Source organism: Opisthocomus hoazin, chromosome 11, assembly GCF_030867145.1.
Source record: "Opisthocomus hoazin isolate bOpiHoa1 chromosome 11, bOpiHoa1.hap1, whole genome shotgun sequence".
NCBI classification, from domain to species: Eukaryota; Metazoa; Chordata; class Aves; order Opisthocomiformes; family Opisthocomidae; genus Opisthocomus; species Opisthocomus hoazin.
The window spans coordinates 17,068,649-17,175,008 of NC_134424.1; the positions used below are offsets into that span (position 1 = coordinate 17,068,649).

General features: G+C 51.3%; 5 protein-coding genes and 1 long non-coding RNA gene across 9 annotated transcripts; 3 read left to right on the top strand and 3 right to left on the bottom strand.

The window, feature by feature from the left end:
* Positions 1 to 548: 548 nt before the first annotated feature.
* On the bottom strand, positions 549 to 13,339 carry GLYCTK (glycerate kinase). The gene is made up of 8 exons (XM_075432475.1): positions 13,096 to 13,339; positions 12,197 to 12,374; positions 11,631 to 11,727; positions 6,985 to 7,068; positions 4,671 to 5,066; positions 4,153 to 4,304; positions 2,108 to 2,283; positions 549 to 1,454 (listed from the first exon to the last, which is right to left on the bottom strand). The coding sequence occupies exons 5-8, from the start codon at positions 4,955 to 4,957 to the stop codon at positions 549 to 551; spliced, it is 1,521 nt and encodes a 506-aa protein (XP_075288590.1). The 5' UTR covers positions 4,958 to 5,066; positions 6,985 to 7,068; positions 11,631 to 11,727; positions 12,197 to 12,374; positions 13,096 to 13,339.
* A 545-nt stretch (positions 13,340 to 13,884) lies between these two features.
* Positions 13,885 to 29,875, top strand: WDR82 (WD repeat domain 82). The gene is made up of 9 exons (XM_075432959.1): positions 13,885 to 14,311; positions 19,500 to 19,597; positions 22,848 to 22,914; positions 23,119 to 23,218; positions 25,256 to 25,372; positions 26,170 to 26,325; positions 26,451 to 26,520; positions 28,381 to 28,523; positions 29,025 to 29,875. The coding sequence occupies exons 1-9, from the start codon at positions 14,151 to 14,153 to the stop codon at positions 29,052 to 29,054; spliced, it is 942 nt and encodes a 313-aa protein (XP_075289074.1). The 5' UTR covers positions 13,885 to 14,150; the 3' UTR covers positions 29,055 to 29,875.
* A 3,783-nt stretch (positions 29,876 to 33,658) lies between these two features.
* Positions 33,659 to 41,086, bottom strand: PPM1M (protein phosphatase, Mg2+/Mn2+ dependent 1M). The gene is given in 11 exon segments (XM_075432956.1): positions 33,659 to 34,685; positions 34,952 to 35,100; positions 35,387 to 35,494; positions 36,401 to 36,464; positions 36,936 to 37,054; positions 37,304 to 37,388; positions 37,951 to 38,063; positions 38,588 to 38,842; positions 39,476 to 39,599; positions 40,648 to 40,939; positions 40,942 to 41,086. Coding segments are annotated over 11 exon segments (1,599 nt in total). The 3' UTR covers positions 33,659 to 34,540.
* Positions 41,027 to 64,624, top strand: TWF2 (twinfilin actin binding protein 2). 2 transcript variants are annotated; one of them, XM_075432957.1, is made up of 10 exons: positions 41,027 to 41,109; positions 50,208 to 50,285; positions 54,462 to 54,640; positions 56,013 to 56,108; positions 56,910 to 57,014; positions 60,900 to 60,932; positions 62,171 to 62,296; positions 62,379 to 62,529; positions 62,959 to 63,080; positions 63,251 to 64,624. In XM_075432957.1, the coding sequence occupies exons 1-10, from the start codon at positions 41,085 to 41,087 to the stop codon at positions 63,416 to 63,418; spliced, it is 1,083 nt and encodes a 360-aa protein (XP_075289072.1). In that variant the 5' UTR covers positions 41,027 to 41,084; the 3' UTR covers positions 63,419 to 64,624. The 2 variants fall into 2 exon arrangements, with proteins under 2 accessions (XP_075289072.1, XP_075289073.1); XM_075432958.1 differs by lacking the exon at positions 60,900 to 60,932.
* Positions 64,625 to 72,379: 7,755 nt separating this feature from the next.
* On the bottom strand, positions 72,380 to 79,655 carry ALAS1 (5'-aminolevulinate synthase 1). Of its 2 annotated transcripts, none has more exons than XM_075432781.1 (10): positions 79,339 to 79,655; positions 78,482 to 78,688; positions 77,367 to 77,486; positions 77,067 to 77,289; positions 76,400 to 76,584; positions 75,613 to 75,792; positions 75,246 to 75,410; positions 73,883 to 74,151; positions 73,242 to 73,404; positions 72,380 to 72,668 (listed from the first exon to the last, which is right to left on the bottom strand). In XM_075432781.1, exons 1-10 carry the CDS (start codon positions 79,538 to 79,540, stop codon positions 72,508 to 72,510), a joined length of 1,875 nt encoding a protein of 624 aa, XP_075288896.1. In that variant the 5' UTR covers positions 79,541 to 79,655; the 3' UTR covers positions 72,380 to 72,507. The 2 variants fall into 2 exon arrangements, with proteins under 2 accessions (XP_075288896.1, XP_075288895.1); XM_075432780.1 differs by having other exon boundaries at positions 77,367 to 77,522.
* A 431-nt stretch (positions 79,656 to 80,086) lies between these two features.
* Positions 80,087 to 102,894, top strand: LOC142362696 (uncharacterized). 2 transcript variants are annotated; one of them, XR_012765230.1, is made up of 4 exons: positions 80,087 to 81,945; positions 82,947 to 83,086; positions 100,867 to 101,095; positions 101,480 to 102,894. It is a non-coding gene; the product is annotated as an uncharacterized LOC142362696 (long non-coding RNA). The 2 variants fall into 2 exon arrangements; XR_012765231.1 differs by lacking the exons at positions 80,087 to 81,945; positions 82,947 to 83,086 and adding an exon at positions 98,151 to 98,446.
* Positions 102,895 to 106,360: the final 3,466 nt, after the last annotated feature.

Below are 106,360 nucleotides of genomic sequence, written 5' to 3' on the forward strand. Positions count from 1 at the left end.
CTTCTGCGTTGCAGGGCACTGTGCTGGCATGTGGAGCTGGTGCTGGGTGTCCCCTTCCCACTGCAGCCTCCCAGCACCGCCACGTGTCCAGCCAGGCAGGCCTTGCTATTGCTTTTATGTCCTTCAGTCACTGCAATGCATGTCTGAACCTGCGCAAGCCCCCGGCTCAGCTGCTCTTGAGCTGGGGGCACTAGAGGTGCAGTAGCTGCAGTGAGAGCTCTCCCTGGCAGCCATACCAGGACCTTGCTTTCCCCACGGCTTTTAACTATAGCTGAAACAGTCACAGCAGTGGTGGCTCATGGCAGAAGTGTTAAACCTGGCCTCTGTGTCCACAATGTGACCTCTTACCTTCCTCTGATCACAGTTACAAGTGCTTGCTTTTGCTGTGGACATCCACTCGTGTCTAATTAGTGGAGTCTTTCTGTCAATGACCTAGCATCCTCAACAGCAAGCCTTAATTTAAGCAGTTTAGAATTGTCTGCAGTGTTGATGCCTTCATTTACTCCCAGTCCTAATTAAATGCATCTGGATATCTGCAGAGGGAGCTCTCACGATGTCTCCATGGCTCTAATTAAAATGGCCTGGATGTCCATGACGTTGGTGCCTGTCAAGCCCGTCACCAGGAGGTGATGCCCACCTTGGAACTGGCTGAAGAACGTATAGGAATCATTGTTGCTGAGAAAGGCCCTGATGTCGAGGCCCTCCTGCAGTGCCTCATCCACCAGCTCTGGGCTGCAGAAGGCCCCCGCTGCCTCTGTCGGCCCATCCTGCCCGTCTGTCCCACCGCTGAGGAAGACAATCTCGCACCTCCCTCGAGGCCCGCTGACCTCTGTGGCCTGTGCCCTGTGCAGCCCCAGCCCCACGCGCAGGGCCAGCTCCTGGTTCCTCCCTCCCTTGCCGGTTCCTTGAAGCTGAACCGTGGTTTCTCCACCAGCCAGGATGCAGATTGGTCTTTCAGGCCCTAATCCTCGCAGGCCCTGTAGAAACTCAGCAAGGTTCAAGTCTGGGATCTCTAGCTCTGCCACCAGCTGCAGGAGATTCCCCCTCACTTTGTCACCCAAGGGCCCGTCTCCAAGGCCGGCGAAGCCCAGGCAAGCCAGCCGGATCAGCTGGCAATACAGCGTGGCGACATGGCTGACTTCCCCGCAGATTGCTGTGCTCAGAATCAGAGTCGCATAGCCCAGGCCCTCAGCTTGGCGTTTGGCCTCATCTAAAGCCAGCGTGTTTGACCCAATGATGATGTTGCAAACATGGGAGTAGTCTTCCGGAGCAGCGGGCTTGCTGGGAGAGCTGGACAGGACTGTCTCCACTGACTTGGGCAGGTTCTGCAGCAGGTTGTATTTGGTGAGTATCTGAAGGCAGTCTTGGACACTGTGGGAGCTCGCAGCAGTGGGCCCACTCGCTATGATGTCCAGGGGGTCACCAATCACATCAGAAAGGATGAGGCTCACCACCTACCGAGAGGAACGTCTGCAGATTATTGTGGGAGGCAGAGACAGGTGACCGCACAAGAGCCCTGGCATAAGCGCTGCTGAGTTACACTTGTGCCACCCCCATGTCAAAGCAGATGGAAACAGGGGAAGATCTTGGCCCATTTTTGTTTTACGGTCCTGTAAGAGTCACCTTGCCCTTCTTGAACCCACAGATCTACAATGTCCTTTGATGCTGGGCCATCACACTGGGAGATGTAACCCGTGACGCTGCACTTGTCAGGCTGATAACCTAGTGTGGTTTCAGTGATGGCATGTGCTGAGAACGGTCCCCAGGGGAGCCAAGGCTCTGACCCATTGTTGAAAGCGCTGTGGTGGACCACCAGCACATCAGAAATGCCTGCTGGGTGAGGGCTGGGGTCTGCTGAGAGTGGTGTGATGGGACGGCTGACATTTGCCAGGTCTGAATTCCCCCTTCTTTACCTCTGTCTCCCTGAGAGTTTGGGTCCCCAGTGAAATTTGAGCTGGAGACTCACAAAACTGTGCAAAGGTTGTTCACTCCTTTCTATCCTTTTAAGGATAAAACCCCTGCAAGTACATTTAGGCTAGTTGATTAAGCCCCTATTCTGAGGGCAGATGGATGACCTCCAGGCAAGCATGGGCTTTCTCTCAGTTACCTGTGCGGGATATGCGAGCCGGGCCAGTCCTCCACCTTTCAGCAAGGACAGTGTCTTCCGGACAATGTTAAGCTCCTGTATGGTAGCTCCTTGGGAAGCCAACATCTTTGTGAGTTTCTCCTTCTCTTCGAGGAGGATGGGAGGGATGGGAGCAGGCAGTAGGGCGGATCCCCCCCCTAGGATGCAGAAGAGAGGGCAAGGACATCAGGACAGCAGTAAAAGGAGGACAGGAGGAAAGCAAGGCTGTTCAACTCTTGAGCCTTTCGTCTTCCCTCACCAGTGCATGGAGGCAAGGCAGAGGTGGTCAGGGAACTATGCTAACATCTCTGGAGAACTCAATCTTCTTCACCAGTGGGTTCTTATCACCAATGCCCCGCACTGTCTGCAGTCAGCTACGCTTCACCCAGGCAGTGCAAACCTCACCGAAGCAGGGTACCACATGCCTGCAGTGTTGCAGGAATGACAGAGAAGGGCCAGCAATTATTGTCCCCACTACATCAGGCTACTGGTGTGCTGTCACACTGATTTTCAAGAGCTAGCTGGATGGGTGAGCAGGGAGCATGGGCTCCATGTCTCACACAGCAGTCAGTGTTAAGCAGATGGAGACATTGCCTGTTTTGCTGGCTCCATTTATACAGGACTGTGTAAAAACACCAGCTATGGCTGCAGCAAGATTGGAAACTACTGAACTGGACTCATCTAGGCCTGGGAGGAAAGGAAAGGGGGAGAGAGTAACACAAGGGACAAAGCACACCTGGAGTCCAGGGTGATAGCCTCATCGATGGGAATCCTGTCTGATACAAGCAGGCATCGGAAAAGTGGAAAAGAAGGCAAGAAAAAATGTTATAATGGAAAAGTGGAATGGATGGAAAATACAGAGTAGAAAAGCGCAAGATCTCAGCAGAGACTGAATGTGCACAGAAGTACAGCTGAAAGCTACTGTTAAAAGGCAAAGCCTGCTCCGAGGTTTGAGACAAATCAGCATCAATAAAACATGATGAGCAAGAAAAACAAATGCAAATGCCTGTGTCTCAGTCAATAGTCAGGGATCTAGCTGAGAGGCAGGAGCAGTCGGGGACCGGCTGCTGTGTGGGAGTGCACATGCACAGGGAGCCACAGGCGCGGGAAGATCGTGTGCAGGCTTCCCGAAGGGCTGAGGAGTCTCTTGGAGATCCCTGTAGCCGAAGGACAGGAGGAAACCCAGGGGAATCCCCAGCAAGCACAGCTAGATGCCAGCTGCTTGGGTGTTTGCCTAATGGCACTGTTTTCTCTGCACCAGACTGGGCTGCAGCATCCATAGAGGAACCAGAGGAAAAATCATGGAGCAGAGGAGACCAAGGGGTTTCTAAGGAGCTGCTCCAAAGCCCTGCATGCTTTTGCCCTGCGACACCCACTCACCCAGCTGAGCTCAGGCTGGGGTGACATCACTGCAACCCTCTGATGCACAATATCCACCTTCTTTACGCAGCCCTGGGGCCCAGCAGCCAGGGCCTGGGGGTGTTCAGGGCTGATGCTGCAAGGTGTGCAGCTCACCATGTTGGAACACGGGGACTCATTTCCACTGGCCCAGAAGCAGCAAAGCCTTGGGAAAGGTCAGCCCCGAATCTCAGCTTACAGATTCACACCCCTGCACAAATTCAGAGCATGCAAGTCCACCAAGTCCTTGCTTCTCCAAGTCTGCCTCCCCAAATATAAGGAGCGGGCAGGAAGAAAGCATCTTCTTGCCAGGGGGTGAGAGCAGCTGGCAGGCTGTGCCCAGAGGTGCCATCTCACAGTGGTGGCACAACTGCAGGACCCAGCCTGTGCAGCTCAGCCTCTCCCTAGTGCTCGGAGGCAGCGTGTCACTGCAGCAGCAGGCAGCTCTGTGCCCTCCTCAGCTGCATCCCTGGAGAAAGGCTGGTGGGAGAAGGGAGAGGAAAAATCTCAGAGGTGCAAGTGTCAGCGCTGAAAGGGCCAGCACAGCGCTCCCCTGCTGCACGGCCACATGTGGGCAGGCGGCTGGAAGGGCCATCAGCAGAGCCCATTCCCTGGGATCCCCACGCTACCTGAGATGAGCACAAGGAGCAGGTCGTCCACAGTCAGACCCTCAGCCAGCTCCTGGATGGCAGCTGCTCCCTTCAGAGCCTCTAGGTCTGGGAGGTTGTTCCTGGCACCTTCGATGACCTGGATTTTGCTGTGTGGCTTCAGGAGCATCTCCCTGGTGAGGTAAGAGAGGCAATCACACCACTGACACGGGCACCTGCACAGGCAGCCAGGCTGTCACTCAGCAGGGAAACGGGACTGGTACACCAGAGGTGCACGGCGAGTGATCAGGACAGGGAGGTGGTCTTCGCTGAGTGTCTCTTCCCCAGGGCTAGGAAAGCAGTGCATCCAGCGCAAGAGAAAGGCTGTGTCACTGGTGTCACTGGGATGTGATGGTGGTTGAAGACCAGGGCTGTGTGGTGGATGGGGTGGGAACCAGAGTGACGGCAGCTGGAAAGGACTGAAGGGGTTCACAGCAATATCCCACAGAGGACAAATGTGGCAGCCTACCCTCCCAAAACTGTTCAGACACAGCCCTTACTGCATTCCTGCTCGCTGCAGGCTCTCTTGGATGCCTAGTGGCACATTGATGATCCCCCGAACAAGGTGGTCTCCCAGGATCTCTTCTGCTGCCACAGCCATCCCCAGCACAGCTTTGCCAAAACCCACCAGGTACAGGTGCCTCTTCACTGGAAAGGCCCGGCCCTTCACCAGCAGCTGAGGGCACCCGTCTCTCTGGAGCTTCACAGCCCTCTTCAGCATCAGAGCCGGACGGACGGTGCCCACCGCGCTGCAGAAGAGGGACATTGCATGCTCACGGAGGGACATGCTGCCCAGGGCGGCCAGGCTGAGTCGCTCTGCTCAGTGCGGTGGGCTTGTGCACACTCTGCTGACACTGGCAAGGCCTGAAGAGCCTGGGCAGCTGGCACGCTCCAACCTGCAAGCGAAAGCAGACATTTTTGCTAGCAGAAGAGACAGGGTTGTTACAGAGAGCAGGGAGAGCAAAACATGAACCACGGAGCTCTAGTTCTGAGATGAAGGTGCCGTATCAGAAGCATTTTTGAACCCCTCCCCAGGCAGGAGGGAGGGAAGGACAGTGTCACATTCAAACTACCTGTCAGCTTGTGGTTCCCCTGCAGTCCCGTCACCTCCCGCAGGGAAGGCAAGCCCTGCCAGCCAGCTTCTCCATCACTGTAGGTTTGCCATTGGCAAGCCATCATTTCTATTTCCTCAGTGTTTTGACGTCTTTCCAAACTGTGGAAGCTGCTCTCTGTCCTGGAGAGAGCAGGGCGTCTGGTTGGAAGAGCTTTTCACTACATTAACTCTCTTCCTCGTGTTAGCCAAATGCTGATCTCATTCTCTAGCTGCACATTGTCCCATGTGTCCCTGCAGCATCAGGCATGGACTTTGGAGAAACAACAGGCTTGCTGACTGCCTGATCCCTTCCTGCTGGTGGCCACAGAGAGACCAGTAATGAGGCTTCCCAACCAAAGAGCAAATTAACACAGGGCTTCATTTGGCTTTATTTTTAGTCTTCTCATTATCCATTAAAATCACATCTAGAGCCCAAACAGGACTAGGCAAAGTTGCCAGCTGAGTCTGTGAAAGCCTATTTGAACTAGTCTCCACTCAGTATTAGCATTATATGCAAGAGAGATGAGGGTGGACCGAAAGATCTCAACTGCTCAAGGGCAGACACTTGTCTTGACAGAGGACAGGCAGCCCCTGCCAGCACACATGCATCTATTCCCTCCCAGCATTTCGCCTTCCCTCCATTAACTGGCAGCAAGTTCACTGCTGGTTTCTCAGGATCAAAGATCCTTGTGATCTGCATCTCTCCCGCTCATGGCAATTACGGTGCAGGCAATTAAGGCAGGGTGCCAGGAGGCTGAGGCAGCTCTGGCAACACACTGGATCACAGAACCATTCAAATTCCCTGAGAGAGTTAATCGTCTCTAGTAAACGGATGTGTTTCAGTGCAAGGCCAGTGGCTGGCTTCTTCTGGGAGAGCTCACGAGTCCAGAGGTCTCTTTGTCCTATCACTCCCATAGCATTGCAAGGTGTTAATCATTAAGCCAGCCAAGCCTTCCAACAGCTCCTCTGGGTCTAAGTCTGCCTTATTTTGCTGCAAAACCCCAAAGGCTCTGAAAACCTGCACACAAGCACCTTCTCAGGCAATGAAACTTGGGCACACTCTGAAATCTATCGGACAGGGGACTTGCAGGTAAAACTATATTGAGAATCACAGGTTTCCCGGAGAAAAAAATTATTCAATGCTTAGGAGAAACAGATTTTAAAGGCAAAACCCAGGGCAGATAAATTACCTATCTACACTCCCTTTAGACACTGGTCAGAAGGACCGGCTTTTCAATCAGGAGGACAGATAAGAATAAAAGACAGGGTGCCCTGACCACTTTGTTATTGGAGTCCTAAACTCCACGGCAGCTGGTGCTGCCAGCAGTTTAAACCACTGCGCCTCAGCCTTCTTACAATGAGGGCCAGAGTAACAGTGCTAAAACCAGTGAAGTCAGTTGTACACCTCTCAGGAACTGAGATTAGCATCTCTGTTCCCAGCAGGTCACTGATTCACCTGGCAGCACAGCGCAATCAGAGGAAGGTGTTACAAAACAGAGGTGCATCACGCCCCAGGTCGCCTTGTCTGAGCTGCACTACAGGGTTTGCAGAAGTGGTTGGAGAAAAAGGCTTAAATGGAGCCGGGGGAGTTTAAGAAAGTAAAGCCCCAAAGCTTTTACCAGGCTCTGTCTCTGCCTTGATGTGTCTGTGCACAGCTGACCCTGAAGACCAGTGGAATTGAGCACAAACAGACCCGCAACTGCAGCTTCTGTCACACGTACCCTCCTGGCGGCTCCGCTCAGCTCCAACTCCAGACACGACACAGCAAGCGCGAGTTGTTTAAAAGCAATCCTCTCCTACTGGAGCTGAAAAAAATAAATGCCAGCTTAATTCATCTAGCACTTGTGTACATACTGCTAATGCTTGCTCTGGAAAGCATTTCACTACAATAGCAGGCATGTAATCTGTTTTCTGCACTCTGAACTCAGATTATATTTTAACCACCAAGGCCTGATCCAGAGTCTGTTGAAGTCAGCATCCCTCTTCCCATTGCTTCTAAGGATTTTAGGGCGTGCCGCCAGCACAGGAGCCTTGACACTGATCTCAGTGCACAGGTGTAAATGCAGAGTAAATCTGGTGTAAAACTACCTTGCAGTCAGAGGTTATCCAACTTTACACCAGCGCAAGAGAGAGCTGAATTTGGCACAGACTCATTCGTTTTGGAGGTCTCAGTGTGTAACTCTGCTCCTTGTCAGCTCTGATTAGACAAGCAGGCTCACTGGAGGCTCCCCTTGGAATGGGGGTGCTGCTAATCACACCACAAATCCATTTTTATGCTATTTATTTATACAGTCTCAGGGACTGGGTACTAAACGTCATCAGGGAACAGCTATAAATCAATGGTATGAAATCCACTGTAGATATTAACAAAAAATAAAACTCCTACTCATTTTACTAGGGCTTTGAAAAGAAGATCAAGAGAACTGAACATCACCCTATACAAGGCATAGGCAGCCTTGGAAAGAAAAATAATCCAAATGGCAGCTCTCAGACTACCTCAACAGACAGTGGGTCTAGAAATGATGTAATTGCCAGTTAGCTGCTGTGTATTGCACGTGGGGAAATTACATCCTCACATCCCTGCATTTTCCTCTTCCCACTCCTGGCTGGGAGGAATCTGGGCTGGGAGAAGGGGCTGATGATGTGACTCATATTGCTGCACACACTAATCTTTGTTCCCCAGTTTCGCAGGGAAATCGCATAGGGATGAACGAGCCCTCTTCTATGTGGACATAAGATGACATGCTATAGGCACTAGTGAGGTTCAGGTTTTACACCTTCCCTTTCTCCTGGCTCCAGATAATTTGGAGTTGGGGTATACGTAGTCTTTTAGAAGGTTTTCTAGAAGTTCACACTAAACTTAGGAGGAAAATGATGCTAAGAATTGCCTGTTCCAAAGAGACCAGGAGGACTGTAAGGGGCTTAGATTAATTCCCTTTAAATGAAAACTTCCTCAGCTTTCATCGAGGAATAATGTCCACCATCTACATGCTTGTTTCCATGCATTACCTTTATAAGCTCTTTCTTCATAGGGCTCCTCCTAAACCTGAAAATTTCCACTGTTAACTCTCACAACAAAAAGCAGCAAAATCCCAGTTCCTCATTTTCACCATCTCTGGGAAAGAGGGAAGGAGAGGAGCTGGACTGTGATAAAATACAGGCAGAGCGCTCGTTTGCATTACCTTTCATTAACTATTTAATTAAAGCAATTCTGCAGGCAAGGAGCCAAAGTTAGAGGGAGAAGGAAACAATCCAGCACTAGGGGCAGAAATGTGGTAAGCTGCCAGGTAAATTGGATGGTGGCATGAGACCAAAAGCATTGACACAGAGGGTCCTAGTCTGAGCCACAAACTCGGAGTCACACTGGGCAGGAAAACAGTGAACAAATCAGCTGGCCATGCCCGTGCAGTGAGAAAAATGAGCCAGCATCTCACTCCCTGGCAGGTATTTGAAAGCCAGAAAAATATTCCCTTCTAGGGACTAGTCTGCCATCACTGGGCAGAGCTGAGCTAGTCTGGGTGCTGTGGCTGGAGGTTTGTTCAAGGGCTTGCATCACAGGTCTGTGGTTGTCTTGAAGTTGGGGCAATTTTTGCAGGCCAACCCAACCACACAGCCCGAGCATTTCAGGTGCTGCAAGATCAGAGGATGCTGTATATTAATGCTCCAGGATGTCTAATTTAACCGAGATCTTCAGGGGTCTAAGGTAGTTTATTTTGAATTTCAGCAGGACGTCTTTGGATTTTCCCCATTGTGGCAGTGATCGGTGGCTGGCCCACCGTGTACAGCATCAACTCCAAAATCCCTGAGGGGCTTGGAAAATATTTGAGATGGCACTGGATCAAACCCCAATCGTTCAAGGATAATTTTGAGCTCAAGCTCTAAAAGACAGATTACATCTCTGTTACAGTAGTAAACTACCAGACACAGCAAGTTTTAGCAGTGTCTCTTGCTACTCGTTTTTCTTGCTACATGACTTTCTTCTGGCCTCTTGGTACGTAAATTACCGTTAGACTCACCGAGGCTTACCGCTTCCATTTTTCATGCATTACCATGGGAGTTTACCTATGAAGTACAAGAGAGCGGAGATTTTACTGCCTTAAACTCCCATGTTCCCACTTACTGACACATCTTTTCTACCATTTGATATATCAACTTTAATTTGCCTGGTGAGCCCTGCTCAAACTCAAACTTGCTGCTCCAGATGGTCCCAAAAGCATTACGAGAAAATTTTCTAGGCGATGCGCTGAACCCAGGAGGAAAACCAAGTGGTGAAAGTTTGTTCCAAGTGACTGTTATGGGAAGATTAGATGGGGTATTTTTCAAGACTAATCTCTTTAAATGAAAATTTCAGAATTTGATTAATTTTTTAATCTGCACATGGATTTGCATAAAATTACCGCACTGCCTCATTCACACTTTGTAAAAGAGAAAATGTCTGCAGCTCGGGTGGACCCACTCATCCCCGGTGAGCTATGCAGGGTCCAGTCCACGCGTGGGTGTGCAGGGACAGGGTGAAAGGTCCTTTGCCCCTGCTCATCACAGTGCTTCTGCATCGGTAACTGGGAGAGAGGATGACGGTGGACAGAACCAGTATGATGAGACCAGAGAGATGCACCAAGGGTTTGCTAGGCAGGCAAGGGAGAATGGAGGATGGAGTGTGAATGCTTCTGTTTCAGGAATATGCTGAGCTCTGGGAAACCCAGGAGTCCTAATTTCCAATACACGGTTTTCTATATGTTTCTTGGAAAAGAAATATGTTGCTCTCATGACTGATTTACTCACGAGGAAAGTGTCAACAGAGTCTCTTTGTCTTCGATGGGGAATGTAGCCTTAGGCCAAACACAGGGAAGATAAGTGTTCTGTTCAGCATTTTATATATATAGATCAGTATCATTAGTAAAAAAATTAACTGGGTTTGACATATGCATCTTACCAGTTTTTCTAGGTCACACTCCCTTCACTCCCTATATACCTTTTGGAAATGATTTTCCCATGCACTGGGGATTGCAGGGAAGAAAAATTTTTCACTAAAAAATACCTCTGTAGCTCAACACAGAACAGCACTGCCCTGAAGCCAAGTCCATGCCAAGTCTACTTCCTTTCATGCTGTAATTTCTCAAACTCCCTACTCTGAGTCAACTTGCAATCAAAGTTGAGAGTCATTTAAAATACAGGGAAGGATCACAGTATTCTAGAGAAGACAAAAAGTTGCCAGCCTTGGGACTGGAATAATAGAAAGGGGTTGAAATTCAGTACTGCAAGATACAAGGTCATGCTCTTTGGGATTAATAGCAAAAACTTATGAGCTCCTCAGCTGGAAATAACATAAGAGGAGAAAGAGCCAGGAATATTAATCAGTCACAAGATGACAAACACAGCTGCCCTCTAGGCTGAAACAAGAAGCTATGGGGAAAGCAGAAAGTGGCAGAAGTAATCTTCCTTGGCTTCAATAAGGTTTTTGACACCATTCTCATGGGCACGCTGAAGAAGCGTGGGCTGGGAAAACATGCTGTTAAGACTTGCTGAAAAATGGCTCGACCACTGGGCTCAGAGGGTAGCCACCAGTGGCTCAGGGTCCAGCTGACAGCTGGTAATGAACAGGGGCTCTGCTGGGGTTTGTCTTACCCTACAGCTTCATGAGCGACCTGGAGGGTAGTGCAGAGTGCCTAATCTGGGGGAAGTGCTGACTCACCAGTGAAGCCACCTTCCAGATGAACCGTGATAAACTCTTGGTCAGGGCCAACAGAAACCTCACGACGCTCAGCAAGGAGAAGTGTGAAGTTTTGCTGCTGGGGCAGGATCTCTGTGCATCAGGGCAGGCTGGGAACCAAGGGGTGCAACCAGCTAAGGAACAACCTAATAGCAGCTACAACTACTTGAAGAGTGGTTATACAGACAACGGAGATGAACACTTCTTGGTAGTGGCAGAAAGTATAAGAAGGAGCAATGGCCACAATTTGCAAGTCAGGAGGTTTCACACTGGACATTAGCAAAAAATGTCCAGTGTGAACATTATAGAGAGAGTTGCACAGCACTGACAGGCCACTCAGAGAAGCTGTGGTCCCCATTCTAGGTGGTTTTCAGAATTTGGCTAGACCAAGCTACAGCCAAGTTGGTCTTGTTGTGGTGATATTCCTGCACTGAGCAGGAAGGTGTAGCAGGCAGCTCCAGAGGTCCCTTCTCCCCGCCCTTCTGTGATTCCATATTGTAACCGCAGGGACAGGTTTCGATGCTTCAGAGCACGATGCTCACGAGCCCGTAAAGAGATGCCAAGTTGTAGGACACAAGTCCTCCACACAAGCCTTCGGTCATAGCTGTTACTCACAGAGAATCATCGCTCCCAGCAGAGTCCAACAGAAATATTCACCTGAGCAGTGTTGCTTGCAGAAGCGTCCCTTTGAAATTCACGTCCACCCATCTGAGCAAGCACAGATCTGTCTGTATTGTGCAGGTTACAGTGGTATCTAATATAGAAATACATAGGTAGAATGACTGCATTTGATCAATATTACTCAAGCAGCAATTAAACATTTTTTCCATTAACTAGTTTTGCAGGGGCATTATCCATAATTCCTACTTAATGTGACATTTTGCTAGGAGATCCAATTATCCTGCCAGATAAATTCCAGCTTGGTATAAACTGACAAACTAAGTTCCAACGATTAGGAAGAAAGGTAGAAGAAAGAATAAAAAGGGAGTGCCAAAATATCAAATCAACAACCCACGGTGTTACACAACTCTAAAACTTAGCTAAGTATTGTAGGTGTTTTGAAGTAAATTGTCTTACGGTGGGTACTGGTGAGTCACCTTCAGGGCCCACATGAGATAATCCAGGCTTTGATCATGCAATTTTCAGTGTGCAAGAGGCAGGCCGTTCTGCGCTTCTCTACAATCTTTCATCACTCAAAAATCAATTGTAGCATTTGAACTGACCTGCAACGGCGTAGCTCACCCCCGAGACCCTTGGAAGTAATGAAGGCGTCTTTTGTTGAGCCTCCCTGGACTCCTGAGTGAAAATCTTGACTCCGCTTCAAAGTGAAAATTGGTGAATCACTCTGACGAGCCAATCCCACCACAGCACGAGAGGGGGAATCGAGTTAGATGTCTAAGCCTGTAATGATGAACTCTGGTAAGCAAACAGTAAGAGCCAGTAATCTCAGAAAAGACTTCTGTTTCACTAAATCATATATGCACATGAAATAATTAAGCATGTTTGAATGATGTGCAGGCAGACCTTTGACAGTAATTCCTGGACTTTGTGTTGTTTTGACCACAGGAGGGCAATATTATTCTAAAAGCAGAATTAGAATCTGTTCTGGAGAGTGTGAAAGGAAAATGCAGTTAACATTTATGAAGGCATCTATGTTTTTTTTTTTTTTTCTTTTGATTCTGAGTTTCTGGGGGACCAAAATGACAAAAGATCTGGTGTTCTTCTACAATTAAAATAGTGGAGTACTGGAAATCTTTAGGGGCAGGGAGATTGTCACAGCTACTGTCATACTCCAGGAATACTTTTTAAGGTTAAGAGATGTACAATAACATGAATGCAGACCCTGACGTGAAAATTCATGACAGAAAAACATAACAGCTCCTCGGTGTCTGTATTGGGGCGCCGGCCTCAAAAGCCAAGGCGTCTTTCGCAAGGGTGAAGCATGTGCTGCTCATCTTCACCCGACGTCTTAGGCGGTGTAAGGCCGCAGTGCTATTGCTGGGTGCTTCTGTAGCAATGCTTGGACGGAAGTTTTTGGAATAAAAGACACCAGGAAACGAGAATGTGTGATAATTGAACTGGGAGGAGGGGGAAGAAGAAAGATAAAGCGATCGCCGCGTACTTGACAGGAGGGGGGCCCAGAGGGGCTCAGGAAGCGTGTGGATGTGGCACTTGGGGACATGGCTTAGCAGGCGCGGTGCCGATGGGCCGACGGTCAAACTTGATGATCTGAGAGGTCTTTTCCAACTTGCACAACGCTGTGATTCTAACTCTGGCCTGGCAGCCGGTACCGGCGCAGGCGGGGCGAGCCCTCGCCCTCGGGCAGCTGCGCTCGGGGCTGCCCGGAGCGGATCCCCGCGCCGGGACCGGACCTCCCCTCCCCTCCCCTCCCCTCCCCTCCCCTCCCCGCCCCCGCCGGCCCGGCCCGGCCTAGCGCCCCCGCCTGCCGCCTCCTCGCCGGTTACCGCGGGGAAGCGGCTGAAATTCCCGGCCGGCCGCTCTGCCCGCGGCCCGCAGCCGCCCCGGTGGGCCCGGCCGCGCGCCTACACCTCACGGCCCCCAAGGACGGCGGCGCCGGAAGTGACGCCGCCCCCCAGCGGCGCGAAGCCGTTGCCCGCTCTGCGGGATGACGTCACGCCCTCAGCCCGACCGCCCTGCACCCAGCCAGGCACCGGTGGGTACCGACAGCCCGGCCGCGCCGCAGCCGCCCGGCCCGGCCCGCGATCGCCCCTGCCCGCCGCAGTCCCCGCGAGGGGCGGGGCCGCTGACAGCCCCCTCGGGCCGGCCTTCCTGCCGCGCTCAACATGGCCGCCAGGCACCGGACACCCCCCTCCTGAGCCCTTCCCTATCCCAGCAGGCCCCGCGCAGGCCCCGCCCCCCCGCCGAGCTCGCCCGGCGCCCCGCAGCGGCCGCGCGCGCGCCCCCTTCCCCTTCCCAGGGTGCCCCGCGTGGCGCCCCCCGCCGATCCCGGAGCAGCAAGATGGCGGACACAATGAGGAGGAGCCGCCTCTCCGCGGCCTGAGCGGGCCGAGCCCAGCCGGAGGGCGCCGCCCGCCCCGGCCCGCCGCCCCTCCCCGCCCAGCGAAGCCCTTCCCGGCCGCTCCCGCCGCCGCCCGGAGCCCCCGCTCGGCTCCCCTCAGCGCCGCCGCCCTCGGCGCGGCCCGGCCCGGCGGCGGGATGAAGCTGACGGACAACGTGCTGCGGAGCTTCCGCGTGGCCAAGGTCTTCCGCGAGAACTCGGACAAGATCAACTGCTTCGACTTCAGCCCCAACGGCGAGACCGTCATCTCCAGCAGCGACGACGACTCCATCGTTCTCTACGACTGCCAGGAGGGCAAGTGAGTGGCGGGGACCCGGCCCGGCCCGGCCCGCCCCGCCGCCGGGAGGGCTGCGGGGGTTCTGGGGAGCGGGGGGGGCTGTGAGAGCCGCGCCCCTTGGGGCGTTCGGGGAGAAGCAATGCCCGGCTCCGCGCCGGCGCTGAGGAGGTGGCAAGTCGGGCGGGTGAGCTTCGGCTTTTCGTTTGTTGGTTGTGGTTTTTTTTTAGTGTGGGTTTGTAAGTGGAACTGCAGCGATGTCTGGCGAGGCGGGGGGCAGGGGGTGTGTGCGTGGATTGTAAACGGTTAAAGTGGGGCGCAGAGGTGGGGGCAGCGTGGGTTTGTGCGCCCCGCGGGTGTGTCTGCGCGTGGTCTCCGCTGGGCTGGAGCTAGCGATGGTGATTGCCCAAGCGTCAGAGAGTTCACGGCTGCGAGAACCAAATAGTTGTTAAGCTTCAGGGGCTGACTGGTCACATCTCTAGGCCTCAGGATTGTTACAGATATGCAAGCTGACTTCTTGGGCTTCTCTGGGCTGAAGTTTGGCTAATCAAAGTAGCAGCAGTTGCCGTGAGCATTGTACGGATGTGCTGTTTTAAACAACCTAATTTGAGCGTAACTTCTTAGATAAATGCTTTGAGCCGAAAGGTGAAGATGGTGTGGTGTGTGTTCAGTATAACTTCTGAAAACTTGATGGTGTTTTCCTTGAAACCTAGATCCTAAACGGTGTCTGGGAGCGTTGCAGATAAAGGTTGTTCTCTGTGCTTTAAATCCTTTTCTCTTGTTGCGTTTTTATCTGTAAAGCACAGTTAAAATACCTGTGTGGTTTACAACGATCTTCAAACGTTGTCTTAATTTAGAATTAATTAGTGAAGGTGCTTATTGATTTCTGTTACTTAGATTAATGAATTAAGTTGTATGTGTGTTTCTTGCTGAATAGAGTTGTCCAATTTATCTTTCTTCTTCCGTTGATCACAGGATGCTCATCCTGTCTTATCGATAAAACCCCAGAAATCTGCATAGCACTCAAGATATGGTGCCCTTGTTCAGAGGATAAAAAGGTGCAAATAAGACCACCAGTAGCACTTGCAGTTTATGTCTTGGAACATATGCAAAAGGCATTTGTGTTCTATGAGAATTGGAACAAGTTGAGCTAAGGGATGTCACTATTCCATCAAAAACTTTCTCAGTTGCTACAAGTATGCATTTGGCTGCTTTAAATTCTTTTAAATGTTAAGTTGTAATTTTGATGTGCTTGGTATGGAGATATAATTCTGAGGTGTTTGTTTTTTTCTTTTTCCTGTAAAGACAAGACTGGAGAGCATCACGTATGTATAGAAAGTGAAAGAAAAATGAGCATGTGTGTTGTCGGAGAGAGAATAAAAAGGACAGGAATGAAAAAGAAATGGCTTGGGAGTACCAGGAGGTAGATTTGTTAGGGTTGTGTATATTTTCTTGTAAACCAGGCATTCCCACTCCTCTTGCTCTTTCAAGCAGACTGAGATATCATACTTGCTCTGTTTGAAAGATTGCATCCTGCACGTTTTCTTAATTTTGTAGACCAGTTATTGTATGTTATTTTATACTTCTTTTTAGTTTGCTTGCTTTGCACATTGAAGTTGTTGGTGTTCCCCATTTGAAGTGACCTGTTATTTGAAATTATTTTATTTATGTAAGAATAGGTAACTTTATACATATGGTGTCTGCCATGGATTGTTTTGTAGATCCTACTTACATACAATGGTAGGAGGGCTGAGTGAATGTTAATGCACATGGTATTGATTGCTCTTCCACTTTCAGACTTGTAAGGAATGGTTTGATGGGCTGGGAGGCATTTGGTCCTTTCATCCCTATCTCCGTCTACTCCTAATGTGTGCTTTACAGTCAGCGGGTTTGCTTTAATTAAGTTAAATGTAGAAAATCGATGGTTGACTGCTGCAGTGCTATGGGGCAGTGAGAGTAGTTCCAGGATGCGTTTCTCAAGTGGTTATAAAATTAATTGGAAAGCTTCTCGTGTACTATCAATTGACTTAAAAGTGTAAGGGTGATTTTTAGAGGTACCTAGGCATGCAGGACACAGTTTTTCTCTCACCTGGAAAGTTTTAGCTGTGAATTACTTTGACACAGGAGACTCAGGTGGAGATGAAAAATCAAATCTGTGAATGATTGTTGCTGTGAAGTGGCGGAATTTGACAGTGTCACATCTATAGGTGTGGTGGTTTGTGTTTTTGTGGTGGTTTTCTTTTTTTTTTTAGCTTCCCCTTAAATCACTGTTTTGAGGCCCTGGAACTCTCACCTTCTTGTATATGTCATTGCTAATGAATATTATGGCCAGGACGAAATGTCCTGCTTGCTGAGTTTCAGTATAAGGTACCTTGCTTTGGGAAACAGCCTGAATGTTAAAAGTTTTCCCCATGTAAAAGTGACAAAATTTGGTTGTTTTCCCCCCTGTTATGAGGGGTTCTGCTGTGTTTGTTTATACTTTAGGTACACTCTCACCTAGTTTGCTTTGTTTTGCTGTACAAAAATGAGCCATACAGATATAATGGTTGTTACTATAGGACCAAGCCACATATCTGGGAACTTCAGTTTCTAAAAGCATCAGGACAGTTTAAATGGAGATGTGTAGCCAGGGGCTGACAGGACAACATTATCCCCTTGAAACAGATTCCCCCATTGTGTATGTTCTGAGCATAGGGAACAAGCATGAAAAATTTGTCCAGCTTTTTCATGAGCATCCAATAATTTTGGACCTGAAATTCCACTTGTATTTCAAAATGTGTGAGCAACTACATTGGGATTATTATTTTTTTTAACCTCATTGTGCATCACCAAATACCTCCACAGTAGGCTGGCTCAAAAGCATAACCAAGAGGCTTACCCGTGTCTGCTGGGGCTTAAGAATGAACTCTGAAAACTTTTAGAACGGAGCTGGGTGATGTGGTGTGCAGCAGTCCTTGAGGCTGCGAACAGGAGGCTCGCGGCTGCAGATTTGTAACCCTGGTGTGATGCACTGGTGATCTAGCAAAGGTTTAGCTTGTATTTTAGTATAGATGAATTGTGCTATTATTATATATACAGATAAAGAGCTGATGGATCTGGACTCCTGCTTAGCCTTGGTGTCTAGTAGACATATCAGTCAGCCTGGTTTTGGAGACCAAGGCACAGATATTATTACTACCCTTGCCTGTGTTTTGTTTCATCTTTATTGCAGATTTAACTGTGATCTCATAAAAGCATTTTTCTTTGGCGATATTGCATGATTTGCAAGTGGGCTGAATAGATTAACCTTAAATTTGAGATTATGTTTAGTGACTGTGATTTGTTTACAAAATATGTAAAATTTGCTTTTCTTGCTTGTGTTTTTACATAGCTGGTTGGGAACAGGTGGTCAGTCTTGTGTGAAGTGACATGCTTCTACTTGTATTGGCTTACGTGAAAACTTCAGCTTTCTTAAAATACAGAAGTACTTTCCTTCTTTTTGGTAAATGTGTTTTTGTCCATCTGTTGATCTTTATTGTCTCTGTGTATATTCTATGGTGTATATGCGTTTTAAACTTTTCATAGATAAGGAAAAGCCAGACTAGGCATGAGAGTCTTCATGTGTTTTGAGGTTGGTGGGGTTTTTTGGTGTGGTGTGGTTTGTTTGTTTGGTTTTTGTTTTTTCCAACTTGGTCAACAGCATAGCTGAACTAACTACAGACAGCCGTATGGGGAAGTACATCAGGCACAATGTTACAGAATTTTCATGTCTAAATTTACGTTTGGTGTGCTGTTTTCAGTTTGTAGCATGTTTGCATCTGAAAATTGATTTTAAAATCTACTGGAGGAACTGAGGAAGAGTCTATTGAGATTTGGTCTAAGTGGTACAGGTGGTGTATGGGTTTTAATTACACTTGCTGTATTGGCTTTCAGCTAATGGAAGCTTGTCCCCAGCAAGTTCGTTTGAAGTCAAAGCCCTGTGGCTTCTGCTGCTTGAGAATTAATCTTTAAGAATGAATGTCTATTTTTGTTCTGATATAAGAAGTCTCCAACTCATGCTCTTGTTTGGGTGTGTCAATTTGAGGCTGACAAAAACAAGGAAAAAGTTGAGCATTTTAGAAATACCTTGTCTGAGGGTATAATCTGATAAACTTTGCTTTTGGCAGCGGTATTGGTTTAAACTGCTCCTGCTGCTTGTTTCCATTCCCATGCTGTCGTCTTTGGTTTGCATTGGTAAAATATTTTGTGGGCCTGTGTAATAACTGGAGTTACGAATTTCTAGATTAAAGATAACTCCCGGAAGAGATTGTATTATTTCTGGTGTTGATCAGTGCCCCTATTGGTTGACTGCCCAGCCTTGAAACTTCTGTGCTACCTCCATTGAGGAAGAAAGGGGAAGGAGGCTGGTGGAGGCCTTGTGCTGCTTAAACAGGCGCTGCTGCAGCAAGATAAGCTTATTAACGAGCTGCTACTGAGTTTACTTTGCAGTTTTAAGTTTCTAGTTTAAGTTTCTAGTACTGCAATACATCACTCGCTTACCAGATCACTACAAATCCAGTTCTGTATGTTGTCTTCACTCTCACTGGAATGCCTTTAATTATGTTGCAAAATGTTACATTGGAGTTTCATGCTTTAATTGAGATGGGAGTATAATTATCCAGTAGTTTGAGAGTCCTTGTGTTACCATTGATTTTGTAGACTACTGGTATTTATACGTGTTTGTGTTAATACTGAGAAAGCCTGTTCCTAAAGAGACAGCCTGTTCTAAGTTTTGAAGTAACATAGAACAAAAAGACAAATTATTTTCAATTAAAATAATCAGCAGATGAATTAGAGATTTGGATGGGCAAGGGAGCGATGGATGAGGCAGTGCTGCTTGACATTAAGGGCTCGTTAAGGTCGGTTGTCATCTCCTGCAGTGCAGGGCTTGTTATGCTAGCTCCTCTTATTCTTTTTACAGTAGACATCATGATAAAAAGAGTTTTGGGAGGAGACAAATAAGTGCATTTTGCAGGTGTTACCATCCCTCCAGCCTAGGGATGGTCTTGGAGAAAGCACCAAAGTGCTTGTTCGAAAATGAGATACAAAAGCTCTTCTTTCTTTGCATAAAAACAGCTGACTACTTGAAACAATCTCATAATATCTCAGTGAAAACAGGCCTTATTAATGTGGTGAGTTTCAGTTTGAGCTTTTTGTTGCAATCAGTGCAATTATTTCTGCTTCCTTCTGACAGACCAAAGAGAACGCTGTACAGTAAGAAGTATGGAGTGGACCTCATCAGGTACACGCATGCTGCCAACACGGTCGTGTACAGCTCCAACAAAATAGATGGTAAGTGATCCACTGGACTTGAGCGTATTTAATCTCCTTACACTTAAAACTACATGCGTGGATAAATAGCTTTAAAGAGGTGGGAAAAAATTACAGCTACTTTTCAGCAATAAACGCTCTGTCAGAGACAGAGGAATTAATATTCAACTCTAATGCACAACTCTGTGATATTCCCCGAGCATGCTGACATGAGTTTTGTTCATTGCTGCAATAACTAAGGGATTAAACATCGTTAGTGCGATAAAAGTTTGGTGCTTGATTCTGCTGTTCTCTTTGCTGTTTGATACCAGTGCCATCAGCCAGCCTCTGTGCCTTAATTTCTTACGTGTGGAATGAGGTGGAAGGAGCATGTGGCCAGAAAGTGGACTAAACACCCTAGCTCTGTCTGGTACACACACAAGTCAACTGCAAAGGAAGTGAATGTTTTTCCATTCTCCATATGCACCAGGGAGGGCAGGAAGTTCAGGTAACTCAGCAGATCACCAGCCGAGCCTGGAGGAGATCAGAGCTCTTCTGAGATTAGCTTGGCTTCTGTTAATCTGTTTTTTCCATGTAATAGAACATAACTTTCATGCCATTTCTCCACACTCTGTAAATTGGTGACATCGAAGGGCTTCTAGAGCTTCATGACAGGCTCTCTATTAATGTGTTTGAGTTTAATTTAAAATTTAAATTTAAGAACTGGCACAGATAGGTGTTGGTTTCAAATTTTGTCTCAATTTTGGTTTTGTAGTTAGTGTCTGAGAGTTTTTCAGCGAACAAGTCTCTTAGCACAGCACTTTACAAATACAATGTTAAAACCCATTTATACACTCATAGCAATTTCTGGAATAGTGGTTTTTGTTTTGGTTTTTCCTTTGGTAAAGAGAAATGAAGCTTGACAGTAGAGATACTGGTTCCTTGTGGTGTGTGCTAGGTTACTTAAGGAACTAAAAGAGTATGCGTTCAGAGCGGATGGAAGTTAAGAGGAAGTCAGGTTAAACTAGAACAAGCTGGGTCTGAAACTAGAGGAACAAGGAAGTTTCTAATGGAATTGGATTTAATGGTGTAAAAAGATGAAAAGTGTGATGGGAAGCACTTGCCTTTTTAGTCTGTTTCACAGCCTACTTATTTTTTTGTTGTTATTACTTTATGTCACATTTCTGACTTGGCTGTTATTTACAAGTAATTAACAATTTAGTGAAGCATTTTTAATGCCATTTTGAATTGTGAATTTATAAGCACTGGTAAGCCTTTGAGGAACCAAAACTTAAGTCTTCATCCTGCAGGGATGCATTATGATAAATACTTGATTAGAAGAAATTAAAAAAGTTAGAATGTGAAAGTATTTGTTGCTATTATGAATCATAAGCCTAATAAAACCAGCAATGTGTTCTGTAAGGGTCCAGATACTCTGTAGTCCCTAATGCATGCAGTATTGGGCAAGGAGCATTGTATTTAACCTGTTACGCCATTATCGGGAAGGCAAATTAACCCGGGAACGTGTTATAGGAATGCTGGCGCTTGCTCCCAAGCGTTTTATGTGTTGGAGTTGCTACCAATCCAATTCTGACGATTTCATCAAGACCTTTGAACCTACTTCCTCTTGCCTGATTCCAGGCTGAGGTAGTAGTTTGTACAGTTTGAGGGTCTATGATACCACCCGGTACAGGAGATAACTGTACAGGCCACTGCCTTGCCTGGGACAGAGCACTGCCGACAAAAAGGATCACAAAGGATCACAGTTCCCCGTTGCTTCCTCTTAGCAAAGGAAGATGAAGATCTGCATGGATACTTTGGAAGTCAGGTAACAACAGTTCTTGCAGGAAAAACTAGAGATATGTCTTAACGCCACACTTGAAGCATATCGGTTCTAGCTGTGGTGGGCTGTGACACTGGTGTTGGGGATTTATGTTCTGGATAGTCACCTCAGGCCACTTAAGCGTCAGAATGGTGTGTTGCCAGCATCACGTTTCCAGCTTGATCAGTCCGCTTTAGTTTTCTTGTCAGATACTGGAGGGTGGTCTAGAACTCTGACCTCAGCTTGATGTGAAACCTGGATGAAAGGCAAAAATGGTAACTTGATCATTTTTTCACAGAAACTAAATTTTGCTGAATGAGCCTTTTGGAATGCTCTGAACACAGTAGCCCTTATGAGTGTTAAAATGCTCTGTGCGTGTTGCATCCTGTTGCCTCTTGTTCTTCCCAGTCAAAAGTAAAAATGTCATTTTCCCTCAGTTTATCTTTGGAGCCGAAGCAGGACTTGTCATAGCGGTACAGAGTCTCTTGGCACTGTATGGTGCAGATGCATAATGCCAGTCTCTTACATGCGGCAATACCTTCAACTACTGTCCTCTAACGAAGGGATTTTGCTGATGCTGCTTTCAGATATCAGAGGTTTAACTTGTGCTCTTATGTTTCATTGCTCAGATGGATCTGCACGTAAAGATTAAAAAGTGGCTTCTGTGCTTTAGTCATTGTTTCTTCTTACAAGGATATCTTTTAATCTTGGGAGAAAGTCTCAATAGCATCTTCCAAAATTCTGGGCTACTCTTGGTATATTCATCTGTACTCAGAATAAAATTACCACTTGACAAATATTCTGGTGCTGGTCTAATTTATTCAATTTATTTTAAAGGTTGCTTTAAATGGGCGAAGCTTTAGATTACTCCTGTGTCCTCCTCTTAAATCTTCGCTGCTCTTAAGTGCAGAGAATGTGTGAAACTGTTGATTGTCATATTAAAAAAAGAGAGATTTGCTGTTTTTTAATGGTCTCATCGTGGCTTTGAAGTTCATGGTTTTTATATTTTCTTTGGCTAAATGTTGGAATTTGCACATTTTCTATGTTTACTGTTTAGTTAGAGACTTATTTGCTGGATGTGTACATAGGTAAGACAGCGAAATTTATGCCGTATAGCAAAAAAAAATGGTAGTATCAACTTTGTACATTTGTTACACTCAATTTTATCAGAATGATGGAATAAAACCTAGTGGTACTTAAACTTTCAAATTAACTTACATAAATCACGTGGCAGTTTGCCTTTAAGATCTAATATGACTTCAGACTGTGGGAAGTATCTTTTCCTGGTGTCCGATTTCCAGTTCTGCCTGGGAAACCAAGTTGATTTATGTCTGTTTCTAACTTGATTCTGTTTCAAAGTCTGTCTTGAAATCGGAAGACCAGACTTATTCACTGTGGCAGGATTGTTCCCCGCTTGCCATGGGGAGCAAGTTCATGGTATAATAAAGCTTGTGCTTTGTTTGTTTTCAGATACAATCCGATACCTCTCCCTGCATGACAACAAATATATTCGGTATTTCCCAGGGCATACAAAAAGGTAAGATGTGGCTTGGAGACAGTACAGGAGAAGTTGAAATAATGATTTTAATGAGCTTGAGTTATGTTACACTCGATTCACTCTGGTTTTCGCTTTGTAGAACTATTCATGGCAATTATGAGCTTGTACACAACTGTTGGGGTAGGTGTTGCTCCCTTTGCTTCCTTTGTATGTCTGTGATGCATGTGGTCTTCTGTGTTGCAGAGTGGTTGCTCTTTCAATGTCTCCAGTGGATGATACTTTTATTTCTGGATCCCTTGATAAAACTATTCGACTTTGGGATCTCCGCTCTCCAAATTGCCAGGTAGGATATCAAATTCATGCGCATAGTGCGTTGTGTTTTTAGCTAGAAGGATGAAAAATGGATATGTGCTTGTTATAAAACAAAAATATTGCCAGAAATACATGCTGCTGATTTGGTGTTGACACCTTCCTGGAATGCTGAAGGAGTGTCGGTCACAAATCTCTGTGAAATATGTATGTCGCATTGTGTAACACCACTCAGTTGCACCTATGTCTCTGCTGGAGAGGTGCTGGGAAGAGCAAGAAGTTACACCCACAGCTGATGAAACAAGAGAAGAGCTGGGTGTCATCAGCTTGTTTGTCAGGCTGCTACCCCGTGCAAAGACTGTTCTCTCTTAGCCAGCATCTCCCCTGGGTTGGGAACACATCTGATCTGAGTGTTCATAGTGTGTGTTTCAAAGTGATGCCTTGATGCAGTTAAGTTTGATGAAGAAACTGACCTGAATTAGCACAGCATCCATATGGTCTGCTTGCTCCTCGTATCACCTTTGTTGTTCATCAGACCTGTTTGTGAGCAGATTGTAACTTTCTAGCGAGGCAAAACCCTATTTGTTTTTATTCATTTTGCTGGAATACTTTACTGTACTTTTTTTAGTGGAAGCAGTCTTATGTGGGCTGAGAAAAGTACCAGAACTGGCAGTAGGGGCAGGAATGAAAGACAGGAGTAGTATTTCCACCTTTCAGACAAGCTGTTCTGTCCCTATATCTGGACGTAGTGTCATGCTCTCATGTTTTTCCATCTCACTGGGACCGTTCTGCTTATGAGAGGGCTAGCTACTTAATCTAGATGATGTAACTGTAAATGCAAAAGGAAGAAAAGCTTACATTTCTTACAAAATGGTTATTTCTGTCTTAAACCCAACCTTTTTCTGACAAGAAATCTTAATTTTGCCTTTCTCTGGGAGTATGCCTTTAATGCCGACCTGTAAGTTTCCGTTGGGATGCATCTTCGTCGTAGAGTTGCTACAGATGAGATAGGGTTGTAAATTCAGTAGCAGTTGTGTGATTCATGCTAGTGCCTGAACCTGTAAGAATGATAAAACTAGGGCTTGTGACTGGAAGCTGCATCCAGCAAAGTTTGGGAAACAGTTTGTATTACTTGTAATTTTCAACGTGCCCATGAGGTGGCAGCGGTAGTGCCTAGAAATATTACCGGGAAACCAGAGCTGTCCCACTGGGCAGGGCCCCGACTATTGGCTAGCTTACTGCCTAGCCGGCAGAGATCACAGGGAAAACTGACCTAAATTGAAAAGAAGGGAGAAGTAATAAAGCCTCTGTACTTCTCTGGAGCAGAACAGTATTTCAGAAATGCAGTAAATTCTTAAATGTGTTGTTGGTTTAATCAAAGATGTGTTCTTATTTATGTGCATACAGTTACATAAAGACGTTTGGCTAACACACACACACACACCTCCCAGTCAGGATGCAGAAGATTATATATCTTGTTGGCTTTTACCAAATTTTCTCAAGTCTGTTTTATTGTGTGACTTAAGGAAAAGTTAACATTAAATATAAGCATTGATAGTAATCGGTCAATTTTAATATGTAAGGTCTTTTGGCTTCCAGAAGGTATGCGTTTTCTTTAAACAGGCATGGAGAGTTCAGCAGTGGTGTTCACTGGAGCTGTTTCTGCTTGCTTCCAAAATACTTGGCCTGTACCCCCCCAGCCATAATTGGTAGAGTGTTGCTGTCAATCCCAGCAGCAGTGTTCTGTGGTGCTTTCTGGTATGGTTATTAAGGCAGCCACATCACCCTCTCTTCCCTGGGTATTTTTTGGATGACAGCTCAAAGGAGATCTTGATTTGTTCTGATGTAAACTTTGTCATTGCAGCAAATGGGAAGCTGCATATAATGACCTGAAGTAGTCAGAGTTGCTTTTGAGAAGCTGAGTGCTGAACCTTTGTAAAACCTCAACATTTGCGATTCAAATTCAGTTGTTCCACCCGTAGGCTGCTGTCCTTCTCACAGCGGGCTCAAAGGGTGGTGGTAGAAATGTGAGCGTCAGTTTTAAAAAATAATTTGAACTTGTGTTTTCTAGGGCTTAATGCATCTCCAGGGGAAGCCTGTGTGTTCATTTGACCCAGAAGGGTTGATTTTTGCTGCTGGAATAAATTCTGAAATGGTGAAGCTTTATGATCTCCGTTCTTTTGACAAGGTGAGTTACCCTAACTTCACTTCTTACACTTTTTGGCTTGCAAAAAGTAGTTTGAACTCAGTGCTCAGAGGCTGGATTTGTTTACTCCAGCTTGCTATCTGGGGTGCTACTTGGCACCTAGAGAGTTTTTGGTAAGTGCATATGTCACAGACAGAGAGGGGTACGTGCTGTCACCAGATCCTGAAATCCACTCTTGAACCAATGTTAAAGTTTATTTCCACTAACTCTGTAACCTGTTCCAAACTCCTGTTTGGGCTTTTTCTTGTTGTTGGGTTTTGGTATTTTGTTTGGTTTTTTTTCCTTGCTGCTTATTCTGGAAGAACACTGGGAAAGATGGAGCCAGGATTGTCAGAAAGGATGGAAATTTCAAAGGTAACTGTAATTGGGTGGGCAGCTGAACTGACTAAGCACAATTAGTTCCATGGTTTTCAAAAAGTCAGATGACAATAACACTGCCTCAAGCTCTTTCTCTAACTTCAAGTAGCGGCCTTATTTGAAAACTTCATCCTACCTTAAATTAATTTTTCCTATTGAATGTGGTAGTGTGTGGGACTGTTGGGTATTGAAACACCTGGCTGTGGCTTTTTTTTGCTAGGGAAACTATGGATTCATACTTCTTTGAAACTTACACATGCAGTGACATGGTTTTGCCATGACACTTTCCTGTGGTATCTTAGGACTACAGATTTTCTTTTGAAAAATATTAGAACTTTTTCCTGAGCTCAGGTTGAAAGCAGGCTCATGTTAGCAGCAATGCATACAGAGTTTGCATCATATTTCCCATTTTTTCTTTGAAGGGGCCATTTGCTACGTTTAAGATGCAGTATGATCGAACGTGTGAGTGGACAGGCCTGAAGTTCAGTAACGATGGCAAGCTCATCCTCATATCGACTAATGGAGGGTTCATTCGACTCATTGATGCCTTTAAAGGCGCAATCCTGCATACGTTCGGGGTGAGTATGTTGCCTGTGTTACCTGCCTGAAACTTGGTGTTAGTTTTGGGAGCAGGTGCCCTGCGGTTGTGAGATTACTGTGGACACACTCTCGATACCACAGATTCTCCTGTTTTGTGCCATAGGGTTACAACAATAGCAAGGCTGTCACGCTGGAGGCATCATTCACACCAGACTCTCAGTTCATCATGATAGGTAAGATAATTTTTTTTGGAAAGAATTTCGGTGCTCTGAAATTAGGTGTGTGATGTAGGACTAACGTTGTGCCTGTTGGGAAACAGAATGTATTTAAATAATACAATGCAGCTGTAAGCTTTCTTTGCATGGACAGTTGTCTGTTTTGTTAGCTTACTCAGCATTTTCTAGCCTGAAATGTAAACAAATCTGCAAGAAGACTTTTATTTTTTTACTTTATGTATGAATGCTATTCCAAAAAAAAAAAAAAAAAAAAAGAAGAAACCGGCAAACTGTTGTAATGTGTGGAGACCTGTCACATAATTTATGTCAGTGATCCTCACCCTGTGGCTGGGATGTGCTCGTGTGCTGCCTCTAAGCGTTTTGGGGCTGTAAGTTGTGGCCTGCCCTCCATTGCCTGATGAGCAGGGCACCTGTCTGTGCTCGGGCGGCTGGTCTCATAGCCTGGTGCGTCTCTACACCTCTCGGGGACATTCCTCACTGGCGATGTGTGGCTCTTGTAAATCCTCATGTTTATGGAACAAGCTCTGCTGGAAGCCCTTGCTAGAAGCAGTAGGCATCAGCCTGATGGCTCCCAGCATGATTCCTCTGGCCCAGGCTCCCTTCCCCGCCCCTGCAGGAGGGACTCTTCAGTGAAGTGGGTGGCAAAAAGCCATTGCAGCTCCTCTAAAGCCTGGTGCTGCAGGTTGGGCCCCCCAAGGTAAGCGCTTCAGTCACTCTGCTACACTCTATTGCCCAACAGGACCCATGAACACAAGTCCAATGCATTTGTGTGGTGCTGCCCTCTCCTAGCACTTTCTTTTTGTTCTTATTTTTATGGCTGGTACATCAAATATGTTTAACTTTGTGGGAATTGGTATCCTGATCCTCATTTTTCCTGGATGGGGAATGGTCTTGGCAAAACTATTTTTTTTGTTCTGGCTGAGAACTTCCTGATTGCTGAGAAGGCAAGGCCGGGGGGGGGGGAGTTGCTTTGTTTAGTCTGTCTCTGGGGAGCACTTTATTGCACATATTTACCTTCCTGTTGTGCCCTTCTAAATGAAAACTATAGTGGAAAAAGTTCCAAAACACTTACTTCTGTTCATTTTTTACATATGGTCAAGTTGTAACTTGTGCTTCTTCATTTTTCCTCCCTGAAAGGCTATACATACAAATACAGAAGCAGAAGAAAATTCCTTGCATTTTTATTAGGAATCCTATCTAAAATGAGACTAAAGCAGAACTGAATTATGAAAGCGTTAAGTGTCCAGCCTCAGAGATTGTAAAATGCCATTTTAAAGTGAAAACCCTGTCCCGTTGTAGCAATGTGGAGAGCTGACATCTCCAGTGAAGATTTTGGTATTGAAGCTTCTGTTGTTTGGCATAGTGCTTTGAAATCTGTTTACCTTCAATTATATAGCCTTTATTTTGAGTCTGTGCCTACCAAGTGAAATACTCATCTCCTTCTGTGTCTGAACTGAGAACTTGTGTGAACAGTGACTCTTGCACCCAGCTTTTGGCCTCTCACGCATGGGTGCAAGTTGGCAAGGGTCTTTCCTCCTTAGTTGGATGGTGTCAGCTCTGCTTTTCTGTGGGGTGACCATAGCTGTTAACCTCTCTGCCAGAATAGCATTGCACTGTGGTGTGTAGTGGAGTCTCTGCAGTGCAAAGATACAAACCTACTGTTTGGATGCAGGTCTGTAAACTCTAGTAATGTTTTGTAAATGCCCTAGTGATCCATGGAGAATTTTAAAGGTTAAGCTATGAAGATGAGGCGTGCTTGTTCATATGGTTCTCTGACAGAAAAGGTTGTGCACTTCATTTTCTCTGCTGGCCTCGCCAATGTATCTTGCATATCTTGTTTTCCATTTCTGCCTTCAGGTTCGGAGGATGGGAAGATTCATGTTTGGAATGGGGAAAGCGGGATGAAGGTGGCTGTGCTGGATGGGAAACACACGGGTCCTATAACCTGTCTGCAGTTCAATCCAAAATTCATGACTTTTGCTAGTGCATGTTCTAATATGGTAAGGAAAGTGTTCTAAGTTCCTTCTAACTCAATGAGGTGCTGATCCTTTTAGAAATGAATCTAAGAAGGCTCAGTGCTGCTGATGGATATTTCACTGGGCTTTGGTGAGAGCCAGGTCCCTGCCTGTTCCACCTTGATTGCGCCTTACCTGACAGGTAGATATGTGGAGCAGCACACCTGGCAGGCCCACCTTTGAACACACATGTGAAAGCGGAGCAGTGAGTGAATGCTCACGCAGAAGTGTGGGTTCTTTAGGTCACTGTACACACCTGGTATTTTCAGTTTGTCTTAAGACTGGATTGCTCTGGAGAACATACCATGCAAACCAAACCAGCATAAGCAAGGATTGTAACCTTAAACTGCTGGGACGGTGTTGCCGCCTCTGTGGTAGTCTGCCCATGTGCTTATAGAAGGTAGCAGTGATCAGCTCCTACAATGTGCTGCAGGAGAGATTTGTGTTCTGCTCTGTAAAAGATGTTCTTTCTTTTCTCTTCTGTAGGCCTTCTGGTTGCCAACTATTGACGACTAATTCCTGCGCTGCAGCTGCTGTCAGATGACTTCCAGACTATTAACAGCAGCACATTGTTGCAAGCATAGCATTGGAATTGCCTGAGTCTCTCAGACTGTGTTCCTGTCCTGCGTATGTTTCCATGTCTCGCCTTTATTTGCTGCATTCCTTTGCGAGGACTCGTCCACTTGGCCTCCTAGCGTGTTCAGAAGCAGCATGCTACATGTTCTTACCTTCCAGTCCGTGCCCAGCAGGCTTCAGCTGAAGTTGGAACTGACACAGTATTATTTCTAAGAAGTCTGTTTTATTTACAAAATACTTGTGGCATTTTTTAAGCTGTAACTGTGTGTTTTCCTTCTGTAAGTGCACAAGGCTCTTGATGTTCCAAGGTGGAACGTGCAGTTCCTTCTCGTGAGTGCATGTTTTTCAGATCTGGGATCTTTGGTTTCGTTGCAGTCCACAGATGCGAAGTTACTTCTGTGCCAAATACGAACACTGACAGTTTTCAACGGCAGATGCTGGATTCTCTTGCAGTGGAACACGTGCCGAAAGACTGGGTGACTGTAAATACACGTTATACATCCTGTCATCCTTTTTTTGGCATTAGTGTGCAACAAACCTTACAGGTTTTGTCCACTGTCAGAGCTCACCGAAGCCGCCCTGCTGTTTGCTGTGCCAGCATCCCAGAGGGTGCAGACGGTACCGATGAGGTCCGGTCAGTGTCCCAAGCAATAACGGAGTTTGTCAGCAGGAAGATAGAGAAACCAAACCGAGACTGAAGGCACAGTCTGCTTGTGTATCTTCCTTATGTATCATCTCGGCTGATCTTACTTGTAAATATGGGGGGGGGGGGGGGGGGGGGCAGTGGGAATGGGCAATATTTTTTTACTTTTAGATATTAAAGAATATGATGTGGGCCAGTATTGTGGGGTGTCTAGGCTGTTTACCCTCAGTGATGCAGTTTTCCCCTCCTGGCTTGTAAATAAGCTCCATTAAATTCTCCCTACACCAGGCTTAGACTTGTACCCATTTGTTGATAAAACTGACATGCAGTTAGTTCATTATGCATTTTGTCACAGGTCCTGCAGGTTTTCAGCGACAAACTCGAAAGAGCAACGCTTCCTTTGTCAGATGGTGTCTTCAGAATTGAATTTTAAAACTCTTGCATGTGACTGCACTGACTCTGCTTTGCTGTGGCCCTTTTCCAAGGAACGCCCCTGCAGAGAGACCTCGGGAGGGATGTGCTGTCCTGCTCCAGAGGGGCTTGTGGGCGAACGGCACAGAAAGGCTGGCAAGCTGGTCTTCAAGCCTGGTTCCAGTTCCGTTTTCCTGAAACGTTGCATTGATCAAACGCATCCACCAGCAGGCCGGGACAGGCTCAGCGTAAATGTGGTGTTCGTTGTATTCTTGCCTCTCCAAACACGCTTGGCTTTGTGCTGCGTCACAGCTTGGAAGGGCCATTCTTTCCCTGACCCAGTCACGTGTGCTGCTCTCTCCTAAATGTGAGATGGTCTAAGGTGACAAGCACAGTAATGGGCTCTCGAGTGGCAGTCCATGCTGGAGAACAGTGCTCGAGCATTTTTACCTTAGGGCAGGTGTCTAGATGTTCCCCTGTTACAGCAAAGTTCATCTCGACTGTGGGGCCCTGTATATAATTTGGAGCATGTCTCCCTGGAAAAGGAAATCTGCCTGTAGAACAGCTGCTTCTGTTTTGGTTTTGCTTGTTTTTTCTTAACAGTCCGTGTCAGTGGAAATGTGCTGTGCTGGGGCTGGGGAATGAGCATTTCTCAGCTGCTGGTTCCTTTAAAGCAGCAGTGCGTGCTGAGCTGCAGCGTTTGCCTGTGACGGTCCGCAGGAGGACTGCCGTGCGTGAGGCAGTCTGATAAACTTGATGCTTGGATCGATGCTGTGGTTGAAGCTTCTCCTTAGGCTCTGTCATTTGCCTCTGCTGATGCTACCGCATGAGTTTAGAGCCGTTTCTGACAGCACGGGTCTGATGTGAGTTTGCCATCCTCCAGGCTGGAGGAGGGAAGGGAGCAGCGAACTGACGCTTTCCAGCTTGCCAAGCAGGCCTGCTGCTGGAGATGCAGATGAGAGATTTGTATTCCTATACCAGCATCCCTCTTCCCGGTTTGTACTGTCCCACCGTCGCCTGTAAATGCCCAGCACGAAGGGAGATGACCAGGTTTCCACAGTCACCTCTTCAACTCAGTATTGTTGCATTTCGGGCTGCATGGTGCTATTTTACCATTGTTGGTGTTTCTGTAAGCAGCCATATTTTGCAGTGGTTTGTAGCGTACAGGTATTTGGGGATTGTGTTTTTTAACAGTTAAACTTTAACGTTCAGTAGCAAATCATCTTTCAGGGTTTTACCAAGTCTGTTGCCTGAGGAAGTGAAGAGATAGCCCCCAGCCATTTGTCTTGTTACTTTTCGCAGGGAAGCATTTAGAAGTCTTATTCTAAAAATGCTCTTTGCTAATGTGGTTTGAGCGCTTGTCTAAACACCATTATTCAGCGCTCTTCCGCTTGCAGCGTCGTAAAACATTGTGCATTGCAGCCTGAAATCTTTAAGAAAAAGAGGACCAAAGGACTGACCTAGAAGGACACATACACTTAAGAACATCAGTGGCTTTCTGGAGTAAAGATAAATTTAGAGGTTCATGCACAGCACTAATGCCGAGTTCAAAATCAAAGCTGGGTGGTTTCCCAGGGCTGATTGCCGCCGCACAGGCAAAGACATCTTTCTTGGTTAATGTAGCACTGAGTGTTTTCCACCTGCCTTTAAAAGGGGGCAAGGTGCCCAGTATTGTCAAGGACCTTGAGTATTGTATGTTTCTGGGCAGGAAGGGTGAACAAAGCTTTCAGCTTCCAGCTTCGATGTGCTTCTCTATCAGGACTGCCATTCCTGTGCTCTTCAGAGCAGCCAGCTAATGAGAAACAGGCCTCATTAAAAACAGCTCTCCCAGGTCTTAACGGAGTGTCCAACCTTGTGTAAAGCCAAGCAGGAAACAGCATTCCCCCTCCAAGTTTCACATCTGAAAGATGACTCCCCCAGTGTTCTTTGGGATGAAGTAAGGACCATTCTTCAAAACAAGGGGGAAGTGAGACTCAACAGCCCACCTCCAAATAAGCAGCGGTGGTGGCTGAGCACATCTGCTTGGGCTGTCGGAGGTTTCACGTGTAATTCTCCCCTCCAAGTTAGTCTTTGAGAGACTTCTTTTTTGGATTTTTTTGAGGCTCCTAGGTCCTTGGTTAGTGTCTCAACCCCTGCACTGGGGGACACAGGAGCAATTGAATGAAATTTGGAAGCAGCAGAGTATTTTTTTCCAATGGCTCTTGACTATATTTGCACTTTAAGACACTTGACCTTGGTTTTGGGTCAGGGGCCAGGATCCTGGCGATCCTTTCGGAAACCGGTCTCTTTGGTCGTGAGCTGGTATGGGGAGTTTGACTCCTAGGTGGTATCTCCCAGATACATGTAAATACGTAAAGTCAAATATGCTTTGTCACAAAATACTGGGTATGTGGAGAATTGAATGTTGTGGCTGTTACCAATAAATATTTTGTAGAGACATCACTGAGTGCTGTAAATTCTGCGTTTGTCCGGTGTGACATGACTTGCTGTTTTCTTGGGAGTGGCAAAATCATCAATTTTTTTTAAAACCCCTTAGTTTTGGAGAGTCAGAAGCTTGGTAGTGGAAATCGTGATGCTCTGGAGCTATCCCTATACAAATTGCCCATTTTAGGAGGCTTTTCTTGCCTAGGAATGTATCAGGATAGGGAAGTGGACTTGTGACAGCGACCTGTTGAGGTGTGGTGCCTCAGGTAGAGGGGCGCTCACTGAAGCCTGTGGTCTGGATGGAAGAGCTGAGCCCTTTCTCAGCTGGACAGCAGGGAAACAGCTTGTTGCTTTGGAGTAGCAGGAGGATTGGATCTTTACAGTCAGCGTACGTAGAGCATCACAGCCGCTGCAGGGGAACAGCAACTAGCATCAGGTTAATGGGTAAAACCCCACGTGCATCATTTTCAGGTGAAGCTCAAGATGATGGGGGGAAAGTGAAACTGGAGAGAGATGTTTATTGTTCTATCCCTTGCTTAAACCGCGAGCTTAAGCTAGAGTTGCCCGAGAAGGCTGCCTGATTCCTGGCTCCAGGCCTCCCACTGCAGGCAGTCATCTTTCAACACCTCGCTCTTGGCGTGGTACTGCTAAGGGAATACTTCTAGTGACAAACCGGTTTTTGGCAAAGACAAAGCCAAAGCAAAAGCTGCCCTGTGGTTTTTCCAGGGCTGTTTTTCTCCATCTCGGGACTGTGTAAAACCTCTGACAGGAATAAAACTGCAGTAAGATCTGGGGGGAAAACAACGAATCACTTTCACTAGAATTAGCAGCCTTGTGGAACTTAAACACACACTGGGGGAATCTTGCAATTTGTGTTGAGTAATGAAACCCAAAGTGGAGACGCGGGAAGATGGGCAGCTTGTCCAGACCTAAATTTGCCTGGCTAATGAATGGGCTGAGCAGCAGATCCTCGGAGTTCAAGGCACGTCTCTGTTTGGCATGTCTTCTGTGCTGCTGTTCCTGTTTTAATGAGTGGAAGCACTTGTGATTCAGCACTGCAGACAAATTTGAACAAAACAGTTTTACTTGGAGTCGTTCTACTAAATCAGCTGATGTACTTCAACACTTTGGTTCTCATCAGTGCTACTGCTACAAAAGCAGCTTTGCTGTAAGAAATGGCCTGAATGAATAGAAGTGTTAGCAAGTGTTGTGCACTAAGATTTGTTAGAAATCTGTACATTGCATTACATACTAATTGACTTAAATGCTCTTAAATAACAGTAAGGCACATATCTTTACAGAGGAGGCTCCTGTCCACCCATGTGTAGCATCGTCTGTTTTGAGGTGGTGCTGCCTAGAAACGGCAGCTTTCTCAAGAGGTCTGGGCTACTGCTTCAGTGTCCGCATGACGCAGGCAGGGCTGTACCCAGTGCTATCTTAGCAGCAGCTCCCCGGTTTTCAGTACATCTCACGTTACAGCAAACGGATACGAGGGACGCTTCAGCTTATGCATCGAGTTTTACACGTCTTTTACAAGTCTGATTAAAATCTAGCTCTTGAGACTGGCTGGATCTCAACTGATCCTCATTCTTCAGTATTAAAAAGGGAGAGGGGTCACTAGAAACGTTGATTTGAGTCTCGCTGTACCGCAAAGATCTTAGAAATAGTACCCATCAGCTTGTGTGGCCCCCCTGGCAATTTCTCTTTGGCCCAACAGAGACAGGAGTAAGGGGAATGGTATGTTGCCTGCTGTTCCTCTCTTGCATCTTCTTGAGGAGCTAATGCACTTGTTGATCTGCAGGAGTGCTGGCTGTGCATTTCCAGGTTCTGTCACAGTGGGTTTGCTGGAAGAGAGCGCGCGTGCACAGCCGCGATCCCTCAGCCCGAGGCTGATGCGGAACAGCACGGCAGTAGGGGGACGTGGAGATCCTGTGTGTCACGCCAACAGTCACTCCCCATCCCTGCTGTGTAGTGGGATGACGAACACAGAGATGTCATCGTAGGATGCCTCGTGGCTGTCATCCAGCATCCACTGGTGGCCTCTCTTCTTTCCCCTTGCTCTGCATACCAAGCACTTGGCCAGTTCTGAAAACCTGTGGGTGGAAAAAATGCAAGGTTTGGTTTAACGTGGCACTATCCCTTAAGAAGAACATTGAGATGTGGCTTTGCATCATCAAAATAGGTAGACACCAGCTTGTAATTGTTGCTTTAGGATGGGGAAAAGTGAGGAGGCAGTTTCCAGGGTCACAGAAAAGAGCGCATGGTCGTGCCGGAGCTGACCTAGAAGCAGGTGATCTCAGCCTGCTTTTGGTCTGCTTAGGTTCTCTGGAAAGGAAAACGAAGGCAAGGCTGGTATTACCTGTGAGGATCTGTTCTGTTTTCTGCAAGGAAGCTCCTGACCATATGGGCCACCTCTTTGTTGCACAGAACATCCCAGAGGCCATCAGTTGCCATGATGAGGACGTCGTCTTCCTTAATGTCATGCAGAGCAAAGTCAAATACATTCACCTGGAAAGCAGAGGAGTAATTCAGCAACAATTCCTGCAGCGTACCAGAGGGGTCAGGGAGATGATTCATCCTCTGGGAGATGACAATGTGGGACCAGGGTGCTTTGAATCTTTTATGTCCCCTTGCTGCTGTGCTTCTAGATTCCTCTGTCTTGGGATTCTCTGGGCAGCATGCAGCACAGAAAAAGGACACCGCTAGGACCTGCCAGGCCTGCAAGAGGTGGGTGCTACAGAGGGGGAGCAGCGTGTTTGATTCCACCCTGCAATTCTCATGTCCTGTGACTGACCTTGGGAATGCAGGAGAGGAATGGTTTGACCTCAATGTTGGTGTCGATGACTTTGAGTTGATGATCCCCGAGACCTCGAGAGACAGCCAGAGTCCCCAGCAAGCGAGCCTGGCCCCAAAGAAAGCAAAATCGTTATAAAACATAGGAATGTGGCACCTTTAAGGGCTAATGTGTGGCTTGTACTGACTGATGTGTTGTTGTCTTTAGGACCCTTCTCCAAGCATCACCCAGAGCCGCCCCTGGAGATTCCAGAGATGGAGGAGTGATGGGAAGCGATGGCCTGATGTGAGCGTGGAGACAGCCAGCCTGCATGTGGATGGCATGTGGTGGCCTGTGGTGTGCGCTGGAGTTAGTGGCATGTACTCTGGGCAATGCTTAGAGACCTCAAAAAGCCCATGCTGGCATCTGGGTGGCAAGGAAGAAAACTGAGGTGGGCTGGGGGGGTCCTTTCTTCTGGCAAAGGAAGTTCTGCCCTGACTTCTGGCACATGGGTGGCACGTGGTTGTGGCGCTGGCCTGCTCGACCGCATCAGGCAGACTGGATGTGTGTGGTCACTGCTTCTCCCTGCCTCCTCCTCCCCTTGCCCAGCTCGTTTCCTCAGCCTCTCGTCGAGGAAGAGCGTTTGTGGGAAAGGCACTAGAGGAGACAGGCCAAAGTGGGATCTAGTGGAACGAGTTCTCATCTGAAATGAGCTCTTGTGTGCAAGCGGAGATGAGGAAAGGGCAGGCTGGCTTGGGGCTGCTGTCCCCTCTGCCAGCGGGTACTCCGGAGGAGCGTGCAACCTCTCTGCTCCGGAGGGCTCTGGTTTACACGAGCCAGGCAGCATGGTGCTGGTGAAGGGAGCTGCTGTACCGTGGCTGTGGGGCTGTGACATTCTGGAGAGCCCCAGAGCACTGGGTGCTCTGCAGCCCCAGTCTGCCGTAGTGCCCCGGAGCATGACCGTGAGCGACAGGGATGCTGAGGACCCCCGGCAGACTTGCCTCTGCCTTCCCAGTGTGTAAAGCATGAAGCTACCTGCTTCCCGTGACCATGGACGAGAGGATACTTGAGGTCGGCTTTCTCCACCGTCTTGTATCCCCTAGAACAGAGAATTCACTGCTGACTTGGGATTTGTCTGACCTGACAGTAGAACCCAGCCCAAGCATTTCAACTGTGATTCCACCCTCGCGGTGCCCCTGTGCACAGGCAGCTGACCGAGGCAGGGGCAAGGTGACTTGCTGAAGCAGATGTGGTGAAGATGACCCCTTGCTGAATGCCCAGATGTTTTTGTTTAGCCCCTTCCTCCCCAGCTTGTACCTGCAGCAGGCTGGGACTCCCTGCACCAGCCCCAGGGTCAACCATCTCAACTGTTCCCTGACCGCCCTGCCAGGGCCCCAGTCCTTCAGTCGGGGGGAGGCTGCTCACAGCATCCTTCGCTTGATCTGGCACAGCTTTGCACCATCAAGCCCGCCGCTCTCACCAGCAGGGCATGCCCCTTCACCTCCCCATAGCTACCAGCAGGTAAAGCTGCCCTGTGCCGCAGCCTTATCCTCCGGCAGAAAGGACTCACCAGCCCTCCATGAAGTAATCCCGGTACAGGACTTTCTGGCCCACGTCATCTCCCTTCAACCTCCGTGGAAACTCAAAGCGCGTGAACTCGCCGTCCAGGAGCTTGGGAAAAAGAAAAGCCTGGAGGAGGGAACGAAGGCGTGAGGATGGACAGGTTCTGCTTCAGTGGAGTAGGGCACCAAAACTGCTTCTGCCTCGGACTGGCACTCCCAGCAGCAGAATGGAGAACAGAACTGGGAAAGTGCATTCCAAGGAGGACACGAGCATCTCCCACACTAAAGGCTGTTGGTTGAATCTTGTCCCCAGCCCTCTCTGACCCAGTGTGGTGCTCGCAGCTGGACTGTCTGATGTGCAGAAGGCGTCACTCACCAAGTGCTGGATTCGCTGCCTCTCTCTCTCGGGTGTGAACTCGCAGCTCATGGGCACAACGTTGTCCTTCAGAACAAGAATCGCCCTGTGAGGGGGAAGAGGCAAAGAGCTGAGCTGTGTCTCTCACTGCAGCCCTCCTCTTACTGAGGCTAGCCCCAGGGTCAGCCACTTCAGGGACCAGGGGTAACCAGGCGCAGAGCAATGCCAGACAACACCTCTGCACCCAGAAACATTTAAAAATGGTGGTATATTTTAAATAACTCCGTTGCAGCTGCACTATTGGAGCAGAGACCTGAGCTTGCCTAGTTTGACAACCATAGAGCTCACTGCTAGAGGAATGGTGGGCCATGGCCAAATGAGAAAGCTCTTCAGGATGCCTTGAAATCCCCTTCCACTTTTAAATGCCTGCCAGGCTGAGCTTCCTGCTGCCCTGCCTCCCCAGTGCTGTCCCGTGGCCGGGCAGCATTAGCCCCGTGAAATCCCCAAACCCTTCCAGGAGGCATGAGAGCACCCGTCCTTCCAACGGGTCCTGTGGCAGGCAGGTGGGACACGGCTAGGCTGCACATTTGCCTTCTGTAGGATTAAGATGCTGGAAACCTTGCTCATCTCCCAGCTCTCATCCCCCTCCCCCTTTTATTATGGCTCACCTGCTGTCCCCAGCGTTAGCCACATACAGCTTTCTCTGGAAATACAGGGCAGCCAGAGCAGTGCAGCCTCCCGTCTGGTTCGTAGCTTCCATCTCCTGGCCGATGACTTCATCCTATCGGTTTAAACAAGTTTGGAGAGTGACGTGAGCCGGGCTGCTGCTTTCTGCAGCTGCTTCATGCCTCCCAGCACAAATCCAGAACCAAAACTGACTGCAGGTGGCCCATGGGAAACCAGCAAGGCGAAAGACAACGTTGCTTCACTACAGCCAACAAAGCTGTCGCTACTGGACTCGGGACCGCTTTACTTTAGGAGCGTGATGGGTAGATCTCAAACCTGTACACGCTGTACGAGTCTGACAGTAGCCACCGTCTAGCCCTGCAGGAATGTATCCCCTGGGCGCCGTTTAGCAGAGATGCTGAGGCTTTGCTCTGGGTCAGCACTGCCGACGTGCAACAGATCTGAGGCAGACCCTGGAGAGCTGACCCAGCGCGATCTCAGCACGCTTAAAGGTTTGGCTGAACGTTCCTGCCTGCTTGATGAGCGGCAGAACTGCAGACCTTGCCCACCCCGGGCAGCGGGGAGGGACAGACTGACTGCTTGGGGCAGCAGGACTGGTGCCCCGCACGGGGTACTCACACATTCCTGGAAGGCATTCTCCAGGGCTCCCACCACCAGGTCTTCTGCATGGATGTGCTTCTCCTCCACGAACTGCGGGTCGCTGTCGCAAACGCAGCGTCCGCTGAGCTGCATGGGGGGACGGGGCTCTGTGATGCCTCCCACAACCTCCTCCAGCTTCTGCTTGATGCAGTAGTGCAGATAGTTGGAGGCGATGATGGCAGCTTCTGGGCCACCGTGGCCGTCAAACAGTGCCCAGTAGTAAGCAGTCAGAAACTGCAGTGAGGAAGAGGGACAAGACAGTAAAGAAGAACGGGAAGACAGGAGCTGGAGAGGTCGTACAGATGGCAGGCTCGCAGCCAGGACATCACTGTACGTGTTTTGCCTGGCTTTTCCACCCCAGCTACCCTACCCTGCCACCAGTTAATCTCCTGAGCAGCTCAAACTCACATGATGCCCATGTGCTGCTCTGCCAGACCGGTCATCTGAGCACTGAGCAGCTGGATTCGCAGCCACCCACCCTCCCGTGCTATTTCTCTGTGTTTTAGGGGAGATGGGGCCATTTTACAAGAGCTGCTCCCGGGTGAGAGCATCCCGTGTGCCTGGTTCACGCTGCTGTCCCTGAGCGATGACAACACACTTGGGCTCTTGAAAGCAGAGCGAGGACAGTAAAGGTGATGGCACAGAGCAAAGGGCTCAGCCACGGAGGTACAAATGACATGTACAGGGAGAGCTGGGCCTTTGCTGGCCAGACGTAGGGTACATGGGTCCCCTAAATGCATCCACGGAAGGGTTTCAGCGTGTGGGCATGTGGGACAGATGGGGCAACCCCGTCTTTCCTGTACCTGGGCCCCTGGGTGCGGAGCGGGGCTGGCAGCAGGGTGAGCGCAGCCTGCCCGGGGGCTATACCTGTGTGGGGCACAGGATCAGCCACTCCTCGTCCTCCTCCAGACCCGGCTCTCTCCTCCGGATGGAGATCTGACAGCAGGCCGCCTGGTCCTCGTTAAACTCCGACTTCTCGGCATTGATAACCCTGGGGGTGCAAACGCTCCAGGTAAGGACACACTGCGGCTCGCCTGCTCCCAGCCAGCTGGGCTGGGTGCTCTGCAGCCATGGCCAGCACCTGCACCTCGCCCCTTCCTCCCAGCCCCACGCTCCCTGCTCCCTTTTCAAACTCGAGGATCTCTCTGCTGGGGACCTAAATAACAAGTCCTTTATGTGCAGCGGGAAAAAGCCTGGCCAGGGCCACAGGGATGAGTGGTTTTGGAGCACCCTGGCCTCCAGCAGCCCTTGTCAGCCACCCGCGCTGTGGTATTTATTTCCTTGGCGACGCAGCGAATTGCAAAACCACCATCGCTGCTCTTCCTTCTCGCCTGGCTAGTGTTCGTCCCTGGACGGAATCTGCTCTCCTTGCACAGCTCAGGGATTTCTGAAGTTCTGTCTCCCTCACCTGTTCTTCAGGCGCTTTGCTGGGAGCCGAGGGGATGGCTGCCCGGTTCCGCTACCCCCACAGCCACCCCTCGCCCCCAACATCGCCCCTGCTCCCCAAGGGAGGGCTCTCTGCCCAGCGCAGCAGCCCCACGAAGAGCCCCGCCCGGGCGCAGGGCAAGGGCCGGGTGACCCCCCAGCACCAAACCCGCCACGCCGGCGCGGCGGCCTCAGAGGACGAGCTGCCCCGCCGCGGGCTCTCCGGACTGCCCTGGCCACCGGCCACGGCGACCTGCGGGCGCGTCCCCCGCCGCTGCCGGCGCCCGTGGCGGGGGACGCGGGCCGAGGGGAACACGCCGGGCATCGACCCGCGGCGCTGCCGGGGGACGCGGCTCCCCTCGCTCCGCGTTAGGCTGAAGCTCCCTGCTTGGCGGGGGGAGAAGCAGGGGGGGACCACACCCCCCCGGAGCTCCCCAAACGCCCCACGCACCCCCTAAGAGCCCCCCACGCAGACCCCGGGAGTCGCCCCCAACCTGTACCACCTCCCCCCAAAACCCTACAGCCGCCCCGGGACCCCTCTAACCCCGCCGCCCCCCGGGGGTCTCCCGGAGCCCCCCTTTCCTGGGGCGGCCCCGCTGCCGGCCCGCACTCACTCGGCGTAGCCCGCGCCCCAGGGCAGGCGCGGCTCGGGCCCGGTGCCCCGCACGGCCCGCCCGTCTCGCGGGCTCTCCTCACCGACGCCGCCGCCACGCAGGAACTTAGGCCGGCGGTAGCGGAGGGCGGCGGGCGGCGGGCCCGGCCCAGGCCCCGGTGCTCCGCCGGGCCGCTCCGCGGGGCCGCCCCGCCGCAAGCGCCGCAGCCACTCGGCCGACATGGCGGGGCCCGGCGCGGGCGGGCGCGGCGCCGCCCCGCTCCGCCAGGGGGCGCCGCAGTGCGGCCCCGGCGCGGCGGCTCCGGCCCCTCCCGGCGCGGCGGCTCCTCCCCGGGGCGGGGCGGGCGGCGGGCTGCGGGACCCGGAAGCGGGCGGGGCTGCCCGCCAAGCCGTTTCCTGCCCGGGACGCGCCGGAGCGGAACGGAGCAGACCGGAGCCATGACTCACCAGACCGGCATCCACGGTAAGCGGCGGCCACCGAGCCGCTGGTTCCATTTCGCACCGTCCCGCGGGGTGCCCGCAACCCCCCCCCCCGGGCTGGGCTGCTCGTCCCCAGCGGGGACGCGCCTGGAGCATCCCCCGGGCGGTGTCGGTGTCGCGATGATGGGGCCGATAAGGTGAAGCTTCCCGAAGGAGCCGGCGGGTTTTCCGGCAAGGAGCCGGGGGCGGGGGCCCTGGGCCAGGCTCGGAGCACTTGGGTGCTCGGGGGCGGTGGAGGAGGGGGCCCGGCTCCGGGGGTGCAGCCGGCGAGGGGCTCCCCAGCATCCTTTGTCTGGGGTGATGCCCAACGTCACACCGCTCGCGAAGCCGCCTTCTGCTGCGGCAGCGCCTTCGTCCACGCAGATGGGCTTCTCCACAGCCCCCTGTCACCCCCGGCCCCGTCCCGCTCCCCCGGTGATGCTGGGCCCCCAGCTCCGCGATGGTCGGGAGCCGGGCTGGGTTCCTGCCCGCCCGCTGCCCGCCTGCCCGGGGGGACGAGCCCCGCACGCCCCCACAGAACGCAGCCGGCACCCCGAGACGACGGCTGTCGCGTCGCTGGGTGCCTTTGGTGCGTGGCTGCGTCTCCTCACCGTACTTTCTCCCCCTTGCTCCCCACCGCGCAGCTCAATTAACGATATTAATCAGGACTTGGGGTGCTGCATAATTTATATGACTGAATCCATATGCGAGCGGGGATGTGAGAGCAGCCGCCCGTGAAGCCCTGCTCCGTGCCGGGCGGGTGCGGACCCAGCTCCGCGGCGTGCCCCGGGGGGGGACCGGGGCCGCTGGCCTCGCAGCTCCCGTCCTCGCAGCCGGCGCCTTCGCAGGACCGGGTGGAATTGGTGGCTGCTGCTGCTTCGCGGCGCGAGCGTCCTTGTTCCTTGAGCGCGTGGTCGAGAGCACCCTGGCCCTTCGGCTGCTCCCGGAGGAGCCGCAGTCGAGAAGCGGTTGGCGATGGTGCTTCGCCGGCTCTGCTGCTCTGCCTGGGAGGGCTGGTAGCTGGCGATGTTTGGGTTCAGATTCGTTGCTTCTGGTTTAAGCTGAGACTCTTAAGTTCAGGCGCTACTTGAATGTTCCCTGTACTGTGAAAACAATAGTAGTAATTAAAAAAATCGGCAGGATGGACGCCAGCACCCGCCTGGACCCTCAGTGTGCCAGCCCCGCTCGGCAGAGCTCTCCCGTGGGGTTTGATGCGGGCACGGCCCATTGCGCTGCCTGTTGCTCGCCGCCGTGCCCGTCCGCTCCCACGCCGCTGATGCCGCCCTCCCTGGCACCCCGGGGCTGCCGGGGGGATGCGCCGGCTTGGTGAAGCTGATGGGTGCCAGCCTGGGCTGCCCACCGCTCGGCAAACCCAGCTGGGACCAGCGCTGAGAGTCGCCGGGAGCCGTCATTACCCGCGGGACGTAACGTGCCCCGTCAGCAGCGCTGGGCTGGGAAGGGGAAGGGACTCGGACTTCTCCTGAGGAGCTGCAGCGGTGTGGGGTGGGGACAGACCCCATGGCAGTGGATCCCCAGGCTAGGGGAAGCATAAAAACCTCCCCGGTGTTATAAAAAATGGCTTGTGATGGGTGGTCTGGCTCCTGCAGCACCTTGGGCTTCGGTGGGTGGCTGAGCTCTCTGGGCTCCTCCATCCCCTGCTGCTGGTCCCACCTCTGGGAAGCGGCCGGTTGCTCTCTGCACGCAGACCTGCTCCTCCGACACCCGCAGTGCTGAGCTGGGGTGCGCCGGGCTCTGAGGGAACCACCCTGGGGGGGATGTTGGGGTATTTTGGTCCTCCCCACCCTGACACGGCAACCAAATTAATTCCTCTGCTCGGCAGAGAGCAGATTCGATACGGAATGAGGAACAGCTGAAGTCTGTTGGTTGCTGAGGAGGAGGAGGGGTTTTCTGCATCTTCCTGGTTCCTCGTTATTTTTGTGTGCACGCATCGCTTTGTGTTGTTTCATTCCCGTTGCTCCCCCGTTTGCAGGAAGGCGTCTGCTCCCAGGGGAGCGGTGATCGGGCCCGCCGGCTGCGTTAGGGGAGGTTGTGGGCGAGCCAGCGGGAGAGTTTGGTCGCCGGTGTGGTAGATCGGTGTGAGAGCAGGGTGATGCGGTGGCGGGGGACCCCTGGAGCAGCCCCCCACTGCGATGCTACTGAGTTGTCCCGGATTTTGGGGAGACGCAGGTGGTCCCAGGAGGGGGAGCAATGGTAGCACTCACTCAGGGGTGCGGAGCTGCAGATTCGGGGTGTTTAATCAGGGCTGAGCCTCTCACGCAGAGGCAAGAGGATAATTATTTTATTTTTTTTTTTAGGTATTCGTGGCTGCTTCCTTAAAGGTGCTGGCAAGAAAACGGGGCTGCCATGGAGACTGCCAGCCTGGGGAGGTGGTTGGAAGCTGTTGAAGGTTGCTGTGGGCTTCTTGGGGCTGAAAACCGGCTTTTTAACTATAGGTAGAAGGATTTGCCAAGTATTTCTGCAGTCCCCATTCTGCCCTGAGTGGCATGAGATGGGGAGAGCATTCGCTGTTTGAGTTTAAAGCCAGGCCTGACCACTGTACTTTAGGCAGGTGATGCTGAACCAGGGCTTTGATGCTGGTGGGAGGTCACCCAGTTGTTTCTGGGTGCTCTTTCATGACCTCTGGGTAGGAGAGAAAGTCTCTTAAAGGGGATTTATTTTTTTTCATCTAGAAAGGAAGTAAATGCATGCTGAAGGAAATTAAGTGTATGTTGTTTCTTCAACCAAAGAAATAGAGTTTGGTGCCAGCTCTTTCTGGGGGAGCTGGAAAGATGTGGGAATAGGGAAAGACCTTCGCTGCCGGCCGCGGCTGAGCCTCTGCTTTGCCCCAGGACTGGATCTTGTAGTGGGAAAGCATCTGGTAGGAACGGCTGTTTGCTTCAGGAGAAGCAGAACCGTGATGTGCACAAGCAAGCTTGGTGTCAGATGGGGAAGAAGGAGCGGAGGGGGGTGACTGGGGAGCTGCTGGGTCTGCAAAGGTCTCTTGTGAAAGCAGGCAGCTTTGTTGGCTCTTCAGAGAGAAGAAAGCCGGAGAAGAAAGGAGCTTCTCTCCCCATCCACCGCTTCCTCGGCCCCTCTTCTCCCACCGTGCTGGGAGGCCGCGCTGGCTCCCGACGTGCCTGGCTGCCTGAATCCGGGGGCGACTTCGTGGCTGGGGAGCCATGCTCACCCCCTAACCGGGGCTGCGTCGCACCGTGCTGTCAGCGGAGGAGGAGGAGGGGTGGCTGGTCCATGGCCCCACTGTCCACGGGGGGCAGAGGGCACTGGGCTGCCGCAAGGATGGTTTTGAGGAGATGGTCCCAGCTTGTGAGCTCTTTTCTGGCGCCAGCACCCGACTCGGAGGTTGATGCCCGTGTGGGTGATGGCCGGTGTCCCAGTGGGTGGCACGTCAGGATGACCAGGGCGGCAGCGTGGGTGGAAGACCAGACACCCCAAGATGCCAAACCCCTTGAAGTTAAGGACCTTAGGTGGCGGGGCAGAGGAAACCCCTTGGAAAGCGTGCCTAGGGAGGCGAGAAATGCACCGAGATTGCTGCCGGGGTCTGTCGCTGGGTCCCTGTCCCCCCACAACGCCCAAACCAGTGCTCCCGGTGGTGGCTTTGCTGGGCAGAGCAGAGGAACAGCAGGTTCTATAGGCAGAGCAGGACTGTGCATGCTTGGCTCCGGGATGCTGTGTCGCCGGCTGGATCCGACCGATGCTGCCTGCCCGGGAGCGGGGGACGGGCCGAGTGATTCTGATCCAAGGTGGCCAAGTGGAGACAAGATGGGTCCTGGGCACGGGTGTGGAGAAGCAAACGACTGGCGTCAGGCAGGTGGCTGGAAGTCTCCAGGTGGGATTTGCAGTACAGACCAGGAGTTGTCCGCATGAAATCCTGCAGGATATGGCCCAGCCCCACAGAAAACCGGGAGAAAAGCTTTGCTTGTGTCCTCTCTTGCTCAGATATGCCCCACCCCCTTCTATTTTCTTCTGACATCTGTAGCTTTTTCCTAGAGAAAAGATTCCCTGCAAGGATGTTGATTTTTTTTTTTTTTTTCATGGTGAGAAATAAAATCCTCTTAGTGCTTAGACTGGCCAGCTGCATCCGTCAGCAGAAAAGCGCTCTGCAGCGAGCCGGCTGAGCAGGCGCTGCGTGACGGAGTTACACCGGGATAGGCTGAAAAGGAGGAATTTTAGCAGCAGCAACAGCGATTTTGTGCCTGTTGCAGTTTTTCCCTTTCCTGGCAGGATTCGGGCCGAGCTGCCCGCGCAGGGAAGGTGTGCATGGGGTGGGTATAACCGTGTTTTGTCCATCAGCGTCTCGACTCCTGCCTGTCCAAGCATCCCTGGAGCTTGGGCAAGTTTTGCCCAGGTTTGCGGCTGGATTCTTGGCCGAGTTTCCCTGTTGCATCCCAGGCACGCTGTGCCCCGGGCGGTGAAAGGGAAGCAGCCACTTGGAGTCGCATCGGCTCGAGGATTATGTCCAGGGAATGAAAGATTGATGGCCGGAGGCTCGGGTTTCCCGTCGTCGGGAGGGCGAGGTGGCTCGAGGTATGGAGAGAGGCATCCGTTTCAGGGAGCATGTATTATTGATCTGGGAGCTGGGTGCTGTCGTCGTGGGGGGGGGTGGGAAGGGCCGAATGAGCAGAAATCCTCTTCCTCCCCCCACAAGCGAGCAAGAGAGTGGAGGAGGGAAGGGTGCAGAGGCGGCAGCGTGGCTGTCGCCTCCGTCCCTGTCCCCAGCGGCTGGCTCCGCTGGCACCCTGGCATCCCCAGCGAGGGACTGGCCCGTTGCTGTGGCTACGGCAGTCATCGCTGCGCGGTGCCGCTGTCTCCCTCCGGCCTCCTTACAGCCTGCCTCTGCTCAGATAAGCTAATTGGGGCTGTAAACGCCAAAAAAGGCTCGGCTTTGGGAACAGCTTTTGTGGTGGGGTGGTACCCACAAGCACCATCTTGCAGCATTTCTGGGGAAGAGTGATGCTTTGTGCCCGGCGTTGAAATCTCCTGGGGGCCGATGCAGGCGGCTGCGTCCCGGCGCAGGGCAGCTGCCTGCTCCGGCTGCCAGCAGCACGTCCATTCCGTCGGTGCAAGGACCTGGCCACCCCGCTGGTCCCTGAGGCGCGGGGTCTTCAGGCTTCGGTCCATGCCTGCTCGGTGCTGCCGAGAGCAGAGGGTCCACCGTGCCTTCCCACCGTGAGCTCCTCTTCTCCTCTGGCAGCTTGCCTGCGTGGTGGGGCCACCTGAAGGCCACTGCTGCCAAGCCGTCACCTCCGTGCCACGCCATGAGCTGCCCAGCCTGGGTGCCTGGTGCTGACAGCCAGCTCTGCTCAGCCCTCCGTCCCAAACGGGTGCCAGGTGCCGCGGGGCAGGGAGGTTTTGTGGTGCCGGGGGACCGGGGACACGCTCGCAGCAGGCTGCTAAATGCATTTTAATTCATGCGGGTGGCTCGTGAAGAGAGGACAACTCATGAAGCGATTAACCTGTAATTTGGCTTGCAGCCCACTTCTCCAGAGCTGCTGGGCCCTGCCCTGTGTCAGTGTAGCTCTTCCTTCTCATACTTACGGTACTTTGCTTCCGGTGGAGTTTCATCCTATTTCTATTTTTTCCAGCCCGTTTCTCTGGTCTGCCGAGAGAACGGTGAATTTTTCACCAGCACGCACTTGCGTCTCCTTCAGCTTCCCGCCTTGCAGCTGCAGGAAGCACTGTTGCATTGCCAGAAATGTTCATGGAAACGCGGGCTAAACCAGGACTTACCACAGGTCCCCAGGAGACCTTGCCCGATCCAACCTCTGATACCTCCCCGAGTGAGTTATCCATGCGGCTTGGTGCCCGTGCCGTAGAGGTTCACCACCACCGTGTTTCCCAAGCTGGCTTCTGATGCTGGGAGACACGTAGAAAGCTGAGCTGAGACCCCTGAAGCCCACAAGTCTGTGGCTCTGCTGGAGGAAACTAGGTCGATCTCATGCAATTTTGTCTCAGTAGGTCCCCGCTGGCTTCAGCCCAGCTTGGGTTTGTTTCTGGATTATCCGTTCCAGTATTTTCCAGGAACCCTGTCTAGAGGGTGAGTTGGATGTGCGGGCTCCCCTCCAGTCCTCTGCCCCGTCGCTCCTCCCTTTCCCTGGTTTTTGTGGTTTCCCCAAGCGTGGGTTTTTCAGCCCTTGAGCTGGGTCCTGGAGACTTCCCAGCAGGGAGATGCCTCGGGGCAGAGGTATCGCTCGCCTTGGTCTCCAGGATAAGGTCTCCTCCTTGCCTTTCTTCCAGAGCTGGCTCTGGGACTCCTATATTAATATTTCAGGCATGTGAGCCATCTCATCAAGTCTGCTGTGCCAATTAAGTCGTAATCGTGCTGTAATCAAGCAGTTGCTGAGCTTGTGCTGCAAACCTTCGCTAGTGTATTCCTCTCCCTCCTTGTTGGCTCTTGGCTCTGGGTCAGGAGAAACAGAAGGGGACATTGAAGACACCTCAGTGATTTGTTTTTTTAATTTAAATTAAAATTGCTTTTTCCTATTTATAATTTCAGCAGAATTAAAGCTCAGAAGCCTACTCTGAGAGTTATTTGAAAGATCTGCCGCTGTCTCCTCTGGAAAGCATCTCCCTCCTTGGCAGACCTTGCGGTGTTTCTCGTCGTGCGCTCGGTTCCTCCGGCAGCATCTCTGCTTTTCCCCATCCCCTTAAACCTCCCTGTACCGACGCAGGTCCCAGCGCTTGGCGCTCACTGTCAGTCATCCTAGCTGCCGGTTCAGTACTGCTGGGCACTCCGAACATTGCCAGGTGGGCTGGGGCGTTGCTTTTGCCCAGACTCCTGATTTTCCAGACCCCTGTGCGCCCTCAGGCTCTGGGAAGGATGAGGTCAGGCCAGAGGGATTTGCAAGAAGAGCTTTCCTCTTTCTCCCCCGTAGCTGATGCTATAGAAGCATCCGAGACTGATGTTACTCTCTCCTGTTTTGGCAGTGCGATAGGAATCGGTGAAGCTTAATGCTTATTAGGAGCTTTTGTCTCCTGCACGAGGCTTCCTGGCTGTAGAAATATTTCTCTCCTCTTCTGCCTCGTGTGTTTGCAGTAACCACTGATGCTGCCAGAAGGAATGAGCTGTGCTCAACAGGGAAAGGGGCTAAAAATATCGGAGCATCCTTGGATGGGAACGGCGGGAGCGGGCTGAGCTCCCAGCTGGCACTGGGAGAGGGTGAAGATCTGTGCTGGGAAGTGGGAGAGCCACACGTCTCGGTGCTGATGGAGGGAGAAGGATGGTTTGCTTGTGGTGGGATTACACCAGCAAACCTTCTCTGTGGGTCCCCTAAAATGCCATTCAGGACCAATGTGCCTGTGCTGGGGTGTCTGCGTTGCCGTGGGGCCCTGCTGCGGTGGCATCTCTGGGTTGCTATGGGAGCGCTGCGGTTTGCAGGGTACCGGCCTGGGAGCTCTTCCTCATTTGTGCCTCTCCTCTTCATGGGAGGAGAATCCATCTGGACCTCTGCTCCGGGCAGGCTTGGAGCTGGTGCAGCAGATGCATCTCGGCTGTATCACTTGGGGGGGACAGGCGGGAGGTCCCCAGGGGAGCTCTCCAGACATCCCTGTCCACCTCCCTGCCTGCGTTATCATCAGCGTTTGTGCGTGGGGACAAATCCATGGCCTCTCCTTCTCCCTCGGGGCTGGGGGAGCTGTGGGCAGTGCCCCAGCCCAGGGTCTGCTTCCAGGGGACACAGGGCACCAGTGCGTGACGGAGGCGGTGACCCCATGTGTCCCTTGGGTGAATGGTGGGTGACGTCCTCCCGCGGCGACGCTGGGGGTCTGCGCCGAAGGGTGGGTACCTGCCGCCGGTGGGACTGAAGCGCGATGAATGCGGCTCTTGCCGGCAGGAGATGGCTTCTGCGGCCACTGCACCGTTCCGGCTGGCGTAACGGTGGCTTTCTCTGCAAAGTGCCTTGGCTGATGGTGCTCCCGGGCTCCAGGGAGGAAAGCAGGGCTCCTTCCTGCTGCAGGCTGCTCCAGCACGGTGAGCGGTAACGGGGAGGTGGGGTGGCAGGAGCAGGGGGCTGCTGGCAGTGGCTCCCAGCGTGGATCCTGGCATGGACTAGGGGCCGTCTGCCTGGGGCTCTGATGTTTGCGACACCAGTTTCGTTAGTAGTTCTGACCTGCGCAGAGCTGCCTGCGGCTTTGAACTCGCAGGACCCTCTTGGCTGCACAGCTGCATCCAGGAAGGGGCGCGGGCACGTAATCGAAGGGGCTTTCAGGGAGACCCGGGCTGGGGGACGCTGGGCGCTCCCTGGGCTGGGAGATGCTCCTTGTCAAGGGGCTCGGACTCTCCAAGCCGCATCTTCTGGATGTTGCCTTCACACGTAGCAGGTCCCGGGTGGGACGGAGAGCTCTGTGTCTGTGATGCTTTCGGGGTGGGCAGATTAAATCTCTGATGCTGGCTGTGGGCTTCAGCATCCGCTGCCTGCTGTTGCCTCCTGGCAAGATGCTGAAGACTGGTTGCTGGTGCTTGGGGAAGGCGGATGAAGATGAAGGTGCCTCCCAAAAACGCTTCCCAAAAGCCTTCTGCAACCAAAGCCCTGCTGGCTCTGTAGTAAAACCCTGGGGCCTCTGCCTTTCCCTCCTCTGGGGGCTCGGCTTCAAACCAGTGCCTCCGGTTTGGAGTCATGCTGGTCCCTGGCCGCCTCAGGAGCAGCGTCCCTGCCACGGTGTGTCACGAGCCTGGGACGTCACAGCCTGTCGAGACATCTTCCAGCCACCGTCTGTATGCAAACCCTGCTGCTCTGTAAAGGGAATAAACTTGTCACTTGAGCTCTCCCCGCCTGCACCGGCCAAGCCATCGTCTAAATTTGGGTGATTATGTTCACCCAGGCCAAGTATCAGGTTCTCGGGATCACATGCGCTCCCAGTGCTGTTTAACTCTGAGGCCGCGGGGAGCCGCAGCACTTTGCTCCCAGCTGTTTGGGATTTGTATTATTATTTTTTTATTATCATTTTTTTTGGCACCAGTGGTTTTATTTTCTTAATTTTTAAATTTCTGCCCTGCCAAGTTGCTCCGCTCCCGGGACAGTTACCGAGCTGCCCAGCGCCTGCTTTGGCTGTTAAATCTGATCACGATGTTTCTGGTTCTTTCAGCTACCACAGAATTAAGGGACTTCTTTGCCAAAGCCCGAAATGGTTCAGTTCGGCTCATCAAGGTCGTCATTGAGGATGGTAAGTCCTGTTTTTAAGTGCTTTGATTTACACCATATCAGTTCTGCGTTTGCCCTCTGATCCTTTCCTCTTTGCTGCTGTGGTGCCAGCTCGTGTTTTTGGAAAGGCTGAGGAAAATGCCACTGCGGGGGGGGAGCTGAAATACAAGCCCAAAATTTGGTGCTGGTGAGCGGCTGCTGAGGCCCAGGACGGCTCTCGGGGGGAGCAGTGACTTTGCCGGCAGACCGATGCCGGTGTCTGGGATCGGTGCTGGGCTCTGGGTGGCTTTTCCTGCTGCTGCATCAGATTTTGCTACGGGGAGCTCTGTGAGAAGCTGCTGTGGGTGTTTTGGGATCTTGGCTGGGGGCAATGCACAGCATCGTCCTTCTTGGACATGGCATCCCACGCCAGGCAAGGACTTGCTTGGGGCAGGGGTTGCTCCTTGGCATGGGGCTCAGCACGGGGCCCCAGTTGCACCCCGTGAGGGATGTTACGCTCTGAAACCCACCCCAGCCCCTGCTCCTGCGCACGGGGCTGCCCCGAGCCCGGTCTGCAGGCTGGCACCAACCTGCTCACATTTGCCCCACCAGAAGGTGCCTTTGGGCCTCTACATCTGTCAGACAAGGGAGCGGAGCAAAGCACTGATTGAATGTCTCAGCGGGGAGCCTCCATGGTGTAGGTTTTCCAGCACCTCGGCCTCATACAATTGCATATGAATGACTTGTTTCTCACGGCAGCGCGGACGTTCATGCCCTGCCAAGCTGCCATCACAACATGCCTCTGGTGGGCTACCAGGACTACGCTGCAAGCACCGACTTGGACGTGGTTGTAAGGAGCCCGTGGTCCTAAGCAACCAGTGCTGGCCTTCAGAGGGGCTGTGAAGCCCCATTTGGAAGAGCAGTGTGACTTGAAGGGTGTGGGACACATCAGCAGGGCCACTGCAAGGTTCATCGGTGTTGGCTTTGTCCTTGGCAAGGTCCCCGTGTGCTGGGATGTGACATCTGCATTGTTTCTTCAGAGCATCTTTGGAAACGATGTTGCTCTCTTGGCTTCTTTTTCTTTTAAAAAGTGGGAGTCAGGTTCGCGTTAGGGGAAGTCGTGGATGCCCCTAAACCTGTACTTAGGGTGCTAGGGCTTGTGCCACTGGCTTTGGGTTGTGACCGGTGACACTAGCAAGGGAGACTTTTTACCATCAATGGAAACCACGTCCTGCCATCTCCACTCGGGCTGAATGGGACTTATTTATCTGTCTGATGTGTTGGTGGCAGCAGCTCCTTCATGAACCAACCTCGCTCAGCAGTGCTTTGTGCTTTGCTGTCCCGCTCACTCTGCCAGCTCCTTTCCCCTGTCCTGGACCAGCCATGCACAGCTCTGGAAGAGCTTGAGTATCTGCAGAAGCCCCTGAGATGTGGCAGAGACTGAGGCTCCTGTGCGGAGGCAGGTGGAAGGAGGAGAGCCAGGAGCATCTCTGCACTGAAGGGCTTGGTCTGCTGGGGACAAGGTGGTGGTGGTGGTGGTCCCACCAGCCTGGCTCAGAGACCTCCTGTCCACCCTCCCGTGCGACCTGGGACATGATACTCAGTCCCTCTGGGCCACTACTCTTTTCTGTCACAGCGGAGGCATCAGCCTGCTGCTGCCCACTGCAGAAGGACCCTCAGGCAGTAATGAGTGGCCAGGCAGACAGCACAGCTGGACAGACGGACTCGAGCACACTGCCCCTGGAAGGGACGTGTCCCAAGCCGGCTGGGGAGGACATGCCAGCTGCCCTGCACAGGGGATGTGGAAGAGGAGCCTCCAGCCCAGAGAACCTTCTGCCCTATGGGGCGTTAGTCTTGGGGCATGTCTGAGCAGGCAGCGGCGGGTGGAAGGCGAGGAAGGCGGTGCAGGGAGCCTGATGGCAGATGCTCTTGGGAGCTCTTTGAGCTGATGTTGCCTTTGGGGGCCGGCTAGGAGAAGCCAGGGCTGGATGGAGAAGGTGTGTGGGAAGGAGCAGCTTGCGCACCGAGGCTCAGCAATGCTTTCCCGGCATGAGAACTACTTGTGGTCCAACACGGTTTTAGGTGATGCTGTGCTCCTTACCGTCACCAGGTTTCTGGACAAGACTGGCTTTGCGGCCTTCCCCGTCGGGTGTGTTGCTTTGCACATAGGGGATGTTGTGCACCGAGCTTTGCAGGCTCGCAGCTCCTGCGCTGTTGGCCCACGGTGCCTGGCAGAGCTCGGCAGGGCTGCCTTGTAGGGGCATTCCGGAGGAAGGCAGCCTGCCCGCGGCCGGGAGCTGGGGCACCTCGGGGGCCAGAAACGCGCCCGGCTGTGCGCTTTCCAGCAGCAGCACCCTGCAGAAACGGAGCCTGAAATAGCCGGCGCGGATGACGATGTTTTGCTGAAGGGCGGCTGCTCCGGGTTTTCCTTTCCCGGTGCTTCCTGAGGAGGAAAATTTGGCCCTGAATGGGTTGAGCTGAACTGCAAAGAGCCCAGTGGGAGGCAGGGGAAGAAGCAGCTCCTCCAGCCCAGGGAAGAGCTGGAGGCTGCTGGCTCGCAGCGGCACGGCCAGGGTCTGGCTTGGGCGCAGCCCTGGAATAGCCCGGAGTGACTCGGCACCGATGGCGAGGTGTCGGGATGTTTGGCGGCGGAGACACCCGTGAGCTGCCAGTGGGTTTGGCCGGGCAAAATTCTTTGCAGTCTCTTTGGGATCCCAGGTCTTTGCGATGCACAAATCCATTTGCAAGGCTTTTTTATGTGCATTGTAGGGGTACAGTGAGGTTTTTGTGGTTCTCTTTCTCCAAACAGGTAGTTTTGCTGAAGGTAAAGTATTTTCAGCACTGTTTTCTCTACTGTCGTTGTTACTGTGCCAGTAGCACGTGCCCCTCGCACACATCGGCATGCGATGGCTGATGCCGTGGCAGGGTGGCGTTGGGCAGAGAAGGATGAGCTGCTGCCGGTGGGGGAATGCCCTGCTCATGTGGAAACGGGGGGTGAGAGTAACTCACCCCAAACCCTTTATTCCTCTGCTGTTTTCCTTAAAAGCTTTCCTGCTGTGGGATTTGGAGCTGCTGAGCTGGATGGGAGGGAGAGGGCTGGAAAAGCAATCAAAGCCAGGGGGCTTCCCAGCTCCTGGTGGGCAGCGGGGCCATGGGCAGAGGTCCAGGCAGGTCATGTGCCGGGCTGAGCATCCTCTCAACTGCCAGTTGTCCAAAGCCCAAACTCATTTTGCTTTGGCACCTCTGTATTTTCCTGCATCTTGTTCTGAGTCCTGACATCTGCACCCTGACCTTGCATCTAAAACACAATAAAAATACAGGTTGTTTTCCAGCAACCAGCTGATCGTCTCCAGCGCTGTTGCTTTTCTATCCAGCCATCCCAAAGCTTGTTCTGATCCTCACAGTGGGGTTTTTCATGTGCCTGTGGTGCCTGCACCAGTGTTTAAATCCCAGCCGAGCTCTGCCGGGCTCACGGGGTTGCCAGCCCCCCCACCACTTGCGTAGCAGCTGAAAAAAATACCCTCCAGATACATGAGACGCTACCACGTGTGTGAAATATGTAGGTTGCTTCCAGAGGCTGGGGCTTTCATGGCAGCATGGTCCCCCCCAGGATGAGGTCGCTGGGACATCCCTGGTCCCCACGGACACAGGCTTCAGGGGTTAGCTCTGATTTTGGTCCATCTGAGGTTATGGGGAATCTGATGAGAGCAGCTTTGGCTCATCGTCCTGGCTTTTGCTACGGGACCTTTATGTTTCTCAGCACCCCAAGTCTAGGTCGTTCTTTGTGCCCCTGGTAGGGGTGTTCTAGTGGCCTTGGAGCTGGTCCACATGGGATGGAGAAGGTCTCTCATTTCTCTGTGAGCAAGGAGGGATGACTGGAGTCTACATGGCTGGAGGGAGCAGAGCGGAAGGAGCCTGTGGATGCTCACTGGAGAGGAGACCACGGGAGACCAAGTGCTTGGACAGAAGGCAGTGGGATGCTGGTAGAAAACCACCCCCTCCGCTGTGGCCGCAGCCCTGACGGCTTCTCCAGGGGGGTCACCCCTGAGGGTGTACATTTGTGTATGTGGTTCAAGACCTTTGTTTGATTTTCTGCAGGACAGAATCATTGTTGGCAGTGGAGCTGTGGCAAGCCCTTAGACGAACCGTCCCGTGATCTGGCAAGGTGAGCTAAGCCTTGTCTTCTTCTAACACCAGATTTTCCCTCTTCTCCTTCCAGAACAGCTTGTGCTGGGAGCCCACAAAGAGCTGTCCCGGCGCTGGGACGCTGACTACGATGCCTTCGTGCTTCCCTTGCTGGATGAGCAGCAGCCGTGCTACGTGCTGTACCGCCTGGACAGCCAGAACGCCCAGGGCTACGAGTGGCTCTTCATCTCCTGGTCCCCTGACAGCTCCCCGGTGAGCACCACGCCGGGCTGTGACACCCCAGTGCGGGGACACGGACGCGCCCTGGGAGGTGGAGGGGGAAGCTGGAGGGGGGTGTTGGCCAAGCTGACTGCGTGCTGGGCCTGAGGAGGAGCGTTCACACCGTCCACTGCCATACCTAGGTTAAGAAGTGGAGACTGCTTCGGGGATGGGGGCGTGCTTTCAGACACAGTAAGATACAGTGGAGCTCATCTCTGTCCTCTTTGCAGCACTGCGGGAGGAGGTGGAGGGACTGGGGTGTAGGGAAGGGAGTGGTATGGAGACCACGGGGACGGGGTGGAGATGTCCATGACTCCGGCCAAAAGCATTGCTGGGAGGAGCTGGTGCTGGCACTGACGCACTGGGCCATGCGTCCGGCCTGGCCCCGCTCCGCTCGAGGGCTGACGCAGAGCGGCTGCTGGCCCGGCTCCAAAATCAGCCTTAAAAAGGGCCGGGCAGGCTGGTTCCCTTGGAGCCGCGTGCGGCCGGGCCGGCGTTGACACCTGCTGAGAGAGTGGGTGCAGAAGGGCCGGTTGGGTGGGAGCTGGTCTGGAGGATGGCGGCGATACGGCTTGGAAAACGTCGTCGTGTTGAGCATGTCTCCATAGCAGGCTTTCGGCAGGCCCGAGATGTACTGCTGTATATATTTGTTAAAACACATATTATATATTATTTCATGTATTGTGAATATATAAAAAGACTCCCCACAGTTTGAGCTATATCTAACAAATATATATTATATATACACACATAGATGTATACACACACATTTACAAATATATAATGTATATATGATTTTTATGTGTGTGTACACATGTATGTATGTACATGTAAATATGTGTATATAATAGTGTGTTATAATAATTATACGTTTTAAATATATCTCAACAAACTCCGGAGGGTCTTGCTGTAAGAGAACGGTGCGCCAGGGAGCACTTGTCAAAGCTCTTCCCTGCGTTTTCCAGAGCGATGCTAAAGAAGTGCCAAAGGGCAGAAGTCCTTTTCAGGTGACTCCAGCAGTATTCGTGCCTCCTCCTGCCGAGGCGCGGGTGAGAGATGACGCGCTGGAGCTCAGGGGCGGGAAAGCCGAGCGCAGCACGGAGCGGCGGATCGCAGGCAGTGCTTGGCGAGGCTGCGCCGTGGGCCGGCAGTCCTGGGATGAGGCTGCTGGGTTCTCCTGGCTGCTCCCTACGCGGAGCTGCTGCGGCTGCGAATCAGCCTGGGGAGAAACAAGGTGGCTGCTCGCAGGGAGGGCTGAGGTTTGCGGGGCGGGTGGTGGGGCAGTGGCTGTGGAGGTGCTGCTCCCCGGTCCCGCCGTGCGGGATGCTCCTCTCTGACCACGCTTGCCACCTCCCTCCTCACACAGGTCCGGCTGAAGATGCTCTACGCCGCTACCAGAGCGACGGTGAAGAAGGAGTTTGGTGGGGGGCACATAAAGGACGAGATGTTTGGAACGGTGAAGGTACAGTGGTGGTTCCTGGGCAGCCTTTTGGGGTCAACCCTGAGCTTTGGCTGACTAGCCCGGGCTCGGCGCCGAAGCCGGGTGGGACGTGGGGTGCTGGCGTTTGGGGGGGACAGCACAGAGGTTTGTCCCTGCACTGGCTGAATCTCCTGAGTGGCCGCTGCTGCTTTCTCCTGCCCGCACGGCTGCGGTCAGTCTGTGATGGAGACCATGAAAGAGGTGAGGGGAAGGCTCCCAGGAGATCCAGAGCTTTACTGAGAGCGGGGAAAAGAAGTGCCAGGTGGTGGCAGTGTCTCTCCAGCAGCGAGAGCGTCAGCCGGCAGCGCTCTGCAGGGTTCTCCTGCTCTTCCGTGGGCCTTTCGTGGAGGCAGCTGCACAGCCAGGGCTGCCCGGGCATCATTCCCCTCCGGGGCTTCTGGTGCCGGTGGGAGCCAGGGAGCGTCCCCTCTGCTGCCCTCCTGCTCCAGGGCCCCTCTCCGCTGCTCCCGGGCGATGGTCCCTGTCTTTCCCTCGCTTCCGTGCTCATGAGCTCAGTTGATCAGCCGGAGCAGCCACGCTGCTGCAGCTGTGGGTGTCCGGGCAGGGTGGTCTGAACGGGCACGGGCAGCCACGAGCACTGTTTAAAATCAAGCAGGGGGTTTGCATGGAGGTGTCCGAGAGCGCTGCTCGGGTTGATCCTCCTGGTAAGGAGAGACTTCCCAAGATGCTCTGGGTAGCTCAGACCTAGCCTCAAGGCTGGGGGTGCATCCAGCCCTGCAGCGGGAGCCACCCCTGATGCTTCCCCCGTCCCTCTGCCCGCAGGAGGACGTGTCACTGAGCGGTTACCAAAAGCACGTGTCCTCCTGCTCCGCCCCGGCCCCGCTGACCGCAGCTGAGCAGGAGCTCCAGCAGATCCGCATCAACGAGGTGGGTGTCTGACGGCCTGGGGAGAAGGAGCCCGAGACCCTCGGGGCGCGCAGGGTTTCAGGATGCAGGGATGTGCTTGCTGCTGGAGGTGTGGGAGCAAGCATCCAGCTAAAAGGCTTGTTTTCTCTCTGCTCTCTGGTACCTCTGTGGTTTAACCTGTTCCTGCCCTTGCCCAGGTGGATTGAGCATCCTCATGGTCAAATTGGTGGCAAAAAGAGGAATTTAGAGACTATTATTTTTTTTTCCCTTGCTAGGGCTTGAGCTCAGGGCTCTGTTTGCTTGGTGTAGTTTGTGGTCAGAAGGCGGCTCAAGGCTGGAAGCAGGCAGTGGTCTCTAACCTCTAGGTACTGGGGCAAAAGCCAGAGCTGGGTATGAAGTTGTGGGGGTCGGCAGGAAGAGTTCAGGCTTATCTTTGGGCTGCAGCAGCGTCCTCTCCCATACTCTTCCTCTGTGGCTATTAATATGAGGCATGCTGTCCCAATAAATACAGATCTTAGCCTAAATCTGGGGGCTTCTCTGCTGGAAAAAGCTCTGGAAGTGGCGCAGGGTAGGGTTGGGGGCAGACAGGGCTGTAACGCCATTGCTTGCCTGCTGACGTCTCGTGGCACTCGTGCCAACCTCCGTGGTGCTGTGAAACACTGCGGCAGGGGAGGGGATCGGCTCGCTGGGTGGGAAAACCACCTGGAAGCAGGATTTTGTTGGGTTGGGGGATTTCACTTGGATGCTGTGGAAAGCCTTCCCCTCCAGAGGAGCATCCCTCTCTCTTCTGCCTGTGCTAGGGCTGTGAGGCTCGTGGGTGGATCAGAACATGCCTGGGAGTTGTGAAGCCAATCAGCCTGATGGCATTAATTAACGGCAAAAGATGAGGCAGGAGGTTTCCGTCTGCTGGAGCAGGTCTGGGGGCTGTGGAGTTGAGGGGCCTTTGGGAGATACCACCAAGGGGTGGTCTCCACCGCATGGGTCTTGGCGTGGCTATCCGACCTCCCAGCCTGGCGGGCCTGGGCAGGACCTGTGCTGGAGGATCCAAGGTGATGCCCACGCTTGGAGAAGAGAGAGGTGGATGCTGATGGTGGCTCTGCGGCTCGTTTGGCACCTTTGGCTGCCTGTGCCGTCACCTTGGCTGGCCAGTGCTGCCGGATTAAGTAGTTTCGGGGGCTGTGTCTTGCAGGGTCAAGTGGTGAGTGGTGCTTGTGGCTCTTGTTTTCTGGTTGATCTGCCATGCGCTGCTTCCCAGCCTCGCCTTTGCGAGACGCAGCTCCTGGGTGATCTGGTTGGGGGTTAATTTAAAGGTGCGCCATCCCCCTGTGTCAGCCTGAGCCGTGGGGAGCGGTCACTGCCATTTAGAAAGAGAGGAAAATTGATGTTTTTTTGCCCGTGGATTTAAAGGTGGGAAGCGGACGAGGGCGGGGTGTGCTGAAGGGTCTCCGCACTGGTGCGGAGCTGTGCCCGCTGGGCTGCGGGCGTGGAGCAGGAGGTGGTGGGCGTTCAGCTCAGCGTGCGGTGCCAGCTCGCCTCCCCACAGTGGGGAAAAATCACGACTCTGTAAACGCAGCTTCGAGCGAGTTTCTGGAGCTGCACAAGGCAGAGGGCTTTCGTTGAGAGGAGCTGTATGGGAGCAGCCCTCGGTCTGTAGCAGCCCGCTCAGGGCGGCGGTGCCTCCAGCCCCGCACGTAGCTTGCGGGCTCACAGGGTCCTGGCATGCGTTGCACGCTGTGCACAGACTGCGGGGTCCTGGCACGCGCGCACGTTGCGGTTCCTTCATTTGGGGGAGCAGATCCAGCGTGTGGGAGCGAGCGGTCGGGGCTGGCAGCGACCTGGGAAGCAGCCCCGTGGCAAGCCCTGACCTCTGCGCTGCTGCGTGCCTGCCCGTGCCCCCGCTCGCAGCTCAGCACCCTGTGCGTCCCCCGGGGTGCAGCCGATCCGCTGCGATCTTTGGAAGGGACACAGGCGACGTTGTTTCTCTAAAAGCCACCAGCTTGCAAGTGCTTTGCTGTGCCCCTCGCCTGGAGCCGCTGCGGGTGGTGCAGCTCCGCTCCTCTGACGCTGCTGGTGCACGGCCCTCCGAGACGCCGAGCAGGCTTGCAGTCTTCACCCCAAAGGTGGCCGCGTTTCTGGGGCGGCGGAAGCTCCCCAGGATCCTCCTCGACCACCGAATGAGTGGGAAGAAGGGGTGGGATGGGAAGGGCAGCAGCAAAGCAGGAGGGGAGAGGTGATGGCTGCATGGCAGCGGCTTCAGGGCTGGCACAGCAGCTTTTTACACTGAGACAGGAAGGACTCGGGTTTGCTCGTCCCCTGGGAGGGTGCCCAGCCTTTGGCAGAGCAGGTTTTAGGCTGCATGAGCCAGGCTTCCCCTGTTCTTTGAGGACTGGATGGACAGGAGCGACGTCGTGAGCTATGCTCGTTCTTGGTAGCTGGGTAGGAGCTCACAAAAATTTGCCATTTGCTTTTTATATTTGTATTTTAAATAGCTGGAAATGCATTGCCAACTTTACTGAGCTGGAAAGTGTCAGCAGACCGTGGGCTAAGAAATGGCTCTGAATTTGGCGTTGGGCCACCTGGACACCCACAAGCGGGAAGTCCTGGAAGCATGGCAGGCTCGGCAGCGCGGAGGGGAGCCAGGCGTACCGCAGCGGTGGGGCCGCGGGGGAGAGGAAGGAGCTGAGGGATGAGGCAGAAGAAGGAAGAGCAAATAGAAGTCGCTGTGCCGCTGCAGCGTGTGAGGGGGTGTCATTCGTAGGTGCCCCGCGGTGTGGTGGGTGGGTAAAGCAGGGGCTTTGCCAGAAGTGCCCCCTGTGAAGGTTTCACCGTAAGACAGAGAAATGCTCTTAGCTGAGGTAAGCACGATCCCAGCAACGAGGGAAGGGGTGGGGGGAAGCTAACCTTAAGAAAAGGAGATAAAATAACCCCCCAGGCAAGCCCAGGGCTGGGGTGGTGAGATGCGGCACATGCTCTGCAGTCCCATGCATGGCTCCTGGGCTGTGCCCTGGGGACTGTTTCAGTGAGCCAGTTTGTGATGCTTTTGAAAAGGGAAGGAGTAGAAAATACAGAGGTATATGGGGCAGTTAACGTTGCTAGCACAGCTTTCCACCTCTTGGCGTTTTGGACGTCAGTGTGCTTCGTGTCGCAGCTTGAAGTCTCTCTGGTCCCGCTGTGACCCTCCCAGCCTCTTTGCATTTACCGGGGAGAAAGATGAGGATCTGGAGCTGTTGGCAGTGGTAAAGTCCTTGCACCGCACCTCTCCACAGGGTAGGACCAGGTGAGCTTTTGTGCATCCTCTGAACCCCTTGCTGGTGCCATGGCACCCGGGGGGACGGTAGGACAGCAGAGCTCGGAGGTCAGCCAGACCTCCTGCCCGCCCGGCACTGGATGTCTCTTGAGCAGTTATTTCCCTAGAGCTGCACATTTACACCCTATTTGTCCTTCAGGATGTTTGGTATGAATAGAGGCTTGGGCTTTTTTTCCCCAAAAATCTTTAGCACATGCTGTTTGGCAGGTGATAGGCCAAAATCTATTGCTGTGAGTGCTGGAGCTCCTCCAGACCCTGTGTTGGGGCCACCCTGGCTGGGGAGCTGCCAGGAGATGGGGCAGGGACGGGCTCTGTGCGGGGACGTCGGCAGAGATGCGTGCGGGGCTGGCAGGGCTCGGGGCCGGGGCTCTCCCTCCCGCTCCTCCCCAGCGCTGGTGCCTCCCGTGTCGTTTCTTGCCGCTCTCCCTGCCCGCGCTGCCAGGACCTGCCTTCCCTGGCCTCCAGCAGAGGGATGGTACGCCTCCATCCTCCCGCCATGTCCCCGTGTCCCCCTTCCCCTTCTCGTTTCACACGAGACCCCCCCTCCGTGCCCGCACGGGGTGCCGTTGACCGTGTGTCTCCTTTCCCCACGCTGGCAGGATTCCCGTTCCCAGGACTCGAGCACCGAGATGGTAGGCTGTTCTGCCCGCTTGATGCCCGGTTTTTCCTTCTGCCGGTGGTGTTTTTCTGCATGCTCTGCTCTGGGCCCTCGGGTCCATCATCTCCCCCCTGGGGTGTGGGTACCGCACGGGGCTGCTGTAACGAAGAGCAGCCTTGTAACGAGATCCGCGTCGGCGCTGCCGAGCTGGCTTTGAGACGTGAGCTAAACCTCCTGCCTTGCTCTTGGCATGCTTTGATTTTTCTTCCTTTACTCTATCAGGGGGAGGGAAAAGAATTAAAAAAAATAGGCTGGACTGTCTTTATCTAAAATCCCCCAAACTGATCCCAAAGGAAAGGGACCCACGCTCGCTGCAGAGCACCTGGGTTAGTGTTGCTGGACTGTTTATCCAGGGGGGGTTGTGGAGGGCTCCTCCGCCGTCGGGGTGACGCCGTCTCCCTGTATTCTGTGGCAGATGGTGGGGGGCTGTTGCTGCTGCCCATCGCTGGTAGAGTACCCCGGCCCCGAGGAGGTATGCTGCGCCTGCCGTGTCCTTCTCTTCCCCGCCGCCAGCCCACGGCACCCTCCGGTCCTGGTCGGGGACTCCCGCTGCAGCTGGATGGAGGCACCCAGGGCGATGCGATGCCTCCACAATCTCTTTCTCTTCCCTCCTTGAAGTGGGGTTCGGTCTCCTTTGAAGCAGAGGGTTTGCCTGGGGTGCGGGCAGCAGCCTCTGCCTAGCGGGGTTGGAGGGAAAATGGCGGCCAGGATCTTTCCGAGCTGTGGATCTCTAATTTCCCAGCTCCGGTGTCGGAGGGGCTACCCGTCTGCTGCAGTCAAACCCACCGAGGAGGGGCTTGCCCTCCCCTCTGGCGGGCACCCGTGCAGCCGTACGCTGTGATTCCAGGGATCCCGCCATCACCTGCGGGCTGCAGTCGGAGATGATCGGAGACGAGCACGCACCGGCGTTGGCCAGGGACTCGCTGGGAAACACCAGTTCCAAGATGGTCTTTGCCGAGAGTGAAGCGGGGCCGCGGGGGTGCATGGCTGGGGCCGGGTGATCTCCCAGAGCGGCGGTGCGGTGATGAGCATCGCTGCCCTGAGCCTGGCTGACTTCTCGGTGGTTTAATGCTGCGGTCCCCGTGAGCCGGGTCGTCAGGCAGCTCCTTGGACGAGAAGCCTTTTGCCATGGCACTGGCCGGTTTTCCCTTCTCTCCCCTCCCCACCCTTTGCCGCTCTCTGCCCTGATGCTCGCGGTGTCTTCATCCCCAGGTGAAGACAGAGATCAGCGTGGAGAGCAAGCACCAGACCCTGCAGGGCCTGGCCTTCCCGCTGCAGCTGGATGCTCAGCAAGCCATCCAGGCGCTCAAGCAGAAGAAAATCAACTACATCCAGCTGGTAGGTCCCTCGCGCAGCTCCCCTGCCGCTGGCTGCTGCCTCTCACCCCCATCTGCTGCCACATCCCCCTCTTGTCCATCAGAAGCTGGATCTGGAGCGGGAGACCATCGACCTGGTGCACACGAGCCCCACGGAGATCGCTGACCTGCCCAAGAGGATCCCTCAGGACTCAGCTCGCTACCATTTCTTCCTCTACAAACACTCACACGAGGGAGACTACCTGGAGTCTGTCGGTGAGTGTCCTGGCACCGGGGCGGCTGGTTAGAGCCCACGCTGGTCCCTGCTCTCCCTGGACCATTGCTTGTGTGGGAAGCAAGCGGGGATGGAGGTGGTGCGGCAGGAGACCCTGAGTCAGTTCCCGCTTGCTGTCTTCCTGTGGTGGGTGCTGCTGGCCAGTTCCTTGGTGCAGAACGAAGCTGCCCTGTGTGGTGCAGGGCTCTCCAGGTGCTGCCGTGGAGGATTTGTGCAGCCGTTGTGTTGCAGGTGTACTAGAGCCGGGGAAGGTCTGGGGAGGGGTGATGGGTGGGATGGCTCGCCTGCTGTCACTGGGTAGACTGGGACTCTCAGGGCTGGAAAAGCCATGGTCGGGCTGGGAGGCAGCTGCCTGGTGCTCCCTGGCCATGAGCCCGGGCAGCACCACGAGCCCTGCTCTCTTCTCGCAGTCTTTATCTACTCCATGCCCGGGTACAAGTGCAGCATCAAGGAGCGCATGCTCTACTCCAGCTGCAAGAGCCGGTTGCTGGACACTGTGGAGCAGGAGTTTTGCCTGGAGATAGCCAAGAAGGTAAGTGCGAGCCCACCCAGAGGTGATGGAGCAGAGACCTGTGCCGGGCATCTGCAAGGAAACGTGCTACAGCCTTGGTCCAGCCCTGTGGTGGGCTCAAGGGGGGAGCTGGGTGCCCCAAAGGTGGGTGTTGAGACCCCGCTAACCTCCCTCGCCGCTCCCGGGTGCAGATCGAGATCGACGACGGAGCCGAGCTGACGGCAGAGTTCCTCTACGAGGAGGTGCACCCGAAGCAGCACGCCTTCAAGCAGGCCTTCGCCAAGCCCAAGGGGCCCGTGGGGAAGCGGGGACAGAAGCGGCTGATCAAGGGGCCGGGCGAGAACGGCGAGGACAGTTAGATCCCGCAGGACCGGGCGGTGAACGGACAGCATCCCCGCGGCGCTTCCCGGCTTCCTCTCTGCTGACCTGGGGATCTTTCCCTCCATCTCAGCTGTTTTTTCTTCCCCCTTCTTTTTTTTCCTATTTCATTCCTTTTTTTAAATGTCAGGATGGCTTCTTGCACCTGGGGGGTGGAGCGATGGGGAAGGTCCGGGGTTCTCGGTGTTTCTTTTCCCTCTATCCTTGTGCAAGCCCTGGGGCTGCTGAAGGAGGATGGGAGCAGCAGGATTGTGTCCCCCAGCCTTGCTCCTGTGCCCCCGGGGTCACAGACGCTGATCTCGGTGTCCCTGGGTGACTGAAGGACACGCTTGCCTGCAAGCTGCTCTATGCAAAGGGAAGGGGGTGGTGCTGGGGATTCCTAGTTGAAAAGAGAAGAGGCTTCTTTCCCTGCTCCCCAGCCCCCAGATTTTGCTCCTCTGTCCCTCTCTCGGTGTGCACGGCCCCTCTGCCCCAGGCCTGGAGCGATCCTGCACCCCCTCAGGACCCCTCCCTGCGGGGTGGGATTTGCTGGCAGGAGTTTGTCCCTGGGGAGGAGGAAGTTTCCTCCCTCCCTCCCAGGACCTGAGCTCAGCCTGGCCCTGGAAAAAAGGTCATTCTGCCTTTTGGTGATGTTTGCATCCCCCTTTTGAACTGTCCCTGATTAAGGCTTTTTCCCTCGGAGGGAGCTGTTACAGCCCTGTTTAGGAAGGGAGCTGGGGGGCCCTGAGCTCTGGTCCCCCCCTCCACCTACCCCAGCCCCCACCATCACCCCCCTGGTTTGTTGCCGGCTCTCTGGTCTGGGCCAGCCCCATGTCTTAAAAATCACATGGGCTACCCCAAATCCTCGTGCCGGGAAGCGTGTCCCCTCCCTGGGGACGTCGCCAGCCACCGAGGGCTGTCCCCAGCTCCCGGGGCCGAGCGTGGCGCTGCGAATTAGGCTTCACTGGGGGTCTGGGGGGAGAGTACCTTGCTGCTGGCTACCAGTGAGGGCTCGAGAGCCTCCCCGGGAAGATGGAAACGGGGTCGGTGAAACCTGCCCTCCACTTCCCTGCTGCCCTGGCGAACGTGCCGACGTTGCCTTGGCCTCGGCAGAGCGGGAGCGGGCGGTCGGGAGGTTGAAGCTGGGGGGAGCAGAGCACACTGTACTGAACGCTGTATTTTCTAAAGAATAAAGTATTTTTAAAACAGTCTGCTGCTCTTTGGAGGTTCCCCAGGTTTGGGCATTCAGCAGGCACTGAAGCTGCAAAGCAAATTGCTTGGACATCGCTAGGTGGGAGTCAGCAGCCATCACAGCCTGCCTGCTGGGGCCACATCCAGCCCTCGACACTCCCAAGGACATTTATGCTTTAATGGGGGGGTCTGGGACAGCCCTTCAACAGTTCAACGTGGGACCCCTGCAGCGGTAGCTGGAGCTGGCTCTGGGAGGCAGCATCCTGCTTCTAATGCCGCTGCCTGCGGCTGTTTTCTTGGCTGGGGTGAATCCCTCATGGTGATGGCGAGGGAATGCGGGATGATGCTGGGCCAGGAGAAGGGTCGGAAGGCGATGGGGTCTGCCTGCATCCCAGTCCGTCCCACTCGTCACCCATGGCAAGGCAGCGTTTTCCAGGCTCCTGGGAAGGGAGCCGGACCCTGCACCTCCCTCTGCAGGGAGCAGCCATCCTGCCAGAGCTCTTCAGCATCCAAAGACGGGCCCACAGCCAAAACCTAACTCCAGCTCGGCTGCGGTGTCTGAGTTTCCCGACAGCGGGTCCTGATGGAGAAGCAGGGAAGCACATCCTGGCTTGTGATGCAGCCACCAAAAGCCACTGCCTCCCTGCTCCTTGCCCAGAGCAACTCAGCTGTGGTTTGGAGATAACCTTTTATTTATTTAACCAAGCAGGTTTCGCAGAGGAAAGGCTCACTGCATGCTGCACCGGGTGAGTCTTGGTGGGGTTTGCACTGGGTCAGAGCTGTGCCATGTCTCAGCTTTACTTGCTGTGCCCAGGATGAGATGGCCAGTTTGGGAATCCAGCTGTAAACCACCACTATTCCTAGAAAAAGAGAGGGGAAAAAAATGTTGAATGCAAAAAAAGAACCAACTCCAAATGAGTTTCCCTTTGGTGTGGAGAAGGAGGAGGGAAGATGCTGCTATGCATGGAGCAACCTTGGTGCAGGAGAGGTCCCGCTGCGTATAATTATTAATATTCATTCAAATATGCTGTGGTTCACTGAAAACACCAGTAAAACCTGGAAAGAGCTTGCCCCAGCTGGGTAGGCATTAAAAACAAGGATGGCGAGAGAAAGACCTGGTCAAAGAGATTTGCACCATGAATAGGATCAAAGCTGCTCCTGGGCTGGTGGGAGTCCGCCAGGGTGAGCGAAGGGGCTCGGCTGCAGTGGGGAGACCCCGGCCGCTCCCTGGGATGCTCAGGAGGGGGCTGCCCCAGCAGGGACCCCGCACGGCAGGGGGATGGCCAAGTCCTTCCTCCGCTGGGGCAGAGGTGGTGGCTGCACAGCTGGGGAAGAAGGCAGACCTCTGCAGGCAGGTCACCCTGTTGGTCCTCTATCCCAGTGTCACCAAGGCCCAAGCCTGCTCGAAGCCAGCTGCTTTGGTGTCAGCATGGGCTGACACCACCAGTGTCATTTAACAAGCTCATTCACCCTTCTCCTTTGGATCCTGCGCCCCTTCTGTGCTCAGTTATTTTTTAAACTTGCCCAAATATAAGGAGGAGTGAGGGGTGTCCCCCATTTCCCACCTGCCCCTCTCTGCCCCTGCGCCCCTGCCAGCACATCCATCCCCAGCTGAAAGCCCCTCCCCGTGCCAAAGGACAACTGCACGGGGCCGTGGGAGGGATGGCCAGGAGCAGCCCAAGGGCTGCAGATCCCCAGCTGGGTGCCCATCCCATCCCCTTCCATCCCATCCCATCCCATCCCATCCCATCCCATCCCATCCCATCCCATCCCATCCCATCCTCCATCTTTCATCCTACCCCATCCCCTGCTGTCCCATCCCATCCCAACCCATCCCATCCTGCTCCCCCTGTCCCATCCCATCTTATCCCAACCTGTCTCTCCTGTCCCCCCCATCCTACTCCATCCCATCCGGCCCTGTATCCTCACCTGGCTCAGGTGTCAATGGGCTGGGTGCGGGCAGGCAGGCGGGCAGGCAGATGGGCAGCAGCAGGCCAGGCGGGCAGGCAGCACTGCACCCAGGGCAGCCTGGCCACAGGCACAGCCTGGCTCTGCAGAGCCCAGCAGGGACACGCTGTCCAGCTGTTTGCTTTTGCAAGGCTTGTCGGGGTTTAGACAGATTCTTAGCTCACCCTCTGCTAATTTTGGCTGAAAAATAGTTGCATAGAATCTGTAGAGCGGGATGGGAGGGTGCTGAAGCGGTGCAGGAGGAGGAGAGGAGCCAAACTACTTGCAGGCAGAGCACCAACGATCGCGTGCGCCAAGTTCCCCTTGGCAACCAGGTTACAAAGCCGATGCTCAACACCCAGCAGTTCTCGGGGCAGTTAAAGCACTCACAAATCGGGCTGCCACCTCCTGACCCCGCGTCCCTACGCTCAGCATACACGTGAGGGTTCGTGCAAGCATCACCCCTTCTCTCCTCAATGTTTGAGCTGAAAAAGGTCTCCTCTGCTGCATATTCAAAGCTCTGGGGCTTGAGTTGATGCTTGAGAAACCCTGATTTGGTTGGCAGCCACCGGTGTCACCTCGGGGCAGATGTGCCAGGGGACAAGGCCACCTCATCGCAGCGTTTACTCAGCCGAGGAGGGAGCAGTGCGGAACAGCAGCTTCAGAAAGAGGAGGCAGCTGCAGGTGGACATGGCTGAGCATCCCCGCAGCCAGCCCGAGCGCTCAGGTCTTTTAGGACTCACAAACGAGGGCTCACAGACTCCACAGCAAACTTTCAGGGGAAAGGATGGGACCAGGATGCTTTTCCCTAGGGCATTCGCAAGTGGAAAAGTGCAAAGGGTAAAATCTCAGAGGAGAAACTCCTTTGGCTTCTGCTCCCCTGAGAGCTGAAGCAGAGGAGTTGCAAAGCAGCTACACCTGGTTGTAAGCTGAATGTGTGAATTGCAAGAGCCACATGGCATCTGGGCTATGAAGCCACAGGTGCCTGTGGGAATGGGAGATGAGGCCTTGCCCTCCTAAGAGCTCCTTGCCCTGCCCAAAAACGTGCTTGGAGGAGCGTGTAGGAGCTGTAGGAGGGAAAGGATGTTTACTCAAGGGGGTAAGTATACCCAGGATCGGTGCCCCAGGACTGTGCGGGCCTGGGGGTATGGGGGGAGAGGAGGAAGACCGATGAGGCCTGAGGTTGATGAGGGTTCAGGGTCAGGCTGGAGGGTGGCTGGCACAGAGCATCCTAAATAGCCTGAAGCCCAGCCATGCTGGTGCTGGGCTGGAAGCTCTGGGCCAGGGGCTACCCTGAGTCAGGCTTCAGTGCCTGGTGCCAGCACTAGCTGCAGCCTGGCTGATGTCTCCCAGATCTGTCTGCCTGGGTGAGAGTGATTTCTATGAGCAAACTATGGCAGTTTGCAGTGAGTCTCTACTTGCAGCCCCAATCCCAGCTGCTGGCAGCAGGGCAGGGGACCCATTTTCTGTCCCCTTTGCAAGGAGCTCCCTGTCGCTCTTCCCAGGGAGCAGCAAGCATGGCTATTGCCCTCTCCCCCCTGCGCACCCCAACTGGTGTCTGCCAAGAAGCGGGCTCTGCTGTGTGCTGAGGCAGCCAAAACAGGCAGTCGAAGGAGGGTTCCTGTACTGGGGCCGGTGGGACCTCCATGCAGGGGGTGGGAGGTCTGTGCCTGGGGCATCCTTCACAACCCTCGCTGGGATGGAGAACTGGGAGAATGGCTCTTGCTGGAGGAGGAGGAGGTGCTGTCGGGATGGGTGGCTTCTTCCCACCCCTTAAAGCCTGGCACCTCCCTGGGGAGCACCAGCAGCGGATCAGGCTCTGCTGGGGGTCAGGGAAAAACCCAGCAGTGGGGCTTGCTTGCCACCTTCTGCTCCATGTGATCACCGTGGGAGAAGGGCAGGGCTTGAGATCTCTGACCCCTTGGATGTTTCCCTGCATTAACAGCTTGTTTCTGCCTAAAGCACCCTGTCTGTGCCACTGCTGTCTGTCCCTCCACGTAGGGATGTTAGCAGTCATCCCCAATGATTTCAGGCTTGGCTGCTATTATAAATATTGCCTAAAAGAAAGTGTTCGTTCAAGGCATAATCTCAGACTGGTGTGTAGCTAGGTGGCTCATCTGAATACAAGCAAAGCAGGAGATTTGGACCCATGCTGTGGTCATCTGGTCATGCTGCTGGTGTTTAGAGTAAGAACATGCTGTGTGCATCCATCTGGAGCCTATGAGAGGTGGTGGGTCCTGGAGGGAGCAACAGTTCAGCCCGAATTTTAATGGGAGTGAAGCATGGTGTTGCTTTTTGGGAGCAGGAGAGGAAAGGTCTTTTGGGGGCTGAACACACCCCTAGGGAAATGCATGTGGTGAGCCACCAGTACGAGCTCTAAAATGCTCGTTAAGAGGCAGGAGCCCCTTCCATGAGCTGCAGATATCGGGGAGCTCGCGAGGCTTCTAAAGCCCTGGCGTGGGGGCCAGAGAGGGGCTGTGTGGCCCTCCCCGTGCTGGGAGAGAAACCCTGGTAAATGTGAGTGCTGGGAGAGTGAGCAGGGGCTGAGAGACGCAGTGTGAGAGAAGTGCCCCAAAATGAATGGGTGCAAGGCACCAGGGATACCAGAGCTGTGAACCTGTTCGTGTTAACAGTGCTCCTATTATTATTATTACTACTGCCACTATTGCTCGCTAGGAGACATCATGGCTGAAAGCAGCAGTAAGCACAGGGACTAGGAGAGGTTTTGGGGGCATTTATTTCCCCACAGGCGTGTGTTTCAACGAGGGGCGGCTGGGGCTGGACAAGGTGAATGGACACCTTGTGCAGCACAGGGCAGAGGGAGCATGCAGCCTGGCAGCCATGACAGCATCCACCCTCTCCTGTGGCGGTCCTGCTGGAGGGAGAAGCTGACCCTAGCCTGACAAGATATTTTTAGTCCAGTTCCCTAAAGAAATGGAGCTCATGAGCTCATGATGCTGGTTTCCTCCTTCTGGGCTGAACCCACAGGTTATCTCCAACCACCTACAGCATGCAGCGAGGGGCTTGGCAGAAAACCGAGGCCCCCAGAAGTTTCATGAACATTAGCAGCTCTGCTAATTAGCAGTCTCTGCCCGTGGGACTGTGCTGTGGGTGAAGGGGGACAAGGGGGTGGAAGGCACCCCAGCCTGCCGACCTGGTACCCTGTCCTGAACATGGTGGGAAGGGCACCCTCCTGATCCCTTCTCCCAGCGCTGGGGAATGTGTGCTCCTGTTTGCCCTGGGGACGTTGCCACTGCCCCTGTACCACCTGGGGTTTCTCCGCTGTGTAATTGGTTGAGAAATGGAGGAGCATATGAGTTTAGGGCTACATTCAACATTCAACTAGATGAATTATTTTTGTCCCAGACAAGTGTCAGCAGTGGCTTTACAGCTCTGTGCTTGCTTGCTCTGCCGCTGCTATGGACCATTTGTCTTCGACTTTAAACATCTTTTACCAATTACTTCCTCTATTATTTTCCAGAAACCAAACTAAAGCTTATATAACCATTCCTAGTTGTGCAACCTGCCATTCAAGTCTTGTTTGCTGGGAAACAATATGTGCTTGTTTTTTCGTTCCCTGCCCTTTTCATTGGGGAAAATTTATCCTTTCTATGTGTCATTGGATTTGTCTTTCTTTTGCAGTTAAGTGATGGACTTCTACTGGCCTCTTACTGCGCCCTGGTTCTGCTTTCACACCCTTGCTTGCCGGCAGTGGAACTTCAGGTAACTTCTTGTCACATCTGATGTTAATGGGTGCAGAGATACCGATTGCCACGTGCTGAGGTCACTTGTGCTCCTGTTATCTCGGAGGTTGCTAGCTTTGAATCTTAGGATTTTGTTCTCTCCTGTGACCAATTTGGAGCAATGTTTGAGATTTCTGATAGCTGGTACTCTTTCTGTGTCTTGTGTCTCCTCCTCTGCAGTACGGAGTGTAGCGTAGCTGCTATAAAAACTAGATGGAAAAATCAGGCTGATTAACTGGTATGTAAAATGCACTGGGATAATTCTGAACGCTTTCAGTGAAGAAACCAGAAACACAAGTAACCTTGTACTGTCAGATTATAGCTTAGTCCACACGTCATGTGTATCTCCCCCTACACATTGATTGCTTACACACGCAGTTCAAAATGGCGCTGAAGACGTGTTGTGGTGTTAAGGACACTGCTCCAGAAGAGGCTGATGGAGGATCTGTGGCTTTTTTCTTGATGTCTCAAGTTAATATAGTGATATAACCTTGTATACAATGAGAAAAGCTCTGTAGTGCAGATGCATGTTCAGTCATTCTGAGGCCACAAACCGCTCGTGTCAAGGCAGGGAAGTCAGGCTGTGGCACTGTGTTTTTTCTTGAACAGCACTGGAACTTGCCTAAGTAAGATCGGGATAATGTCACAGCAAGTGAGAGCTAATCCACTGGAACAGCCACGCAGCTACCTGCATAGACGATAATCTGGTGGCGGGCTTAAGCATGCAAGTTCATAAGGTGCCTTGTTTAGCAACCGTGAGCTAAATTACCATGTTAATCTTATAGCCTGATGGTGGGTATTCCCTCCCTCCTGCAGAACATCTGCACATGGTGGAGGCAGCTACCACTTGACTGGCTGGCAGGGGGCTTTTAAAGAGTAGCTTGATTGCTTGGGAAATCGAACATTTTTATAAGCATTCTGAGAACAGCAGCAGCGTGCTACAGTACATGCTTAAGTAATGGCGTCTTCCTGTTGGAGCTGATGATTTTTCTCTAATTTAGGCTTTTATCTCCCCAACACGTGGCAACTTGTGATATTATAACGAGTCCCTAATGGGAGCTTCACAGCTCGCCTGTGAGCGTAACAGCGATAGGCAGTGCCAGGAGGCTGGCTTGTTATGCCCGGAAAACAAGAGTGCCTGGGCAGGGCAGCTGTTCAGTGACTTGTGAGCGCTAGACTGCAGCAGTTATGGGATGTGCCCGTGCGTGAAGGAAGCCGTTTCGTGCTCTGCTCTAGGCTTCAGACCAGCACTGACCCCTCAGTACACGTGTACACCCCCAGAACTACTTCCCCCTGTTCAAAGCATGCCCTTGCTATTCATGAACGCATTAAATAATGTGGCAATTAGGCAAGAGGCCTATGTTTTCAGAGGGGTTGCAAAAGCAGCACTAACATTCTCTCACAATGACTTCTGTCAAAGACCCGAATTATTAGATTGTTTACTGATAAGCAGGTTTGACCCTATTTTTAGCCTAGCTCTGAGTGTACTGGAGAGCAGACCGTGCAGACATGAAGAGACACAGGCAGCCAGAGTTGACCTGCATCTACCACCTGTATAGATGTGCTCTCCTTTCCCAGCTACCCCACCACCCCACCTTGGTTTTCTAACTGCCAGGCAGTCATAAAATGCCACTTATTAAATCCCATTAGCACTTTTGTCCTCTTAATAGTGAGCATCAAGGGGGGAATGCTTGTGCACAAACCTACACCAGAGGAGCATGGCAGCAGGGGGAGACAGCACAGAGCAGGGCCCGTTCCAAATGCCTGCCTCCAGAGACATTGCACAGCCCTTCTGAAGCAGCGTACTCTTGCGTAGGGTTTAGTATGCATGGAGTACTATACTTGCATGTTTTCACAAGTTCATGAGGAGCTATAAATACCAATTTTCTATTTTCATAAGAAATAAATCCCTTGCTTGCAGTACACTAGGAAACACTACTGAAGTTCTTTTGGCATAGTGAAAAGGCAGTACTTCAGCTGAAGCACAGGAAGCTGCAGACCGCTGTTTTTATTCCATCAGAAGCCCTTCCAACCACTGACACTTCAGATAAGTAGAGAAGCAAACAAAAACACAACCGAGCATAGTGGCTCTAGAAATTTATTTTCAGAGCTTAGTGCTTCAACTATGATTAAAATACTTATTAAGCAATTTAAAAATGCTACTGACTGGGTACTAGAACTAGACAGGAATACAACTGACAGCATTGCTTTCATGCACTGACAGATACTAGTTTGCTCATGCCACTGAAGTAGGATCTTTCCCTTTCACTCATCACTTCAAAATGCAGGGGTCTTCTACAGAAGTTGCATTCAGCTGATGAATGAGGCTTCAGCTCCAGACCAACATCCTTCCACGTAGCCAGCAGTTTTTCTGTCAGGAACATAAAAGTCAATCAAGATCAGATCTTAAGACAGTGAATTGCTTTAGAGCAGCAGAAAAAAAGAAGCGTCAGCATACTTACGCTCCTAACAAATGAGGAGGGATAAGAGGAATTCACTGTGACAAAGTTCACCCCTTGAGTGAGGTGACTAGGCTGCAACTAAGTCTCAGCTATCCTCATACCACCTCTTCTGACAGGATCAAGAAGTAGCTACTTTCCCTGGACAGATCCATGCTTAAGACAGGTTAACAGCTCAGCTAGGGTCCAGGGAAATCTGCTCTCCTCATGTAACAAATGAAGACTTCTCTGGACAACACATGAGCAGAGCCTCAGCAGAGGTGGCTGGGACAGAAGTGACTGGGTATAGTGCTGCACTGGCCTTCCCAGGCCATGCTTTGAGCAGTACAAGTGCAGAAGCCTGCACCATGTATGCTGCAGCAGTGGAAAGATGCTGCCCAGCTCATGCCATGTAAAACTTCAGTTATTTCCTAGTCTCATCTTTAGTATAAAGACCCCATAGACAGCCCAGCATTTTCATCGTACTGATGCAGGAATCTACTCACCAAGAAAGTAACTCATCATCTGAGGAGTGTGGTGAGGCGTAGGGGCAATACGTAGCAGCTCTTCTCCACGGGGGACTGTGGGGTAATTGATTGCTTGGACATAGATGCTGTGCTGGCTCATCAGCTTGTCACAGATCTCTGTATTTTTAGCAGCATCTGCAACCTGATGTTCAAAGTTTAAGTTACAAGATCAACCAAAACACCCCAAGGTGGCAGAACTGTCAGCCCAACTTTGCTAGCCATGAGAATCAAACAGGACTAGTCTTCCCTGAGGCACTATACATGGTATCTACATCAGAAAGCAGGGCTAAAAGCTTGTGCTGCAGACTCCTCTGGGCAGAAGCACACCATCAATGCCTAGGCAGGTAGTTGTTTATACCCAAAAATCTTCTTTTTACTAGCTTGTTACTAGTTTCCTTGCTTTCTGTATACTGTTAGATTGTGGGTTTCATACACTTCATTCTGCTTTCCAACAGTTACAGCAGGCTGAGGTCAACTTCAGCCAGGCTCCCAGCACACCACTGCTGAATGCTAGGGTGGGTTTGAACTTTGTGGATGTTAACTAACACCTGAAAGTAACATGATCATGAGCAGGAAAACAGGCACCACAGTCCTGTGTCAACAGTATCGTAAGTACTCACCCTTATTGGAATGATGTGACTGGGGCAGTGCACCACAGGAAGCCCCGCGTCCATCAGCATCTGTCTCATAAGCTTCACGTTGCGTTGGTGCTGACGCCTCAGAACCTGCCCCTCTGCGCTCTTCAGCGTTCGGACGGATTCTAGGGCACCAGCTAAGAGCATGGGTGGCAGGGACGTTGTGAAAATAAACCCAGCAGCATAGGAACGAACTGTGTCTATCAGAGAACTTGTACTGGAGATGTATCCTCCTACACAACCAAATGCTTTGCCTGTGGAGAAAAAAAGAGGCAACCAAGCTTACTCTTTCCACCCATCAGATAGGCCTGAAGTACTACAGCCTTTCACCAGATAGAATGAGTTATTTTGACTACACAGTTAATGCATTCATGGTAGGCAACAATTCTAGCCCCTCCTGCTAATCTTGTATTTGCTCAGCACATGTTATAGCTTTGTTTTTAAGCCAATCCTGGTAACACAGATCTAGTTATTACACAGCAAGGACAGTTCAAGACTCTCTCAAATACTGAAGTTTAGATTTTGGGGAAGACATTAAAAGCCAAATAATCAGGTATAGACTTCAGTAGTGACCTCAAGAGTCAACACTAAGTCTCTCGGCAGATTTAAATTAATCTGTTTGAGAGATGCTAGAAATAGCCTACGCTCCTAAGAAGCGCACAAGGTTGTTACCGTGATTGTGCGGTTGGTAGCAGCCCCCCTTTCCATATGTTCAGGTACCAGAACAGAGCCACAGGTAGAACTAGGGTGTCTGGTGAATGCTTCCGTTTATTAGGCTGTTAACCCACGATTGTAAGTTTCAAAGTCATGAACCTTCCTAGTAAGTGTTATTTATATTTCGGAAGCTGTTTAAACAACTTTCCAATTGCAGCAGTAAACTTAACTCCTAAGCCTGCATTCTACTCAGATAATAGCAGTTGCTTCAGTTCTTGCCAAATCTCTTTGCATAACTCCCCATCTCGGGTTTCTAGATTAAGAGCACTCCATCTCACATAAAAGAACTAAGTACTACTAAATATAGAGCACTACCCTACTATCATTCTCACCTGAATTTATTCTTGAGTTGTATAATATGCCACTGGAGGACTTATTGCTAGATTGTTAAACCCCCACCCCCCTGCAACAAACAATGCTACCTGAACTGATTTGTAAGGCAGCATAAGGAGCTTAACACAAGCTTTTCAAACCATGGGGCACACTTAAATATTTTGGGCTTTCTAAAAATCGTAGTCCCCAACAGCCCTGAGCAAGTTCATTTGAATAGACTGATTTCGAGTTAACCCGCTTAATTTGGCTGCTCAGAAGCTTTGCTGCCTTAGCTTCTGTGAAACTGCCAGGCCTTGCATACCAAGAGTTCCAGAGATGATGTCCATCTTGTGCATGATTCCATCCCGGTCTCCTATACCACCACCTCGAGCTCCATACAGCCCCACCGCATGCACTTCATCCACAAAAGTGATTGCCCCATGCTCGTGGGCCACGTCACACAGCTCTTCCAGAGGACAGACTGCACCTAGAAACCAAAGCAGTGCCTGGCAGTTTAGGATTCCATGGACTCAGTCTGGACAAATGTTAGAAACACCCCCAAACACTAAGCATTTTGAAAGCCTATTTTCACATAAATTCTTACAGCACTGTACACTTTTAGACCTAAAATACAGATGATTTCCACACTAACTGCACTGGAAGGTGAAAAGAGTTTGATGTCAACTTACCATCCATTGAGTGAACAGTTTCAAATGCAACAATTTTAGGGGTAGATGGATCAGACTTCTTCAACAGTTCTCGAAGATGGTTGACATCGTTATGGCGAAATATGTGCTTTGGCACCCTGCTGTTTCTGATCCCCTGGATCATGGAGGCATGGTTTCCAGAATCAGAGTAGATCTCACAGCCTGAGGGAACAGCCCAGTTACACTTTAAGTATAGAAAGCACAAACTGATTCCCAGCACTGCTTTACGTATGGGAAGTGTTCAAGCAGCAAGAGTAGCATGTTCTAGAAAATAATGCTCTTGATCAAAAGAGCAACTTACAGATCATGAAGTGGGAATATTTAAGGTTTATTTTAGCTGTTGAAACTAACATGAACTTGAGCCTAATGAAATACCTTCATAATTTTATCTAACTTGACTTCTGAAGTCAAAATAAACCTGTCCTGAAGTACAGGGGAGGCGTAAAGGGAGAGAAGTTCACACCCACAGATGGGAGGACACTAAATTACTGCTCCTGCTTTTTCAGGTTGAATTTAAATGCAAGAGCAGAAGACTCCATGTTTTTTGTCCGATGTCTTCGCAGTTCCTAGACCTCAATCTCAGTAGGCTGCTACTACGATTTGCACGAATTGAACATAATTTGAGTACAGTGTTCAGAAAAAAAAAAAATCTGCTGATAGAGTAGGATGAATCCTCACTTTGAGTAGCCATTTGTAAGACGTACTCCCAACCGCTTGGGGAAGAGTTGTGTTTTTTGTGATAAGTAGGGGGTGCAGTGTGAGATCTCACCTGGCAGCATTTTAGCTAGAGTGAAGAGAGTGGAGTCATTGGCTACAAAGCAAGATGAGAACAACAGAGCTGCATCTTTTCCATGAAGATCAGCTAGCTCTTTTTCCAAATCGACATGAAATTTACTTGTTCCCGAAATGTTTCTTGTGCCTCCTGCTCCAGCACCATGTTGTTTCAGTGTATCCCTACAGAGGGTCCAAAGAGACACTATTAGCATTACTGTGCAACACAGATGACTAAAGGATCACTGCCGAAAACATTCTACTACTCAATAGGTACTGTACCAAAAAGGAACTGGCTGCAAAAAGCAGATGTTAAGTTTATGGTCTCTGAGCAAACTGCACAACTCGGGAATCCAGCGAGTTAAGAAATTGCTTACTGAGTGCAGCTGCAATACACCATCCAGTTTATCTGGTAACATCTGGGGGCTTTGAGGAAAATCCAAGGAGCAAGGCCAGTGACTGGCAGGTATCCTGCACCCTGGAGCTAAATACTAGGTTACCTACCCAGCTCCAGAGAAGAGCACAAGCTTAATTATACCAAGAATAATACCACAAGTAGCCTACGTAGCACAGTACGGAAATCAGTGCTTCAAAAGCCTTCCCACAAAGGCTTCTGCAGGGCACTATAGCTTGAAACTGCCTCTTAAGAACACAGCACTACTCACATAACTGCTCCGCACACACGAGGGTGCCAACTCATCCCCAGGTAATCATTGCTGCACCAGACAGACACCTCTTTCTTGGTGATCAGAGAATCAGTATAGTCATCCGCCATGGGAAAGATTTGTGCCTTTCGGTTCACTGTTTTGAATACTCGGTAGGTGTGATCCTTCTTCTTTTCATCTATCTTTTTCTCAAAGAACTGATCATACTGGAAGGTGGATACAGCTGAAACGAGACAGAGACTTAAGCACACAGGAAATAATCACAAGAGACCAGGCGTGTAAGGGTTTTCCCAGTCTTACATTTTGGCAAGTTATCCTGAAGCAGATGAGAGACACTTTCTGGTCTTTGCTTCAGCACAATATCCTTAAACTTCTTGAGCAAGCCACTCCGCTCTCCTCCCTCAGTCTCAGCATTCCTCACTGTGGAAGTAGTTGGTATTTTAGCAAATTCTGTACCTACAGACATTGTAATAAATTCCAGTGAGCTTTATCAGTTTGAAACAAAATGAAGTTGAGTTCAGCAGAGCAAACAATAAGTAACTCTAACTCTTCGTTCTTTAGGAAGCAAGGGCCTGAATCCCCGTGCCCCTGTTAAGATTATTTTAATTGCTCACAGTATGACATTGTACAAGAAAAAAGCAAAACCTTGCTAATCAATGTCAATGCAACACGCAACTTCCTTACAAGACATTTGGTTCATCATGATTCAGAAAACCACTCTATACAGCTACAGCATTTATCTGAAAGAGTTGGCACACACCTATCTGAAGGCAGAGTTCTAGCCAGCCGCTTCCTTTTCGTTCCTAGTACTTTGTTCAGTTAGCACAGATTTTTTTTTTTTTTTTAAACTATGGCACAGAAAACAAACAGAAAAGTAAAATAAGTTTCCTGAGACAGATGGCAAGGCTTTACTGCTATTGGTAAGAGTTCCTTCCTTTGAAGGACAGCCCTTCCGCACCAGGATTGTGAGCCCGCCAACACCTTTTAGTTCCATAAACAAAAAAAAGATTTTGTTTGCTTTCCAGCTTGGATCTGTGCTGGTACTTGCACAGTACCTTGACTCAGTTTCTTCCATCTCTGGATATACCACCTTTATCTACACCAGCACCCTGACAAAGCTCTCTTCAGTTCTAAGCATCAACTTTGGGTGCAAGTGTAACAGCTTGACTCGCACATTTGGAGCCAGGGTATCAAAATACAGCACACGGTATTCCCCCACCAAAATCAACCAGGGGAAACACTGCACAATATTGCGGGTATGCCATTAACACATCCATATTCTCCACAGCTTTTTAAAGCAGTGTCCTATAATCCTACCCATGCAATTTAAGTGGTGACTGTTAGACTTAGCACACTCTAGAGCAAAGCCATGCACCAGAAGCTCTCGGAAGGAATTCAGTGCACAGAATACATACCTTTCCTGTCCCCCTGCATCTCCTGCACATCCTCTTGGAGTTCTAGGCTGGCTTCGCAGAAAACACTGCTGTTCTTGTGATTCATCTGAGCTGCCAGGAACGGGCATTTGGTAGCAGAGCTCTGGCTAGCAGCAGCAGGGGGGTGGCCGGCGGGGGGCTGGGATCCGTCTGTACTCTGTTGGGCCACCTCTTTGGCATTCTTGGACTCTGAGGTGGGGGCAGAGACGGGAAAGCACTTGAGCTTCATCATTTTAATACAGTGACTTAAGCTTTTCTATCCATTACCTTTGCAACTAATTTGGCACAAGCCAACCAGAACTATTTAACTGAGCAGTCAGATTTTACTTATACAAGCAGCACTTTGCCCAGTAACACCCAAGGGGCATCTGATTTAAGATGCTTGATGTCGCAATGCACCCTTTGAGGAAAAAGCCCCTTCTCTCCTTCCCCCTCGAAGGAGAGCTCTTCCTTTGAGGAGCTGGGCTGTGCTCAGTCCCCGGCCCTTCCTCCGCTCAAGCCTCGGCCGGTTCCCCGTGTCCCGGAGGAAGCATCCCCCACGGAACGCTACCGGCCAGGGTGACAGAGCCGCTCGGGCGTGAGAACCCCCATCTCTGGGGACCCAGGGACGGCGATCCCCCAGTAGAGCTCACGGCAGGACGCCCCACCGGGCCGGCCTCCTGTTTGCGCCCGTGCTCCCTTACCACAGACCTTTCAGGAACGAACCAACCCTCGTCCCGAGCTGCCCATTCCAGAAGTTTCCCTCTATAACACAGGATGTCAAGGGCGACCGGCTCCCTGGGAAAGCGCCGCCCGCCCGCCCCGAGGCGAAGCCGCCGGGCCCCTCCGGCTGTACTCACCCCGGCGGGCGGCGGGGGTCTCCTCCTCCGCCTGCTGCCCGCGGGCGGCGGACGTGGCCAGGGCGCGGGCGGCGGCCGGCGGGGCCGCCTCCATCATGCGGGGGCAGTGCTGGGCGTAGAGCAGCAGGGAGGGCCCGGCTTTCTGCAGGAAGGCCTGCGAGACGCGGGCCAGGAACGGGCACCGCCGCACCACCGCCTCCATCCTCGCCGCCTGACGGGGACCGGACGTGACGTCAGTGCCCGCCGAACACCGCCACCGGGAACCGGCGCGCACCGCGGGCGCGCCGCTCCGCCGCCGCCTATATAGCCCCGCCGGGCGCCGCGCAGGCGCGCTGCGCTCCCCGCCGCGCGGCGCAGGCGCGGGTCGCGCCGTGAGGGGTCGGAGGCGGCTGCTTGGGGGCGCCGCGGGAGGCCGGCGGCGGCGGCTGCTGGGGGGCCGGGCGGGTCCTTGGGCGGCTGCTGGGGCGTTGTGAGGGGATGGGGGGGCCCTGAGCGCTTTCCCGTGGGGGCCGTGAGGGGACACTGAGCGCCTCCGGGCACGGCGTGAGGGGATGGGGGGGCTTGGGCTGCTCACGGGGCGTCGTGAGGAGATGGGCGGCCCTGAGCGCCTACCTGTGGGGGCCGTGAGGGGATGGGGGGGGGTCCTGAGCGCCTCCCGGGACGCCGTGAGGGGATGGGGGGGATCTTGGGCGGCTCACGGGGCGTCGTGAGGATGGGGGGGGGCAAGTAGCTGCCGGGGGTGTGTGTGAGTGGACTGTGAGTCCCCTCAGCCCGCACGGGGAGAAGCGGTGGGTAGCCGGGTTTCCCCTCAGCCCTGGGCTGTGCAGCTCGTGTTTCCAGAAGTTCTGGAGCCCCAGGACGGGAGATCTGGGGGCCCCAAGTGCACCGGTTTGTTGGAAAATGCGAGATCTGAGTCAGCTGAGTGGGGAAACCCAGCGCTGCTCGGACACATGTCCTCATCTATTTTCTTCCTCAACACACAGCCCTGCCTCCCTGCGATACCCTTGCGTGGGGCCTTGGAGAGCAGCGGGTGGTCTCACTGGTGGTGCTGGGATCCTGAACCCATCTCACTTTGCCTACAGCCCAAATGAGTCTTAACAGTTTCTCCATGAGCAGTGCTCGGACTTTCACCACCGTGTTTTTGGAAGCATGGCACCATTGCCCAGGTTTTGAAGATAAATAAGACTCTTGTGAGAATGACAGCAGCAAGTAAAATTGAACCTTGCATCCTCTGGTTTGTAATGTACAGTAAAGTTTATTTGTTTAAAAGACTATTTAAAGGTGGGTAATGATAAAAGGAGCTCTTGTTACATATCTGGCCATCCGAGCTGCAGTAAGTGTGTACTAACTGCTTGAGTGTGGAAAGAATGGAGAAGAAAGATGATGATGCAGGTTTTTTCCTCATCTTGCGAAACAATAATTTCACAGAAGACAGGATTCAGGCAGAGTACTGCCTTCCTTGGCCTCACATCCCTCATCCAGCTGAGGGCCGGCTCGGGCACTCTGAGGCAAGAGTGGTTTTTGTAACAGGTACAGAGTTTTGAGGAGAGCTCTTTTAATACTTGCTCTTAGTTTTAACACTTGCTCTGGCATCTCGAGTGTTGTCACATTGTGTAGTTACTAGAAGGTGCTTGTAGTAGAGCAATTAGGGAAATAGAAAACCTAGGTAGACCTGTGGCTGCTGAACTCAGGTTTGGATACTACAGCCACTCAGAAAATATTGGTCAGTATTTACATGTTGCAAATTAGATAACTCCCCTGTCGGAGGGCACGGGGAGGACCTGCAGGGTGTTTGCGTGACCCTCCTCTCTTCATCACTCCCCTCACTTTGAGGATGCTGGCTGCAGTATGTGAACTTCGTGATCTGAATAAGTAGATCAAGAGGAAGGCAACCTTAAACCGTAGTTAAACAGCAGACTTGTTGTCAACTCCAGCACGTTACTGAGTTCTGAGGTAGGAAATGGGACAGAGTTCTGCCCTCCTCATGGGGCCCTGAAAAAAGCAGATGGGGCTTTACAAGGCAGGGCATGGGATCTGGATTTTAGTAGGGCTAGATGGTTGTTTAATAATAGTTCACTTCTTGCTTATTAGGAATTTAAGATAACATCGTTTAATAAGTCTTGATGCTTAGATCTTAGTTCATTACTTCAGCAACGTAATGCAGAAGTTACCTTTAAGAAACAGCCTTTCGTCAGTGGGCATCGTTAAACTTTATAGATGCTAGTTCTAATTTGTCTGTAAATAAATGATTAAACTAAGGCTGTGCTGTCTGACCCAAGCCTGTATCACAGTTGTGATAGCAAGAGTCTTGGTCCCGTGGTAATGTGACAGTACTTCCAATTATTTGTCCAGTTTGCTTGTGAAGGGTGCTGTTTTTTCACAACTGGCTTTCATTTAGTGTTACATGCCACAAGTGTTTACATTATGCAAAATATAATAGTTAACTAGCACTTGAAGTTTAAAGACACCTGATCTGTGTTTCAGATTACTGTTCTCCCTGTTCCCATGACCATCAACATTTGACTTCCTCCCCTGAAGCTTTGTATCACATCAGTTACTTTTAAAAAAGTGAGGAAACATCACAACATTCTACTGTGCAGATACCAGGCAAGTGTCCTTCGAGCACAGAGTTAATGTGCCTGAGCCCATGGGATCACTCCAGTGCTCCTTGGATTCATTTCGGTTTCAACAACAGAAATGAAGTCCCATATGCTTGATTTATAGTATGTTGATAGTATTCTTCCTTTTCCTTCTATTCCTCTCTTATTAATTGACCATGCTACTTAAGAGGGACAGAGGGAATACATGCTCTGTTGCAAGAGGCACCAGAGAAAGGTGTCATGCAAATATGCTGGCAGAGTACTGCAACAGGCTGCAGAGCTCTTCTGCGTGGACACCTGCCACAGCAGGTTCAACCCCTCAAAAATCTGATAATCCTTCTTTATCCTGATAATCTTAACAGCAGTGTCTTACCATGTTGCAAGGTTGAGGGATGAAGTACATTAGTCTGCTTTGTTGCTGGAATTCAGAAACTTGTGGTTCTGTATTCAAAAGTGTGTGCAATGTCTGAAGACTGAAGAGCATCTGTTTTTTGCACAAACGTCATTCAAGGTTGGCAGCTGAGACACAACAACCTTGGCTATGATACGGAGATCTCCAAGTGGAGCTGAACTCTCAGCTTGCCTGTCAGACTTCCCTACAATCTGTGCTATTGATCAGACCCTCCAATGACACTTCTTTAGAGCTTGATTTTGGTGAATTTATTTAACCTTGTACATGACAGGAGTTGCGCGGAGCTAAATAGCAATGGAATGACATTAACTTGACCCTCATCTTGGAGAGCTGCCGAAGGAACATGTCCTTGTCAGTGTGCAGAGATGTCTGTGAGCTCTGGGACCAGCAGAGCGGGGAAAAGTCAGGGGAAGAGGGTGTCTCTTCCACTGCTCTGCCAGTTTGCTCCCTTTGGAAATACTGCCAGAGCTCACATTTGATGGTGAAGTAAATACTAATAAAGCTGCCATTAATTAAAATTTCTTAGGGCTTCAGTGGATTAATTAAATGGTATTCAAAGATGTTAATTGTGGCGCTGTATTACCATCATCCTACAGGGCTCAGGAGAAACTTGCATGAAGTGCCAGGCAAATGCTGTTTGCCACACTCCAGAAGGAGGACCTCAGACTGTGGCAAGGGACAGTACCGTAGCAGCCAACGAGGGAACAGGGAGCTTACGTGTGGAGAGAGATGGCAGGTACAGTGGGCTGGGGAGAAGCAATGGCTGCCTGTGAATATGTAAAGGGCAGATTAGCAAGTAATGAAGAAGGAAATTGGTTTAAGCAGAGGGCATGGCATTGGTGTGAGAACAAATTTATTCAGCTGGCTGTGACAAAGTTTAGGTTGGAAGGTGGGTAGTTTCTAGCTGTAACTGTGTTTCGGAGCTGGTACCTGAGATGCTGGGTACCAGATGGATTCAGAAAAGGAAGCTCAAACTGCCTGAGAGGCCCATCTGATGCAGTGGCAGGGGAGGGGAAGGGAAGACTCTCACCTGCCCTGAGAGCCTCTGCTGGTTTTAGTTTTCTAAAGCCCATTCCATTCTGGTATGTCCGTTTCTTTGCTAAATAAGTTGCAAGGGGGGGGGGGGGGGGGGAAGGTCAAATTCCATCAGTTTGGGAGGTGGATGAGAAGCCATAGAAAGTGCTTCCCATATAGAAGTTAAAATGTGGAAAAAAAACCCAAACAAATCCCCTGCCACAGGATCAAGTTGATTTGTGCTGATGTCTATGAAGAGTTGTTGCTGAAGATAGTCTCCTTCCACATTACCAGTTTACCATATAAGCTCAGGTGTAAGTTACCTTCAATACTTCCCTCCCATCCCTCTTTTCTCAAGCACATCTGTCAACAGTTAGCTCCTTTCATGGAATTCTGATGAATTTTATGCCTTCAAGAGAGTGTTCAGATACTTCAGCAGAAAAGCAAGAGTCAAAGCCCGTCTGCACTCAGCCTGTCAAAATGAAGGCATGTAGCTGTACCATTAGCAACATTTAATCCCTTTTGCCCACTTCTGAAGTCAGAGCTGCACATACTCTTAATTTTTTCCCACCCAGTCAGTGTCACGAAAGGGCAAGCCATAAAAACAATTCCCCCTCCCCAAGCACAAGCCACTGTCTATATTGAGATCTGAATTTTCCAAGGGAGTGGATGTGATCCTGACATCTGGATTTAATCCAGACTCAAATTCCAGGCTTAGATCTGAGAACTTCCACCTCTGGTCCTGAGACCGGCAGTTCTTAGGAAGAACTTAGTTTACCTTTTAAGGCAAAATTTGAGGGTTACGACAGTAGCTGCAGAGTGAAAATTCTTCCCATGCTGAATTTCTTTAGCAGATTTTCCTCATTTGGATCCAGTGTCTTCTTTACATGACAGGATAGGAAATCTCATTTCTTTATAGGACCCGCTAATCAATTGAGAATTCAGCCAAGCTGTAAGAGCTGCTGAATTTTGAGGCGTGTGTGACCTGTTGCAGAGTGACTGAGCAGCACCCGTATTTCACAGACGCAGGCCTGGCAAGCTTCTTACCCCACTTCATACAAACAAGCGCTGAGTTGTTTTTCTTCCCAATGTAATAGATATCTTCTGAACTTCATGAACTGCCGGTGGGTCCTTACAAAGGTGTTGGGTCAGGACACTTTTGCCCATCTGCCGGGCCCCAAGTGCTGCCCACTGATGCAGAGGAGTTTGGTCTCTGGGCAAAGTCCCATTGCAGGGGCATGACTCATGTTCAGTCGGGACAGGAGAAGCTGTTGCCGCCCTCATACGAGGTACCCTGCCCTTCTGCTAAAGGGCACCACTCCCACACTGGGGCTTCTGCGGTCTACAGCCCATCTGATTAACACATCCAGCAGTGATTTATCTTAATGCCAGAATATCTCCCTGACATCCCTCCAGTTGCTTCAGATGTGGAACATCACGCAATAATCTTTTTTTCATCTTTCATCCTCAAGTTTGTCTTGCTTTGTGCAGCACCCGGCAGGAAATGATACACAAATCCTTCCAGCTACTGTGAGCTTCACCGTGCTTGCAGTGATTTGCATTCACACCCTTGTTTGCTCCTCTCTCACCCAGTTTTCCTCCTTCTCTTAGAAAGAACCAGTAGACCCCAACCAGTATATTTTTAGTTAGAATTATTGCTGGGCTTCAGCCTGTCATTTTTGTTGCGTATCTCAACCCTCATTTCTCCTCAATAGCTACTCAGGCAGAGACACCCCCATCTATGTCCAGTTTAGGAGCTTGAACTCTCTACATAGTCAGCAGAGAGTAGAAGTACCTTAGAAAAAGTGAATCTGAGCACTTCCTCTACGAAGGTGTGAGAGGGTGGGGAAAGTACTTAGCTCTGAAGTCAGAGCTGTCTATAGTTCTCTGTAACTTGACTTTCCAGAAAGGAATTAAGTAGTTAGTCTGCTCCTCTCTATATAGGAAGGACAGTTGACAGAGGAGAGAAAGAAGTGGGTGTCTCTTCTTCATCTGAATTTAGATGCTCCAAGCCCATAGAGACACTCAAGTCATGTTTATACAGTAAAGCATCTTTGCTACACCAGGTAGCTCTAGGGAGCTCATATCTGCATCAGTACGGGCATTGGCAGGAATGTAAAAGTCCTTGAAAACAAGAAATAGCCCCATAGCAGTGAAAAATGCTGTGCTGGAGCCTATGGCCTGTCTCTTTTAAAGCAATGTTAATGTTAGAACTTTTCTGTCAAGCAGAAGATTGCTATAAATCAAGGGCATAACTTGTTATCTCCATGTTACCGTGTAAAAATGTACTGGTTTTGGCTGGGATAGAGTTAATTTTCTTCACAGCAGCTTGTACGGGGCTATGTTTTGGAACTGTGATTAAAATAGTGTTGGTAACACAGGGATGTTTTAGTTATTGCTGAACAGTGCTTGCACAGCGTCAAGGGCTTTCCTGTTTCTCGCACTGCCCTGCCAGCGAGCAGGCTGGGGTGCACGGGAAGCTGGAAGGGGATGACCCCACCTGACCAAAGGGATATCCCACACCATATGACATCCAGCTCAGCAATAAAACTGGGGGGATGGACGGTGGCTGGGCCTGCTGTTGCTCACGGACTGGCTTGGCATCCGTCAGTTGGTGGTGAGCAATTGTTTTCGTTTGCATCACTTGTTTTTCTTGGTTTTGGTGAGGTTTTGTTTCTTTTGTCTTTTTCCTCTTTTTATAATTATTAAACTGTCTTTATCTTAACCCACAAGCTTCAACACTTTTACCTTTTCGATTCTCTCTTCCATCCCACTGAGGGAGGGGAGTGAGCGAGTGGCAGTGTGGGGATTAGCTGCCTCCCGAGGTTAAGCCATGACAAAAAAATCATCTCTCTGACTTGTACACCTGTCCCATGGGGCCCCACAGACACCTTACGAGGTAGTTGCATATTCAAGTGCCCTCACCCTTCCCCAGTCACCCAGGACTCAGTTTAACATGATAAGTTAAATCCTTCATATAAACTGATACAGTTTTGTCAAAATGAAGATTCCCTGGTCAACTGGTTTTTAATCAGTACTATTTCCTGCAGATGTACACACTACCTTTCTTTCCCCAGGTGTAGTACTACAAATAAGATTGCCTTTTCAGCCTGGAGATAGGGATAAAAGCATCCTGTGAAGTGCTAGTAGTCTCTGACCTTTTTTGGGTGGGTGAAAATGATGGGTTTTCAAATGGCTGTCATCTTAAAAAGTCTATTGTAGGTACAGTACCCCTACAAGCAAGGCTGGTTGTTGCGGTTTGTTTCAGCAAAGGCTTATTCTTCTCTTAGGCATCTGGTATTTTAATTTCTTCTGCAAGAATCGATATTTCAGTGAAGGAAGGAGAAGCATTTCAGAATGAAACACCTGCTGATGAGATGAGAAGGTGGGGGAAAATCCCCCTCCTGACTAGACCCAAGCTGGGAATTCCTGTGGGTGTTATCCCATGAACAAGTACCATGAGGCAACAGGACTCTTCTGTTATCTGGGTGTATTTTCTGCTTTTCCAGCTATGCCATAGCATTAGATATTGCTATTCTTGAGACAGTTGTAAGAACTGTCTTGGAGAAAGCAAGCAATAAACAGAGGGAAGTATAAAGCAGTTTTGATCTTGTATGGTTTCCATCAATGGTCAGGGAAACTTTATAGTTAAAGAATTAGTTGTTGTAGTTAATACTAGTTGCAATAGTTGTATAGTCAATTAGAATTAGCTCCTTGAAAAAAACAGTCCAAAGGGTTCAGAGGGAAGTGGCTAAGCAGTAGAGCAGAAGGATGCCTCACATCTAAGTGGAGAAGTTCCAGACATGAAAAGAGCACCACAGGGCCAGACCCGCTCCTGTGAACGGGGGGAGAGTCTGTGTGACAAACACCATAGCCTGTGTGCCACAGCTGAAAGCTGAAAGGATGAGCTACAGCCTTCTTGGTGTCCAGCCCCTTCCTCTGCAAAATTTCCCACCTCCCAGTGTAAGCATTGGTGCTTTCTGCCCACGGGGTTTGTTCTGCTATTTTGCAATAGCTCTTGTTGCTTAGCCTTTGAGGTGCAAGACGTATTATTCCTCCTCCTGCTCTAAAGATTATAGATAAAGTTAGCGGGTGGTGATAAAGTAGTAAAATGAGAAGAGTGTCAGCAATAGGGAAGAAGGGGCCAGTGCTGAAGTATCAAGGGAGGAAATGAGCACATCATATCTCCAAATCTGAACTTGGGAGCTGTAGACTAGAGAAACTCTGTGACGTATTCAGGTTATTCGAGTGTATGAGGCTTCCATTCCTTGTTTGCCTTTGTACTGAACTCTTCAAAAAGCTGGCAAGTGCTCTGTTTGCACTGTCTTACGAACAGCCGAAGTCACGCAAAGCTCTGGCCTCTAGTTTCAAGGCTCCTGGGCCACTCTGCCTGCCAAGCAGCCCAGGCAGTACCAGGAGGAGTGCGAGTGAGGATCAGCCAGGACAGCTGGGCTGGGAGGATTCTTGGGGTGCTGTGACGCTGCTGCAGCCTTTTCTGTATGTAGTTTATTTGACCTGATGGTTTTGCAGCTGCTTTGAACACATTCCAGCTGAGCTCTACGGGGCTAGAGGACTCGAAGGAGTGAGTTTTAAAAGTCTCTGACTTGGTGTGCTGAGCAAACCTCGTCTTGTCAGGTGTTGGCTTGGTGTTGTGGTCATGGTTGGAAAATGTGGTGTTGTGTCTCCAGGAGACGTGGTAAAGAACCTGGAGTCTCTAATGTCTTCTTTTCAGGAATCCCTCCACTTAATCAGGCCAGATGAATGTGCTTTCTCTTGGAAATGCACATTGTCCCAGCCCTGGGCAAAGAAGATAAAAGCTGATTCTAGGAAATCTCCTAGAAAGAGAGGGAAGTGTAAATGTTACATAAAAAAAAAAATAGTTGAAAGGGATCAGCTGAGAAATTAAGACTGAAATGGCAAAAATACAAGCCTGGTGTTAAGTCACTCTCTTCTGTGCCCGGTTTCCCATTTTAAATTGATGGTAAGAGCAAACCAAGGGAGAGTAGAGGGTTATTGCTGGCTTAGTGTTAGTGATGGGTCATGTGATTGACCTGTGTGCTGTGGTTTTATGTAGAGCTCTGCTAATCTTATGGAGCTTTTATATACATCAGAAAACCTAGTCTCTTCAGACTTGCAAGCGGCAGCACTTTGCCCAAAAATTCATGCAGCCGTCCCACAAGCTCCTAGGAGAACTAGAGTGTAGTTGTGATGGTTTGGGTTTTTTTGACTACTGCATTCTTGATTTTTAGAGGCCTCTAGGCTTGACAAGTTTCTGCTTCAAAGTTTAACTTGAAATAGCAATTCAGAGTTCATGTTCCCAAAAAGTTGCATCTTGTTTCCAGTGTGAAATTTGATAATGTGTTCATTAAAAAAAAAAAAAAATCAATGTTAGGACAGGAGACCTCTCCTGAAACATTCCCCTCTCAGCACTGGTAGGGGATGATTGATCACATAAGGAGAAAGTACATGTGAGAAAGTGGTGTAGAGGGGTGGTCTCTCTGCATGAAGACATAATTTGAGGTGAAGGGTAACTGATTCTCTCCAGCCATCAGCAGCACCAGCAAACTTCAGATTAACTCCACTGCACAAGACTAGTGCTGAGATGCTTGGGTTTAAGCAGGGGCTGAACTATTTCCCCAAAAGCCCTGATGACAGTTTTGTATTTCTGTTTGGCATTTTACAGTCTGCAAACACAGCACAGCTGGCATGTATTATTTCAGTGTTTAACAAGTAGAGAGGTGGTTGGGTTGCCTTGCAGTGTTTTTCCTAGCCCATTCACTACTTAAAGGTTAATTCTCCTGCCTCTGATGAAGAGTGCTGAGCAATCTCTGTGTCTGGGTGGGTATGCGGTATGGCTTTTTTGCCAAGCTGCATTTTGTGAGGTGAGAGTGTCTGGGAAAAGGCAGTTTTGCCTGTGCTGGGGAGAGATGTCACACTGGGCAACACATGCTTACTAGGCCAGGCCCTAAGATAGGAAGCATTGATCCTCTCCAGCCTGCAGCAGGACTGAGACCCTGTAGTGGAGGGTGGGGTACCTGGGAGGGGAGCGGCCACTACTTCAGCCATGAATCAGGAGCCAACAACTCCAATGTGTGAAGGTGTGCCATCCCTCTGAATCCTTATGCTATTTAGTGCTGAAATCCAGGAGGGCCTTTGTGGCTTGTGTAGTGTCTGGGATTGCACTTTGGCTGGAGGAAGGAGGCAGGAGGCTGGTGCTTGGCACAGCAAGTGAGCGTGCTGCTCTTCTGCAGGTGACCGAAGGGGACAAACTCTGGGTTCCCTTGTAAGCCTTTGGGACTGCAGATTGCTCCATGCTATGTATGCTCTCTGTACTACTGTCTCACAAAGGTGGTAATGTTTCCTGTGTTTGCTTCAACTTGGTTCCCAAAACTGCCTGTCTCCTCCACAGCAAAAACCCTGTCAAGATGTAGTTACCATGAAGGACGTGAGCGAGTAATTGAGATTTAAAGCTCCAATTACAAGAGCAAATAAACTAGAGCTGCTTCCTAAGCTTGTGTTTTAATTGGAAGAAGTGATTTCAGTACATCCTTCCCAAAGTCCTTGCACTATCTCTTGGGCTTGATAGCTGGTGACCTAGTTTTCATGGAGCAGTCTCATGGCAGTGCAGTCCCTCACTCAGCTGCACTTGGATGAGGGAGAACAGCACACGTGTATGGTGATGTTGCGTATGCCTGGAGTTTGATTGCTCTGCTGTTCAAAGTTTCCTTGGGTAGAAATACTGTTTTATGTTTACTTGGCAGCTTTTCTCCTTGCTACTTGTTCTGGTTTAATTGTATGGAGTTGCGTCTGTTCCCTGGTGTGCTGTCAGTTGTGCATGTTGCTGAATACAATGCCTTTGGGGGTGGTAATGAGCACAAGTGACACCTTAATAAGGGTCCCTGGAGACATGGCTTTAGTACTAAGCTGCCCCCATCTCCCAACAATTGTCAGTTTAGGACTTATTAGTCACACATCCCTCCTTTGAAAGAACTATTTTTAATGCTCCTGCTCTGTGGTGAGTCCTCAGAAGCCCTGATAGGTTTTGCCATCTTTGCTGATGGTGGCTGCTTTTTAATTGCTCAGGTAACAGAAGCGGGGCTTGAAAACTCAGTCAGCATTATCTCAGCTTATCTCCCTGTCACCAGTGGATTTAAGCAGATCAAGACATTCATAGGGATCATGTGTAGATGCAAAACACAGCTAGCTCTAGAGGCCAGGGCAGATCACATGTACCTAGACTATTCTCCCAGGTGTCAGCCATCCATGCCCTTGCCCTCAGCTGGTCTCTGCCACCCCGCTGCCAGATGGGCTCTGCGCTGTCATGATCAGGGACAGGTCTTTCTGCCAAGCAAACAACCTGGCCCTGCTGGCACATGAAGCCTGGCTTCAGCTGCAACTTCAGACCCTTTTCTCAGGAAGTATGGGCTGGATGAGTGGTCGGTGAAGTGGATTGAGAACTGGCTGAATGGCAGAACTCAAGAGGGTTGTCGTCAGCGGCGCTGAGTCTAGTTGGAGGCTGGTAACTAGTGGTGTCCCGCAGGGGTCAGTACTGGGCCCAGCCTTGTTTAACTTCATCAACGACCTGGATGAAGAGTTAGAATGTACCCTCAGCAAGTTTGCTGATGACACCAAACTGGGAGGTGTGGTAGATACACCGGAAGGCTGTGCTGCCATTCAGCGAGACCTGGATAGGCTGGAAAGTTGGGCAGAGAGGAACCTGATGAGGTTCAACAAAGGCAAATGCAGGGTCCTGCACCTGGGGAGGAACAACCCCATGCATCAGTACAGGCTTGGGGAGGACCTGCTGGAGAGCAGCTCTGTGGAGAGGGACCTGGGTGTCCTGGTGGACGACAGGTTAACCATGAGCCAGCAGTGTGCCCTGGCTGCCAAGAAGGCCAATGACATCCTGGGGTTCATTAGGAGGAGTGTGGCCAGCAGGTCGAGGGAGGTTCTCCTTCCCCTCTACACTGCCCTAGTGAGGCCTCATCTGGAGTACTCTGTCCAGTTCTGGGCTCCCCAGTTCAAGAAAGATGAAGAGCTACTGGAGAGAGTCCAGCGGAGGGCTACAAGGATGGTGAGGGGACTGGAGCATCTCTCCTACGAGGAGAGGCTGAGGGAGCTGGGCTTGTTCAGCCTGAAGAAGAGAAGGCTGCGAGGGGACCTAATATATACTTACAAATATCTGAAGGGTGGGTGTCAGGAGGATGGGGCCAAGCTCTTTTCAGTAGTGCCCAGCGACAGGACAAGGGGCAATGGGCACAAACTGAAGCAGAGGAAGTTCCGTCTGAACATGAGGAAGAACTTCTTCCCTCTGAGGGTGACGGAGCACTGGAACAGGCTGCCCAGGGAGGTTGTGGAGTCTCCTTCTCTGGAGATATTCAAGACCCGCCTGGACAAGGTCCTCTACAGCCTACTGTAGGTGACCCTGCTTTGGCAGGAGGGTTGGACTAGATGACCCACAGAGGTCCCTTCCAACCCCTGCCATTTTGTGATTCTGTGATTCTGATTCTCCACTGGCGTTGATGCTCCTTTTCAGCACCTGTGTCTCAGGGCTGCGACTGCCAGCCCAGCATATTAATTTAACCCTCTGTGCAAGCTGAGGCAGTGCACATGGAGAAAATGGTATCTCTTAGCTTCTCCCAGAGGAGTCGAGAAGAAGCGACTCAGGATAGCACACCCCAGCACAGAGCGGTGGGGAGGAGAAGAGCAGTAATGTGGGTGATGCGCAGTGCTGGGAGCTGGGGCTCAGCTGTCCAGCAGGATTTGGTACGGATCCTCTGCTGGAGCCCCATGTCTGCCTGGCCCTGGGCTGCTCTCAGTCCTGTCCCTCTCCTGTTTTGTGGTTTATGTCAGTGTGGTTTGGGCAGTGGCTAGCGAACAGGCTCTGGGCTGCTGTTGCTTCCTTGGAGGAGATGGGGAGAGCCTAGTGTGTCTGCTGAGTAAAACCTTGGCAGAGAGCAGGCTAGGCAAAGCAGCTGCTGCTGCCAAATGGCATTTTGCCCCCAAACCTCTGGAGGCTAGGCTGTGGTCTGACATTACCTCTGGCCTGCTTCTGGGCCTAATGAGCTACCTTATCTGTGATGTTCCCCATGGCAGATGAGGTCTCTTCAGGATTAATTAAGGATCATAACGGTGACCTAGTTACCAGACTTGCACTATTGTTACTGGAGCTCTCTGAGCCATCGGGCTGTTTGAGAGCGCTTCTTACCCTTATCTGCTCTGGTTACTCGCTCTGTATATCCTTCTGGGACTGACTCTGAGCCCCTGGTGGGTCATGTTACATTCATTTCTCTAATAGATTCTTGCCTTACCCTTGGGTAGGTAGGTAGCTGCTTTCTGCTTGCAGGACACCAGTTGGTGTGGGGATTAGACGTGCTGGCCTACATCTTTCGCAGGGCTGTCTCCCATTTGGGAGGGCGCTGAAAATGGGGAGAGATCAAATGCAGGATTAGAGAGGATGGTGCTGGAGACAACGTCTTGAGACAGTCCAGTTCTGTGCTGCCATGCCTTAAAATATACTGATGCTATATCGCAGGGTCTCTCTTCTCGTGGCTACTTCAGTCCTTCTCATTTCCAGTTTCTACTTTATTGTAGGAAGCCTTTAGGGATGCTTCACATAAAGGAGCAGAAATTACTAGAGCTTGAGAAGTAATCAACTTCTTCAATCAAGCTCTTCTAACTCTGCTTCTTGCCTGCCAGATTTTCAGGTAGGGCACTGTTCCAGCTGGGAATGTCTCAGTCTTGTGTTCCTGTGGTCTGCAGACCTGCTACAACCAGATGCTTCCTTCAGCTGGGGAGGGGTTGTACCATGGGGATCATGGTGGAGACTTGTCCCCGTCACATCTTCCTGCTCTCTCCTTCCCTCCCTTTGCTCCTTGTTTGATGAGAGCTCACCTTTTGCAGTGGATTGAATCTCACAGTCAGGCCACTGCACGGGCTCACAGCCTGGTGAACAGAGGCTGCACATGGCGTGTTTACTGTTTGTGTGAGGAGCATTTATGTTCCTGAAGCTCCCCTCGATCCCCCATGGAATTGGTCCTTAACTGATGGAACTGGTCCTTCACTAGCCTGATGTTTTGGTCAGGGTCCAACCATGTTCCCGCTGGGATCCCAGCAGTTCCCACTGATTTCAAACAGGAAGAGCATGAAGGAAGCTGTTGAGTGGGACCCCTGGGAAACAGTGCTTCACTTTGTCCTCGGAAGCATGCACAGTGGGGGAACTGCTTGCCTTTTCTCCTCTGCCTCAGAAAATACCGTGTTCTAGTGACCTGCTTATTATGTAGGTCATCATCAGCTGGAAGGAAAAAACAATTTCGAAAGTAGGAGAAATCTAGCAGGGCTCCTCAACTGAGCAGCTTTTTCTGGAAAAGCAGGGAAAGTTGCCCTGGAGGAGGTGGCAGGCTGCGTGGCCTGTTCCTCTTCCACCCACCTGGGCAGAGCAGTTGGAGAGGGGAAACTCTGCAGCTGCAGGTGTGTGTGAGAGCCTGAAAGCAAGCAGAGCCAGTGTGCTCTGTGATGGAGGAACAGTGCATTGAGGTACACAGTAGGAATTTGACTTGAGTGGTCAGGGGTTGTTTGCCCTTCAGTGACTTTCTTGGGCTTGGTCTTAGTAATTAGGAGGTTGTTTCTGCTGGTCGTACCTTGGTTGTGTGTCTGCACACTGGGGACCTGTGCCACATGTGCTGGAGGAGCAGTCCCTGCTGGGAGACAGGACTGTCCTACCAGGGGCGAAAAGGGGACACAGAACAAGAAAACGGCTCTGGATGCCAAAAGTAAAACCTGGGACCTGAAGCAAAATTCTTCTTGGTGTTGTTCCAGTGCCATTACCCTGGGGCTGCTCCACTTTGCTTGGGCCAGACCTGACACATTGCGATACCCACTGAGAGAAGAGAAAGCCCTTAGCATAGAGTCCTGACTGTAACCTAAGCAAGGGACAAACTGCTGTGTAAACAACAGGTTTGGTGAAGTCCAACATCACTCATACTTGCCTCTGATGCATAAACTCTTAATACCCCTCATTATCCTCACTTTTCTCCCAAATCCCCTAAATACTAACTAGGCTGGAAGCACTCTGTGCCCTGGCTGCTTCCCACTTGGGGAAGTGTGTGTGTGCATGTGTTTGCTGGCCAGCCCTCAGGCAGCCCTTTTCTTAGCAGGAGCACAAAAGGGTCTCCCTTCTCTACTTGCTCACCGAGGGAATTCTCTTTTCCTTCAGAATGCATAGAAATGTGATGGTTTGAGACAGCCAGGCTTGACAGGAGAAGATGAAATCACTCACAGGCTTCACTAGTAATCAAGATGAGGCAACATGATAAGATGTTAATGTAGGAAATGAGATTTCAATATGCCATGTTCTTGGCGATAAAAAGGTGTATGGGGAGGTGGGTTGTGCAGCAAGCAGAGGGCTCTGCTTTGCTGCTTGCCAAATTGCCTTCTTGGGTTCTCATCATAGCTCTGTGGCTGCTCACTGTAGCAGGGCTGGCTGAGCATCCCCTTGCTGGGCACTTGTGCTGTCGCTGCATTCACCCCTGCTAAGCCTGAGTGAAGCCTCTCCAGCTGCTGGAGGCCTGCGCTTGTAGCTTAATAACTGTCTAACCCAAGGGCAGGCAGTCGTCCTTGTCTCACCACACCACAGTAGTCTAGAGAGAAGTCAAAGTAGGAAGCAATACAGCAATGACATTTTGAACAGAATGACGTTTTTTCACCTACAGTAAAAAGATATCTCCCATGCTCTGTGCGCCCATGCGGAGCAGAGCATTAGGAAAGCAGGCAAGCAGGCATATAGCTTAGCTGGAGGCACTGCCATGCAATCTGCCAGTGTACCACAGACAGCTTGGAAGTCTTACTCAAGATGTAGGTTTAGGGTAAATTCATAGCACAAAATTTTCTGAGTTAGACAGGGGATGGGTTCCCTGAGGCTGGGATTGTCATGTTTGCTTGGTGTGTCCTTGCACAATGAAGCTGCTGTGTGCTGCAGACGACAGAATGTTGGAGCTGTCATGTACTTGTGGTGAGACTGTCGAGGATAGCCTGTTATCTTTGCTTGGAGGAAGGGTTTGATTAGAAACTGTCTCATAAATGTGTGGTTATTGAATGAGCTGCTCCTTCAGTATGTGTGAGCCGTCTCCATATACGTGCCAAGTACATCTGTGCTGGGCAGGCGTGCAGCTGGTCTAAAGTAAAGCAGATGAGCTTTCCTCATCACAAGCTTTTCCTCATCAAGCTTATTCTAAATTGCTCCCTGCGTGGAGCAATTCTCCAACAATATTAAACACAGCAGCAAGGGTGAGTCAAGCGGATCTTGTCAAGGCTGTCCTATTTTTTCCTCTTTTTGGTTTTATTATAAATCAAATCCACTGTGTCACAGGGCACAGTGCTGTTCCCAGCACGACTGGTGGCAACAAAAAGCTGCCCAGGAATGGTATGTATTGTGTGGTAGCTGGGGAGGACCTCCTGTTCCCCACATCTCTGGCCCATCTGGAGCTTCTTCCCATGAAATTGTGGAACTTAACTAAAGGATGATTGGGCAGTGAAAAACTCATTTTAACCACTGATTAACTGAGTTTACTTGTGTCTCATTGTCTTCAGAAGTTGGTGAGGCCATAAATTTAGTAAGACGGAGCATCTACTCAAGTTCTTAAATGGGAATCAAGGTGACCTGGTGTTGTAATGAATGGTGATACTTTCCTGAGGGAGTAACGGGTGTTATGGTCCAGACATAAACCAAGCCCAAGGTACTGGAGGACAGGTTGAGACCTGTGCAGGCAGGCTGGGGTTCCTGTACCTCCTTGGGAAGTGTCTGGTGTTGCTCTGCATAAGAGATGAGGTTAGGCAGCCCTTGGACTTGACTTGAGATGGAGGTGTCGGCAATGCTCTGCCTAGCCTGGGGCTCTGCACAGCTTTCTGTGGCGAGAGCACATCTCCCATTTGCTCAACTTTGCTTAGATCACCTCAAGATAAGTCGATATTGTTTAACACAGCTTTTCACCCAAACCACGGGACAACAGTTTAACGGTTACTGTGGCCTCAGATGTTGCCGAAGTATTGTGGGTAGTGGAAGAGCTGTACTGGAACATGGAGAGTCCTTAAAGTAAACACCAGCCTGGGTCTTGAATAATAATTAGGGCTGTTTGCGAGTAGCTGTCCCACCAGTCACTTGTCTTGCAAGCTTTAATTGTCCTATGAATGAAACAACCTTTATTTGAGTTAATCTCAAAGTAGAGGGTACTTGAAGGAGTAAAATGTCTTGGCTGTTCATGCTGCAGTGAGCTTGCTGCAGCCTGGGGTTGCCCTTTCCTGCATGCCCCCCACCCTGCCAGTGCGCAGGTCCCAGCTTCCACCTCTGGGGTGGTGTAGTGGCCCCAGCCCACACCTGGGCTGCCCCGGGGAGAAGTGAGGAGCACAGCTGGGCCTTGCCAAGCAAGAGGGGAAGGATGGGGAGATGACTGTGTGCCTCTGGATGCATGTTGAGGGAGGTGAGGAGGCGAGGTAAAGTCACTGGAAGCTCAAACTGGCAGCCTTAGTATGGCTCTGCTCATCTTTCTGCAGCCTGCAAGCAGATCCTAGCAGCCTCTGTCCCTGCACCAGCCCTTTGCTCAGATGGCATTTTCAGACACTGCTGAGTAAAGTGGGCAGGAAGGCACTGAGCCTTCATCAAGAAGAATGAGATGGCTAAATTACAACCAGACAAAGCCTTAAGAATCACAGCCTCTAGTTAGCCACTGATGTCTCTGGTTGCTCAGCCCAGTGTGGCCACTGCAGCTTGGAGTGGGACCACACAGGGAACTGGCTTTACAGCTCTCTTGTGCTGGGTGAGACTGGGAGAGGACGATAAGAAAATAGACCAGTGTCTCAGCATGAATCAGCCATCCATTTACATACAGCTACTGCTTCTCCAGTGGTACCAGGCAGTCCTGCAGGGTGATGGGCTGCAAGGATAAAGGACTGACTCTCCTCTTGTGACAGGAGGTTTTATGCTAGACAGTTGTGGCAGCTGCTGTTTGTGAGAGAAGAACAAGACTCCAGATTTGGACTGAAGAGTTTCCCTACTGTCTGGGCATTCAGGGCTGAAGAACCTGGTAGCTAGATCACAACTGTTCAAGCTGTTTGGTTTGGAGGTTCAGGCTGTATCTCTAGGAGTTGAGGAGATGAGGCTACAAACAAGAATTTTCTGATTTGATGCCTTTTCGGATTTGGTATTGCAATTCTCTTGCATTTTAAAGGATTTATGATTAGGCCATTATATGATTCACCATTGGCTTCCTTTTCCATCTGTTTTAAGCTGAACTTCGTGATGGCACATGGTTGTGCTGTGGTTGTGCTGACTGCCTGCCAGTGGCTTTGAATGTGGTCGCTATGCTTCAGTTCAATGAAAAGCTCAAAGAACAGTAAAGTTTTTAAAGGTCCCTAAGGGATCTCTGAAACCATATAGCCAGTGGATAGAGACCTTACAATACACTGACCAGGAGGCTGGAGCAGACTTGAACCATAGTAACCATAAGGAAAAAAAACCCAAACATGCAGAAACTTATTATCCAAATACTAAATCCATGAGGGACCAGCTTTCCTTAGGTCTGCTGTTGATAGAGGTCCTTGCATGGCAGAGGAAACAAGGTTGCTCACAAATTAGAAACAAGTGAGTGGAAAAAATTTCTGGATTGCCTGCAACTATTTGGCAGTAGTGTAAGGCAAACAAAGGTTAAACATTAATTTCTGTCTAGTATCTTCTGTAGTTTTTTTTCACTTGCCCAGTGCTAATTCAGTGTAGCTACCTGGAGGGTGGGCTGGCATACACAGCGCTGGCTGGGGGGCAGAGGTACTTTTGGGTGAGGATATAGGATGAGCATCCACCTTTGTGGGATATCCTGCCAGGCCAGGGCTGCTGGTACCAGTTAGACTGAATGCCACTGAGCTGCCAGAGCGAACTTGTGCTGCTGCGGGACTCTGCCTCAGGCGAGGCGCTACTCGCGGCAAGCAGGGGCAGGAGGATTTGGCCTCGGCATCCAGCGTTGCTTCCTCTCTGGAGTTACCCTGCTGCAGTCAGTCCCACTACGTACGGTGGCATCCTGGGATAAATGAGAAGGTGATGATTTAGCCTATGTTATAAACCCTGCCCTGGGTTTCTCCAAGCCTGTCAGTTATGAGTCACTGCTTGTTTATTTGCAAAACGCATGCAAACTATACTGGTACAGAGTAAGGCTGTTACAGATGCTGGTGTTTGGACATCAGGCTGTGTTTGCAGAGCAGGGACAGAGGAATTGCACAATCTGTGTTAAGTACTCACCCACTCCCAAGAAAATCAGTCAGATATCTCAGTTTGTCCACCTGATCTATTGCTTTAGCCCAGTGACCTGACTCTCTGTGGTTGCTTTTGCTATGTAAGGGGTTTGATTTTCCTGCTGCAAAGGTGGTTTAGCATGCGTGGGCTTTGTATCATCTTTCCACCTCCTCTACTGCATAAAAGCATTAGGTCAAAAGCTGTAAGAGCATCACATCTGCACAGCTGTATTCCACTTGGGAAAGGGAGGGGTTATATGAAAGATGTGTTTAACTTAAAACAATTTAATGAGTTTACTAGTGAATTTTTTTAATACTAAAGCCTTCTCTCTATGGTCTAAGCCCAGCACAAGCATCGTGAGTGCTAATATCACCAGCACAGCAGCAACCACGGCTCAGCTCAGGGGCAGTGTTTGGTGCTGTACCACACTGAATAAGGACATTCACCTATGTAAGAGCTTGTGGTGTGGTTGGCACCAGGAACATTTACCTTGTAATTATGTTGTTTGGATGTGAGATGAGGGTACATCTTTATAGCAGTGAGGAATTGTTCCTGCAGCTGTGCAAGAAGCATGTATAAAGCAGTTGCAGTAAAATTGTGCTTTTGCTGTTTGGTTGCATTTGTAAGAACAAGACAGCCCATTCCAGAGGTGTGGCAGAAAATCTGCTCTAGCATAGTCCTGAGCTAAGATAACAGACAACAGGTAGGTGCAAGTAGTTGTTGAGCTAGCACAAGAGAGTTGGGAGTCTTTGTTTATAATTAATGTAAATAAGCCGTGGTGGAAGATTCTCATACTCCTCCTCTTTGGGTCATTTTTATCCATGACACCAATGATTGCAACATCAGCATGACTAATCCTGTGCATGGGATTTATCTAAGACGTCTGTTTCATCCGAGGTTAGACTGTTTGTTTGCACAGTGTGTTGTAATGCTTTACAAACAAGAAGCAGAGCAGCCCTGTGCGGAGGTGTCTGCCCTCTTTGGAGGCCTGTCTTCTGCTCAGACTCACAAGAGACAGAAGGAAGAACTAAACACATGAGACACTTTGAAAGACAAGCCTGTAAAATCTCCCACCACCAGGCGAGGAGGCTTTGGTTTGCTCAAACAAAATTAAGACTTGAATACTTGAGTCTTGGCTGACTGTACGTGGCAAGCAAGTCATACCAAACGTCCATCCAGCTGGCAGCAGACACTAAGGGAAGGTGCTGATGTGCACCCTTGAGCCAGAGGATACAGCTCAGGACGTAAAAGTGCTAGTGAACCCTTTCTGCACTGGTCTGTCTAACCCTTTCATGAACTTGCTTGGTTTAGATCCACAACTTGGCAATGAGTTAGACAGTTCTGTATCATTTGGAAATGAACTTCCTTCAAAGAAATTAGTATTGTGTGTTCAATGTCAGCAGCGCTTCCCTACCCTCTAAGTTCTAGGGTAGCATATCACACTGTCATAAAACTTGCTTGTCTTTACAGCTCACTGTTTGAAAGGCATAAGGTTTCATTTTGGCTAAGTATCCTGTAATGTCAACAGCTTGCATTTCTGACATCTTTTGTCATGGTGTAAGTATTTATGGCAACTATGTTATGCTGGAGGGTTTTTTCCCTGAAGGTCAGGACAGTTGCAGATGAAATAGCCTGTCCCTCCCTGTGCCAGTCCCTTACTGTACCTCTGCAATTTCTAATAAATGCTTGCTGATTAGAAAAATTATCCTTGGAGTAATTTGACAGAACTGAATGCTGCCAACCCTAATTGTTCAAGAAGTTGGCTTAGCAAGTGGGGTCCTTCCCCTCTGCCTTCTAGTTATGAGCCTTCATGGTGCACCTAGGTTTGCATTGAGGACCTTTCTGCATAACTAGGAAAACAAAACACTGGATGCTTTTAGCATGAAGTTCTCCTACCCCCTGAAATCGGACACTGGCTTTCTTCAGGTGAATATAAATTACTGGAAGACATGTAATAAAAATAACAGGAGTTGGAAACAACTGGCCTGGCACCTCAGCTCTAATTATAACAGTGTTTAGCCCTGCCCGCACTTGGCAGAGGTACTGTCTTCTGTGAACAAAGCACCCAGCTTGAACCAGTTCTTGGCCATTCTCCAGTGCCTGGTTTAGTGCAGCACTTCTCTGGCCAGGCAGTTCTCATGCTGGTTCTCTAGGGAAGTCCCTCACAAAGGACGAGTTTCAGTGGATCACTTCCTCATTCTGCTTTTCTGCTTCTACTTGCACAGGTTAAAAGTTACCACAAGCTTGAAAACTGGGCGGTAGCGATGCGGCTGTTGAACTGATGTAGGTATGAATGCAGCTATGGTGGAGGCTGTGGAGCCTGCTCACATCAGCTGAGCATCTGGTCCTTCTGTGGTGGTTATTCAAGAAACCAAGCAACCCCTGAGGAGTAGCTGAGTGTGATATTGCCCCTGTTCTCCTTCTGGCTGCTTGGAACATCCCAAAGCCCAGCAGGTATTTTCCATTCGGCTGTGGTAGCAGGCTGTGTAGATAAATACCTACATATTCAGCAGGCTGAGCAGGAGGATTTGTGTGTGTCTCCCTTTAGGCTGGTCTGAACTTTGTCATGTTCTGCCTCCCCTTCCCAGATGTTTCCTTCTGCGCTTCAGTAAAGCGGGATATGGCGTCCCTTTTGGTTTTGCCTTTGTAAGAGTAACTAAAACAGAAGGCCAAAAGCCAGCTGCTTAAAACACATTCCTCTGCTGTGACTGGGAAAAAATCTCTACTTCAGATGCAGGCATTCACTGTTTGCGTTGCTCATCCTCCTGGCAGGCGTTATGGGCTTTGTCTGCCTCACTTGGTTTGACCCTAACCTTTCTGATCTTTCTATTTTTGGAGGTGCCTGATATGCTGTCCCTTCCTCCCATGAATCCCGGGCTCCAGCTGCTTCCCACATCTCCAGGAGTTGGTAAAAAAGATCTTGTACAATGAGTCAAGGTACAGTGATAGACAAGAATGCTTTTGGTCTTGATAGGGCTTGGTTTATCTACCAGGCACATTTGGACCTGGCATTGAGCTGAAAGGCAGAGGAATGTGTCTGCTTTCCAAGAGGGAGTAAACCTGACCAAGAAATGTAGGGCTGCATGACTTCTGATGGGAAAAAAATTCTTCTGAGAAGGCCTGAAGTGCTGCAGGGGACAGTGGCTTCTCCTACAACACAGGATGACTCAAAGCAGCACATCTCAAACTCACTGCAGCTGTAGTGCCTCTCTTCTTTTGTCTTGACCATCTTCCTGTGACTGCCAGCTCCTTTCTTCCCCTTTCTGCTTTTGCAGGAGAAAACACAACAAGATGCGTCCTGAGGGCAGAGATGGGAGGGGTGGCTGTGATCGCTGGGGTCCTGGCTCTCCAACCCAAAGCGTCTGCCCTGCTGCCAGCAACTGCATGTTCCTTGCTGTTCCTTGGCTTGCGTGAACACCTGGTGAGCTTCACCCTCCAAGCAAGCCTAAATTGCTGAGGATTTTCTGGAGATAAAGTGAAATCCAAAAGCTGAATATGGACACTTTTTGAGGGTCAGAACATGTTAGGAACTGGCTTGTTAGTTGAATCTGTGTTTTGGGTAGAGGATTCACATCCATTTGTAGCAGTCTGAAGCTTGATGGTGAAATATCCTCTGCTCCTCCCATTTCCCAGCACTTAATGCAGTAACCCCAGCTTCACCAGGCAGCATCCCCAGCTGCTGGGAAAATGCAAGAGGAGGGTTGACATCAAACGGAGAGCCCTGGAGGCCCTGCAGTGGGAGGAAAGGCCCCCCTCCAGAAGCCCGGACAGTCAGCCTGCAGGGGACACGCAGGCGTCTCCACCCACCAAGCGAAGGGCTGAAGCCCCTCCTGGGCTCGGCAGCGCCTGTCCATCTCCCCCGGCAGCTGCTCCCACGCTCCCAGAGCCTGCCGGAGCAGCAGGCAGCCAGAGCTTCATCCTGCTGGCCCTCTTCCTTCTGCTGCTAGCCAGCAGCCAAAGCCCGGAGGGCCTCCAGCATCCTGCTCCTGCTCCTCTGCAGCTTGCAGTGCCTGCACTAGCAGCAGCCCCAGCTCTGCCGAGGCCAAGGCCACCCCATGGCCAAAGCCCAACCGTCCCCCACTGCCCCACCTGCACCTGCAGCCCCAGCCCTGCGGATGGACCCCAGTGCGGCACGTCCTAGAGCCAGCACAGACCGTCGGCAGCCAGTCAGTAGTGTCTTGTTAATAGGGGTGTCAATAGATAGAGCTTAGCAGAGTTGGTAAGAAATAGAGCTTGGCAAAGTTGCTAGTAAACTGTTTGGATAATAAACCTCTTCCAGTTGTCCTGTCCTGTTTGTACAGCGGAAGCCCAGACTGACCTCATAGGCTCAGGAGACTTTCACTTATCAAAGTAGAAGCAACGGGTCCATGAGCACTTGAATCATTTCACCCAACAGTCAAGCTGAGATTCCTAGAAATCAGAGATCTTGCACATTCTTTGAGACCTTCCTACGTTTCCATAAACTCCTCTAGAAGTAAACCGAAGTGGGAACACAGGTCTGACCAAAATGCACCTGATGAAATCATGAGTTGCGTTCCTCAGGGGTCGATACTGGGACTGGCGTTGTTTAACATCTTTGCCGGTAACATGGACAGTGGGATTGAGTGCACCCTCAGCAAGTTTGCTGACAACACCAAGCTGTGTGGTGTGGTTGACATGTTGGAGGGAAGGGACACCATCCAAAGGGACCTGGACAGGCTTGAGTGGTGGGACTGTGTGAACCTCATGAAGTTCAACAAGGCCAAATGCAAAGTCCTGCTCCTGGGTCGGGGCAATCCTAAGCACAAATACAGGCTGGGCCGAGAATGGATTGAGAGCAGCCCTGAGGAGAGGGACTTGAGGGTGTTGGCTGACAAGAAGCTCAACATGACCCAGCAATGTGCACTTGCAGCCTACATTGCTCAGAACCATATCCTGGGCTGCATCAAAAGCAGCATGACCAGCAGGTCGAGGGAGGTGATTCTGCCCCTCTACTCTGCTCTGGAGAAACCCAGCCTGGAGTACCGCTTTCAGCTCTGGGGCTCCCAACATAAGAAGACAGGGACCTGTTGGAGCAAGTCCAGAGGAGGGCCACAGAGATGATAAGAGGGCTGGAGCACCTCTCCTATTGAAGACAGACAGAGAGACTTGGGGTTGTTCAGCCCGGAGAAGAGAAGGCTCCAGGGAGACCTCAGAGCAGCCTTCCAGTACCTGAAGCGGCCTGCAAAAAAGCTGGAGAGGACTTTTTACAAGGGCATGGAGTGATAGAACAAGGGGTGATGGCTTTCAACTGAAAGAGGGCAGATTTAGATTAGAGATAAGGAAGAAATTCTTCACTCTGAGGGTGGTGAGACCCTGGCACATGTTGCCCAGAGAAGCTGTGGCTGCCCCCTCCCTGGCAGTGTTCAAGGCCAGGTTGGATGGGGCTTTGAGCAACCTGGTGTAGTAGAAGGCGTCCCTGTCCATGGCAGGGGGGTTGGAACCAGATGATCTCCCCTAATCTGCAGAGTGAGGACTCTGTCTTTGGATATTTTGTGACAAAGATTTTTCAACAAGATTATAGGCTGAAAAGTTAAGGCCACATGTGATCCAGCCCAGTGATCAACGTTGATTGAAAACCAACCTAACGGAGCGAGATGAAGAACTCGAAGCGTGCTCCTCTAGCACTGCTCAGGCTGGTAATACCTTTCTGGTTTATGAGGTGAGTGGTGCTGTACCGCCTCTGGCCAGGCCTGTCCCAGTGCCAGGGTCTGTGCAGCAATGCCCACCTTGGGTGCGGACGCCGGGCCCATGCCCCACGAGTGGGGAGTTCCATGTCCCAGAGGTCTTGGCTTCACTCCTGCGAACTCAGCCAGCACTTTCCTAGTACCGGTCTCCATGCTCTTTGAGTTCTGGGTTGATGCAATCATGAGTTCAGTGAAGTCTGAACTCTGCTCACACCTGCAGGCAACAGCAGAGAAAGTTCAGGAACTGAAGGCAGCTGCCTGCCCTTTGTCAGCAGGATGAGCAGAGGGACTCTCTTAGCAACCACCTAAATTTTGATAAAGCAAAGATGCTGCTGGAACCAAGGAGTTTGGGGCTAGCTGGTAATGTGGGGAAGAGAGGGATTATTCATACTGCAGACAGGGAAACCTATGGACAAAAGAGGAGCACATGTCCATGGAGCTGTTGCTCCATGTCTGGGGCCACCTGTACTGGGAGATATTTTAAAGGTGGATTTGATCTACATTCGTGTAACAGATTTGAAGATCTTAAGGTGGCTTAAGACACTAGAACCAACATAAGTGGTCAGAGACAACTTCTCCGATTCCCAGCAAGCTGCTGATGGGATTCTGGCTGAACCCAGCTTGCCAGGATTTCTCACTCCTGAATCTTTCTGCTCCTTTAGGCCAGTTCTGGAAACTACGTGTGTATGAGCTCCTTTCCCTCCAATACTCTTGGATGGCTGAAGACCTGCATAGCTTCAGCCAGGGAGCAGCAGTACATTCCTCCAGCACTCCAGGATATGTCCCAGTGTCAGTATGTCTCTGTCCCCTTGTCACCCTTTCCCTTACCACTTCAGCTACACAGATGAGCAGTGAAAGTAGTTCAAATGACATGCAAAGACAAAGCAGCAAATAAAGTATGGTGCTGCAATTAACAAGGCACTTTCTGGCTCTCTGCCTAGCAGATGCGTTGGATCTGACAGACAAATTTTCCCTTAGTGGCTTGAGCAGCTCGAGAGCCCGGGCTCTGCCGACCCTTTGCTTTACAGCAGCAGAGCACCCCTGCATGCCGAGTGCTGGGGAGGGGGGGACAGGCTCCCCCAGCCCTGTCAGCCTATTCCAGCTGCTGCTATAATCAGCTCATGGCACCTTCCTCCCTCTTCTCGAGGCTCTGGTAACAAGCACCTAGGACAGCCAGGTGACCTTTGGCTGAGCTTCCTCTTTAAACTCTGGTGGCTTTTGCTTCATTGCCTAGTTGTTACGCAGCAGTAAAGATCCGTTCTGATAGCAGCAGAGTCTGCTCCCCTCCCCTTTTCCCTCTTACTCATACAGGATCAAAGCTCTCTGAATTTGCTTGAACAAATTTGCATTTAGGTCAATGAGAGATTTACCTGAGGAAAATATTTTTTTCTCCCATCTTTTTCTTAACTCCATAAGAGAGGAAAATAAGCACAAAGGCAGGTGGGAGAAAAAAAAATGTGGGCTATAAATAAATGGGTTTGGCACACATGGGAGGACGAAGTCATTAGTAAGAGCAAAAATCATCTTCAGCTGATGTAAAGCAGCATCTCCCCATGGAAGCAATGGGACCATGTCATTGCTGTCAGCTGAGCACCTTGGTGGACCTAAGCTGACTGCAGCTGCCTCCTTCCACAGCAGCAGTGAGGGATTTACGGACAGCAAGTCTCTGGACTAGACTGATCTTCACCTGCAATTTTTGACTCCTTGTAGCTAACTGCTTAGGCTGCCTAAATCCCTCCTGTGCTCTCTGGATGCAAAGTGGCAATAACAGAGTGGGTGTCCTGTCCCAGCAGTTGGGTTGACATAAGCCCAAGCATTGCTGGGTTGGTTGCTCAAGGCCCCTGCCTCCATCTCTAGTGCATATTGGGATGGGACACAAAACAGCTGGGGAAGACCCACGCTGGGATCACGGTGGTCATGGAGACAGGATGACCTTGTTCTGGGAGTGCTGCTAGTGACTGGGAGACCTGGGTGCGGTCGCTGGTTCCATCTTAGCTTGTGCACATTGCCTTGA

What these genes read in the sequence shown, in the direction of transcription:
- GLYCTK (XM_075432475.1), bottom strand. Translation starts at nt 4,957, where the DNA reads ATGTCCCTCCGTGAGCATGCAATGTCCCTCTTCTGCAGCGCGGTGGGC. An exon ending in GCTCCTTGTGCTCATCTCAG is followed by an intron (nt 2,284 to 4,152) that starts GTAGCGTGGGGA and finishes TCTGCATCCTAG; the next exon opens with GGGGGGGATCCGCCCTACTG. An exon ending in GGCTCGCATATCCCGCACAG is followed by an intron (nt 1,455 to 2,107) that starts GTAACTGAGAGA and finishes TCCTCTCGGTAG; the next exon opens with GTGGTGAGCCTCATCCTTTC.
- WDR82 (XM_075432959.1), top strand. Translation starts at nt 14,151, where the DNA reads ATGAAGCTGACGGACAACGTGCTGCGGAGCTTCCGCGTGGCCAAGGTC. An exon ending in TACGACTGCCAGGAGGGCAA is followed by an intron (nt 14,312 to 19,499) that starts GTGAGTGGCGGG and finishes TCCTTCTGACAG; the next exon opens with ACCAAAGAGAACGCTGTACA. An exon ending in CTCTCAGTTCATCATGATAG is followed by an intron (nt 26,521 to 28,380) that starts GTAAGATAATTT and finishes TTCTGCCTTCAG; the next exon opens with GTTCGGAGGATGGGAAGATT.
- TWF2 (XM_075432957.1), top strand. Translation starts at nt 41,085, where the DNA reads ATGACTCACCAGACCGGCATCCACG. An exon ending in TCACCAGACCGGCATCCACG is followed by an intron (nt 41,110 to 50,207) that starts GTAAGCGGCGGC and finishes TGGTTCTTTCAG; the next exon opens with CTACCACAGAATTAAGGGAC. An exon ending in GCCTGGAGATAGCCAAGAAG is followed by an intron (nt 63,081 to 63,250) that starts GTAAGTGCGAGC and finishes TCCCGGGTGCAG; the next exon opens with ATCGAGATCGACGACGGAGC.
- ALAS1 (XM_075432780.1), bottom strand. Translation starts at nt 79,540, where the DNA reads ATGGAGGCGGTGGTGCGGCGGTGCCCGTTCCTGGCCCGCGTCTCGCAG. An exon ending in GATGCAGGGGGACAGGAAAG is followed by an intron (nt 77,523 to 78,481) that starts GTATGTATTCTG and finishes CAATGTCTGTAG; the next exon opens with GTACAGAATTTGCTAAAATA. An exon ending in GTCACATCATTCCAATAAGG is followed by an intron (nt 73,405 to 73,882) that starts GTGAGTACTTAC and finishes TTTGAACATCAG; the next exon opens with GTTGCAGATGCTGCTAAAAA.